At 44.6% G+C, this 133,566-nt stretch overlaps 6 protein-coding genes across 14 annotated transcripts; 4 read left to right on the forward strand and 2 right to left on the reverse strand.

The window, feature by feature from the left end:
* Positions 1-2,923: 2,923 nt before the first annotated feature.
* Positions 2,924-38,481, reverse strand: plppr2b (phospholipid phosphatase related 2b). 6 transcript variants are annotated; one of them, XM_010872821.4, is made up of 8 exons: positions 38,044-38,481; positions 32,827-32,944; positions 21,741-21,929; positions 8,658-8,778; positions 8,314-8,564; positions 7,650-7,826; positions 6,465-6,592; positions 2,924-5,321 (listed from the first exon to the last, which is right to left on the reverse strand). In XM_010872821.4, exons 2-8 carry the CDS (start codon positions 32,896-32,898, stop codon positions 5,213-5,215), a joined length of 1,047 nt encoding a protein of 348 aa, XP_010871123.1. In that variant the 5' UTR covers positions 32,899-32,944; positions 38,044-38,481; the 3' UTR covers positions 2,924-5,212. The 6 variants fall into 6 exon arrangements, with proteins under 6 accessions (XP_010871123.1, XP_010871125.1, XP_034150404.1 ...); XM_010872823.4 differs by having other exon boundaries at positions 6,449-6,592; XM_034294513.1 differs by lacking the exon at positions 38,044-38,481 and adding an exon at positions 32,692-32,725 and having other exon boundaries at positions 32,827-32,943.
* A 9,948-nt stretch (positions 38,482-48,429) lies between these two features.
* palm3 (paralemmin 3) lies at positions 48,430-71,380 on the forward strand. The gene is made up of 10 exons (XM_029122528.2): positions 48,430-48,603; positions 48,732-48,789; positions 48,886-48,913; positions 62,966-63,017; positions 63,622-63,702; positions 65,597-65,712; positions 66,473-66,545; positions 69,189-69,219; positions 69,365-69,421; positions 70,212-71,380. The coding sequence occupies exons 1-10, from the start codon at positions 48,445-48,447 to the stop codon at positions 71,378-71,380; spliced, it is 1,824 nt and encodes a 607-aa protein (XP_028978361.2). The 5' UTR covers positions 48,430-48,444.
* Positions 71,381-74,651: 3,271 nt separating this feature from the next.
* Positions 74,652-89,089, forward strand: si:ch211-207j7.2. The gene is made up of 5 exons (XM_034294490.1): positions 74,652-74,762; positions 77,307-79,728; positions 79,766-79,918; positions 83,276-83,349; positions 84,081-89,089. Exons 2-5 carry the CDS (start codon positions 77,397-77,399, stop codon positions 84,180-84,182), a joined length of 2,661 nt encoding a protein of 886 aa, XP_034150381.1. The 5' UTR covers positions 74,652-74,762; positions 77,307-77,396; the 3' UTR covers positions 84,183-89,089.
* Positions 89,090-91,273: 2,184 nt separating this feature from the next.
* Positions 91,274-101,804, reverse strand: LOC105012196. Of its 4 annotated transcripts, none has more exons than XM_029122004.2 (10): positions 101,633-101,804; positions 100,998-101,300; positions 97,505-97,855; positions 97,072-97,371; positions 96,939-96,971; positions 96,547-96,648; positions 96,222-96,252; positions 94,309-94,358; positions 92,368-92,402; positions 91,274-91,703 (listed from the first exon to the last, which is right to left on the reverse strand). In XM_029122004.2, exons 1-10 carry the CDS (start codon positions 101,787-101,789, stop codon positions 91,620-91,622), a joined length of 1,446 nt encoding a protein of 481 aa, XP_028977837.2. In that variant the 5' UTR covers positions 101,790-101,804; the 3' UTR covers positions 91,274-91,619. The 4 variants fall into 4 exon arrangements, 3 of the variants coding, with proteins under 3 accessions (XP_028977837.2, XP_028977836.2, XP_028977838.2); XM_029122003.2 differs by having other exon boundaries at positions 96,547-96,666; XR_003782158.2 differs by lacking the exons at positions 91,274-91,703; positions 92,368-92,402 and adding an exon at positions 95,767-95,927 and having other exon boundaries at positions 96,547-96,666.
* A 3,497-nt stretch (positions 101,805-105,301) lies between these two features.
* Positions 105,302-108,813, forward strand: klf1 (Kruppel-like factor 1 (erythroid)). The gene is made up of 3 exons (XM_010872826.4): positions 105,302-105,630; positions 105,934-106,882; positions 107,478-108,813. Exons 1-3 carry the CDS (start codon positions 105,553-105,555, stop codon positions 107,651-107,653), a joined length of 1,203 nt encoding a protein of 400 aa, XP_010871128.2. The 5' UTR covers positions 105,302-105,552; the 3' UTR covers positions 107,654-108,813.
* A 16,060-nt stretch (positions 108,814-124,873) lies between these two features.
* Positions 124,874-129,376, forward strand: LOC105012160. Its single transcript, XM_010872827.4, has 2 exons — positions 124,874-125,234; positions 127,131-129,376. Exon 2 carries the CDS (start codon positions 127,238-127,240, stop codon positions 128,528-128,530), a length of 1,293 nt encoding a protein of 430 aa, XP_010871129.2. The 5' UTR covers positions 124,874-125,234; positions 127,131-127,237; the 3' UTR covers positions 128,531-129,376.
* Positions 129,377-133,566: the final 4,190 nt, after the last annotated feature.

Genomic DNA, 133,566 nt, shown 5'->3' on the forward strand with positions numbered 1-133,566 from the left:
TGGGCGTAGAGGGGGAGCAAACGGAAAGTTGTGAAGATGGGATGAGCTAGGATCGATCCAGCACCACGGACAGCCCCGTGTTGAGCACTCATTAAAAACCATGGGTTTCCTCCCTCAACCTCCGTGTCTCTCGGCCCTTTGGAATTGAAGGAAACTGTTGTGTTTGCAGGTCAGCCTAGCCGTCAGTCACACGATACGGCATCGGAGGAGGAAGAACGGAGGAGCGCCAGGTCAAATGCCCTGTCCATCAAAACTCGGCATCCTCCTGCCATCGTCACTGACCTCAAGTATCCTGACACTATATCCCCATATGGACCCTTGCTCCATTAGCTCTCAATATTGATTATGATCTGAAATCATTTCTCTGATTTGTGTATTCATTTTGGTTTGCTATTGATTATTGATACAACTTAGTGCCATTGTGGCCTTTTGTGTATTCCTGTTTGTATATATCTATTCTTTATTTTGTTTCCTTATTCAATTTTGACACACTACTCCTTTACTGTCCAATTAGATATTCTCTCTCTGATTGACATATTACAAGCACCTGTGTGTGTCCCACAATACCCTATAAAAGCATGTGATTTGCAGTGTTTTTCATTGTACCCTGATGAAGACAGCATCTGTCGAAACACTGGTCTTATTAAAAAAAAATGTATATGCATTTGAGTTTAGAGCGTGCGGCTTTTTCATTCATTTTATTTCCATTCCGTACCCTTTAGCCAGCACCTCGTCAATTAAGGTGTGCGTTTCTTCTACCTTTATGCTATATCCCTAATTACCTGATGCTATATCCCCCATTACCTGATGCTATATCCCCCATTACCTGATGCTATATCCCTAATTACCTGATGCTATATCCCCCATTACCTGATGCTATATCCCCCATTACCTGACGCTATATCCCCCATTACCTGACGCTATATCCCCCATTACCTGACGCTATATCCCCCATTACCTGACGCTATATCCCCCATTACCTGACGCTATATCCCCCATTACCTGACGCTATATCCCCCATTACCTGACGCTATATCCCCCATTACCTGACGCTATATCCCCCATTACTGGATGCTATATACCTCATTACCTGATGCTATATACCTCATTACCTGGCTTTTAGCCGTGTCTCTGTCTTCCTCAGGCTGTCCGGCTATCTGCTTCTGTCTCTCAGTCTGTCTCACTGACTTTCTCTGTCTTTCTGCCGGTCTCTGTGCCTTTCTCTGTCTGCCTCGGTCTGTCTGGCTGTCTTTTTCTGTCTCTGTCTTACTGTCTTTCTCAATCTGTCTCACTGTCTTTCTCTGTCTCTCTTCAATCTCTTTCATAGCTGCTATAAATGAAAATGTGTTTACAGTCAACGTACCTGGTAAAACAGTAGTTAATCAAAAAAATTGTTACTTGTAACCTGATCAACTAGAGCAAAAATAAAAACTTCCTTCCAGGACTTGGCAAATGAAAACATTTAGTGAAATAATAAGTATAGGCGAATTACCCAGTAATCACTATTCTGCACAGACATCTTTTGGCCACAGTCTCACAGCAAACGTGACGGGACTGACTATGAGGGCCTCTTTGTAAATACATCCAGTTAGTCTGTTCTACTAAGTGGAAATTAACATGGAATGGTGGGACATAATTCATTCAGCCATATCCTATGCAGTTTCTCCACTTTAGCGGAAAAGACCTAAATTCACCCTAATAGAAAATAACATAATTCCAATAATAGAACGCCAAAATGTTTAAAAAAACAAATCAAAATCACACGAATTCAGTGTTCTGTGATTTTTGCTTTGAAGACCCAATAACAAGCGCCGATCAACTCACCTGACCATTAATCATACCCACGGTTGTCCCCAGTCGAATCTTACGACCAGGTCCATATTAGCTCACGTCACCACAGTTGTTAGTGAAATGCCCCCCAAACCGCCCTCTTTCCCGAATTCCTTTCTCTTTCCGGCTTTGGGTTTTAGGTCGCTGTTCACTTTCTCCTAAAGCTTTATAAGGGCGATGCTCGGAATCATCTTGCACTGTAACCTCTCACCTTGGCACCAACCATCTCCATCCCTAAAGCAGAGAAGGCCCAGTGGACTGTTTTGCTATGCTATTGTGAGGAAAATCTGCAAGACCATGATAAGTGCTTCTCACCGCCGGCAATTAGGATGTAGACTGAACAACTGTTGGTCTTAACAGCTGCATATAACAGGAACCATTGTACCATGTTGCTAGGAGAAATGTGATTGCAAATGAACCATGACCCTGAAGTGTATCCGACCTGTGCGCTATTTCTCTCCAATGTCTCCCTTTCTCTAGTCCTACTAAAGATAGTATGAGGTAGTATTAGGAGCAGTAATAATATGACTATTAATAGTAGTAGAACTAGTAGTAGTAGTAGGACTAGTAGTAGTAGTATCAGGACCAGTATTAGTAGGACCAGTAGTAGTAGGACTGGTAGTAGTAGGACCAGTAATAGTAGGACTAGTAGAAGTAGTATCAGGACCAGTAGTAGTAGGACTAGTAGTAGTAGTATCAGGACCATTTGTAGTAGGACTACTAGTAGTAGGACAAATAGTAGGAGTAGTGTCAGGACCAGGTGTAGTAGTATCAGGACCAGTTGTAGTAGGGTTAGTAGTAGTAGTAGTAGTATCAGGACCAGTTGTAGTGGGAGTAGTAGTAGTAGTATCAGGACCAGTTGTAGTAGTATTAGTAGTAGTAGTAACAGGACCAGTTGTAGTAGGACTAGTAGTAGGAGTAGTATCAGGGGGAGTTTCTTCTTTTGTCTAGGGCAGACCCACCTGTTTCTCTATGGCAGCAGTATATGTACACAGCACTAGGTGGAACCATTGCAGCGTAATGGAATGGGTGGCAGCAACAAGTTGTCTTCTAACCGGAACATTCACTATCAGTATTGAAAAACCCAGAGATCTTTTCAGCCTTGGTATGACAATAGGCTTTTATTCTTTCTGACAAATCTTTACAAAACAGAGGAATGAGAGGATTCATCCTGGCATGAAAAACGGTTATTTCTTAAACGATTAATTCACGAATGGCCTTTGTTTCTTTCTTTGAGATATTTTCTGTACATTATAAAATGTGGGCAGGAAAATGAGCTATTCATCTACTTCCTGTGTACCTTCTTTTATGAGCGGCATTGTCAAGATCTCATTGTAAGGTGTCCTCTGAAGGATTGAAGCAGGACAGATTTTAACTGCTCAGTTATGGTAGGAAGGAATATTGTAAATGACAACCAGTGACACCAAAAAGTGTTTTTCAACAAATAAATAGTTACAATGTTTTGCACTGACCCGTCCTTGAGGTCAAGTCACTGATTGTACAACGTGTGTGTGTGTGTGTGTGTGTGTGTGTAACGCAGCTCAAGCTTTATGCTACAATCAAGCTAAAGGGTGATGCTACTCTTGCTCTTATACCGGACAGTTTCAGGTAGTTTGAAGCTGTTGTTGGCATGATTGAAGTAACAAACTCCAATACAGAGCGAAAACTATAACGTTTACAAAGACATTCACACTTGTTTCAGTGTTTTAACTGGACTGGAGGAAGAAAGGGGAACGGATGTTGGGCGGATGGATGTATGGAAAGATGAATGGATGGATTCAGGATATACGGATGGATAATGGATGAACCAAAAAAGGACAGAGCAATGGACCCAGATGAGAAATGGAACAGCACGGTGGAACAGAAGAAGGGTTTGAAGAAGAAGAGGAGCCAGAGGTTAGGAAGTCGACCGTGACCAGGACGGGGACGACAGGAAAAGGTGATCACAGTGTCTGCACACGCACGTAATACCAACCAAACTGCCATGCTAAATCAACGAGTGGACCACAAATAAGTTGGGGGCACGAATGTAAAAATCCATACTAAGCAAAGAACACCTGAACGAGTCGAAGTCCATTTGAAGAGTGATGAACCGCCCTGTAGGAGAATGTCCAGACTGCTGGGCAGCGGATGATGTGGGTATTCAGAGCGTTTATGTCTTGTCTCATTACAACACCAGTACTAGTGTATTATAGTAATGTGTTGGTGGTCAGTTGAACGGCAGGCCTCATCACATGTAGGAAAACAACACCACAGAACTACAGTGTAAAGCTACACAATCCCTCTGAAACAGCACAGGAAAGACTAGTATTTATCTAACGTAAATATTCCCCCGAAATACACAACATATATAATCATATATAAGCATGTAATCTCTATTAGCTGATCTTCCCCATTACCATCATTTACAAAAGATCATCGTCTAATATCATTTAAAAATCCCCTTCAAATCTTTTTAAATGTTCTTATTCCTTTGTCTTAGGGATATTTTCCTGAGTTTCACAAACTGCTCCATTGATGCCGACAGCCACTAAAGGCTGCTGATCTGTCTCCTGTGTTTGTGTTTCATCCCCTTTATCTTGGTCTTTGAATCACATTAGAGTTCTCTGTTTTGTACATGAAACTAGAACAGAGAAAGGAGATGACCCGAAAGAGGAAATGAAGAAAAGAAACCGCTGAAATGTAGCGAGGATAAAGGTACAGCGTTGTTTCCACAGCTCTTAGTCGTGTTGGCTCTGGTGAGGTTGTATACGTACGCCCCTCGGCCTTCTGGGTAGAACTCAGAGAGAAGGCCGAGACAGACGGCGGGGTGGGATGCCATCTCCGATCAAATCTGTTTAGTACGAAGAGAGCGACTCAGCCAATCACCACGGGTGTCTTCGGGGTCGTCTCCATGGGGATGGAGACGTTAGAGGCTTGAGGTGGAATTTGCCATTTAACCACTGATGTCATTGTCCTAGGTCAGAGAGCTTGTGATTCTGCCTATACGCATCCCCAGGACGTAATGACGTCAGCTGACTTGAAATAATTGAACAGGTCTATGATCAGATTTCCATTACTACCATCCATTACACATAAACCCTCCCCCACGGGGAGAACAGATATTGTACATACAGACCCTGGATCAGTGTTTAGGGTCATGTTCATTACTGCAAACTGTGTCAAAATGTTTTGTAGCAAGCCAAGTTCAGGTAGCCCCTCCCTGTCTGAGTTGGGTTTCTCTCATTTGGTTCCTAATGAATACAGCTGGGTGATTCTGGGTTCTATAGGTTCTCACTTCCAGGTGGGTTCTAGACCTGGGTGGAGAATGAGCGTCGAAGAGGGGGCCGTCCCTTTGGATGGGCGGGACAGGGGGCGTGCTGTCCGGGGCTGTAGGGCAGGTCTAGACTTCTCTGGAGATGGATCGCCGCGAGGGGGGTAGCACATCGGGAGGGGCGGGGCATGGTTGTGGTTGATGGTCATGTGATCTCAGAGTACGGTAGTCCTGGAGTCTGAAGGGCAGCAGGAGAGAAGAATAGAGAGAGTCAGAGAGGAGAAGAGTACAGGGTGGAGTAACAATAACACCACAGAGTCAGTGAGGAGAGGAGCACAGGGTGGAGTTACAATAACACCACAGAGTCAGTGAGGAGAGGAGTACAGGGTGGAGTTACAATAACACCACAGAGTCAGTGAGGAGAGGAGCACAGGGTGGAGTAACAATAACACCACAGAGTCAGTGAGGAGAGGAGCACAGGGTGGAGTTACAATAACACCACAGAGTCAGTGAGGAGAGGAGTACAGGGTGGAGTAACAATAACACCACAGAGTCAGTGAGGAGAGGAGTACAGGGTGGAGTAACAATAACACCACAGAGTCAGTGAGGAGAGGAGTACAGGGTGGAGTTACAATAACACCACAGAGTCAGTGAGGAGAGGAGTACAGGGTGGAGTTACAATAACACCACAGAGTCAGTGAGGAGAAGAGTACAGGGTGGAGTAACAATAACACCACAGAGTCAGTGAGGAGAGGAGCACAGGGTGGAGTTACAATAACACCACAGAGTCAGTGAGGAGAGGAGCACAGGGTGGAGTTACAATAACACCACAGAGTCAGTGAGGAGAGGAGTACAGGGTGGAGTAACAATAACACCACAGAGTCAGTGAGGAGAGGAGTACAGGGTGGAGTTACAATAACACCACAGAGTCAGTGAGGAGAGGAGTACAGGGTGGAGTTACAATAACACCACAGAGTCAATGAGGAGAGGAGTACAGGGTGGAGTTATAATAACACCACAGAGTCAGTGAGGAGAGGAGTACAGGGTGGAGTTATAATAACACCACAGAGTCAATGAGGAGAGGAGTACAGGGTGGAGTTATAATAACACCACAGAGTCAGTGAGGAGAGGAGTACAGGGTGGAGTAACAATAACACCACAGAGTCAGTGAGGAGAGGAGTACAGGGTGGAGTAACAATAACACCACAGAGTCAGGGGGAAGAATCCTAAAGAACTCAGGGATATGAACCCAGTGGTTGAGGAACCCAAAGAGCTCATGCAACAGCGTGAACCGCTCGCTACTGTATCTAACTCTGGATTTGATGGTGGCTCACTAACCCGTCTTGCCCCCCCCTCAGCCCTTACCTGAGGGCCACTTAACTTTTCAAGTGGACTCTCCACACGCGGCAGGGTGGACAGGGGCATGCCCAGGGAGGGCTCAGGACGCTGGGGGGGCACAGGGAGGAGGGGTGACGCTGTCTGTCGGAAGTTGTTGATCACGCATGTTACCTGAGAGAAAAGACCAAGAGTCCAACGTTATCCCTCTCCAGAGAAGTATTGTAACTTTCCATGTATCCTAATGAAAATAAGTAGTTAAAAACGGATGTAAATTCACGCCCCTTCACCAACAACCACACTCATCTTCCCTATTCAGACCACAGAGCTCTCAGCCACCTGGGATAACTCAAACAATAAAACCTGATTCATAAAAAGAGATAAAGGGACATCATGCCGGGCATCAGGGACTGTGGAGGAACAGACCTCGTTATGAACTGTGTACTTTATTTTTATGTGTTTTATCATTGTATTTTTATACAGACCATCGGCCTATATAGTTGTATGAAGATTTCCATGGGCTGATGAGATACTATCCTAATGAAATACTACCCTGCCTGTTGGGCCCTGTCTCCCCCAAATAGGTCCACAGTGTCTGGACCACGTTGTCTCAGCCCCAAGGTCTTACGCTGCTATATTATTGTGCTGGGGGAGTAGGGTCAGTTCTCCTTCTCTCCATAAATCCTTGTAGATATAAGAAATGCATTTTCAAAATGTTCTCTGTCTCCTGCCATTTTAAACAAGGTCCTAGCCCACACCTGAGGAGTACCAGGCTTGAAAGACCCGTTGCTGTCCCTGTCCAAAGTCCTCCTGGTTGTGTTGCAGATCAAGATGATACCTGACAATTTCAGCTGCCACTGTGCTGACTCCCCCGTGTTGTCCTTTTCCTTGTCCATCTGGTCATGCTTCTGACCTGGATTAGGTTTTATAGACTCTGGACTCAGCCCACATGCATTTATTGATTATTACAATTTGTACTCTTAATATGTTCACCTGGCACAGCCAGAAGAGGACTGGTCACCCCTCTGAGCCTGGGTCCTCTCTAGGTTTCTTTCTAAATTTCAGCCTTCTTAGGGAGTTTTCCTAGCCACTGAAATTCAACGCAACTGTTGTTTGCTCCTTGGAGTTTTAGACTGGGTGTTTTGTAAAAGCACTTTGTGACAACAGCTGATGTAAAACGGGCTTTATAAATATATTTGATTGATTGATTTATACCCCCCCTCGCCCTCACCAAGAAGCCAGCTATGGCCCCTCCGGTCAGATATCCAGCCAGTACGTCGGCCCAGTGGTTCCGGTACTCCGTGACCCTCACCACCCCCACCAGGACCGCCAGGGACAACAGGGTGAGGGACAGGGTGGGTTTGGTCAGCCGCGTGCCCTTGGTCCGGAACACCAGCGTCACGTACATCTGAAACAAATAGCAAGGAATGACACTGCTATTGGCACTGTGGGGATGGCACTGTGGGGATGACACTGTGGGGATGGCACTGAGGGGATGACACTGTGGGGATGGCACGGTGGGGATGACACTGTGGGGATGGCACTGGGGGGATGACACTGGGGGATGACACTGTGGGGATGGCACTGTGGGGATGACACTGGGGGGGATGACACTGGGGGGGATGACACTGGGGGGGATGACACTGGGGGGGGCTGACACTGGGGGATGACACTGGGGGGGCTGACACTGGGGGGATGACACTGGGGGGATGACACTGGGGGGATGACACTGGGGGAATGAGGCTTTACAGGTAAACAGGCAAAGATACAGGATGACTAAGGGACACAGGGAAATACACACATGCACACACACACACACACACACACACACACACAGACACACATACTGTAACCACACTTTCAGAGATCTACTGATAACCCCCTGACGTCCTCACCACTGTGTAGACGGCCGAGTACACACTGAGCGCGGCGTCCTTGGATGGGAAGGATTTACGGGCAGACGCCACCAGATAGGGGTTCCCGGTGCAGGCTCGACGCTCGGTGATGTACTGCATGGAGGATCGGCAACCCAGGGCGGTGTAGTTGGGCCGGCACGCCGACAGGAAGTGGGGGGTCTGGTTTCCCGTCACCACCTGGCCGGCGTTGGCGAAGATGGTGGTGGCGAAGAGGCCGAAGGAGTAGACGCCTGGGAGCGGGGGGCGGTGGGGGGAGGTTGGAGTGAGGAAATGAGGGAGATACTTTGAAATATGGAGGGAGGGGGAGAGATGTGGCCACTCACCCAGGAACCGTACGATCCGACGGAGGAGGGGGTTGAAGTAACAGCAGTCAGCAGTCACGATGGTCTTCTCCTGAGCTCCGTCGGCTTTCACAAAGAACGTGGTCACCTCCCCTATCAGAATCTACAGAGAGACAGAGAGACAGACAGTCAGAGAGACAGACAGTTAGAGACAGTCAGAGAGACGGGCATCTCGCCGTCCCACACCACAGCTGCATACTTAGAAGGCCACATCCTTCCCACGACGCGGCACAGCGAACGACGCGCCTCGGTAATCCGCAACACGTGATTGCACGGGGTGGCAGAAAAAAAAAAAGAAGCTAAATGGACGTTTTCCACTCTGAGCGGTTACCTTCCCAGCATGCATTACATTTTCAAGGTCGTTAAATAATCCATGTGTAGTGATGGAACCAGCAGGGCATGGCTGTGGTGTTGCTGCTATGTTTATTCTAAAGGCAGCTCCACATCCTACACTTGGTTCTGCTGTTCAGTTCCCTTTGCTACGTCATCAATTTTGTAACAGTGGTTTCACCCCGCAATGAGACTTTCACACGTGACACAGTTGTAAAGATTAGAAACGCGTGATACTTCTGGTCAACCATCTTTCTATCCACGACCCAGTGAGATTGAGTGGTCAGTGCTGCCGTATCTGTGTCGCGTGTAACTGCTGCAGCGCAGGTTTGAATCCGGTTCGCCTCGTCCCTCAGAGAACGCACTCTCCTCTATCTTTCACTACGTGCCTGTACAATAAAGCATAAAACGGCCCGAAAGAATACACTTTAAAAGGTGATGAAATCAACCCAGTGGGGAAAATACGTTAGATGTGCTTGATGGATAGGCCTTTTCTTTAGTTACAGAGTTGGAGGGTCTTTATCTGGTGATGTGACGACTGACTCGTGGCAGCTGTTTGGCTGACATAAAACAAGCACGCGGTCATCATGTGGCGGGCACCGAGGTAGTTTGCCAGGACTGTGCATCCACTGTGCGTAGGCCCAGACCAGAGCCAGAGCATGTACTATCTAATGCTACAGTTCACCTCACAAGGGTTTGTGGAGAATAAATCACTGGCAAGGTGACCTTTACCCGCTATCTTAAGGAAAACCTAGCTGTCAGTGGTTTGTGGTAACATAAAAACCTATAAACAGCCAGAACAGAATATCACAAACACATCAGAGACATTCCAGGTAGATTTGGCAACAACCAGACCCCTGGAATTGAAACCAGCCATGCATGTACGGTAGCGTAGGCTGACCTTCCCTTTACCACCTAAGTATAGCAACGCTAATGGTAGTTGTTCGAGACCCAAATCACACCTTCTTCCCGACACCAATGTTGACCAAGGCCCATGGGGTTCATATCAAAGGTAGTATCAAATGTAGTGACGTGTGCGATTGGGGCTCTGGCAACGAATCAACCCTGTCAAAGGCTAAGGCAAACGCTGTCTCCTCTCATTTGCCATCACTCTCCTCCGACCCGCGGGCCCTAGCGAGGGCACAGATGTTAGCGCACGGTGCTAATAACATCAGATCGGGGTGGCAGACAGTGAGAGCACTGGGCCGATAACTGAAAGGACGACGGCTGGAAACTCTGCATCAACAACGTGAAATAAATATGTTTGTACCCTTGAGATGTTAGTTTGGGTAGAGGGCTTGGATATTGGTGTGGAATGAGTAAGGCTTCGTTTAGGATTATAACTGGGATGTAGGGGTTAAGATTAGGGTTATAACAGGGATGTAGGGGTTAAGGTTTGGTTTATACCAGGGATGTAGGGGTTAAGGTTAGGGTTATAACAGGGATGTAGGGGTTAAGGTTAGGGTTATAACAGGGATGTAGGGGTTAAGGTTAGGGTTATAACAGGGATGTAGGGGTTAAGGTTAGGGTTATAACAGGGATGTAGGGGTTAAGGTTTGGTTTATACCAGGGATGTAGGGGTTAAGGTTAGGGTTATAACAGGGATGTAGGGGTTAAGGTTAGGGTTATAACAGGGATGTAGGGGTTAAGGTTAGGGTTATAACAGGGATGTAGGGGTTAAGGTTAGGGTTATAACAGGGATATAGGCGTTAAGGTTAGGGTTATAACAGGGATGTAGGCGTTAAGGTTAGGGTTATAAAAGGGATGTAGGTGTTACGGTTTGGGTTATAACAGGGATATAGGCGTTAAGGTTAGGGTTATAACAGGGATGTAGGGGTTAAGGTTTGGTTTATACCAGGGATGTAGGCGTTAAGATTAGGGTTATAACAGGGAGGAGAACAATACTGTGCTGTCAAATGTCAATTCAACTGAACGGAGGCCTGTTAGATGAGTCGATGCGAGCAACTGACCCAAAAACACCTAATTAACAACCAACCTGGCAACCCGTCTTGTAATGGACTGTAATGGACTTCGCACAAGCCTCATTACCTCATCAATACGAAAGGAGTCAAAGCTGTTTTTAGTTGTAGTCTCAGAAACAGTCCATTATAAATCTGCATTAACGGTGGAACGATGTTCCATTTGGATTTTATATTGTGCACCGCGCAGAAGCACGTTCCAAAATGCCGGCTTCCTATAAGACAAAAAAAAAAAACGGAAAATAGAACAGCCAGCGCGAGTGGGAAGTGGTGGAGGCGGCGGAGTGGCTTTGATTAGAGACTACTGCTACTGCCATTCAACTGCAGTGGCTTCCACAAGGAAATACATTCTACATGTAGCCCCCTTAGTTACACGGCACAACGCGCGTAAAGTGCCGGAACATTCCTTACATTCTGTTTAGTTCTGAGCCTGTGCTCCTATGCTGACAGTGATGATGCAGCCCAGACGTGAGACATGTTAAGAGACTATCAGCAGACCACATTACAGTGTTAGACTGAGTCTATGGCTTTTCACCCATGACTGTTCTGCCACTAACGCATTCTAAATGTAGGGAACCGATTAATAATTTAATTAAAAGCCAAGAGGCTTTTTAAACAGTCAGCTATAGCGAATACTCTAACATGACCCTGCACATTATTAACACACACACCTAAACACACGCACTGGAGTGTGTGCTTTATTTCTGCAATAGGATGCTGTTTGATGCGTCCGTTGATTCGCGTGAACCGTGTTAGACAGCCCGGTGACAATTAGTTCACATATCTGCCACTCATAGAGGAGCGGAATAACCTTCAGACACCCGTGCTTACGAAGACACTGCCGGAATCCAAGCTCAGATCGGATAACAGGTGGAGAGAGGACTGATGTAGAGATATGAAACTAGTTAGAAGTGTTCAAATGATGAATAGATGGACCTGCGGAGAGAGCGAGGCAGAGAGAGAGAGAAGAGGGGGAAGCAGGAAATACAAAAATCTGGTGAAGAAGAAAGAAAAAGCCGGAGAAAGATAAACAGGATGACACCCTGACTGACACTGGCTGTCTTATGAGCCTTCAAAGAAGAGCAAGCGGAAGCTTTCCTTTGAAATGTTTATTTGTGTGTGTAAATGTGTGTGCGTGATGTTTTTTTGTGTGTGTTTGTGTGTGTGTGTGTGTGTGTGTGGGTGTGCATATACACAGACTGTCAGGAGGTTAAACTAAGTAAAAAATCCCTCAAAGTGGTTTTTTTGGGGGGATGTCGGTACTGTTCATCTGCTTGACAACTTGAACTTCACTACATTCCTGAAGTATATGATGTACCCTTCACTCTGTAAGTTTGGCCTGACACCCAAAAGTGATCTCTGAATGTTTCGCAGGTCAGGAAAGGTTCAAATCACCCCTATCAGCTCTGATTATGCTATCTGGTGTAAGTTATTAGAAATTATTGACAGCTTGGCTTCAGATAGCTAAGTAAAAAGTACATTTTAAAGCAAAAACCTTTACACTTATATTTACTATTTCACTTGTTTTCCTATTTCTGTGTGCCACTGTGTGATTGTAGGTGAGGATCTGTGTGTGTGTGTGTGTTCAACAAGGTATCACAAATGCACTATTTCACAGCGGTGGGGTGGGGGGTAACATCTGTGAACGTGTTCGAGTTTGTGTGTGTGTGTGTGTGTGCGTGCGTGTGTGTGCTCGGGCGTGTGACTACTAGCAGCTCTGTCAAATCAAACGGTTGAAAAGTGGAGCAGAAGGGCCCTCACATGTTAAACAGTGGAGAGCATTCAGTAATGCAACCCTCTCTCAGCCTCCACACTTGTTTACAACAGAAGAGGTGGATTCTGGGGCCGAGGGGAGAGGTGTTAAGAGATATTTTAGACGAAAATGACGGAAAATGGTGTGTGTGTGTGTGAAATTGAAAGAGATGCTTGCCTGAGCATCTAGAACACATCAAACACTGCATCCTTTAACAATCGTTCCCATAATACCATGCTAGAGTTCCCAACTAATGGACACACAGCTGACTTCTACTCTTGTTATCAGTATAGTGTCTGTGGGGTTGTTGGTATTGTCAGTATAGTGTCTGTGGGGATGTTAGTATTGTCAGTATAGTGTCTGTGGGGATATTAGTATTGTCAGTATAGTGTCTGTGGTGATGTTAGTATTGTGTCTGTGAGGTCATTGGTATTGTTAGTATAGTGTCTATGGGGTCATTAGTATTGTTAGTATAGTGTCTGTGGGATCATTAGTATTGTTAGTATAGTGTCTGTAGGGATGTTAGTATTGTTAGTATAGTGTCTGTGGGGGTGTTAGTATTGTTAGTACAGTGTCTGTGGGGTTGTTGGTATTGTCAGTATAGTGTCTGTGGGGATGTTAGTATTGTCAGTATAGTGTCTGTGGGGATATTAGTATTGTCAGTATAGTGTCTGTGGGGATGTTAGTATTGTGTCTGTGAGGTCATTGGTATTGTTAGTATAGTGTCTATGGGATCATTAGTATTGTTAGTATAGTGTCTGTAGGGATGTTAGTATTGTTAGTATAGTGTCTGTGGGGGTGTTAGTATTGTTAGTACAGTGTCTGTGGGGATGCTAGTATTGTTAGTATAGTGTCTGTGGGGTCATTAGTATTGTTAGTATAGTGTCTGTGGGGTCATTAGTATTGTTAGTATTGTGTCTGTGAGGCCGTCGGTATTGTTAGTATTGTGTCTGTGGGGTTATTAGTATTGTTAGTATATTATGTGTGGGGTTGATAGTATTGTTGTTTTATGTTAATTTCTTACTACTCTCTTCATCCTTCTGCAGTACATTGTTCATCATATGGATTGTCATTGCCCACACAGTACAGTTACTACTTTATTCATCCGGTATAAACATCACACCACGTCGTTGACACCAACAAGCTTCATAGCCCCACTGCCGTGTCACAGAGTCTGTCAGAGCAGTGCTGGTGTTACCATGACATTTAGATTTCTACCCACACTCCCTCCATCTCTGCCTCTCCTCTCCCCTCCTGCCTGTAGTCTCTCTTTCATTCCTGCATCTGCAGACTTCCCGGTCCCTTTGTGGAGAAACTAGGTTACAGTACAGATTCTATTCCTCCACATCTTTTTCACTTTTAGTGCCAGTTCATACCATCTCTCTCTGTCTCCCTCCATCTCACAGATCAACTAAAATGCAATCGATGTTTAGTACCCCCTAAAGTCTAGAACACTAGACTGTGAGGTGACAGGTGTGAGGTGACAGGTGTGAGGTGGCAGGTGATTTGTATGGTGTGAGATGACAGGAGTGTGGTGGCAGGTGTGAGGTGACAGGTGTGAGGTGACAGGTGTGAGATGACAAGTGATTTGTATGGTGTGAGGTGACAGGTGTGAGGTGACAGGTGTGGAGTGACAGGTGTGTGGTGACAGGTGTGAGGTGACAGGTGTGAGGTGACAGGTGATTTGTATGGTGTGAGATGACAGGTGTGAGGTGACAGGTTATTTGTATGGTGTGAGAAGACAGGTGTGTGGTGACAGGTGTGGAGTGACAGGTGATTTGTATGGTATGAGATGACAGGTGTATGGTGTGAGATGACAGATTTGTGGAGTGAGGTGACAGGTATGTGGGGTGTGGTGTGAGGTGACAGGTGTGTGGTGTGGTTTATCATGAGTTTGGTGTGAGGTGACAGGTGTGTGGGGTGGTGTATCATGAGTTTGGTGTGAGGTGACAGGTATGTGGGGTGTGGTGTGAGGTGACAGGTGTGGTTTATCATGGCTTTGGTGTGAGGCGACAGATGTGTGGTGTGGTGTATCATGAGTTTGGTGTGAGGTGACAGGTGTGTGGTGTATCATGACTTTGGTGTGAGGTGACAGGTGTGTGGGTTGGTGTATCATGAGTTTGGTGTGAGGTGACAGGTATGTTGGGTGTGGTGTGAGGTGACAGGTGTGGTTTATCATGGTTTTGGTGTGAGGCGACAGATGTGTGGTGTGGTGTGAAATGACAGGGGTGTGAGGTGGCTACCAATCCCTGCAGAGCACCTGGACAGCAACACATTTAGACGCAACCAAATCACAAGAAAACAAACAGCTGTTTGATACCGTAAAGAAGGAACTAAAAACAAAGCAACAATGGCAGAAGACTTGACCACTGTGACTTACCCATAATGAAGGTTAATCTTAACTACAAACAATGTGGATGTCCTTGCTATTGAAAAAGGCAGATCTGCACTTCCTGATCTCCAACCAATGGTGTGACAACATTAGAGACACGTATTTCCCACAGATTATACAGACACACAACATTTATTTATATATATGCGGGAAATCAATCCATATGTAGTTTTAGTTATTATAAAAATGAAACAAATGATACATTAAGTCAAGACTTATTTATTTGTTACGAGTGAGATGATATTGGCATTTTGAGAGATGGGCGGGGCCAGGTGTGGACGGTGGGTGAGTAAGTGAGGCAGGGCGGGGCCAGGTGTGGACGGTGGGTGAGTAAGTGAGGCAGGGCGGGGCCAGGTGTGGACGGTGGGTGAGTAAGTGAGGCAGGGCGGGGCCAGGTGTGGACGGTGGGTGAGTAAGTGAGGCAGGGCGGGGCCAGGTGTGGACGGTGGGTGAATAATCGCATCAGCTGACATTCATACAATCCGTAGAAATGTTCTGACTGCTGTTCTAATATGAAAAGATCAAAGCCGTCGGGGACACATTATAGAAAGAAGAGGAAAGATGAGGAAGAAAGCAGAAAAAAGTATAGTGGTATGTTTTTATGGACATTTTATGGACAGTTCAGATCCTAATTTGGGCTGGTTTTAGAATTTGGCAGAGAAATTGGCAGCAGTGAACTGGTTAGTTGCAGAGCGTTTGAACCCCTGGGGACCCACGTAATCACCAAGTCAAGTGCACAGGGATTCTTTTCGCAAGTTGCATCTAATCTCGTTGCAAATCATTGATCTGAACTGGCAGTGAGATGTATCTTTGTTGTTCTGAACATTTGAACTTTAGAATGTATGATTTTGCAATTAAATACGACGGATGCTCTCAAGAGATCCTATGACGATATCATTGATAGTTTTGCATCAAGGAAATCGAGGCGTGTCCAGTTTTAAGACAGAAACTGCCCTTCATCTTCACAGAATACCATTTTGGGTGTCTTTTTTGTTTACCCAGTTTAGGCACCTGTGGTTAAATATTTGATTGCACATTACAAAATATTGTTTTTATTTAGTCTTTATTTATATTTTTTTCCAACAGCACACTATGTGGATTCTCCTTTATTGTTTACATTTTTTGTACACCTGCTATCGCACTTGTATTTATTTTGTGTTTATAAAAGTCAAATTAAAAAGTGTTATTTCTCCTGAAGTTGGCTTATTTCTTTTGGGGGGCAACATTTAGAGAGCTCGCCTAGGGTGCCAGATTACCCAAAAATGCCTCTGTTTGTGTATGATGTTGACTTAAAATGTAGTTCCCCTCAGCTTTTGTTTGTTTTAATTTATATTTTACGAGTCATTTATTTACTTGCTTTGTTAAGGTAGGAAACGTTCCTTGAAACTGTCAGCACCCCATGGCTCAGTATCTACCCTGCTCAGTGCATCCATGAGAGAGCAAACAAACTCAATGATTATTTAAACAGAGACACTAACTGCAATTTAAAAACCCACAAGTGTGGGAAATTCACCTTTTATTGCCACTTTCACCCGTATGTCACCTTGTGTGTCTGTAACAAGGCCAAACATTCAAGGCTATCAGAGGTGTAAAAAGTACAAAGTAAATGTTCTCAACTGGGTTCAGCTGTGTTCACCACTTCAGGGAAGTATCTAATTATGATATAAGTAACCAGGTAAGGGGAGTTCAAAACTAACCTGTGATAAATTAAATAAAAAGGAAGAGTGTAAATTAGCAATTAAAGTCACTGATTAGTTATGAACTCTGTTTAGCTGGTCATTCAGCTCTTCCTTAGGAACTTCCCAAAACTGGTAAACACAGCCAAGTACTTATACTTTATATTTTCACACCTCTGAAGGCTATGTAAACTTTTGATCAGGGCTATTTGGGTGATAAAAAGTAGCCAAACAACTATGTGATAATAAATGGCTTCAAATGATCACTATCCTTAAATAAAAGACATTATTTTGCCAATTTTTTTCCCCACAATTTCTGCCAGAGTATGCAAAAACTGTACATTCTATACTTCTTTCTTTCTTTCTTTGCAAATAGCAAGTGTGAAAGTGCTTTTTACATTTTTGAGTGTGTTTTTATGAATGTGTGGCAGAGAGACAGAGAGTAATGAGACAGTGAGTAGTGAGACAGAGAGTAGTGAGACAGTAAGACAGAGAGACAGAGAGCAGTGAGATAGAGAGACAGTGAGACAGAGAGCAGTGAGACAGAGAGTAGTGAGACAGTGAGACAGTTAGACAAAGTAGTTAGACAGAGAGACAGAGAGTAGTGAGACAGTGAGACAGAGAGTAATGAGACAGAGAGTAGTGAGACAGTGAGACAGTTAGACAGAGAGTAGTGAGACAGTGAGACAGTTAGACAGAGAGTAGTGAGACAGTGAGACTGTGAGACAGAGGGCAGTGAGACAGAGAGACAGTGAGACAGAGAGTAGTGAGACAGAGAGACAGTCTGGGTGGGATGCCCAAACATCCTTTCTGGTTTTGGCCAAAATTGCACCCTATTCCCTCCATTTTCTCACCTGATCCATAAGCACACTGGTCAAAATTAGGGCACTTCCTAGATAATAGGCTCCCATTGGGGAAATTGTCTCGGAATGGTTATCAACCGTAGCTCAGAGCTTTGTCTGCCTGCCTGTCAAGATCCATCCTATAATTCACCAGGCAAAGGGGGGCTTTCTATGGCCCTGACTGACAACCGCACAAACAACCAGCCAATTCCTCGCTCTCTACCTCTTTATCTCCCTCACTCTGTCACTACCTCCCTTTTTCCTCTCCCCCTCTTTATGTCCCCTCGCCTCCTCTGTCTCTCCTCTCGCTGCCTCTCAATCATTTCTTTCTTCTACTTTCTACCTTTCTCTCGCAGCGGGGAGCAGTAGGTACAAAAAAGTGTGTCTATTTTTTTTTAATAACATATATTAACTAAGTACTCTGGCACAAACACGACCAGTCATGAGGATTTATCGGGTTCACTCGATCACTTCATAGGGTGCCTCTGATGGCTACCCCGTCACATTTGTCTGCTCTTAAAATAATTCCAGCATCTCAACAGCGCACGGTGCAGGGTTAATGTGATGAATACAAAGAGACAACCGCTAGAAAACAATGTCCAATGACATTGGGTTGTCCTGAAATTAAAAAATATATGCCAATCAATCAACCAATCAAATGTATTTATAAAGCCCTTTTTACAACAGCAGTGGTCACAAAGTGCTTTTACAGAAACATATATGTGCCTGTTACAATGTGTTTCATTCTGGCCAATCAGTCATTTTCAGGTATCTTTTTCTTGGATTGTTTTGTAGTAATTTCTGTGAGAAACCACCACTTTGTTTTCCAAGTTTACTTTCACCCCGGATCCAGCTGATCCTTTTCTCTTATATTATAATGGCCTCCATACTCTGTGTTTCAACCTCTTTCTGCTCTCTGGTCTTTCTTTCCCTCTCCGAGCCCTTTCTCTCTTTCTCCCCGTCCATCTCTCTCTCTATCACTATCCCTTCATCGATTCTGCTCTCTACTCCAACTGTTTTCCCTCTCCAAAATGTTCCAAAGGGCTCAGGGTTTAAAACCAAAGAACAGTTATTCAGGGCATATCTTTGGACCCCTCCCCTCCAAGGAATGCTCTCTTTAATTAATCTGGTGTCCTTGTGACTCTTGGAGGTTCTGAGCCCTTGGACGCTGACTCAGGACTACCTGTCAACTAGATGTCCCAGTTCAATTCCCAAAAACTACTAATCACTAGACCAGCCTGATTACTAACCACCAGACCAGCCCGACTACTAACCACCAGACCAGTCAGACTACTAACCACCAGGCCAGTCAGAATACTAACCACCAGACCAGTCTGACTACTAACCACCAGACCAGTCTGACTACTAACCACCAGACCAGTCAGAATACTAACCACCAGACCAGTCTGACTACTAACCACCAGACCAGTCTGACTTCTAACCACCAGACCAGTCTGACTACTAACCACCAGACCAGTCAGAATACTAACCACCAGACCAGTCTGACTACTAACCACCAGACCAGTCTGACTACTAACCACCAGACCAGTCAGAATACTAACCACCAGACCAGTCTGACTACTAACCACCAGACCAGTCTGACTACTAACCACCAGACCAGTCTGACTACTAACCACCAGACCAGTCAGAATACTAACCACCAGACCAGTCTGACTACTAACCACCAGACCAGTCAGACTACTAACCACCAGACCAGTCAGAATACTAACCACCAGACCAGTCTGACTACTAACCACCAGACCAGTCAGAATACTAACCACCAGACCAGTCTGACTACTAACCACCAGACCAGTCTGACTACTAACCACCAGACCAGCCAGACTACTAACCACCAGACCAGTCAGAATACTAACCACCAGACCAGTCTGACTACTAACCACCAGACCAGTCTGACTACTAACCACCAGACCAGTCTGACTACTAACCACCAGATCAGTCAGACTACTAACCACCTGACCAGTCTGACTACTAACCACCAGACCAGTCTGACTACTAACCACCAGACCAGTCTGACTACTAACCACCAGACCAGGCTGACTACTAACCACTAGACCAGACATGTATAATCATTGACAACAAGCTCCTTCAAAAGAAACACTGACCGCATTCACTCAAAATGTCAACAGCGAATTAAGGACACATACACATATCAATCCTCCAAGCATTTCACAAATGCATGATAAAATCCATGTGTCTTTCATAACATGAATCAGTGGGAAGGTCATTGGAGGAAGCCAGAAACCCTTCAGTGACATTTACAAAAATACTGAGGAAGAACAAAGAATCAACACAACACACATTGGTTACTGGATGAAATTGAAATCTAGAAGTGCAGCTACTAGTTCTCTTTATATATACTAATCTTCTTAACTGTTTGTTAAACTGTCTATGTTTATACTACTAAATGTGTATGTTAAATGTTCACCTGTGACTAGACAGAATCCCAACATGAAGTCCCCTCCCAGGACATAAAAAGTTATTTGAATTAATTGGAATGTAAATTCTACACGACTAATTGCAAATTCTGTCGAACTGGTAATCACTTGCAATGTAACCCTCTCATTGTCATTTTAAAGGTGCCTTGTCATTAGAATATGCACACACGCACACACACACCCGCACACAGACACACGCTCACACATATGCACACAGACACACACCCACACACACACGCACACAGAAACACAGACACGCACACACACACACACAGACACACACACACGCACACAGACACACACACGCTCACACACTCCATTGTAATTAGCCTTCGTGGCTAACAGTCCGGATATGTTATAAGTAGTACTCTCTCCGACTGCAGCGTTGCCATGTAAATGGTTACAGTAATTACTACTAGAGACTGGGTGGCGTGTGTGTGTGTGTGTGTGTGTGTGTGCGTGGGCTGTGTGATATGTGTGAGTGTGTGTGTAGGTTGGGTGGTTACGAGGTGAAGTGCCAAGCTTTTCATCAGTATTCCAAAACAGTGCACTACTCAGCCCTTCGTAGTACCAGCTCTCCACCTCCAGGCATTCCCAATGGCTCTCATCTGCACAGCCTACACACACACACACACACACACAGGTGGTGAGATGTATCCGCACAGTAAGTAACTTGCTCCCTCAGCCACACACACACACACACACACACACATGCTCATATTCACACACATAAGTACTGGCCCACTTACATGTATGCAATCACACACACACAGGTGGTGAGATGTATCCACACAGTCAGTAACACACTCTCTTATATTCACACACAAGTACTGTCACACAAAGCCCTGCACACTCACATGTACGCAATCACACAGCACGCGCACACACACACACACACACACACACACACCACGTTGTACGGACTTGGCTCTCTAGCACCCCCACTCACCCACCCACTCACCCCCCCCCCCCCCCCCCCACTCACCCACCCACTCACCCACCCACTCACCTACAGTAGCCACCCAATCACACACAATCTAACTTCCCAAGGCGACGATCAACATGATCTTTTTCTTTCTTCAAACACATCCCCTGGAATTATCCCAGGGCCTGAGTGCCGTGTGAAGACCGGACCCCGTAATCAACCACGCTTAATGTCACAGGAGCATCCCCAGAGGCAGCAGTCTGCGAGCCGAGAGCCACAGCCCTGGAGATCCAGACATACAACAACCTGACAGGACTGGAGGGGAAGATGCATGGGGTCGGCTGGGTCAGTGTGTCCCTGTCTGGGACGCGGACAGGAGCCCTCCTTCGCTCGCGTCACGGAATGTTCATGCACCGCTCTGACATCCCGGGGAAAGTGTGTCAGTCTCCGTGTGTGGGAAGCAAATCCTCCGCTATTAGTCACACGCATGCTACCGGCTCACGGAAAACACACAACGAGGCAGCGGAACACTGCACCCCCAGACACGACTACATTGTATTACACGGCAAACGGAGTTTCACGATCACGACAACACATATGGACAACACGCGTGGGTCAAACTTTGATTTAACCACCACGCTCGTATGTGTTTGTGTGCGTCGCTGATTTTGTGTGTGTGTGTGTGTGTGTGTGTGTTTGTGAGCGGTCTTACCGTGACGGTTGGGATAGCGGTGACCAGGGAGTACACTAGCACCGGAGGAGCCTTGCTGTCGTCCTCGGGTCCCGGGTACGGTTTGGAGAAGCTCTTGTCGAAACAGAAGAAGCCCTGGATGTGGACGGGGAACGTGTCTGTGTACTCAAAGTAGTACGCCAGGAGAACCGTCCCGGCCATGATCACCAGCTGAAAGTAGAACATGGTTCTGGCGTCAGACGGGTCGAAGGGAACCGAGTAAAAGTGCAGCGGACTGCGTCTCCGTGGATGGGAAAGCGAAGGACAGGAAGAAGGAGAAGATGATTCCTTTCGGAGCGTGGCGACAGAGGGTTCTGGAGTGTGGAATGAAGAGAGAGAGAGAGTCTGAATCCGAAGGAGGAGGGTTTAAGAAAAACAAACAGAAAAGGAAGAAGATGCTGCTGTATTGTACTGAGAAAAATAAAGAGATGAAATGACAATGGAAGAGTAAGAGAGACAAGACAGAGGCGGGAGGAAGGGGGGAGAGAGAGAGAGAGGCAGGGAGAAAGGGGGGAGAGAAGAGAGAGAGGGAGAGAGAGAGACAGGAGGGGAGAAAGCAGAGAGAGGGAGAGGGGAGAGATAGAGGAGGTAAAGAGAGAGGCGAGAGAGAGGCGGGGAGAAAGGAGAGAGAGAGAGGAGAGAGAGAGGAGAGAGAGAGGAGAGAGAGAGGCAGGCAGGCAGAAAAAGGAAAGGGAGATGAGAACGAGGAGAGAGGAGCGAGAGGCGGGAGAAAGAGTTTAGAGAGGGGCGAGGAGAGAGAGGTGAGAGAGGGGTTGGGGAGGGCTCAAGTCCAAGTATGGGAAAGAGAGGGAAGGAGGGAGGGAGGCTGCTGTCCGCATGAGTGGCTGTGCGTCTGTGTGTGTGTGTGTCTGTGTGTGTGCGTCTGTTTGTGTCTGCTGTTTAGTAGAGTGAGAAGTGATTCACTATAACACATGAAGATCACAGTATGTGAACATCCTGAAACCGAACATTTTTGATTGCAGCTTACAACAAACGTGTGTGTGTGTGTGTGTGTGTTTGAGAAAGACAGCACACACGCAAATATAAAGGAACCATACGCACGGAATGCCTGTGCTTCTGAACTGTGTGCAGCCAGCTTGAACTACGTGTGCTTTGACATCACGCCGATGGGACTGTCCAATTGGTGCCTTCTGTGCAGCTTAAACGGCCGGTTTACTTCTAAGCGGAGGAAGCCAAACTGTCAGCGGCGGTACGCTGGCTTCGTGACGGCAGAGTACAGTGTGTTGACGTGTGTCACTAGCTTCTCCTTCTCCCCACAGGAGGGTCCCTGGACAGAGGGTGCCCAGCTGCACATCCAGAGCTTTCCAGAGTTCCAACCATCGTGTCAAGGGCAACGTCACTGAGGGCCACACGCACCGCACGCACACACACACACACACACGGGCACACACACACATGGGCGCACACACACACACACACACGACACACACACACACACACGGACACACAAACGCACTGGCAAAGCGTCTAACAGCAGTCAACTCGGTGGTTTATTTTTAGATGCGCACACATCAAACAGCTATTTCCCTCTTTCTCATCTTCCAGCTCCTCCTGTACATGTCTTGCCGGTGTACATAGATATCTCTGAGGCACGCCGTGTCTCCTCCAACCTCCCCTCTGTCTCCACCTCCATCTGTGGAGAGCCTGAGGGACAGAGGGAGTGAAGTCTGGGAGAGGCGTCCATGTTTAAACGAATATATAAGGGCTGATGGTTCCCAGTCCCTCAGCAGGTTTACATTCTATTTTCGGGGGTCGGGGGGTTGGGGGGGGGGGGGGGGGGGGCTAATGTGTTAAGAAAATGCTAATTTAAATATCGGAGCCCAAAGCTCTGATTGCGTAGCCAAAGCGATCCTCGAGCAATGTGATTCCAAATATGCAGGAGACCGGAGTCTTTAAAGTGGAGCTGGAGCAGCGGCAGGCAGACAGGCACCGTCCCGGCTGACCTCTAATGCCAGATGGACTTTCCGAACCTAAGGCCGGGAGCAACTCAGGGTCAAAATATGCTAAAACGATTCTGTCAGGATTCCCACCCAACCACCCCCCCGAGATCGCTTCCACCATTCTCCCTCAGTGAAACAGCTCTCACCTCAATATGACCTTCCCCTTGTGGACTTAAACCAAGCGTCCTGTGTTATTACTATCACGGAAGTACAACTAAATCCTGTTAGTAAGGATTTAGTTGCGTCCCATTGAATAACATGGGGAGGGCGGGGTTTATGACCTATACTGGGACCACTCACCAGGGGGCGATCGAGACGTTTTGGCTTCACTTTTCAGGCCTTGTGCGGCACGCTTGGTAAGAACAGACGACAGCATTAAGATGATATTCAGCGGCGCCCCCTCTTTGATTTTGTGTAAAAACCTTTATCTGTATGTAATGCCGGGCACAACACCAGCGGACAGAGAGACAGACAGGGACACTTCACCTCTTGACCCTCTTATCCGTTATGATGTGCGTCACTTACCTGGAGAACACATGGCACCAGGATGCACTATGGGAAGAAGGCAAGCCGGCAGAGGCAGTGTGATGCTTTGGGCAATGTTCCGCTGGGAAACCTTGGGTCCTGCCAGTCATGTGGATGTTACTTTGACACGTACCACCTACCTAAGCATTGTTGCAGACCATGTGCATCCTTTCATGGCAAAGGTTCAGGAAAATGGTTCAGGAATGGTTTGAGGAACACAACAACGAGTTCAAGGTGTTGATTTGGCCTCCAAAATCCCCAGATCTCAATCCAATTGAGCATCTGTGGGATGTGCTGGACAAACAGGTCTGACCCATGCCGCACCTTCCAGGACTAAAGGGATCTGCTGCTAATGTCTTGGTGCCAGATACCACAGCACACCTTCAGAGGTCTAGTGGAGTCCATGCCTTGCTGGGTCAGGGCTGTTTTGGCAGCAAAAGAGCGACCTACACAATATTAGGCAGGTCGTCATAATGTTATGGCTGATCAGTGCATATAACTGGCATGAGATGTTGGTTTGCATATAGACAAGATGGTGGGGAGTCACTAGAGAAAACACTGACCCACTGACCACTTTAACATTACATCCCATTAAAGGGTCACATAAAATGTTTTATTTTATTTACAGTATTTAAATGTATGCAGTATCAGAAATGGTGTAGTGAAATGACGTTCTGTATCATGGTTTATTTAAAAAAACGAATCAATTATTGTAAGAATACATTGGTTTATGGTTGGGAAATTATAGTAAGAAAAAAAAACCTGACATACTGTTATTGTAAGACTTGTTGGTTTGAAGTGTTTTTGAGACATCCATATTTTTGACACACAAAGACACGTACAAATCTGTGAATGTCCCCTTTTTTCACTGATTTGTTCTGTATTTATGTTAACATACTCCAATTTGGCCTCAAATACGTTCTTTGATTTTCTCAAAATCAGACACGCATCACATTCCCAATAATAACAGACAGCTTCATTTTCTCAAAGCTTCAAACACACATCCCCTAATGCCAACAGTGCCGTTCACGCTGTACGTACTGGCACCGTTTCACGGGAACAATTACCTCGCCAGTCTTGAAAACCAGATCTATTCCAAGCAACGGTAATTGTGCTTATACAAGCTGACTCCGAGCTAGAGGAGACTCGGATGCTGTAAATAACAGCTGATCTTGTGGCCGTGATCACGGTATCCAAGAACGCCACAGAGTGGAACAAACAAAAAAACACATCTCCAACTCACCAATAACGCCCTGTGCTTTTGGCGGCTGATTATAAAGGCTACCATTTTGGACTTGCTCCGGGGTCTGAACACGTCTCCCTAAACATTGCGGTTGTACCCATATACCTGAACAAACGACGGGAAGCGTTTTGATGGCGATAACGGGGCCGCCAATTTGAGTCAGTCCCGCACGTAACCGTGTCATGAGCAAAATAGTGGACTATGCAGGGAAGAATGTGCCGATTGGGATGGAAAACGTAAAAAAGGTTTGAAAGGTTTAGATCCGTTTGCTTAACGTAGCTGTGAGGCCCGGCAGGGAGACATCAGGCTGTGTCATAACTGACACACACCTAGCTGTGTGCCGGCACCGCCAGAAGGCAGAAGAGTCGCCCATCAAGCAACAACTTGAGTGTGTGAACGACTGTTTGTGTGTGTGTGTGTTTGTGTGTGTGTGTCTGCGTGCGTGCGTGTATTAAGATGACATCGTTGGCCTGAGGTTCAGAGAGAAAAACCAGTTAGACAACGTTTGTGTGCAGCAATTATAAAATCAAAAAGCAGCACTGACAGAGAAGTAGAAAGAGAAGTAGAGAGATCAGAGGATAATAAATACAGAGAGAAGTAGAGAGAGATAAACAGAGTAGAGATAAATAAATAGAGAGAGTAGAGAGAGAGAGGGGGGGGGAGGGAGCGAACCAGAAGTAGAGGGGGGGTGAGATGATATGTTTAGATGTGTATAGATGATGTGTTTAGATGTGTATAGATGATGTGTTTAGATGTGTATAGATGGTGTGTTTAGATGTGTATAGATGATGTGTTTAGATGTGTATAGATGATGTGTTTAGATGTGTATAGATGATGTGTTTAGATGTGTATAGATGGTGTGTTTAGATGTGTATAGATGATGTGTTTAGATGTGTATAGATGATGTGTTTAGATGTGTATAGATGATGTGTTTAGATGTGTATAGATGATGTGTTTAGATGTGTATAGATGATGCGTTTAGATGTGTATAGATGATGCGTTTAGATGTGTATAGATGATGCGTTTAGATGTGTATAGATGATGTGTTTAGATGTGTATAGATGATGTGTTTAGATGTGTATAGATGATGTGTTTAGATGTGTATAGATGATGCGTTTAGATGTGTATAGATGATGCGTTTAGATGTGTATACATGATGTGTTTAGATGTGTATAGATGATGTGTTGAGATGTGTATATAATAAGATTACTTTTCAAACTATTACATTCATCCTGGCTTTAGAAAAATTGATCTGAAGGATTTGAGAATCCCTATAAAGAGTCTCCTCTGATGCTAGATATTATTGTTTTTTTTTTAAAGAAACCTTTCACACAGTTTTCAGATTACTCCAGGGGAAGGATCAAAGATCCCACAGAGCCCTGCTCTTTCCTTCTCTTCTCCTTTCCCCTCTTCTCTTCTCCCCCTTTCCTCCTCTCTCCTCTCTGTCGCTCTTCTCTTATTATATGACCTGGTTCAGGCTAGCTCTTGGTTCACACAGTCATTAAGCTAGGGAGAATATTTGACAAAATTGCCTATAAACTTTCCACAGTTGAGCTTTAAGTGTGTGGGTGCGTGTGTGTTTGTGTGTATGTATGCCTTAACCTCCCACCACAGATGAGCATTCAGAGTGACTCTTACACGTTGAAGATCCAGACCTAGATCTGCTAAACCTCCCTGATTTGGTGATCCAGTCCTAGATCCACTAAACCTCCCTGAATTGAGGATCCAGTCCTGGATCTGCTAAACCTCCCTGATCTGAAGATCCAGTCCTAGATCCACTAAACCTTCCTGAATTGAAGACCCAGTCCACATTTTAAGCACAAACTCAAAACAAAAAAAAAGCAAGTAAAGTAAGAATGCTTCAACTACGACAGAGATTCATGGCACCAAGCACACCAAAATTACAATGGTCTGAATGAGGAATAAAACGTTAAATATCCATTAGTGGCCCAGTCAGAGAGCCACATTTGTGAAAAAAGGTGATTTCAGCGGGTGAAGACATATCCAAATAAATACTATTTTTTGTTAATGCATAAAAACAGTGTAGATGGTGTGTAGATGGTAGATGCTGTGGAGTATGTGAGTGTGTGGTGGGTCTGTAGGTCTTAAAGCAGTTATGCATGATGTACTACAAATCTGAACGCAATGTTAGAGCTTCTTATTAGATCAGAGGGACCAGATTGCCACCTGGTGGTGCAAATGTGAATTACAACCAACTCCACAGGGGGACCTGCATCGAGAGAGATGAGCTTGACCGAAATAAATGAGTGGATAGCCAAGAAGGAAAAGCAAAAGGGAGTCTTGAGAGGCATGAGAGAGACAACCAGAGTGGTGAAGGAAATGAAACATTTAATGAGTGTTAGGGACATGTAGGCACACTGCAGAAGACCCCCTAGGGAAATGAATTGGTTCGAGAGATGTGAAGGGCGGAGACGGAGCGAGAGGGTGAGAGAGAGAGAGAGAGAGAGAGAGAGAGGTTGACAGAAAGTCTGAGAGAGGGGAGGAGAGGGTGGGCAGAAAGCGCAAAAGCAGTAGATAAGGAGAAGGAGAAAGAACGAGAGAAACATGGGGATTGTGAAGGATCAAAGCGTGCATACATCTTCTGGCGCCCACACACTCCTCTCCTTCCATCAGTCTGTTGGGTTCTTTGTTTTTCTTCACTAGCCACTGTGTCTCCCTCTCCTAATCCTTGTTTTCTTACATTAGGGTTGTCCACTTCAGATTCTCTTATCTTACAGATCTCTCTCACGCTTTTCTCTGTCTCTTTCTCTCCTCTCTTTACCCCCCCCCCCCTCCCCCGTTCCCGACAGAGTCTATATTTTCACATCACCTCGTTGATCGCCCGTAGGGGAAGCTCAACAACATTGTATAAAAACAATAAACACAGCAGAAATGCAGCAGAATGCAGCCAGTCTGTGAATGGATCCGCACACTGACAGGGAGATGGGGAATTGCACCCCTGGAAGACACTGGGCGCATAAAGTCTGCGCTGGCACAATGTGCATGTGAACTCCCACGTCCGATTCAACACAAAGCTTGCCTTGCACCCACTCCGCAGTACATCCAGAAGGTGAACCCAGGCGTTCTGTTGGGGTGAGAACACGTCTGAATGTGTTTGGTTGATAACGTATAGTAACTCCACTTCATTTTTTTTTTTTTACTCCCACTCTCAGTGTCTCTCCATCACTCTCTCTCTTTCTCTATAGCTATATCCTTGTTTCCTTTCGAGCTCTGTCTCCGACATCTACACTCTCTCCCCCTAATTTCTCTCCCCCCACCTCCTCCATTTCTCTCTCTGTCTCTCCCCCCACCTCCTCCATTTCTCTCTCGGTCTCTCCCCCCACCTCTTCCATTTCTCTCTCGGCCTCTCCCTCCCTCCTTCATATTAGGAAACAGGTGGGAGCTATCAAATGCTTAGGGCTTCATGATTTAGATCAACACTACAGGTGCTATTCTTAGACACACAGAGAGAGAGAGAGAGAAATAATGAGGAAGAGAGATGAAGAGTAAGAGGGCAGGAGCGAGGGAGAGAGATAAAGAGAATGAGAGCAAAAGAGCGGAGAGAGGAGAAGTAATATTCTATTGAGAATGTGTTACTGGTGGGCTAGCATATCTGTCTTAACAGAGAACAATGGAGCAGAATTAGGTCGGTGTTTGTGTGTGCCTCATTCTGAAATCAGAAATGATGTGTCCTCTCTCAACAGTACTGAAATCCTCCCGCCATTTATTTTGACTGCAGATGTTTCTGTAATTCAAAGCAGCAACTGAATAAGATGTATTCAGCCGTGTTCCAAAAGAGCACTAACTTGACCATAGTGTGAAGATGTTAGAGAAGCACCAGGAGTGGAGATGTTAGAGAAGCACCAGGAGTGGAGATGTTAGAGAAGCACCAGGAGTGGAGATGTTAGAGAAGCACCAGGAGTGGAGATGTTAGAGAATTACTGTAAAACATATACTACAAGATAAGTACTGTTGGAGAAGCATTGCTAAAAAAATGGTGTTACATTTTTTGTTATAGAAGCATATTGATCATAAATACATTATTAAATTGATGAATCGATAAATCATATAGAACTCAAATAGTTCTTCTCAAAAACCAAACTCTTGACAGTTTCCTCAGGAATGATTCATACATAACTAATCAGAGTTAAATTAAAATAAGCTAAATCATTTGACATTTACTGAAATTGCAATTGAACTAAGCTTACAAGGCGCATATTTATTGGTGATATTCTTCTAGAAGTGGGTAAACCTAATTCGTAGATTTTAGCAGGGCAAATATAGATGTACCAGGGCAAAGATTTTCTATTTAATTCTGCAGTGGGCTGATCACCAAAAACATGTAATTTCGATTTTTCAAATGGCACTTCCTTCCGTCCCCTTCTTCTTCTACAGAAGCCCGGTGCAAAATCAGTACAAAACGACTTGTTATCAGATCAAAACGACTTATTAAGCGTCTTGGTCTTTGAAGTGAAGGAGCCAGTTAGCCTTGAGAATGAGCAGACACTTTCTGCCCTTTCACAGCATGTCTTTCTGCCCTTTCACAGCATGTCTACCATGTTTCACACCAGTGAAGGATTAGACAGACAGAGAGAGAGTGATAAAGAAGGAAAGTGAGGGGAGAGACAAAGAGTGACACGGGGGGGGGGGGTGTATAATGCCTTGAGTGGGAGGAGAAGAGGCAGAAGAGATGGAGATGGAGCACCCAGTGAACAGGATGGGAATGGTAAAATCGTGTGTAATCCCTCGTTTATTAATGGGACCGATAAGAAAGGTTCTCACGTTCTAGGAGCGAGACGGAGCGATATGAAAAACAATGCCCAGAGTGACAGAGAGAGGGGGAAAGAGAGAGAAATAAAGCCTGCTGAACTGAGACTGGATTGACAGAGAGAGGGAGAGAAAGGAAGAAAAGAGAGAACAATGAGAGGCAGAGAAGAAAAAAACTGAGGAAAAGGGGAAAGACAAGTGAGAAAAACAGAAGGAAAGAGAGAGAGAGTAAAAGAGGGAGATCCCTGTTTATTTAAAGACGAAATACTAATGACTGCTAATGTATATATTGTACATAGGCTTGGATGAGCTCAGGGTTCTGTACTGGGGCAGGCCTCTAACACACACACACACACATTCTCTTGCATGTTCAGCCAAAGGAGCTGAACGGTAGAGAGAAGAGGATGCGGTGAGGACAGGGATTGAGAGCCATTAGAGAAAAAGGAAAGGTGGAAGGTGAATGGTGTGGAGAGTAGTGTGGAAGGGGTGGGGAATATTGGAGGAGGGTTTGGCGATGAGTGTTCTGGAGAAGTAATGATCTGGAGTACTGTTCTGGAGATGGAGTGTTCTTGAGAGTCGGGGGGCTCGGTTGGAGGAGTATGACTTCAAATCAGAGATGAAGAAATGACGAGCGCTTTGGAGGAGTGTTGAAAGAAAAGAGGAACGAGAGGAGGGTCTGTCAAGAGGAGCATCTGAGAAAGGGTGGAGGGCTTTGGAGATGAAAGAAAGAGACTGGGGAGAAAAAGACGGCGCTAGATAGGGTTATGAGGAAGTAAAGAAGTGCTTGAGGGGAGTGCTTGGTAGATGGAAAATCTCACTAAAAAGTGTGACACAGTGGTACACTAAGGACTGTTGAGTTTAAGTGATGAGAAGAGCACTACAGAGGACAGACTAGACTGGAGCGGCAGACATCTTCATCAAGATAAGTCCCAAATGGTACTGTTTTCTACACCAGGGGCTACATCAAGTCCCTTTTTCATGTTAGAAAAAAAATGTCAACTGATGTTGTATTACTGTTTATTGACTTAGCCTAAAAGTGATAGGCAACTAGTTCATTTTATTTCAGGCACATGTTTGAGAGAGTATTTTGTGACTGTGTTAATTTAGGGTTAACCTTAAGTCACAATACCACACTCACCATATATAGTATATCAAACTTAAATTCAAATATGGATGTCCTGTTTCGTGTGTTGTTAAGGATTGGTATGACATACTACAAAACATCTGCAAATATACAAATTCTATTCACTCAAAACAACTAAGTTCTCACACCCACCTTTTAAACATCGGTACCCCAAATTAGGGGCATGCCCCTAAGTTGGGAATCCCTGGATATATTAAACTGCTTTTTACCAGAAACCTACGGCCATACTAGGAAACAGCCCTTTAACTACATGTAACAGGCATGTCAGGAAAAAGAGAGTTTCAAATGGGTTCTTAGCTGTCCCTGTGAGGAAACCCTTTGACTGTTTTGGTTCCAGGTAAAACCTGTTTGGTTCCTGTATGAACCCTGGAAGAATTCCGTGGAAGAATTTCTACAGAGGGTTCTATGGAACCAAAAAAGTTTCATACGTTTTTCACTTAACAGCAATACAAATGGCAGAGGAGAAAGGAACAACTTAGCCTCAATCCAACACCACACCTCCCTAGACACCTCCCAAACCCCTCACAATGCCTCTCACCACACCTCCCCCCACCACTTCACCATAGAAAAGGTATGCAGACTGTATGTCCGGCAGCGCAGCTCGAACTCCGACTCATCCGCCTGAACCCCTGCCGTTGGTCACCGCTGTTTCTCTGAAGTTCAAAAACAAACTGCTTTAAAATCCTGACACGCTATGGGACAGCACTGCAGTCGCTGGCTACATCTAACACCATCCCGACCTGCGGCTGTAGCCCCTTAGTGGCAGGCGCTTGCTGTCTAACTCTCTAGCCCTACAATTTCTCAAACCACAGTTGAACAACAACACATTAGTCCTCTCTTGTTGCCATGAAGCCCCCTGGGATGTAGCTGCAGAGGGTCTTGTGGCTAAACACCAAACCAACCTATAAAAAGCTATGCTAATGCAAAAACTGCTAACTTACTAAACTCTGTACCCATCTCCATGGGCACAGCCAGGGATGACTCGTTAGCTTTAGTGCATAAGCATTTTAAAATACCACTCTTACCTTGTGATAACGCTTAAACTGCTAACTGTTCATTTGCTGAGCTAGCCCTGGCTGTCGGCTCTTTGGTCAAAGCATAAGCATTAGCGTAGCCTGTTACCGGCTGAGTGGGCTAATTGCATTTCCTGCATTTAATTAGGCTGTTCATTAGGAAATAATGTACATCTGAGGGTGATGAGACGCTAGTCTGAGTCCCTATGGGAATTAGAGAGAAGATGACGAGGGAAGGAGTACAGGAGTAGACTGAGTAAAGAACAAAAGGGTCTCTAACCGGAGGCCATGTTCCAATATGTAAGAATGGCTTTCTGTGATGAAAGGGAAGAGAAAGGGATGATTGAAATATTTGAATGTATCCATCTTCAAAAATATTGTACTAATGATTGGTTGATGTAGGCTGCCCACTCACCTCCACCAATAGGAAGCAGGGAACGATGTAGGTGCTGGTCTTCTGCAGGTCTTTGTCCCCTATATTCCTCATTGTATCTTCTCTGTTTGTCTCCTCTTAGCTGGACGCAGGCACCTTACTGTGGAATCATGAAAACACCTTTAGCAACAGCCCAAAGAAACAAAATGTTACACTGCATTATACCTGTCCCAATCATTAAAACAAATCAATGGAATTGTTGTCTATTTTCTGCTTCAATTTTAGGGTACAAAATGTATGCCTCGCAATTTTCCTGGTTAAGGGATGTCTAGAATTAAGTTGAATTGGGGGAAAAATGAGGAATTCTCCAGCAAGTTCCCAGAATCTTAACGTATTCTGTAATTGTTTTTCAATACAGAAACAACAAACTGTTGCAGTCTTTTTCACTTCTCTGTTAATAATTAGGTACAGTTGAACATACCCTTTCATCATCATCCATCATCATCCATTATTCCCTACGCCTTCTATCTCTCACAGACACACACACACACACACACACACACACACACACACACACTGACTTCCCCTTCACAGAAATAATTGGGAAATGAGGTTGAAAGAAGGAGAAGTGGAGAAAGAGACAGAAAATAAATGATCAAAAACAAAAGGATGACAAGGAGAGAGAAGAGAGAAAGTCATGACAAAGATGTTTCTGGGTGGTTCAGAAGGCAACATTACGACACTGAGAAACAGGCTGTCATTTCGGATGCAGCCAGTTAGCCAATCAACCAGCCAGTCAGTTATCCAGTCAGTCAGGCTCTCAGCCAATTAGCGAGACAGTCAGAAAGACTGTTATGACACTGAGAAACAGTCAGTAAATCTTTCAGCCAGCAAGCCAGTCTGGTGGCCAACCAGTTCTTTGGCAAGCCTGTCAGTCGGCCAGTTAGTCAATCAGCTTCCCAGTCAGCCAGAAAGCCAGGCAGCAACTCAGTCAGCCTGCCAGTCAGCCTAACAGCCAATTGGCCAGTCAGATAGTCATTCAGCCTGCCAGTAGGTCAGCCAGACAGCATAGAAATATGATGGTTGGAAAAGAGACTATGGGAATAAATAAAAAAGACTAATAAGGAATAAATAAGATATGATTTCAAAAAGAGAGAGAGAGACACTCAACTGGGGGATTCCCATCCCAGGACAATTATAGACATAGAACATAATCCAAAGAGAAGGGGCATGTGGAGGCTTCCTTCCTCCTGCATCCACAATTAGATCCCAATAGACCAGATCCCAATGAACCAGATCTCCTCAGACCAGATAACCATGGAGCAGATCCCAATGAACCAGATCCCCCTGGACCAGATTCCCCTGGATCAGATCCCAATGGACCAGATCTCCTCAGACCAGATACCCATAGACCAGAACCCCTGGACCAGATCTACTTGGACCAGATACCCATGGTCCAGATCCCAATGGACAAGATCCCAATGGACAAGATCCCAATGGACAAGATCCCCTGGACCAGATACCCAAATAAACAAGATCCCCCTGGATAAGATACCTATGGACCAGATCCCCCTGGACCAGATCCCCTCAGGCCAGATCTCCTCAGACCAGAACCCAATGGACCAGAACCCCCTGGACCAGAACCCCCTGGACCAGAACCCCTCTGACAAAATACCTATGGACCAGATCCCCCTGGGGAAAATATAGATCTGATTCCCCTGGGGAAAAGATTGTATGCTATGGGTAGTATTCAATCAGATTTGGATCCAGTTCCCAGTTTTAGTCAAAAGTAAATTTCTCCCATGCAGAATGGATGCCTGTCTGAGTTCATATGCTGTTTAAGATTTTGATTCACTCTATTGATTCATATCTATTTCCCAAATTGTGCCCATCCCTCCTTCTTCCACTACACCCAGCTGACTCCATCCCTCCTTCCTCCTCTACACCCAGCTGACTCCATCCCTCCTTCCTCCTCTACACCCAGCTGACTCCATCCCTCCTTCTTCCTCTACACCCAGCTGACTCCATCCATCCTTCTTCCTCTACACCCAGCTGACTCCATCCCTCCTTCTTCCACTACACCCAGCTGACTCCATCCCTCCTTCTTCCTCTACACCCAGCTGACTCCACCCCTCCTTCTTCCTCTACACCCAGCTGACTCATCCCTCCTTCCTCCTCTACACCCAGCTGACTCCATCCCTCCTTCCTCCTCTACACCCAGCTGACTCCACCCTTCCTTCCTCCACTCCACCCAGCTGACTCCATCCCTCCTTCTTCCTCTACACCCAGCTGACTCCATTCCTCCTTCCTCCTCTACACCCAGCTGACTCCATCCCTCCTTCTTCCTCTACACCCAGCTGACTCATCCCTCCTTCCTCCTCTACACCCAGCTGACTCGATCCCTCCTTCTTCCTCTACACCCAGCTGACTCCATCCCTCCTTCTTCCTCTACACCCAGCTGACTCCACCCCTCCAGCCTCTTCACCCTACTATGTCCATTAATGGACATTACATTTTGTAGTCGTTGAGCAGATATTCTTATCCAGACTGAATTACAGTGCATTCATCTTAAGATAGTTAAGTCTGTACCGTATCTCAGTAGATAGAGGATAGCGCTTGCAACACCAGAGGTTGTGGGTTTGATTCCTAAGGTGGACCAGGTCAGAAAACGTATCCACTCACTACTGCCAGTCGCTCTGGATAATGGCGACAGCTGAAGGACTAAAAGGTCAATGTAATATTTGTATTTATTTAAATCATTGTCGTCACCCTACTCCCACTCCATATGTCCGCTCTCTGGGGACAATCTTCACATACAACTTTTCTTTCAGGGCCGTTCTCTCCAGTGTGTCTATACAAGCACAAACCTGAACATTATGTTCCCTGACAGTGTAGCGGTCAGGGAGCTTCATAGGCATTCCACGTGTTGTCTCATTTTGACATTTTAAGTAACCATCTACATGCTAATCCACTCATAATAGACTCTGGGCTGTCCCTCTATCCCCTCTCGCTTTCTCTTTTTGTTTCTTTAAGTCTATTTCTCTTTAGAAATAATCTGCCTGTGTCTCTGTCGATACACGTTATTGTCGGCGAACAAGCTGGATCTTGTTGTCTTATACCAGTTAGTCATTGTCATGACACCCCTGAACGCTCACACACTCCCATGCACCTATGCTCTCCTCCACCCACTCACATCTACAAACACCCACCCGCATCTCTCCTGTCAACCACCCACACACAACCACATACACCCAACACACACACACACACACACTCCACCAGACATGACTGGTAGGTTACTTCCTCCCAATCCAGCAGGTTGAGGCTGCCTGTGTGAGTGTGTGTACAACAACGTCTCAGAGGCTCACGTCACTTTTAATGTTTGTCCAGGGCACAAAAACGTCTGTCACTTTGGCAAAAGCAAAGGTCTACGGGTGAAGCACAGCATAAGAAGATTAACACGGCACCAGGACAGCGATGAGACCGGGTTAGGAGTCAGAGTCAGGAAATAAGGGTTGGGTCAGGTATAAGGGTTGGGTCAGGTATAAGGGTCATGTATAAGGGTTGGGTCATGTATAAGGGTTGGGTCATGTATAAGGGTTGGGTCATGTATAAGGGTTGGGTCATGTATAAGGGTTGGGTCATGTATAAGGGTTGGGTCGTGTATAAGGGTTGGGTCGTGTATAAGGGTTGGGTCGTGTATAAGGGTTGGGTCGTGTATAAGGGTTGGGTCGTGTATAAGGGTTGGGTCAGGTATAAGGGTTGGGTCAGGTATAAGGGTTGGGTCATGTATAAGGGTTGGGTCCGGTATAAGGGTTGGGTCATGTATAAGGGTTGGGTCATGTATAAGGGTTGGGTCATGTATAAGGGTTGGGTCATGTATAAGGGTTGGGTCCGGTATAAGGGTTGGGTCTGGTATAAGAGTTGGGTCATGTATAAGGGTTGGGTCATGTATAAGGGTTGGGTCATGTATAAGGGTTGGGTCATGAATAAGGGTTGGGTCAGGTATAAGGGTTGGGTCAGGTATAAGGGTTGGGTTAGGTATAAGGGTTGGGTCATGTATAAGGGTTGGGTCAGGTATAAGAGTTGGGTCATGTATAAGGGTTGGGTCAGGTATAAGGGTTGGGTCATGTATAAGGGTTGGGTCATGTATAAGGGTTGGGTCATGTATAAGGGTTGGGTCATGAATAAGGGTTGGGTCAGGTATAAGGGTTGGGTCATGTATAAGGGTTGGGTCATGAATAAGGGTTGGGTCAGGTATAAGGGTTGGGTCAGGTATAAGGGTTGGGTTAGGTATAAGAGTTGGGTCATGTATAAGGGTTGGGTCAGGTATAAGGGTTGGGTCATGTATAAGGGTTGGGTCAGGTATAAGGGTTGGGTCATGTATAAGGGTTGGGTTAGGTATAAGAGTTGGGTCATGTATAAGGGTTGGGTCATGTATAAGGGTTGGGTCATGTATAAGGGTTGGGTCAGTTATAAGGGTTGGGTCGTGTATAAGGGTTGGGTCATGTATAAGGGTTGGGTCAGGTATAAGGGTTGGGTCAGGTATAAGGGTTGGGTCGTGTATAAGGGTTGGGTCATGTATAAGGGTTGGGTCAGGTATAAGGGTTGGGTCATGTATAAGGGTTGGGTCAGTTATAAGGGTTGGGGATAGGAATTCATTATGAAGGGTTAAGGTAGGTTTTAAAATTGGTAAAGTCCTACAAAGTAGATAAACATAAGTAGATTTGCACATTATTCCCTATTCAGTGGAATAAGTTGGATTGTTTAAATTAAAGTGCAATATACAGTGCCATCAAGGGTGGGTCAGTTAGGGCACAATAATTAGGATCATTTATTTCCCCCCCGAAACAAAACACAAAAAACATTTTCTAATGTTGACTCCCTTAGAATCCTGCAACAAATGAAAGTTTAATATAGGAAGTCTGTTCCCAAGCATTCCCAGAAATGAATTAACATTCAAAATATTTTTTAATTAAACAGTTACTGTGTACAAATAATCCTTCATAATTATTAAATCATTACGCTCCGACAAGAATTGGCCCATACTCTGCACTGCAGATTTATCAATGTGGGTCAGGGAGAAAGTAATTCTCCTGGCATTCTCTCTCTCACACACACACACACACACACACACTGTCACATGCTAAAACAGATTTAAAAAGCAAATGTGGGACTGAACCCCCCCACACCCCCGCCTCAACTATTCTTTTTCGAGCAAAAACAAATCATTCATGCAAAAAAAGAAGCAGGTCTTACCACAAAAATCTGTGCCGAGAAGTGTTAATGGTATGCCGCTAGACAGTGGCCATTGCCTCTGTCTTTGAAAAAGAAGTATTTTCACTGCCCACGGCGGACTCCCATTCTCCTCTCCGTCTCCTCTCCGTCTCCTCTCCGAGGCTCCCCGCTCCTCAGCCCAAGCAGACCGCCCGCACTTCCACTGCCGCTTCACCGGCGAGCCAGCGCTACAGTGACACAAGCCAGCAGTTTGTGTCCGTGTGTGAGAAAGAGAGAGACGCAAGTGTGTGTCCACAGAGTGTTGGTTTGTGTGGCGCCGTGTGCAGGGACTCGCAGCAAAGCCCAGGCAACACAGCAACATGCGGCCGCTATGCTAATCAGCTCGTCTTTTCTACGGACGGACAAAGCTATTTTAATGAATGTGTTCGGCTGGAGGGCTTTGATAGGGAGATAGAGAGAGAGAAAGTGGAATAGAGTCAGAGCGGGAGAGAGAGGGGGGGGGGGTGCACTGAGGAGAGAGGGAATGTGAGCGTGAGACAGCAGGAGAGAACAGAGGGAGAGAGGGAGAGAGGGAGAGGTCGCGAAAAAATTTAGAGAAAGAGAGAGGAGAGACGAGTGTACGTGTGTCTGAGAATAGGAATAAGTACGGCTCAACCGTAGGCGCTGGCAGCGTATAGAGCTCAACCCCAGGAAAGCACTTTTATACATGAGAAAGCTGAGCCTATGGCTGAGTATGTGTGTTTGAAAGTGTGGGCACAGGTTGTCGGGGGTTAATGATGCATCACCAAACGAAGAGCGGGTAAGCGTCAAACACACACACACACACACACACACACATACACTGGCACACTGAGCTATATGTGGGTCAGAGGCCCTCAGGTGCCAGGCCCCAGCAGCCTCAGGTGTGTGTGTGTGTGTGTGTGCTCGCACCTCTCATCCCTAGGCCGCGTCGGCTGTATAGCAGGAGGTGTGAATTCATGCAGGCTTCTCATCACCGGTGCTGGGACCAATATAGCCCCTGTGTGTAAATGACGTCAGGCAGCTTTCTCAGCAGGTACCACATCGGCCGGTTCAAGCCTACACCCGTGACCAACTCCCGCTTCGCTAGCCAACGTGACCGCCCCGGCCCCGAACGCCTCCTCCGGTCGCGCCGCACGAAAAACGACTCGGGGACACGAGCGCCGGCAAGCAGGGCTTGAAAGGTACGTCTCACCCGTCGCCGTGTGTCGCTGCTGGAGGCGCCGGACGCATGCCGCCTAACGGTTCCTCCCGTAGCGGACGATCGCGAACGAACGGCGTTCATCCGATTCATCCGTCCGGCCTCCGGGGTCCGTGGCGTTGCGGGTTACGTTTCATCACCGGTCGTTGATTTATTGACTCACACCACCGACTGGTAAATTAAACGGTTCACGTTTGACTGGCTGGTCAGAGAAGAGTCCCACCTGTGCTCACTGTATCTGGACAAGCCACCAGGCTCAGTGGAGGACGACGAGCCGTGCCAGCGCACCTGTTGGACAGATCAGACAGGACGTGCGCAGCACAGTGACCCAGCTGAGAGGCAGTTGCACACAGGATCTACTGTAAAGGCCGGCCGACCCACAGAGGAGTGACTGACTGATTGTTAAAAGCATCAACTAGACACGTGGACTCATATAGTTCTATAGTTCCCATGGAAACACGACATCCCATTCCCGTGGTAGGGCGTGACATTCATAGAGGCACGCACGCGCGCACGCACGCACGCACGCACACACGCACGCACACACACACACGCACCCACGCATACATAGACACTAACACAAATTATAGAGAAAGGGGACTTTGCAGGGACCAGAATGAGCTGTAAAGGAAGAGGTTTGGACAGAACGCCACCGGGCCAAAACAGGACCGGTGGACGCCATCACCGTGAACACGCATGGGGGTGACCCTCGGAGGACAGATAGCACGAATCAGATTTACTCTGCGTAAGTGCGTCCTTCAGACAGACGATGGGAGAAATTGCGGTGAACACTTACTACCTGTCTGAGTCATCACTATAATACGCGATCTCAGGCACAGATGCCGTGTCAAGCAGATTAACATGAAGTAATAGTCAAAGTCAAAAAATGAATAGTCAATGTGGAACACAAGGACAAAGCAAGTATCATCCACACCGCGGTGACTGGAGTAGCGCGTGAACACAGTGATAAACATCCTCGCTCTGTCTTGTGCATGAAAGCATAGAGACATGTACGCAAGCACACACACACACACACACACACACACACACACACACGATCATTACCAGGACAGAAAGACTGAGGAACAGCTTCTACCCCGAGGCCATCTGACACACTGTTAAACTGTCTATCTGTACTACAATGCTCGCACACTAATTCACACTCCAGCTCGTTTACACTCTTACCATCCCACATGAGAAAACACCAGGATTATTCAGGGCACTGCAAAAAATGTGGACACCCCTTGATTATGTGGTGATCGCTATAGAATCCGGCGGTGTACCGTAGAAAGCTGTCCTACACACTGTCATTTCCCACCGAAACCGTGTTGTGCCAACTATGGCGTTTCATAGTAGACTTTAGCAATAGGGCACGTGTGAGTGTGATGAACGGCAAAGACACCTTGGCTAAGAACTGTTCATTGGCACAATGCAACACTGTATATTGCCCTTAGCCGCGGTATATTGGCAATACACCACAAACCCCTGAGGTTCACCATTGCTATCTGTAACCGGTTGCCAATGCAATTACAACGGCAATAAAAGAAAAAAAAAACTTCCCCACGGGATATCTAACATACAGCAGCTTTTAACCAGTCGGCATTCAGGATATCTAACATACAACAGCTTTTAACCAGTCAGCATTCAGGATATCTAACATACAACAGCTTTTAACCAGTCAGCATTCAGGATATCTAACATACAGCAGCTTTTAACCAGTCAGCGTTCAGGATATCTAACATACAGCAGCTTTTAACCAGTCGGCATTCAGGATATCTAACATACAGCAGCTTTTAACCAGTCAGCATTCAGGATATCTAACATACAACAGCTTTTAACCAGTCAGCATTCAGGATATCTAACATACAACAGCTTTTAACCATTTAGCATATCTAACATACAGCAGCTTTTAACCAGTCAGCATTCAGGATATCTAACATACAGCAGCTTTTAACCAGTCAGCATTCAGGATATCTAACATACAACAGCTTTTAACCAGTCAGCATTCAGGATATCTAACATACAACAGCTTTTAACCAGTCAGCATTCAGGATATCTAACATACAGCAGCTTTTAACCAGTCAGCATTCAGGATATCTAACATACAACAGCTTTTAACCAGTCAGCATTCAGGATATCTAACATACAACAGCTTTTAACCAGTCGGCATTCAGGATATCTAACATACAACAGCTTTTAACCAGTCGGCATTCAGGATATCTAACATACAGCAGCTTTTAACCAGTCAGCATTCAGGATATCTAACATACAACAGCTTTTAACCAGTCAGCATTCAGGATATCTAACATACAACAGCTTTTAACCATTCAGCATTCAGGATATCTAACATACAGCAGCTTTTAACCAGTCAGCATTCAGGATATCTAACATACAGCAGCTTTTAACCAGTCAGCATTCAGGATATCTAACATACAACAGCTTTTAACCAGTCAGCATTCAGGATATCTAACATACAACAGCTTTTAACCATTTAGCATATCTAACATACAGCAGCTTTTAACCAGTCAGCATTCAGGATATCTAACATACAGCAGCTTTTAACCAGTCAGCATTCAGGATATCTAACATACAACAGCTTTTCACCAGTCAGCATTCAGGATATCTAACATACAACAGCTTTTAACCAGTCAGCATTCAGGATATCTAACATACAACAGCTTTTAACCAGTCGGCATTCAGGATATCTAACATACAACAGCTTTTAACCAGTCGGCATTCAGGATATCTAACATACAACAGCTTTTAACCAGTCGGCATTCAGGATATCTAACATACAGCAGCTTTTAACCAGTCAGCATTCAGGATATCTAACATACAACAGCTTTTAACCAGTCAGCATTCAGGATATCTAACATACAACAGCTTTTAACCAGTCAGCATTCAGGATATCTAACATACAGCAGCTTTTAACCAGTCAGCATTCAGGATATCTAACATACAACAGCTTTTAACCAGTCAGCATTCAGGATATCTAACATACAACAGCTTTTAACCAGTCGGCATTCAGGATATCTAACATACAGCAGCTTTTAACCAGTCAGCATTCAGGATATCTAACATACAACAGCTTTTAACCAGTCAGCATTCAGGATATCTAACATACAACAGCTTTTAACCAGTCAGCATTCAGGATATCTAACATACAGCAGCTTTTAACCAGTCAGCATTCAGGATATCTAACATACAACAGCTTTTAACCAGTCAGCATTCAGGATATCTAACATACAACAGCTTTTAACCATTTAGCATATCTAACATACAGCAGCTTTTAACCAGTCAGCATTCAGGATATCTAACATACAGCAGCTTTTAACCAGTCAGCATTCAGGATATCTAACATACAACAGCTTTTAACCAGTCAGCATTCAGGATATCTAACATACAACAGCTTTTAACCAGTCAGCATTCAGGATATCTAACATACAGCAGCTTTTAACCAGTCAGCATTCAGGATATCTAACATACAACAGCTTTTAACCAGTCGGCATTCAGGATATCTAACATACAACAGCTTTTAACCAGTCAGCATTCAGGATATCTAACATACAACAGCTTTTAACCAGTCGGCATTCAGGATATCTAACATACAGCAGCTTTTAACCAGTCAGCATTCAGGATATCTAACATACAGCAGCTTTTAACCAGTCAGCATTCAGGATATCTAACATACAACAGCTTTTAACCAGTCAGCATTCAGGATATCTAACATACAGCAGCTTTTAACCAGTCAGCATTCAGGATATCTAACATACAGCAGCTTTTAACCAGTCAGCATTCAGGATATCTAACATACAACAGCTTTTAACCAGTCAGCATTCAGGATATCTAACATACAACAGCTTTTAACCAGTCAGCATTCAGGATATCTAACATACAGCAGCTTTTAACCAGTCAGCATTCAGGATATCTAACATACAACAGCTTTTAACCAGTCGGCATTCAGGATATCTAACATACAACAGCTTTTAACCAGTCAGCATTCAGGATATCTAACATACAACAGCTTTTAACCAGTCGGCATTCAGGATATCTAACATACAGCAGCTTTTAACCAGTCAGCATTCAGGATATCTAACATACAACAGCTTTTAACCAGTCAGCATTCAGGATATCTAACATACAACAGCTTTTAACCAGTCAGCATTCAGGATATCTAACATACAGCAGCTTTTAACCAGTCAGCATTCAGGATATCTAACATACAGCAGCTTTTAACCAGTCAGCATTCAGGATATCTAACATACAACAGCTTTTAACCAGTCAGCATTCAGGATATCTAACATACAACAGCTTTTAACCATTTAGCATATCTAACATACAGCAGCTTTTAACCAGTCAGCATTCAGGATATCTAACATACAGCAGCTTTTAACCAGTCAGCATTCAGGATATCTAACATACAACAGCTTTTAACCAGTCAGCATTCAGGATATCTAACATACAACAGCTTTTAACCAGTCAGCATTCAGGATATCTAACATACAGCAGCTTTTAACCAGTCAGCATTCAGGATATCTAACATACAACAGCTTTTAACCAGTCGGCATTCAGGATATCTAACATACAACAGCTTTTAACCAGTCAGCATTCAGGATATCTAACATACAACAGCTTTTAACCAGTCGGCATTCAGGATATCTAACATACAGCAGCTTTTAACCAGTCAGCATTCAGGATATCTAACATACAACAGCTTTTAACCAGTCAGCATTCAGGATATCTAACATACAACAGCTTTTAACCAGTCAGCATTCAGGATATCTAACATACAGCAGCTTTTAACCAGTCAGCATTCAGGATATCTAACATACAGCAGCTTTTAACCAGTCAGCATTCAGGATATCTAACATACAACAGCTTTTAACCAGTCAGCATTCAGGATATCTAACATACAACAGCTTTTAACCATTTAGCATATCTAACATACAGCAGCTTTTAACCAGTCAGCATTCAGGATATCTAACATACAGCAGCTTTTAACCAGTCAGCATTCAGGATATCTAACATACAACAGCTTTTAACCAGTCAGCATTCAGGATATCTAACATACAACAGCTTTTAACCAGTCAGCATTCAGGATATCTAACATACAGCAGCTTTTAACCAGTCAGCATTCAGGATATCTAACATACAACAGCTTTTAACCAGTCGGCATTCAGGATATCTAACATACAACAGCTTTTAACCAGTCAGCATTCAGGATATCTAACATACAACAGCTTTTAACCAGTCGGCATTCAGGATATCTAACATACAGCAGCTTTTAACCAGTCAGCATTCAGGATATCTAACATACAACAGCTTTTAACCAGTCAGCATTCAGGATATCTAACATACAGCAGCTTTTAACCAGTCAGCATTCAGGATATCTAACATACAACAGCTTTTAACCAGTCAGCATTTAGGATATCTAACATACAGCAGCTTTTAACCAGTCAGCATTCAGGATATCTAACATACAACAGCTTTTAACCAGTCGGCATTCAGGATATCTAACATACAACAGCTTTTAACCAGTCAGCATTCAGGATATCTAACATACAACAGCTTTTAACCAGTCAGCATTCAGGATATCTAACATACAACAGCTTTTAACCAGTCAGCATTCAGGATATCTAACATACAGCAGCTTTTAACCAGTCAGCATTCAGGATATCTAACATACAACAGCTTTTAACCAGTCAGCATTCAGGATATCTAACATACAGCAGCTTTTAACCAGTCGGCATTCAGGATTGGAGCTGGAATCCGGGCATCCGTTGCCTTCCGCCACGTTCCACATTGAGCACCTCGTGACTGAAGAACCTACATAGCAACATCATATAGTGTCTTACCTCCATATCATGGATTCACATAAGCGGGATTTAATTTGGGTTATTGCCATGACAACTTTTACCTGTTTTTGAGACTGCAGTTGTTTTAATACTTACTATATGTCATAGAAAATATCAGACATGTTGAAGTGTTCAGATCAGAGTTCTACCGACAGATAGGTTGTGGACAATTTGCTCTTTTAGTCTTTCTCCAGTAGGATTCCACAAGGAGGAGTCCCAAATCTCTTTGTCATAATAATAAAAAACTTAACACAAATCCTACAGTAAAGTCCTACAGTAATGACACCACCCTGTTAAGCTGGCGACACTACCCTCTTAACCTGGTGACACCATCCTGTTAACCTGGTGACACCACCCTGTTAAGCTGGTGACACCACCCTCTTAACCTGGTGACACCACCCTCTTAACCTGGTGACACCACCCTGTTGACCTGGTGACACCACCCTCTTAACCTGGTGACACCACCCTCTTAACCTGGTGACACCACCCTCTTAACCTGGTGACACCACCCTTTTATCCAGGAATAATGGGCGGAACACGCTGGCCGTTGTTGGCCTTGACGACCACATGCATTAGAATGACAAATTGGTTTCAGGATGTTAATTTATATATGTTTCTTTCTACTTCCTCAGTGAGACCATCCAAAATAGATCCTGCAACTAAGAAAAGAGAACTATAAACACAATATAAATGGGAAAGATATTGTTGAGAGTGTATTCAACACTATATACTTGTTTTAAATGCTTCTACTCCAGCTTTGCTACAACGGTTCTGCTCTCAGGTCTCCCACTTAGTTTCTCTTTTCTCCATTTTAGGTGAATGAGACGTGGAAAAATCTACAAAATGTGTATCATAACAAATTAGCTCGATCATCTGGACCCATTCTTTATGAAGCTGTCAGTCTGCCTTCTTTTAGCTGAAACTGTCTGTCTGCCTTTTTTAGCTAAAGATGGCTGTCAACCTCTTTTAGCTGAAGCTGTCTGTCTGCATTTTTAAGTTGAAGCTGTCTACCTGCCTTTTTTAACTGAAGCTGTCTGTCTGCCTTTTTTATTGCAGACCCTATTGCCTGCCTGTTCAACCTCTCACTACATATTTCTGAAATCCCCCAAGATTGGAAAGCTACGGTTGTCATGTGTCCCTTCAAAGGGGGCGACAAGCTAAACCCAAACTGTTATAGGCTGATTTCCATTCTGCCCTGCCTATTTAAAGTTTTTTAATACCTGGTATACAAACAGTTAACCCAACGTTTTGAGTCCCACAGGGGTTGCTGTACAGTCAGGCTTCAGAGCTGGCCACGGGTGTAATTCAGCAGAACTAAAGATCCTAAAGACATATCTTTTTAAGATAAACAGCAAAGATGCCCAGCTGGGTTTGAACGCTATTTCTACGACTGCATGCAGTATGTAAAATCCCAGGGCCTGCTGTCCAAACCCAGTGACTGTTTCGTTGGGAATTCCTACAGAGGAAAGGGATATCCCTTTTCTCTGTATGCTTTAGTAATGATTCACCTACTGCAAAAAATATCCCTCATTCACTTTCATGTAGACACAACACTCTCTTGTATTCATCCTGACCATCGTTTGCTGTACGTCAATAACATACAGCATCTCTTTCTTGATTTCCAGTAAAACAAAACGCAAGCTCTTTCATTGGAAAGTACTTCTACCTGCCTGCCCCACAAAAAATGTCTCACCTTAAATGAATGTCATATCATGTACAAATACTTTATCTTGGTAGGTGGTTAGAGTCATTCTTGACCCACAAATCCAGAAATGGATTCCTGTTTCGTAAAAAAAGCATCCTACACCCAGGCTGCCTAAAAACGTTCCGTTACCTCATTCAAATTAATGAAGTGCTTCTTACATCAACAATTGTCCAAATGTGCATATATATACAGACACCCAGCCTAAAACCCCTGAAGAAGATCAAGCGACAACTAGAAATTGATAGACTGTATCTAGGAAAGATTCTCCAGTAGGGACGGAACATAACAGCAAAATCTCAAGAAATTAGACTTCGTTTACCCAAATGCCATTCGCCTTGTCACTTGTCACAAAAGGAAGATGCATTCTGATAGATCTCTCACACTGGTCACATCCTTGTTGCCATCCTTCATTTCCATTCTGTCTCCAGTTGCTGGAACAAACTGCAAAAGATTTTCAGACTTCACACGCCGTCACCCTTATTCCTCCAAAAAACCAAATGGTCTGATCTCCTAGGTCATCACCTCAATGCGTAGCAATGTAATTGTCTGTGTTTGTATACAAGTACAGTGCTCTTCAGAATTATTATAAGGATCAGCAAAAATTGCTATGAAAAATGTTCAGTGGTCTTTGACATCCCAATGTTACACTGAACATTTGAGATTAAATCTAACATTTAATGGATGTAACCTTGTAAAATGGAGGGGAAAAAAACATGTACATTTTATTTCTTCTAAATGTAGCATTATTATTAAATCTTACTAATTTCCGCATGCATTTTTGTCGACTTTCTGAATTGACTGGCGCTGAAATGCTATTGACCCTGTCACTGGCGCACTGTGGAAAGTGATGAGTTTGCCTACAGTGTTTAGTCGGTGTGGAAAAACTCCTACAGTTTCTTGTTCCAGGAATCAAAACCCTCCCTAAAGCTACAAAGGGATTGTGTGCGTGGGTCCATCTTATGGACTACATCCAAGAATATATCTGTTTAAAATGCTCCGGAGCTAGTTTGAACATAACGAATTAATAAGATCGGGAATGTGGAGCAGTTAAAGATCCATGCCAGCTAAAATTCACAGGGGTGCCCACATCTCCAGACATTAACATTGTAACTGTTGCTCTGGGGGCACAGCCTAGATTCCAATCCAGTTATACTGATATTGTAATTGTAACTGATACGTACAATGAATGCAATTACAGGTGCTATTGTATTATTATAAAATGTATATTAAGAGGCACTAACTTGAAAGCATCTTTAATAAAAAGCACGGCTAAAAAGGCAAGGTACATCGTGTTTAAATTGACACCTTTTGAGTATTGCGAAAATGGACCACTTACAAATATTTCCATTAAGAACGTTGAATGTATATTTTCCACCAAATGCTCCATGTTCACAATACTTACCTGGTCATACGATTTTTCATAGTGTTAACCGTTTCTGAGGACCGCATATAATGTGGCAGGCTTTTCATATTAATGTTTGCATCGCCTTGATTTCCAATATATATCGCATGATCACACTTAGTGGGCAACGTACAAGTTAGACTGTCATACAGTAGTTCGTGATATTATTTGTCAATGGGAAAAAGAGCTACTGTGGAAACACTGCAGTGCGAGTTTGATTGAATTGAGCCCTGATTGGGGGATGTGCTGCTCTTTGAAAAGAGGGCTGGCCACTCAGCAAAACGCGAACACCAACCAGTCAGGTAAAACGAAACAGCCTCCGCTGGCGAGCTGCTGTAACACGCACGGACTCAGTTTAAGAAGCAGGGAGACAACTGTATTTCTCTTAAAGGAATTTTGGGTAACTCCCTTTTCCCTTTGAAAAACTTTTTTTGTATTAAGTTGACCCTTTTTTGAATGTATGCTGCACTGATGTGACGAGTTTTGCTTTCCAACACTCAGGTGTTCTGTCCCTCCCTTTATTTTCAGAGGCTTTTTTACCTTTTTTATTATTCCGAAGTAGAGCGGCGGCAGCTTTTCTACTCCGGTATTGTTCTTTATTTAAATTCCTCAACACTTTGGTTTACCACGTATGTACTTTCCTTGGTTTCGTTTTTAATTATTTATTTGCAACCACAAACAGCATCGAGTGGCCACGTTGGATCCAACAGGTAGGTTAAGCGTCTACAGCAAGGCATTCTACATGTGCATTTTATTCGCTTTTGTTTAATAGTAAAAACAAAAACAAAAAAACATATGCCTGCAAAACATGTTAATGTCCTTGGGTTAACACCTATTTGAGGTAGTGCCATTGAGAAGGTTATATGCCTCTAGTGGCCGAAAGGCTGTTTTAGCTTGCAGATCTCTATTGAAACCAGCTGCTGGTTTTGTGTAGTCAAATGAGTGTGGCCTTCAGCGTTATTGTCGGATGTAGCGTCTTGTCTTGACTTGGTTACAGTCCGCTCTTAAGGAAGGATGATGTTGGTTGCCCCCCTTGGAAACTTCATTGGAGTTGTATAAACAGCCGCTGGTTATGTAATCCATTTGTCTCAGGGGTCAGTACAGTGCATTCTGGGTTGTTTAAGAGGGCAGTTCTGAGACGAGTGAACGGGAGATAATTGGGAATTTGCTTAGAAACCCAACACTACCTCCAACTGTCTGAACAAAAGCAACAATAACAGAAATTCCCAAATCTGAGACATTTGTTCACCGTAAAATCAAATACTTACGTAACGTCTCGTTCCAAATATATGAAGATAAACATTTGTTTCAGTGAGCCTAGCAACCGCCCGAACATAACATTAAGTATATCCGGTCCGCGCCGCTTGACTTCATTAAAATGGTAGCTAAAGGGAAATATATTCAGGGTAGCGTCCTCTATCCTTCTTTATGGCTGGTGCCAACTCATGCTAAAAATCTGGTCCTTGTGTGCTGGCAAGAGACGGCGCTGAATGTTGACTTGAGTTGTTTGACCTCTGTAAACCATTGGCCAGATGGTGCCAATGTGTTCTCTTAACCACTAACCGTCAGGCCACACATCTGCCGGGATAATGCTGTAGCGTGAGATTGACACATTCTGTACCCCTGTTAGATGAGGTTAACGTTTGCATCCATTTAAGGATGAGCTAAGCAGTGAACCTGACCCAGAGAGGGTACCGAGTCAAAACCGGGCCTTCCCTGAGAAGAGAAATGTTTTGAAAGAGAGGTTGGAAAAAATAATGAGCCAAACGAATGTTTAGCGTCTCCATACCAATGTCTTATTTCCAAAAAGTCGCACATTTCTATATAGGGTGTGTTCAGAAGGCATGATAACACTTTAGTGGACTGTTTAAATACAGAGGGTGTAATGTATAAATACCTCAAAGGGACACGTAAATCTAGCTTATCGTAACCTAGTTAATGCGTTTGGGGATGATGGAACAAATCGGTCCGGCTTTTCTTCTCTTTGAGGCTAATGGAGCATGGCTATTATGGCTCGCTGCTTTCCTAACACTCCCACCGAACACACACACACACACACACACACACACACACACACACGATGTAAATGACTGTACATTAGTGTGGATCTGTGTCTGCTATGTTGAAGTGGCAGGGCCACTGTCAGTCCCCTGAGCATGTTATCACAGACCGGGTGTCTTCATTAGCCATTCTGAGGGAACTTGTCTGTCTTTCTGTCTCGGTTGAAGGTGCCTCTTGCATCCTCCGTTCTGTTTCAAGAAAGCATAAGCACAGCATTTGTGACACACACACACACACACACACACACACACACACACACACACACACACAAAAAAAAAACTAAAACCTACACAAACACGCACACAGTTCCAACATGAAACCACACTGCTCTGGCATGTGTGTACACACACACACACACACACACACGTGCAAACACACACTCCAAACACAAAGCATCTGTAACTCACACCCACATAGCTAACACTCAGACGTATTGCAATTCTTGAAATTTGCATGCCTCTGGAGGAGCGGAGCAGAGAGTGAGAGAGAGAGCAGATGACAGAAGCCCAGGGCATTAGCACAACCCATAGAAAACCAACTGCATGCAGATCTGCTTAGCAAGCACACCCAGAGACACTCATGCATGTGGTGTGTGTGTGTGTGTGTGTGTGTGTGTGTGTGTGTGTGTGTGTGTGTGTGTGTGTGTGTGTGTGTGTGTGTGTGTGTGTGTGTGGTGTGTTTTGAGGGGGTGTCTCCACTATGGGTCTACGGGGAGGTGTTCTTTAAATCCTAGCCCTCCACCTCTGGTGTGACTAAGGTTTGTTGTGACTTACAGCTAGGAAGCATCCCCACATCCTGTCAACTTGAGCCTTGTGCTAACCCCAGGGTGTAACCGTGTTTCGTTTGGACCTTTTGATTAGTCGCTATTGCACATGGTGTGTTTCGCAAAGGAAATCAACAAGTGAACAAGTGTTTCTGGTTGGCCGGTTTTGGGTAGGTAGTTCCTTGATTTTTGTCTGTTTTCCGGATGAAAACTGAAACAGGTGTATGAAAGCAGGTATCAAAGACATCCAGCTGTGTGTTCTGCTGTGAAACCTTTGTTCGCCATAGACTGATGTGTGTGTGTGTGATATTTAAAAGAGCCTACTCTTCCTTTTACATTTAGTCAGTGATTTTATAGGAGTCTGCTGAAATACTTTTTTCTGTATCTCTTTGCATGTGTGAAAAAATGGACTGGTGAGAGATTGGCGTTGTGGAAGGATTGGGTTGAGTGGGGATAGACTATTAAAAGATGGATAACACCCTTGCTATAGCCACGCAAGTCAGATCAGTTGAAATTTTATCTCGGCGGTCCTGCTTGGAAGAGAGCTTGCCGGGTGCTGACAAGACGGAGGGGCAGATGAAAACGGAGAATGAAACTAAGAGAAACATCAGGGTGAAGGGAGCGATGGGGTGATTTATATATCCCTCCCTCCCCTGGCTGATGGACGAATAGTCAGCGGGAGGGACATTCCTCTCTGCCACAGCCTAACGCCACAGTACAGAGACCCACCACCGTTTGCTTAACACTCCCTGCACTTGACACTGACCGAGTCATTGTTCCCATGGGGGGTGTTGTAACAGAACATCAAACCTGTATGCTGCTTTGTATGTCGGGGTCTGTCTGGGTTCTCTCAGAGTGGTGTGCGTTAGTCCGTTCTGATCTTCAAGGCATACCCCTGGCACTTTGTCGTGTTAAATAGTTCAGGGAACTATGGGGCTGTTTAACTTGACATGTTAGCTGACGTGTTGACTCCGGCTGGAGAAACGCAACCCAACAATGTGCTGTGGGAAACCTACCCAACCTATTCCTCACTGATGCGCTTTCAATGAGGCTGAGGGTAGTAATATAAGAGAGAAGTATTGCCAAACCTGGACCGAGTTGGCTTGTTGGTATTTATCAGTTTTAAGGGCCAAGTTAGGAGAGCCAGGTCTTCTGGCCCTCTAGTCTAGTGGGCTGTTTCGGCTGCATGCAGGTTATCCTGGTGCCAAGGTGTGGGGAATGGTGTAAAGAGACTGACTGGTTGCTATACTTTAGTTAGAACGGTATCTGTTCTGACAGTTATTCCCCTGATGATACCACACCTCCTAATCTAATTGTATGCCCACATGGAGAAGGACATGTTACGGGGTGTTACCTAAGGAGTATTTGCATGATCACGTGCTGTTTGTCAGATAAGGAAGGCTCCTGTGTCCGTCACACTTCACCTGGTCAGCTGGTGTTTTAATACCAATGAAACTGGCCGGTTTGAATAGCTGGGTAGAGGACGACTGACAGGCCTTTGGTACTAAATCTGTACAGGCAATGCAAAAAAGGCTGTCCTATTTGGTCTTTGGCAAAGTCAAAAAGTGAAAAGCCAGAGACTGGTGACGACCATCCGTTTTAAGGGTCTGACCTCACGTAGGACGTTGGTCCGGTTAAACGTTACCGAGCCTGGGATTGTTTGCTGGGGTCAGTCGGCTAGCCTACATTACAGTTAAACACATTGTGTGGTCCACTTGGGCCGGATCAGACCCGTGATCTGATTCTATTGATATCTACGTAATCATTTGATGTTAATGTTAACAATTCTTTGTATTGCCATTTGAACAATTACCACTAGTCTGATTGTAGCCCTTAACTGTACCATTAGTTATATGTAATAACAGGCATTTTGATTTCAAGCCACAATTCTCTATTGTAGGCTACTTATTGTATTCTACCAGGTGCAACCTTGGAGAAACAAAATTTGTCAGTGTTTGCATATTGCGTGTTCCACTTTTATTTTTTGTGACTGAATTACTTTTTTTTGTAATAACTGAAGATTGAGACATGCTGTTTTGGGATTTCAAAAGCTGTGGGCAGTGTTGTCGCTTGGTTTGAGCTGTAGACTTTGCATTCAAGCCGAAGATTTAATCTCTAATCCCAGTGAATGTTAACGATGAGCCTACCAACCCGTGGCCTCATTAGTGTGGTAACGCACGTTGTCTCAGGTAACACTCCTCTGGAGAGTGACGAGTCAACGAATTTCCGGCCGACGCTGGCTAACGAGCACTGCCCCGCGGTACTCCCGGTCACGCATCAACAGATGGAACCCGGAGTGAGGCAAACCCCCTCAGTACTGCAACACGGTGCCTTACGCCCTGGTCCCCCCGTCCTTTTATCTCCGATGTAACGCCTGGGAAAAGTAGCGTTTTGAACTGCCTCTCCTCGACCTCCTCCGGTGGGCTGGAATGTGAGTGTTTGTCCTGGGCGATAATGCTGAAGGTAAACATGGCACTTGTTTTCTATAACTGCAGAGATCAATGTGCTCCTAGGAATGTGCTCCTAGGAGTGCCCTGTCTAAGGTCTCTGCCTTGGTTAGCTGAGACGGCTACATGGAGACGGAAAGGCCAGAGGTCGTTCCTCTGTGACCTTATTGAAACTGGCCCTTTCCGACTGTTTCTTTTTAACCTGCCTTAGCTTAGTTTAGATGGATGTCGGTCTTAGCCGCTGTACTCAGTTACCGCATTCTAACACTGAATACCTGAGACGTTTTAAACGTGTTGACTTTTTCGAGATCCCTTTTCTGTTTGTTCTGTCTGTGGTAGATGTTTTACATGTTAGCTTAGCGTCTCGGCCCCAGGGCAAGTGCTGGTGCCCGTCCAGTGATAACTGTGAAGATGACGTGCCACGAGATAGCAACAGTCCTACATGGCTGTCTGCAAACCGGTTTCAGTGTGACCCGCGTGCGCACACCTATCCTGACACACTGTAATCCCTAACACCTACACCCTAACTGGGGTGGGGGGGGGGGGCAAAACAAGTCATGACACGTTTCACATGGCTACTGGACCCAAGCATTGTTTGGGAGAGGGGACTTCAAATGCCTGTTAGAGAATAGCCCAAAATAGTCTCTTGAAAAGGAGGTCAGACAACAGAGCCATACTATATCATGATCCAGTGTGAGAAGCTTTAGAATAAGCCTGGGTTTGTGTTGTTGGGGTTATCCGTGTGAGAGGCTGTTGACTTAGCCTGGGTTTGTGTCAGGCTTGTCTGTCTGAGAAGCTATTGACTTAGCCTGGGTTTATGTCAGGTTTGTCCATGTGAGAAGCTATAGACCTATCCTGGGTTTTTGCTGTTTGAGTTGTTTGTGTGACGAACTGTAGACTTAGCCTGGGTTTTTAGGAGTGTGAATGCACATGCTCTGTTTTCATTCAACAAGCTGGTTTATCTAGTCAGTTTGTGCTTCAGGCTGAGCTGATGAAATCATCGATAAACAAATATTAAGAAATGTCAGTGCACAAAAAAAGTGTGTGTGCGTGTGTGCGTGTGTGCGCGTGACGTGTTAGCGCCGAGACAGCCTGTGGTGTCAGGACTTGTCAGAACTGGTGACTAAACCTGCACGCCTGTTCTCTGATCTTCTTACACACGCTGTCACACACCACCTCTCATGATTTATCTCTGATCTCATTCTGTGCCGTTTCTCTTGCTTCCTTTTTCTCTCTCTCTGTCCCCTGCCGTCTTTCACTTTCATCAAATGCCTTACTTCTCAGTTATTTCTCTCCGTGAGCCTGTCTCCTCCTATATCTGCAGATTTCTGTCTTTCTATCTCTCTGCTCAGTGCCTTGACATGGTCAGACGGGTGAGTTTTGGCGGAGTTCTGTCATTTTCAGGTGTGTGGTTAGCTGTCAAGATGTGTTTTAGAGACCGTTCTCCGTGGCAGACCTTCACGCTGACCTTTCAACCCATCTGACACCAACAAGCTGTCACTGTTTGCTGTCCAAATTCACAATTCGTTCAGGGTGGGATTCATATCTCTTGGTGAACGTTGGGGTTTCTGGTGGCTGTCAGTCAAACTCTGGAACCATCTGACTATTTCACAACCACTACACCCCCAGAGGTCACTTGCCTGACTTCCACCTGACTTCATGCTATAAATGTTTTTCTTCACTGTGAGGCTGTTCGGAATCTGCCAGTAGAAGCCGTCCTTTGAATTGCATAAGGCTTGGAAATGCCTGTTTAAAACAGATGGTCTTGTGTATGATTCCAACCATTTCGGCAATATTTACATATTCTGAAAATATAGAGTCGACATTGGTCATCACTGAACGACTTCCTGTCCTCTGAATCCATCTGAAGGTAAAATAATGTCTGTTGCTGTTAGGGCAGACGTGCCTATTGAGTAATTATTGCCTAGAACCGTACTACAGGTCAAGTGGTTAGAAATGGCTCTAAAAGATAGAAGAAACAAATAATGAATTATTTTTTTTAAAAACTCCCCTGATGTAACTACGTAAAACCAGGCACAGTGGATTTCTGCTATGTAGTGTCAGTAATGTGTTCCTGTTAAGCTTCATTTATACTTCCTCCTAAAAGCGGGTGCACGTAGTTTGGGCATGGATTCAGTTGTTTTTGGGAGGTTTGTTTTTCGACACAGGGATTTCCACTGTAAACTTTTGGATACTACGATTGGTCAGAAGATCTTTCCCCTTTTTTCCCGGGGTAATTACCGCTCTCCTACCTCACGTTTCTCCAAGCGGTGGATTAGAAGTATGCAGTGTTGGAATGCGTGAGAGACACGATCCGATGCGCCCTGCGACCACTGTGTTCTGTGGCCTTAACGCCCTTCAGTCATGCATTCAGAGACTCCACACAGGGACTGGGTCCCAAAGGTCATCCTATTGCCTACAGAGTTCATACGTATTTAGGTCAGTTAGCAGAAGGTGCTGTGTAGAGTGATTTACGTTTGGGAGTTGACACAGCCTCATTCTAGCCCCTTGTGGGAACCAAACTCACAGCGCTGGAGTTGCAGGCGCCACGTGCTACCAGCCTAACTACATGGTACTGCAGTCTATATTACACCACGCTCTACCAGAATAACTACATGGTACTATGGTCTATATTACACCACGTTCTACCAGCCTTACTAAATGGTACTACGGCCTATATTACACCACGCTCTACCAGCCTTACTAAATGGTACTACGGCCTATATTACACCACGCTCTACCAGCCTTACTACATGGTACTACGGTCTATATTACACCACGCTCTACCAGCGACCTACATTTCACCTCTGTCTGCGTAGACCACACCAGGGGAGGATATTGCGGGGAGAGCTGTGGAGGCTAAGAAGGGCCAAGCCCCTGGGTTAACAGACGCCCTTTGTGTGTGTGTGCACCACCTGACAGAGGGGGCATTGATGCTCCCTGAGACACCGCAACCCTAGAATGTAGAAAGCTGAGGAAGCAAAAACGGCGCCCTGAGACACGCTACCCGGATGCCACCCAAACAGCCCAGTATCGGTTTGCTACGATTAGCGAAGCTTCCGCGTGGGAATCGTGGCTGCCACTTTCCAGTTCTCGATTAGTTGAACAATTTGTTGTTTGCGAGTCGGTCAAAATGTCTAAATAAAAGATTTTGAGGTCCTTATGGGTTTCCTTCACTGTAAATCTGAGTGAAAAATGATTTAAGGATTCTGAAAGGGCCTCCGCTGCAAACTTTGGGGCGAAGAATATAAGGGGGAGAGCAAGTTGAACAATCTAGTAGTTCATATTTAATGTAAATCGAGTGGAATTCCAGTTTGCTCACAAAAGCTGCGCGGTTTGAGAAGTGTGCGTGGATATGTACATATCATTGGCTGTGCATGACAGCTTGATAAATCACTAAGTACATTCACTAAATACTACTTGACTAAGTACATTTTAAATGGGGATACAACAGTGATCTGTAGTTTACATTAGTAATCCCTGCCACACTCACAGTCACTCACTCACTCTCTCTCACACACCCCCACACCCCCCCCCCCCCACACACACACACACACACACACACACACACACACACACACACACACACACAGCATAACCGGAATGCTGTGTTTTAATTCCTGGGACCCAGCCTGTTGCTCAGAAAATCTGTCCGTGTGCCCAAGCAAACGCAACACATTCCTGTCATACCACACACGCACGCACCAATGCAGAAGTGTGGAAGGTGACCCTAAATACAATATTCAACATTCTTCTCCATTAATACCAGCCATGAGCTGTGACAGTGCTGTTGCCATCCATTGGGTTTGTGATTGTCTAGGGTGTTGTGGACGGAATGTAAGTAACCCGTGACCTCTGGCTGAATCCCAGTGCTAGGCGTTGGTTTTCTCCCAAATCTGGGCCTGTTCCTTAACCAGACAGGAGGAATGCCTAAACCTTACGGGTTGATTCAACTATCCCTGACCTGAAGTTGGAATGGATGTGTGGTCTTAAATCTTGTCTGTCTGAAATCTTTTGGCTGTGGAACAACAGCCTGTCTCCTTCTAGATCTTCATATCTTAATCAGCAGCTTCAAAGGATTTCATTTATTTCATATCCTCGCCCTGCGCAGTTCCTGTTAACGGATCCTGTGAGTTAAAGATCACGTCTCTGCGTTTTTCAACACTGCTCTTCCAACCAGGAAGTTGCATGTCATTGTCAGCGAGGGCACTCCCCGCTCACTTTGCAGAGGCTGGAGCCACCCGAGGGAGTCGCTAGAGAGAACTGAGACCAGGAAATCCCTGCCGGCTGTGCTTCCCTCTTTCGAGGTGACGCCGACCGATGTGGCACGTTGATTGATCGGACCTGGCTGGTGGTCCGCACCTCCCTGGTCCCTAAACTGATTTCCCCACTGGACTCTGACACTCGCTGTACAGAAATGCAACTCAATGGTTGGTGAACTCCAGTAAATGGCTGGAGAATAGATTGGCTCACCTATACAAAGATTGACTCTTTCCTGGAACTCAATATTCTGGTTACTGTGCCGTCTGTCGGTCTGTCTGCTCTTCCTGACTTGTTGCCAATGACGACAGCAGGGTATGTGAAGTTAGAACTCTGGGATTTTGTGATTAGACTGCTGCTATGCAATCATCAAGAGGACACTGACATATCTGTTTCTCTCTCGCTCTGTGCATGCATGCGTGTGTTTGCGTATCAGAATACTTTTTTTTTTTTCCCCCATAGAGAGTTATGAGGTGCTAGATTCCAGTAGCCTTGGACTGTATCAATAGAGGCTTGCTCAAAGTGTATGATATTCCCTGTGTATGATATTGTTGATCTCAAATACAGATGGAAAATCCTTTTTAAGTTTCCTTTTGATTTGTTAGGCCCATGGTGCAATTGAAAGGCTGTCTAGTTGCGTTAGGTGCTGAAAGCTGAACCCTGTCCAGCATGCGCACGCATGTGCGCGCGCACGCTATCCCTATAGCACATCTCTGTCACACACTAGACCGGACTTCCTTTTTGCAGTCAAGGCTAGTCAAGCACAGATGCACTTCCTCCCTGAGGTTTGGGCTAGATCCCAGATAAATGTGCGTCGATTGTTGAGGAAGCCATCTCAGAACAAGGATTCTGGCTGGATACATTGCTTTTTACAAAGAATAATAAAATGAAATTGATCTGATGCTGTGAAAAATAGTCCGCGCCCTTTCAAAATAAATGCTTTCTCACAAATGTTTTTTTCTTCAATTGACTGAATTAACTCCTGTCTCTATGGTAACAAGTTAGGCCTTTTCCATTGTCCCCTTCGCCCCAGGTGAATAATGCTTCAGTAGAATTTAACCCAGAATAACAAGACTGGCATGAGACCTTTAGTAGTAGCACACCGCCTGGATTGGAAGACCTGCACGCCGGCACAGACCGGAAGGCTATCGCAGTAATGGAATAGCCCCGATTGAGGACCAGGCGGTGTGCTTCAGTAAATGCGTTGGTGGCTGCTGTGTGCTATGGAGAGAGAGCACCCTTGTGACAATCACACACACACACACACAGCTGCCTTTTTTATTGGACGTTTCCAAGCCGAACTGATCAGGCAGTGATGTTATGAACAGATTTAATTGAGGCTGTGCTCCAATAATTAGTTGTTCTTGACCTGGGCTGATGATGGGTGTGCTCGCCTCTGTCAGTTGGTCCGAGCGGTCTCTCTGTCCCTCTCTAACCCTGAACGTCGAGGGAAATGGAGCAGAAACGGAGTGCGGTGATGTGTGTCGTGCAACGACGGTCACCGAGGGCAACACGTGGTCAGTATTTGCATGGCTGGGCTTTGATTGGCAGGGTTCTGTCACCGTATGGCCAGACTGGCCTTTTTCCGCCCCGGCCGTAAACTCAAACCATACTAACCCATATGTTAATATGGGACTTGGGAAAGCACATAGCCCTAACTACAGTAGCCTGCTTTCTTATAAAGCAACAATAAACTAGCAGGGAAAAAGAGAGAGGAATGAACAACAGTAATAAAGGAGATCTAAAATGGTAACACAAGGATTGCACACAATGACCGTAACCGATGACGATATCATGGCTTGTTTGTATCTTTTAGAGGTATGACATAGTTGAGGTTTATGTATCTGTAAGTCAGAGTAATGGGACTATGCGACAGGAAGTTTAATAAACAGAAAAAACACTTGGGTGTGAGGTCTCCGCTGACAAACTGAGGTGGCCACGTATTCTCATCACCACAACTCCCTTCACATCGGTTACCACAGCCAGAGCCACGCTAGCATCGTCCAAATGGGCTCCTCACGACTCCCCACGTGGGTAATATTGTTAAATACACACACGAACAAGCAGTGTGCTATCCGCCGAAGTTGGCTCCTGAGTTGAATGTGCATTCTGTCACACCAGGGCTTTGGGATTGTTTCCTGCTGAAGCCAAAGGCAATTAAATTAACATTCCTTACTGCTGGCTGGGATAGGTCCGTAACAGTGGTCTCAGATGGAAGGTGGCTTACCTAGCTGCTCGGCGGACACATGCACTGGCCCTTGTGATACCTACAAAAAATCACAAATGTACACTGCAGCTGATGGCGAATACTGTTAAAGTAGTGAAACAATGTGGCCTGTTCACATTTAATTAATTCTGTCATTCCATTTATCTACCCCTCCCAATCTGTCACTCTCTTAAATTTCAAATTTGAGAAGTTTTTCAATTGTCTCTGTTTGCATAGCTGAAAAGGGAACACAAGAAAAATGGCAAACAACAGTGAACATCTCACCAGACCAACACACAACCACTCACCCGAAGGAGTCAAATTTCTCCTCAGGCAAAACCTCCGGCAATGCTTTAAATTTGCTTAAATACACAAGGCTTTCAAGCCTGAGCTCGTTTGACAGCTTTCTTTGTCATGAAAATGTAAGGTTGTTTTATCTGGTTCAGATGATCCATTTGGTGTAGTTAGCACTATCCAATCTTTTACTCTCATGCTGTATTTCGTTTTAATCATAGGTGTATTGGAATATGCTGGAAGCTTCTGCTTGAGTGCTTTGCAAATGTATTTACAAATAACGCACAATCCAAGATTTTTTTATAAAATATACAATGGTGAGCGTTGAAACTTTCACTGGGATAATCATAAGTGCCCAGTAAATGAGTGTCAAATAGTTTTGGTGTTAAAGTTGATGTCCATGTTGATTATATGCCGATATTGTTTTTATGGAAAATGTTTATGGACAATTGTTCATATACAGAAAATCAACGATGTGCATCTTTACTTTAATGGGTGTCTGCTAAATTGTTTAACATTGCTTGAAAATACATTTTCTTTTAAATACTTCAATTTGAATATAGAAACAAATCCCAGATTTGTACATTTCTTTATAAAAAAATATAGATTGTGACATTAAAGAGAGGATTATTTTACAGAACGATATCTTGGATTTAAAAATGTCTGTGCTAATTCAGCAATGTGTTTTAAACGACAGCCATCAAGCCAAATGCCAAGATGATTTATGATCCACCCAGGGAAGTCATTTCAAGGTATTTTTTTTCTTCGGAATAATGGGTTGTAGAAAAGAGTATGTACTTGGTTTTGTTCAAATTTTGCGCAAATCTAAGATTGGCTTCTGCAAAGCATTGTACGCTAAGTACTACTGTATAATTAGCACAGGAGGAATGAATGCTAACATTGAGGTACAGTACTTCTGTATAATTAGCACAGGAGGAATTAATGCTGACATTGAGGTACAGAACTATTGTATTATTAGCATAAAAGTAGCAATGGTAAAAATGTTGTTCGCTACGCCAAAATCATGCTTTGAGAAATTCATATTGGCCTCCTATGGTTGAGGTAGTTTTGAAACCACAAGCATATGTTAGTGCTCAGGCTTAATAAGGTCAACATTCTCAGCAAAAGCAATGATTTCAATGGAAACTTAGAGGTTTATAAACAAGGCCACACCATTCAGTTGTCATCCGTCAGGTTTCTGTCACAGTGCAGTACCCCCGGTCTAAACCCTGACTGATGCAACATTTAAAATACAAATGTCATTATAAAAACAGGAGTGGAGCTATACATTCTCCATTGATTTTACGGTCTTAGCGGGAAGATAAATTAGAGATTGACCTGTAATTGTCAAGGTCACAAGCAACTCTGCTCTTCTCTCCCCTCGCTCTCCTTTCTTTCTCTCATCCTTTCTCTCCCCTCCCTTTTCACCCTCTCGCCGGTCTTTTCCTTTACCCCCCCCCCCCACCTCGTTCATACCTCTCCCAATCACTCCCTGACCCCCCCCCCCCCCTCCCCCTCTATCTGCTGCGTATCATGTCTAATTATCAGACTCAGTCTGTTGGGAGGCCAACAATGCTCCTCATCAAAGAGTGTTTATTTATTTCCTCACTGCTATTTTTGGCTCCCCACGAGTCTCCACAAGACCTGACGTAGTCCCTACGGAGACCCGCAACCTGTTTATAAGCTTTCATACAGTTCATAGCCCAAATGCTTCCAAAAGCCAGGGAAGTTACGGTTTGATGGAGTATCCCTTTTTTTTTGTTGATAATTTTCAAAGCAGAGGTTGTGACTGGTATTTCCCTGGGGATTTTGGCATGGTGGTCTTTTATATAAGATCTGAGCTGCAGATTCATTATTTTGATGTTTCTCTAATGGACTTGATCAATCTGTGTGTTCTGGGTAGAGTCTCAATGTTGCCTTTTGGTGGAGAATGTACCCGTTTCAACACCAGAAATGTTTCCGAATATAAAAGTGGTGGGGTGTGGACTGAAAGATTGAGGTTTATAGGAACAGTGCATAATTTCAGTCAGTTTTCGTAGTAAGTGAGTCAATACTGAGTGTCAGCAGTGCTGAGCGCAGTCATTTCAATTGCAGTGCCCTCAGGCATCGTCACAAGGGCTAGGTAATGTGAAACGACCGAAGCTAGATATTAACGACCAGATCAGTTCCCAGAAAACAGCCAGAGCTTTCATGAAGCAATTTGAGGAGCAGGAGTTCTGATCTAGGATCCGGTTTCCCTGTTCATATACAGAAAATCAACGCTGTGCTTCTTGACTTTAATGGGTGTCTGCTAAATTGTTCAACATTGTTTGTAAATAAATTTTCTTTTAAATACTTAAATTTGAATATAGAAACAAAACCCAGATTTGTACATTTCTTTATAAGAAAATATAGATGGTGACATTAATACTGGTTTCTTGGACATTCTAGTTACATTTCAGTTACTCTTTTATTTTTTGACTGTAGAACTGTGGTCCCAAATGACGGGATGTTTGATATGCTCTGTATAACCCTGATTATATTCTTAATCTGTAATGTATAATTGTCATGGTTTTTGTTAAATGTATATAATCTGTGAAGTTTTGTTTGACTGTAACATGTTTTTAGTCAAGTTTTGGACCTCAGGAAGAGTAGTCATTGCCATGGCCACAAATTATAAGGATCCAAATTAACATAAAAATTCTGTTACCTTTTTAAACTGTAACATTTGACCTTGTCTTGTGTCAGACAGATCCAGGATGGATGAGACGGAAAAGTACCAACAGAGACTGCAAGCTATCGCTGTGAGTCCCGCACTTGCCACACACACACAGACGGAGGCACAGCCCCATGGAAATTAAGCCCAGCTTTCTGAGCTGCCCACCTGTTCGTCCGTAACTACTGAATAATTTACCCAGAGTGCAATGTGGCAGTCCAGGCCATTTCCCTTAGCCCAGTAAAACAACACCACCCTATTTAAGAGTCACAAGGACTGTTATGGGGGGGGGGGGGGGCTACTTTGCAGTGTCCATGGTAATGGAGCCCTTGTGATAGGCATGTGACCAGGTGTTCTGTTATCTGCCATTCCGTCTCCCTCTCTGTCTGCCCCCCGTCTGTCTGTCTCTCTAACCCAGTGTCTCCCAATCCTGGTCCTCGGGACCCAAAGGGGTGCACGTCTTTTGTTTTTGCCGAAGCACTCACACACCTGATTCAAATTAAAGACCTGATGATAGGTTGATTACATCACTCAAGTGTGTAAGTGGCAGGGCAACATTTGAATCAGGTGTGAGTGCTTGGGCACTGAGGACCAGGATTGCAGAACACTGCATCTAACCGATCCCTATTTTATTTCATTTTCTCTGTTAATCTTGGCCTTCCCCTCTCTCTGTGCCGGACTCTCTGTCTCAGGAGAAGCGTCGTGTACAGGAGGAACAGGAGAGGGCTAAGCGGGAGATGGAGAACGAGAGGCTGAAGCTACAGCAGCTCAAGGTGACGCGCAAACACACACCCACTCACAAACACGGACACCCTTTCTACACCCAAACACTGACTGTATTATAGTATTTGTATTTGTGGAAGGTCTAGTGAGTAGATTTGTGGCCACATACCGTCACCTGTAGATGGTCTCTGAGTGTGGGGCTGGTGGTGGGGGGCCTGCCCTCAGGGGGGGAAAGGACTAAAGGTCTGGAACATTCTTCTTTCCCAACAGTTACAGAATGTGGCCATAATTTATTTCAGCCAAACTCTTGTACGGACTCAGTCCAGCTGGTTAGCAAGCGGCTAACCGGACTTCCAAATTCCATTCCAAGCAACGCAGCACCCTGTCCACTTCAGAGTGTGTGTGCGCGCATGTGTGCCTGTGTGCTGTACCTTCTACATTGGGTGGCTCTATTGTTTTCACACCATTTCCAGGCTCGCTGCCTTCCTACTACATAGTTTTCCACAGCCCCAGGACACATTCCACCAGTCTATATGGGCGTACACACCCAATAACCAAATGGTTTCAGGTGACTGGTGTGCTTTCGTGTAATGCCTAAAGTCTAGTCCCCAAATGATTTTCTAAGGCTAAATTGTAACAAACTTCCATTAACCGCGGTTTCAGTTAGCTAACTGGTAACCGACAAGATCACACTAAACGAACCCCTTCGTCTGTACTGTGAAAAGTCCTGCTCTTTCCTCCTAACAAGTGGTGTTCCCTAGTCTCCGTTACAGGTCAGACACACACAGCCACACCCCTGCCCCCCCTGTACCGCGTCTTTGGTGCTGAACGGGGTGCAGTTGTTATTCCACAATGCTGAACTACAACTGCACCAAATCAGGCATTGCTAATTGCCAAGGCCCATTACTGAAACCTATTTCACTGCAGTCCCATTAAATACACATGCATTTAGGAACAAATTGAATGTGTCTGGATTGTTCATTCACTTATTGCATGATTGGTTGGATTTTTTTTTTTTTTTACAGCAGTATGTAATGTCAACATCCGTATTAAATATGGGTGGGGGGGGGGGTGTGTAACTGCATTTGTTAGTCTAGTAAGTTAAAGGGGAAAAAATGACCTCACAATGCTGTTGAAATACAGATCGATGTGTGAGATTCAACCAGTCTTGGGTGACAATGAACATTTCTTCATTATATATTCAGAGGGAAAGAAACGCATCCTAAGTGCTATATATATATATTATAATGGGACTGTATCGTTTGGGAAAGATGATATTTGGAGGCAGGGTAGGGTGTTCTGTACATCTGAACACCCTGAGAGGCACTGCACTGCTGAAAGAACAGGAAGGAAGTGTTTGCTGCAGACTTCCTGTTTGGGCTCTGCTGTAGTGCACCTCCAGCTGAGGAGGAGGAGGGGGGGGGGGGGTTGGACAACGAGAGATTCTCATTGCGTCGTCTTTCATCGTCAAAACCCATTGGACGAGAGCCAAATACCCCGCCCCTCTGACCTTCTCCAGTGGGTTTTGAAGAGGAGCGACGACGTTGAGGTGTTCAATTGTCTTCCCAGTGTCTTATCTACCCTCATCCCAGACGCGCGCTCCTCCTAATGCTTCGAGCGTTTGACCGTTTGAAACATGAACCACCGTAGGTGCGTTTCCACCTGGTTTCAGAGATGGGCACGTCTACTTTTGGGACTGTCAAGAGGGGGGGCTACCTGCCGGACCGGCAGTATAAAGGGTTAGAAGGGGGCCTGTTGAGAGATTAAAGGTCAAGAGAGGTGGATGTGCTGGAGAGATGGACGGCCAGCTGCTGCCAACAGAGTGTGACTGTCATTAGAGGCGGGGCCTGTGTGGAGATCGCCGCTGTCTGTTTGACCCGGAGGACACAGCGACTGGGCCCGTTTGGATCATGACTGTGATGTTTTCTATCTCTCCCTGTCCAGAGGAAGTCTCTGAGGGACCAGTGGCTGATGGACGGGCCTGCATCCCCCTCATCCCCTGGGCCCCGTTCCCCACTGTGGGGCTCCCAGGCCCAGGACATAGAGCAGCATATTGACCAGTAGGACACCAATAGATACTACAAGATGCTCCCTAATGTGTTTCTATATTGACCAGTAGGACACTAATAGATACTACAAGATGCTCCCTAATGTGTTTCTATATTGACCAGTAGGACACTAATAGATACTACAAGATGCTCCCTAATGTGTTTCTATATTGACCAGTAGGACACTAATAGATACTACAAGATGCTCCCTAATGTGTTTCTATATTGACCAGTAGGACACTAATAGATACTACAAGATGCTCCCTAATGTGTTTCTATATTGACCAGTAGGACACTAATAGATACTACAAGATACTCCCTAATGTGTTTCTATATTGAGTGGTAGGAGACTAGACTCCCAGAATACAGTCTACTGAATGCCTTTCTGTATAGGGCTAGATACTCACTAGATAACTAAATGCTGTGGCATGTATAGGGCAGCTCCTTCATGGCATTCTCTCTGGTGTACCAGTATGGGGGGGTTATTTTAGTGTAATGGGGAATTGGGGGTCATTTGTGATGCTGCCGAAGTCTCCATCCGCATTGCCTTGAGCTATATATAAAAACACAGCTTTTATATACTGTGTTTTTCTATATTGCTATGTTTAAATGGCGGATGGCACTGCTTCTATCAGTGCGAGGTTAAACGTTAATGGCTTGTCCGAGCTAAGACTGAAAAGATCGAGCTTTCAAATCAAAATGCTGTTTTTAATGGGGCTTAATGGAAGTCGGTCTGTCTGACCGGGTGTCCGGCTGCCTGTTTGTGTGTCAGGTTGCAAACAAAGAGTCATCGGTTGGCCGAGAAGGAGGAGAAACTGGAGCAGCAGATGGAGAGTGGCCAAGCTGTGAGTGACACACACACACACACACACACACACACACACACACACACACACCCGCCACTTGAATAGGCTTGCTAATATGTTGAACAAATAGACTCATCACCAGCGGTTAAATCAATTCTCCATACCAGCCGTAAATGAACAAAGGTCATATTTAATGAATAATGTTTCCAGTTAATGCATTTTCCCAGTTTTAAGTAGCACCTTTCCTTCAAAAGCAGGACCTTTTTTGTAGGTGTAGGTGTAGCCCCTCTGACACCAACCACTTAGTCAAGTATTATGGCTCCACCTCAAGGCAACCATGCCTGTTCACCTGACAATTAAACCCTTTCTTTCTAGAACAAGCCGTTATCCCCTTCAAGTCTTTAGTTTTTTTTCTCCATCTCCCCTAGCCTTGATTTTAGAGGTTGTAGTGACTCCGATCCTAAACAGGGCATGTTATTTTCACCGGTAGCTATGGTTACAGTCTGGGTCAAGGTTGATAAATAAAGGAGGGCATTTTGTTGCTGATAAGAGTTCAGTATCTACAACATTTGTAAATGGGCGACCTTTTTCTTTTTTTATCATATTTTATTCAATTGTTTTTAACCTCACCACAGTACAAATCAGAATTTTGCCCAATAAAAAAAAATCATGATTAGTCCTGCGAAAAGATAATAGAGTGCAACATCTACCATTTGCTAAATGTATATTATTTTTAACTTTTTACATAAACATTTAAGATTTCAGAGCTATAAACAGTGAGAAATGCAAATGAGGGATAGTCCTCTTACAAGCTTTTGTTCTCTCTTGGCAACACTGATTTTTAGAAAACGTTCATATGGAATTGTCTGTAAACACAAATAAGCTGTAGCTTTTCTGGTCACCAGGTTGCAGCTGGATAAATGTAATCATAATAAACTCATCCATGGACAAATAAACCCATGGACACAGTGATTGACTCAAAATAATATAATGTTTCTAACAATCCCAGATTGCCAATTTGATTCCAGAGGGCAGGCTTTGAAAGTTATTGAGGTCACAAAGCTGATTTTAAATGGCATACACCCACATGCTAAATAGCTGTTTGGCAGTTGAATGTTGTGCTAGCATCCATTATTGGACTTCTGTCCAGCAGATTTTGTTCAACACTAACTACACGTGTGAAATGATTGAGACTTAATCTATAGATTATGAATAGTTAAAAAAAAAAAAAAGGTATATCTTGTTGTAAAAGTACTTGTCATCTAGCAGGTTGGACTGCTAGATGACAAACCACATCTGATCCTGCTTGAGTTGTCTAAATGCTGTTGTATTCATTTTCACATTTGGTTGTAACTTCAATCTCAGAACTGAGGCGTTTGGAGAACTGACTTTTGTTTGCCGAGCAGATAAGCATGTAAGCTAGTACTAATAAGCCAGCAATCCAGCTAAGCTAGCTATATTGAATGTTTTATCATAATATACAGGGCCTTAGGAAAATATTCAAAATGAATTACTTCTCAGTTATATGGAGGATTATAGACTTAATTTATAATTGATTGAATACATTTCTTTCCATCAATCTACAGTAAACAAAATACTACATAATGACAAAGCAAAACTTGTTTTTAGGAATGTGTGTGCTATTTTACTGAAAATTTGAAATTTCTCATGTACATACAGTGGGGAGAACAAGTATTTGATACACTGCTGAGGTACACTCAGGTTTTCCTACTTACAAAGCATGTAGAGGTCTGTAATTGTTATCATATGTACACTTCAACTGTGAGAGATGGAAATCCAGAAAATCACATTGTATGATTTTTTTTTAATAATTAATTTGCATTTTATTGCAATAAAATAAAATGCAAATTCAATACTTGTGTTTTCGCTTTGTCATTCTGGGGCATTTTTTCGAGTTTTTAAATTGATTAAATTTTTACTAAGTCTCTAACAACAAACTGTGGGGATAGGGGTCTCAGCATTTTTCAAAGGCTCTGTACTGTTTAAGATATCAGTTGTTGGCTTTGATTTCATATAATGACATATAATATGACAATGCAGTTAGTATTGATTTTACAGTTGGATGACATCGGTAAGGGGGTTTTATCGGTAAGGGGGCAGATAAAGTATTTCAAAGAAAATAATTCCTTCCTCTGTAATTTCTTGGACAGTATTTCCTAATATCACATACCTGTGTAACACTGGTAACAATTTACAGTTTCAAATATATAATGCTTGTTTTAAAATAGGCAGTTGCATTGGATGACATTTTCATCCTTTGACTTGACAAAACTAATAAAACATACTTCAACATTTTTAAGAATGATTTTATTTTCTATTCCTTTGACAATAGGATTTTTTGTGGGTTTTTATTGAGCATTATACTAGATTAGTGGAGCTAATAATTGCAGTGTTCCACTACACCAACATCTGCTAATTCGATGTGACCAGTACACAATGATTTAGATTTCTTAAATGTTATCTCCAGTCCTATGTATAGTATAGCGTACGTATATTATTAGTCACCAGTGAAAAGCATAATCTGAAAGCTAATTTGCTCCCCCTTGTGGGTTGAAAATGCATGAACGACTTCAATCATCTACTCAATGTATGGCTTTACTCATGGAGTGTTGTGGCTGCAAGAACAAGTATGTCTAAACCCGCCCCTGTCTTCTCCAATAGCACGCGGCGGTGGGGGTAGATGCTACAGCAGGTAGGTGTTACCTGTCTCGTCTGACTGAATGACCAGCTGGCACCACCACAAATACATTTCTGTTGATCTTTAGATGACTGGCAGTCTGAGAGCCGTTCCGACTGATTTGACGTGCCACTTTCATTTCCTATACCTGTCCCCACAGAAAAGGTCCAAGCAGGTGTCTTGGAGAACGGTCAGAGGCTGGAGGAGGTTGTGCCTGGTAAGCGTTCCGTTGAGTCGTCTTACGCACGTATGGGGCCGTTCGAGTTGAAGCCGGGGGGGGGGGGGGGGGGGCTAACCTCGCCTCTCCTTCCCTCTGAGTACACTCCGATGGGCACATCGTCCCTGCAGACACCATTGATCCATATGGCGTGCATTTCTCTCAGAAGATATTTCCATGCATACCCTGACCGTGATGTGATGGGACGCAAATGCATTGACGTTGATGAAGAAGCTCATGCGTGAAGCGGCGCTTTCAGAGGGCGTAGCAGAGAAATGTCATTTTTAGAACTTGAAGATTTGGCTCATTGGAGAAGTGTTTGACTGTGCCATGATGGGTCCAGTAATTCTATTTCTATGGGGCAGAGAGCGTGCAGTCTGAGCTAAGTTAGGGGAAATGTCATGGTTGGATTCACAGTCCTACAGAACGGCGACTTGCCGTTGGCTTGATACAAACCACTGCTGTGTTTCATAATGACCTTTTGTCGGGAGGCTAGATTGTGTAAGCTGCTCTAACATCTTGCCATGTTCCATCTTGGTCTTTTCTTTAGGACATCTAATGTCTCATGTTTTATTGGTTTCCTCTATTCTTGTCTTTTTTTCTGTGCTTTTTCATGTTTCCTCCAAGTTAAAGCAAATGTTTCCCTCTTCTGCTTCCTTTGTCGTCACTATTCTAGCTGGGCTTTCCCGAACTTGGTAAGATGAATGTACATCCTTGCCAATTCTCTTGCCTGTAGTATTCATTTTCTTTTCAGCTGGTTTCCTAACTATGCTCTGTTCTATTTTCGCAGGTCTAGAAAACTCTAAGACACCACTATTTGAAGAAGCTGAGATTCGTGCTGATAAGGGAGAACAGGGGGAGGGGAAAGTGACAACCCGCAATGCATCAGAGGAGGACAGACTGTCGAACGGTCCCTTAGCGGTCGCTCCTGGTGACAGTGCCGTTACTATGACGTTCATGGGGTTTGCGGATGCAGGGCCTTATAAGAATCCCATGACGGCGAAGGATGACGATGATGGAGGAGCGATTGTAATGCGTGCAGAGCGAGTGATCATCACAGACGAGGGGGAGGAGCCAGCCAAAGAAGGGCTTTCTGACGCAACCTTTCACAGGTCCGAATCTCCCATGGAAGGAAAAGGCGAGGGCGCGATACCAGAAGCATCCTCCGAAGTAGCAAGTGAGGCTGAGGGGAAAGTGGCTGTTCATACCGACACAGACGTGGTTGAAGAAGAAGGAGAAGGTGTTGAAGAAGGAGAAGGAGTTGGAGAAGGAGTTGGAGAAGGAGTTGAAGAAGGAGTTGAAGAAGGAGAAGGAGAAGTAGAAGGAGCAGAAGGAGAAGTAGAAGTAGAAGGAGCAGAAGGAGAAGTAGAAGGAGTAGAAGGAGCAGAAGTAGAAGTAGAAGGAGCAGAAGTAGAAGTAGAAGGAGCAGAAGTAGAAGTAGAAGGAGCAGAAGTAGAAGTAGAAGGAGCAGGAGAAGGACATGCAGGCAATGCAGAGGGAGGAGGAGATAAGGAGGGTGAGACCAACGGTGGTGAGGAGCTAGAGCCCCGACTGGCAGAGGGAGCTCCTGTGTCTGACCTGCCGTCCCCAGCTGGCGCCTTAGATGGCGCTGTGGCAGCCGTCCTTACCCACACCGAGCCCCCACTCCCCCGGCCAGACGCAGAGGGGGAGGCCAGTGATCAGCCTGCTGAGGGCACGGGGGAGGTGGAAGTCACGGGGGAGGTGGAAGTCACGGGGGAGGTGGGGCTCTCGGCGGCCCCAGAAACAGCCTCCATTCCTGGGGAGCAGTTCGAGGAGGTTTCTCTAGCGGAGCCCCTGCTCGTCCCCAACAAAGCCCAGGCCCTGGCGGAGCAGGGCCAAGCTGCCACAGAGCCTCTCACCCCCACCCGGGGAGAGACGGAGGGAGGGGTTGGGCTGCCTCCCAAACGCAAGACCTGCCAGTGCTGCTCCGTCATGTGACTGGGAGGAACCAAACACTGTGGCAGGGCTGGCCGTGTCCCAGTAAACATGTAAATGAACGTGTTCAATTGTTTCACAGTCATCAGAAAGTCCCTCTACACGGCTTCGCTGGTTGTGTTGAAATTGCCCTCCGTGCCGGACCACTTTGCTAAAGCAACACTTCTGTGAGAGTGAGAAGACGAGCGAGGGAATAGTGGTGATTTTCACTATTAGTTCACCTGACATCCGTCCGGTGTTCACTGGAATGACGAGTGCGTTTACATCCAAATCTGTAAATCATCTCTGCAAGTGAAAGAGACTTGCTCCTATTTGAACAATCAGAAATGGAGTCTCTCTCGCCCCCCCTCCCGATGTCTTTCACCAGCCCCCATCCCGTCGTTTCTCCCTTTGTATTTCTCTAGAACAAATTCAGACATACATGAGTCCAACTTTAAAACTGTGAATGAATTGGGGAGGGGGTGGGGGGAATCTAGCAGGTCTGATTGCAGTCCAGTTTGACCCTCCATGTTTTTAGTTTGTTGGGTATTTTTTCCCCTCCATTGATGCCTAGTTGAGACCGAGGCGGTTACTAAAGGTGGGAGACCATTATGCTGGAGGCTACGACTCACAGAACCTGCCTAAAATGGGACAAGACTAAATGTTCAGGTTGTCGAGAAACATTTCACTTCACTGGAGCCTGTGGTGTTTTTGTTTTGTCTTACAAAGCAAAGGTCCGCATCACAGGGCCTCGTCGGGTGGTTTTTCACAATACAAGACCTGGAGATTTTATCGTGAATTGCAGAGAGGATACTCTAATCTGAATGTAGTGCACAGCTTTTTGCCTGGGGAAAGTAGGGCACTACAGTGAATAGTGTGCCATTTGGGACAAACACGGTCACAGCTGTATAGTCTACATCATAGACTCTGGTCTCATACCGTGGGATCTGTACCATTTCCTTTAGGCACTGATCTAGGGTCAGCTTCTCATCCTGCAGTCCCTGTTCTAACCAGTAGTGGGGGAACTGCAAAACCGACCCCAGATTAGCGTCTAGGGGCAATTTTACCCCTCTACCATTTTGATATATTGGTCCAATATTAACTTTTAAAGGGATTTTTTAAAATATAAATATGAATTCAATGTATTGTATTTTATCAGTGTATTTTCCATAGATTGAAAAAATATATAGAATATACACAGCTCTTATGAGTGCTTTGTGCTTGTACAGTATATATTCAGCCAAGAGGAATTCAATTGGGAGTAGGGAGTGTGACTGTATATAATGCATGTTTTTTTTAACAAGATACTGTAGTTCTGAAACAAGGAATGGTGGTTTAATGATTAAAGAGATTTGTGAAATGTTATTGGAAGTCCTGTCTTACCATTCATTGCTTTGTCAACACTGGAAGGTGAAAACGTGTCATGTTGCTCCAGCTCAAGGAAGAGGAATGATCGTGAAAATTGATTATTTATAGTTTAATTTTTAATCCGTAGTGGTTCAACTCTTCCATTGAAATCCGTGTGAGAGAGAGAGACCTTGAAGAGGTGCTCCATCTTCATCTGAAGGGAGGAGTTGACAGTCTTGTCAAGCTTGGCCTTCATTAGCCAATAAGAAACAGCTTGATTGGCTTAGACTACCCACTTATTATCTCCTTCCACAGCCTCGCTCGCATGTGCGCCGTAGCACCATTCACTATGTGGTAATGTTGTGGGACAGCTGAGCTTTCAGCACAGCTTAATTAGCTAGCTTGTTGAGGGAGGGAATATTGCATTGAGTGTTGTAGGCTGTTGGCTGGTTAACTTTCCTGGCAATGTGTGACTAGCTTGGGCTGGACTTGACGCATTCGGCAAGTGTTTGTTAACACGATCAAACGTCATGATATACCAATCGGTCTGGAGCCACACCCCACACTGTTTTGTTTCGCTGAAATCAAAAGATAAGTACTTTTCTTAGTTGACTCGCAGAAATCATGCAGTCACTCCATAAACACCAACTTGGAATAGCGAACGCTATGATTCACATTTCAGCTGAAGCGCTTTAAAAAAAATAAAAGATCTTCACTGTGGAACTCACAGATGTACATTTGGCAGCAGTGAGGTCTCAAACCTAGGCTGTGGTGGACAGCTTGGCACTATGAATTGGGAGCCCCTATTGTTTGCTACCTTTGACCAGAGCTCCCAAACAAGATGCTTACATTTTCATCTTATTTTGCTCTGTTTGTTATTTTCTTTTGCACAAAGGCTTCTGCCACACCAGTGCTGTAAACAGACCAGTTGTAAAGGACTATCAGAGAGATTGATATGCTATTGTTCTGCAGAAAACGATTCCCATAGTAAGGCAGTTATTCAGATTCAGGAAGTAGCACCAATCCCTTTTACAGGAAGTACAAAACACAAATTCACATACCATTGCAATTTTACATGTTTTTCTGTTGCAAAGACAGAACGTTGTGCCATAGCAGGACAGCCTCGTTCCCAGACTGACATTCTTTCCGGTGCCAGACTTGAGGGGAGCAGCGTGATTGACTACAATACCCATCATGCCCTTGTGGTTTGAATCCAGTTTGGTCATATTAAAGAAGTCCTAGAAAACTAACATTGCCAGGATAGTGTCTTGAGATGTAGCATCTAATTTTCAAGGGGGTCTTATTCCATATCTCCTTTTAAATGCCAGGTGTGGCCTACAACAAAGGACCATGGACCTGTACCTGCTGAGGAGAGTGCAGGAAGATGAGGAAGGTAGAGGAAGAGGAGAAAGAGTTAACGTGAGAAATGGAGTGCCTGGGGCGTCCGTAACCATTGTTAATGGACCCTGGGAAAGCTGTCCGTTCAACGGGTAGTGGAGAAGTTTGAGACCGTTTTGTAATGCGGCTTCTACTCTTCCTCCTTGTTCTGTTAAATAAAACATTCAGGAGTTATGGCATTATTTCTGTCTTGGCTTCACTGGCAGATTGAATGACATTTATTGAGTTAATGGTTGTTTCAAGTGCTTCAGCTTATTCACAGTGACAATGGGATCCATCAGGCGTGCTAGGAGGACAACTCGGAACTACAGACTCTACCCGCCAAAAGTGTCTTTTTCTTTCTCATGATTTGATCCATTTTCGGTCACCTTGACTGACCTCATTCGCTGAAGCCTAAACACTCTCATGCCGTTAATTGTCTGTTCACTCTAGACGGAACAGTGAGCAAATTCATCATTTGTGAGTGAAAGACTGTCCGTCGATGGGGGCGTGTAGTGGGGGGGGGGAGTGGGAGGCGGGGTTCTTACAGTAACCTACTTTCACAACTATTGGGTGCTTGGGTTGTCGTACCATATTGCTCTGAAATAGAAAGTCTGCTTCATACCACGGTCCTTTACAGTCCGTCGGACCTGTTTGATTACACTGGACATCGGAGGGACAGGTAGGTGCCGTAGTCATGCGTGCAGTCTGGGTGGGGTTACCGTGTTTTCCGTGTGTGTGGCCGAGGCATGTTTACAGTCCGTCCTGGTGTGGAGGAGGTCATGTTTGTCAGATTAGAAGAAAACGTGGTTACGGAGAAACCCTGATTTATTCTGTTGGTTTATATTCATTTATTTAACACTTATTTTATAGTCAACGTGTTTAAGATGGCCTTAGATGTCCAAAGGAATGTAATTAAAGACAACTTGAAGTGAATTTGGGAGGAATTTGCTGTACCCTCTGGGAAATCTTAGCATTTTTAATGATGATTACAATTTCTTAAAGCTCCTTTGATAAAGTTTAACCTCATTGTTGCTAATGAGGAGAGATAATCCTATTACATCCCATTAATCCACATCTTTCCCAACTCCCTATTTTCCTCTAGGACACGCAGAAACATCCTGAGAAAGCCCCTTAGAGATCCTTACAAAATACACAGCGCTCTACAGTTCACCAGTCTAATGGTGGTTATAACCAAGTTGTTGTGTAAAGATTTATCCTAAACAGTTTGTGTGTTTACGTAACAAAAAAGGGATGTCTCAATCATATGACCCACCCCCCCCCCCCGGTCTTATGTATTCTCTATTAAAGCGTGACACTTTCTCAGACCATGCAAAAGCCTGCGAACTGAAGATAGCTTGCTGTGTATTTATGTATGAGCTTTCTTGCCACAGCTAAATGTTTACTCTCCCCCTGCTGTGGCAAAACGTGTGTGTGTGTGTGTGTGTGTGTGTGTGTGTGTGCCCGCCCAGTGTCATCGCCAAAGGATTTCTCAAGTAAAGGAACACCCACACAGTAACAAATGACATAAATTTGAAACGGACCGCACAACTACTGGGATCTAAGCTCCGCTAACGCCCTAATGACACCCTGTTCCCCACCTAGCCAACCACTTCAGAGCCGGACTCTGAGCCCTGTGTAGACCCTGGTCAGAATCGGTCCAGTCGGCAGGAAACGAGGTGCAACCTGGTACGTATTGACAGGTAATATTTGTCTGGGACTGAACCGTCGTTCAAGAGGTAGCGGGGTTTGAGCTGGGGATGGACGGTGAAGTGATAATTCACAGAGCGTTGCGGTTGGTCGTATGCCACATTAACCCGAGGGAATACACGGTGCCCGTGAATCTTTCCCCAGATGGAGTCCATAGTGTTCTTGCGTGCTTTCTCACACCGCCTCCACCGCGAAGGTCAGTAAGGTCATTGGGTCACGTTCACAATGTTCATATACTTTGGGGAATAGTGGGACGTATGCGATCTGCTACGCAGATAGAAATCGAATAGCTAGTGTGGGCGTCCTTATGTGACAGTACATCGGCTACGTGCGAAGCCCCCGTCCGATCCGAACAGCACGTCTCTGTCCGCCGAGCGTTGCCACCAATGAACAGGGCCCCGGGTTAGTCTGCATCCAATCCGGCCGCGTTCTAAGTGCTTTGTGTCAATCCCGTTCGTCCCCCGTTGTTAAGGGAGGACCCTGGCTGGTCCACTGTCCTGGGTTCGCTCTCGTATGAATGTAATCGCCGACTTGCCAGCGCACTGTGCTGTCTAATGGGTGTTGTGATATGAATTTAATGTGCCGGGCCGGACCGGGCCCGCCGTCCACCCGCCCGATCAAAACCCGCGTCTGCTCTCGCATTCCTCCGGTGATTGCTCGCCGCGGCGTGCGCCAGAACTCCGGGATTATTGTGTGCGTTTAAAACCCAGGCCCGCCGTGAATCACCTCGAATGGTTCAACAGGAAGGGGATGACTTGGGGGGAATGGATGAGGCTTCTGGCTGGTGCTGAAAAACGGCCTCTTAAACAACCAGGCAGAGAGAGGGAGGGTTGGGGGGAGGGGGGCTCTCACTGTGGGTTTAAACGGGGTGAATGAGATGGCTAGAGAGAAAGTGTGTGTCGAAGCGAATGAGCGATTGCAGTAGAGATGTGGAGAGAAAGCTGGACACGGTAGTGCTGTGGAAAGACCTGAGTGATAGAGTAAAAACTGAGTGTTTTGGAGTAGGGAGAGAGTGTGTGTGTGTATTTTCGTGAGTGCGTGTGAGTGAAACAGCGAGGGAGAGTGTGCCTTGATCTGTCTCACTCTCTCTGAGGCGATTGAAGGTGCTTATGCTCATTAAATATTGACCCACTCAACAGAACGTAGCATAACACAGCCCTGGGTCTGTGGGTCTTATGCTATTGCCAAATCCTAACACAATGAAGTGGCAAAACCATTCTGCAAGTCCAGGTTTTTAAAACCACAATTCATTTACATTTGTAAAAATGTTTTACAGTTTAGGTTTTCCTTTGATTTTAACGGACAGAAATGTCTGTGTCTCAAGGAGTAGGAGAATACTCTTTCGGGGTGTTGGGATATTATGAGGAGTAGTAGGAGTAACAAAACGGTCTATTTTTTTAACCTTATCCAGTGGATAAATGCATTTCATAACATGGATGTGAAAATGGGTTGCCAGGCATGTCATATTTGTTTTTGTTCAGCTCTGCAAATCGTTCCTTTGTCCTCTGTCTCCCAGACTGACAGGCTGACCGTACCAACTGTTCCAGGGCGAAGCACCACTCCCCGTTAACAAAGCCTGCCAATCCAGACTCGTCTCAGTCTCACCATGGCAACGGTGGAGCTGGTGGCCAAGCGGCGGTGTTCAGCCAACTCGCTAGATGAGTGGGCTGGTGAGTTTTGGACAGAGGGTGAGTTGAACACCACCCAGGGCCGAGAACCTCGCCCCCCTCCCCCGGCTCTGCTCAAACATGGCCCCATAGCTCCTGGAGACTCAAAACCTGGTCTTCAATTGACTTTCTCAAGTGTGGACATCACAGACACAACAAGCGAAATGGCAGAAGTGGTTCCTAAAATCGAACAAGTGGCTCGATCTGGAGTGAGTCGGGTGTTTATAAGGAAAATCCAGACGGGTGATGTTGTAATGGAACGGGAACTTGAAATGATAGAAGACGACGATCCACGTGAAAAAGTGAGATATCCTGCTATTCTTCCACTGCCCCATGCCTGCACTGACCTGCCAATGGCACCAGGGGGCGATCTGGAGATGGAGCTCAAGCCAGCATCTGCATATAAAGAAGAGGAAAGCGTTGGCCGTAGTGATGACGGTCAGACGGAGGTCTCTCACCGTGTAGGGTACGACCCGGCAACATCTGATAACCTGGGGAGTAAGCAGTTGAAGCCAAAGCCTCTCCTGGATGACAGCCACTGGGTGAAAACAATAGCCAAAAATCCCAACCATGGCACTGTAGCCAGGCCTACGAACCACTCTCCACTCAAAATAGACAGTTTAGATTACATAATCCCCACTACTTCCCAGGAGGACATTCAACCATCTTTTGCCAGTGGAGGCGAAAATAACCAGAGTGTGGACTCCAAGCCTTTGGATATCAACTCAGCACGGAGGCAGTGGGTTAGGCTGGACAGTACCAGCAGCAAGCCCCCTCTGCCTCAGTCGGAGCAACCCAAAAACACCTCCCGGAGCTCCTCGCCCGGCCACCTAGAAGACCTGGCCCAGGCTGTAGTTACATCAAATGAACTGCAGGGGGAGCTGTTACAGAGGGCCACTGCTACCGCACGGCAGCCAAGAAAACAGGAAGTTAGAGCACAACAGGTGTTCAAGGGAGCAACTCCCACTCGATCCCTGACGACAGTCACCAAGGAGCCAGCCAATCAGGTTGAGGGAGGACTCCCAGGCTCTGGCTGTGTTGTAGAGGAGCAGGCGGGGGGTGAAAACAGGCAAACAGGTGGAGAGAGAGAGCAGAGAGCGAGCCGACTCGGAGGTGCAGCTGGCGAGGCAGGGAGAAAGAAAGAACAGGGCGTGAAGGGTTTTAAAAGAGCACCAGAGGAACAGACCAAGGCAAAGAAGGCAACCCCTGGTGTGAAATCCCAAGGCGGTCACCACAAAACCTCTGGAATGGAGTTGGGAGGGGACATGTTTGATGACAACCAGAGTGACAGTGGCGTGTCTGCCGACTTCTCCCCCGGCAGCACCGGGGAATTCCGCGCCACCACGCCTGACAGCCTCACAACGCCAACCCCCCCCCCGGCCAACGAAACCCCGATTGAGAAGGAGATCCGTCGGGCCCTGGAGCGAGAACAGTCCCTGAGAAAGTCCCGGGGCCTCCACGTCAAACCGCCCACCCATGAGTACGTGGACGTCCCTCTGAAGACATCCGTCTTGACTCAGACTCTGCCCTCCAGGTCGGACAGGAGCCAGGTCAGAAAGGAGCGTCAGTTTGCAGGGAAGATAATGCAGAGGGAGATTAACGTGGAGACGCAGAGAGAGGAGGTCCTGGTCCAGCTCGGTAAAGTCAGAGGATCTTATTACAAGGGCACGGTGCGCCAGCTCAAGGAGAGGAAGAAGCTGTTCGAAGTTTTCCAGGATCCCGAGGATGTGTCCTTGACGTTGTCCCAGTATGGCAGTGCCCCCTCCTGGGCTTCGGCGAGCGACCTCTCCGTCCGGGACATCCAGAGGGATGACACTTCGTCCGTGTCCGATATCAGAGGCTCTTATGGGGAGAGAAGGCACAGCCTCGCTGTGATGAGCCAGAGCCCCTCTGGGACACCCAAAGGCTTCCCCTACACCACTCCGGGGACCCCAGTCCCCAGGGGCCCTACTCTCTCAGAGAGCACCGGGGGTCAGATCATCATCCTGGAGAGCCACAGTCACCTGGTTCTCCCTGCCCCGGCCCACCAGCACCCCCCCATCAAACTGCTCAGAGGCTCCCGCGGCGTAGAGGAGAGGAAGGGGTCTTGGAGGGATGACGACGGAGCGAAGACGGGGGAAGAGGACGAGGAGGATGCGCCGAAGGAGAATCCTTTCTTCAAGCTGCGCTCGTCGTCCGCATCTCAGGACAAGGTGGAGCAGGATATCCGAGAGGCGAGGGAGAGGGAAATGGAGCTTCGGAGGCAACGGAGTAGCTTGTATGGTGGTGGAGGTGGGGGGGTAGGAGGAGGTGGGGGGGTAGGGGGCAGTGGGGGGGGTAGGGGGCGGTGGGGGTCCGACCAGCGGAGAAGGGCAGGATGCCGCCCGTTATCCTTCTCCACCTCTGTCGCAGAACAATGGATTGGCCTCCGCGGACCTACCAGTGACCCCTCACTCACGAAGAGCCTCAGCAACACAGACAGGTCAGTGGTGTCTGCCATTGTGCCCTGGGCGCACGTGTGTCTGTGTACGCCTGTCTGGCTGTGCGTGTACGTGCGTGCGTGAGTGCGCGGTTTGTCAGGAAAGATGATGAAAAGACAATGTAATAGTTGAGCAAAGGATGTTATTTCATGTGTTTCATTTCCCGTTGGGTCAGTGAGCCTTACATCTATTACAACACCCTCACTGTCGGCGTCAATATTTTGGGCTCCAGAGATCCAAGACGTCGCCTGTGCCCCAAACGAGACCCTATTCCCTACTGAGCGCACTGCACAGTACCTGTCTAATGTAGTGCGTCATACCGGGAATGGGATGCCATTCGGGAGGCGGACATGTTTTGCCAAGAGGGTGAATAATGTAGCAGTCAATGTAACTGAAGTGTGACTGAACTGAAGCTGGATCTTTTGAAGAATTAACTGCTGTATCAGAAATGAGCAAAAACAGATAAAAATAAAATAAAATAAAAAAGCAAGAGTCAGTCAGAATCACTGACTTACATCTTGAGCATTCAGTTTTGGCAATAAAGTGTGTTATGGAAAACCTTTTTCCATTAGTTCTATAAACAGTTTAATTGTGTGCTAGACAACGTTTGTATGGTTTTGTAGACTGAAAGGGATGTGTAACATGAATTAATATGTACTTAAACAGAAATGCTTATAGGCATAGACATTTCAGAGAGTGAATTAGGCTAAGTCGTGGCCAATATAAAAAAGGCCTTTCAAACAAAGCTGTCATCATAATAATGAGTATAATTATCAGTCATCTGGGTTAATGAAGGCAGATCAGATCTAGTGTGGGTTGTCAGTAGATGTGATATACTAACAGGGTATAGTTTGTGTTGTCAATTGATGTGACATACAACCCTGTTTCCAAAAAAGTTGGGACACTGTAAAATGTAAAGAAAAACAGAATGCAATGATATAATTTACACCTTATATTCAATAAAAAAAATAGTATAAAGACAACATCAAATGGTGAAATGGAGAAATGTTGTTGTTTCTTGAAAAATATATGGCCAGTTTGAATTTGATGCCAGCAACACATTTCAGAAAAGCTGGTACAGGGGCCACAAAAGACTTGGAAAAAAATAAACCTGGTGGAACATCTCACAAGTAATTACGTTAATTGGCAACAGGTCAATAACATGATTGGGTATAAAAAGATCATCCCAGAGAGGATGAGTCTTTCAGAAGTTAAGATGGGGAGGGATACACCACTCGGTGAAAGACTGTGCAGGCAAATAGTGCCACAGCTCAAGAATAGCGTTTCTCAAAGTAAAATTACAAAGACTTTGAGGATCTCATCATTTACAGTACATAATATAATTAAAAGATTCAGAGAATCCAGAGGAATTTCTCTATGCAAAGGACAAGACCGAAAACCAATACTGGATGGCCGTGATCTTTAGGCCCCCAGACGGCAATGTTTTAAAAACAGACAGGAGTCTGTAGTGGAAATCACTGCATGGGGTCAGGAACACTTCAGAAAACCATTGTCTGTGAACACAGTATGTCACTGCATCCACAAATGCAAGTTAAAACTCTACCATGCAAAGAAGAAACCATACATAAACAAGATCCAGAACCGATGCCACCTTCTCTGGGCCCAAACTCATTTAAGGTGGACTGAGGCAAGGTGGAAAACTGTCCTGTGGTCTGACATCTTTTTGGGAATCATGGACACCACGTCCTCCAGACTGAAGAGGAGAGGGACCATCTGGCTCATCAGCACACAGTTCATAAGCCAGCATCTGTGATGGTATGAGGGTGCATTAGTGCACATGGCATGGGTGACTTGCACATCTGTGAAGGCACCATTAATGCTGAATAATATATAAAGGTTTTGGAGCAACATATGCTGCCATCCAGATTACATCTTTTTCAGGGAAGGCCTTATTTATTTCAGCAAGACAATGTCAAACCACATCCTGCATGTATTACGACAGCATGGCTCTGGTGTCCAGGTGCTAAACTGGCCTGCCTGCAGTCCAGTCATGTCACCCATTGAAAATATTTGGCGCATTATGAAACTAAATATATAACCAAGGAGACCCCGAATTGTTGAGCAGCTGAAATCCTATATCAAGAAAGAATGGGAAACATTTCACTTTCAAAACTACAGCAACTGGTCTTCTCAGTTCCTGACCGCTTACAGAGTGTTGTTAAATGAAGAGGTGATGCAACACAGTGGTAAACATGCCCCTGTCCCAACTTTAAACGCATTGCTAGCTTCAAATTCAAAATGTATTTTCCCCAAAACAATATGTAGCGATGAATGATTTGCACATCATTGCATTCTGCTTGCATTTGCATTTTACGTAGCGTCCCAACTTCTTTGGAAATGGGGTTGTACTAACAAGGATAGTGTGTGTGTTGTCAGTACTGTAGATGTGATATATTAACAGAGTCCAGTGTATGTGTTGTCAGTTCTGTAGATGTAAAATATATATACAGAGTCCAGTGTATGTGTTTTCAGTAGATATGACAAATGAGCACAGCATGACATTTTAAAACAGATTCAGGTGCTGGAAAAACATGTATGTGACAGTTTGACTCAACTTGCCTTTCAATCAGGAAAAGGGCTAAGCTTGAAATTTCAAGAACATTAGACCGTGAGAACATTAGAACTTATTTTAAATCCTCAACGTAACCCCTACTTTAGCCCTAACCTTAATACTTATCCAACATGTATTACATGCATTTCTTCCTTCAGGGTATATCTGAAAGAATTGTCCAGAGCACACATTTCCTAAACACCAATGTCTTCCATCAGAAATGTGTCCTCTACATGAAAGTAAAATGAGTTTTTCATGTGTGTGTCACAGAAAAAGCTATTTGTGTCAGTTTCACAACAACCTGACACACCGAGGTGTTATACATCCTGAGTACACTGGTAACGGTAAGATAAATATATCCTCACATTTACCTAACAGGTTAGTTAACAGGTTATATGGTGGTGTTTTGTATCTTATCAATGGAAGTGTATTAGAGCCCACAGTAGCTGCCAGACAGACAGTGAATCAGACTGACAAACGAGAGGGCTGGGTCATCTGGTTTCTATTCTGTGTGGTGACAAAGGACACCCAGGAAGGGTGTGCACTTAGAACAGAAGACATCGGAGTGACTCAGTACCTAAGAAATGCTGGGTCATAATACTGTTATACAGGGATAATAGATCATTATGCAAGTATAATTCCCTCCGGGTTTCAGTTTCTTCATGTTTCCCACTTCTGTTTTTCTCCATCTCTGTCTCCATTCCCCCTCTCTCTGTCCCTCTGCCTTTATGTCTCCCTCTCTCTCTTTCACTCTCATTTCCATCTCATTCTCCCTGTGTCTCTCCAGGTCGACAGTCTCTTGGGAAGCTGGGCTTGTGGCCTCCACCCCAGACGGATGATAGTTTGGACGGCCAGTCTGAGGTACATGAGTCACATACCCACTATGTATGTAGAAATGTGTCGTGACCTTTGGCCCGTAGGCCTCTAAATAAGAGAGTTTCCCTCTCTTCTTTGTCACATGGCCGGCCATCACCCACCAACATGTCTATCCCATCCTCATGTACATATAAAACAGTCCTATCTCCTCATCGGACTCAAACTCGTTCCATATCAGCATATCGAGCGTAGATTTTCCACCGGTTCCATGGCTGGGAAAAGGGTTTTGGATTTCTCAGCCGACGGAGTTAATAACCCCACATCCTCGTAAGGAGCTTATCCTTATCAGCTGAGATAACCACCAGGAACAGAGATAAAAAGGGGAGGAGAGATTGCGAGGGGAGCGAGCGGGAGATACGATGACAGAGACGTGTTCCCCCTCTCATGTTTCATGTCGTCTCCCCCCAAGCCGAAGTGGCTACCCGACCAGTATCAACTTGACTGCTGACTGCAGCTTCGTAAATCGCCGATTATTCCTGAACCAGTCTGACACACAGACAGCAGCCCCACTGTCTCCTAATCTCCATGGAGAAATGGATCACGGGCGTATTAGCAACAGTTTACCTCGGTGCTAACGACGAATTGATTCAAGAGCTACACTTCGCCGACCACCTGATTCTAACGACCCTTCTCACGTATTTCTCTGACACACACACACACACACACACACACACACGCGCGCACACAGTCCTTAATTTCCTCTCTCCTTTCTCCAGGGCCTCCAGAGTCCTCACACTCCCAGGCTGAAGACTCCCCTGCTGCAGCGCTGGGAGTCGGGCATGGTCATGAACGGCACTGGAGCGGAGGAGGAAGACTGACATGGCCCTCGATCAGTTCGTCCTTGTAGATCACAATCGATAATATTCCATGGACAGCGAAGACCTGATTCTAAATCGGCACTCCTGGTCGCGGACACTTCACGAGCACGGGCGCTGATCTACGGCTGAACGCCCAGGGAAAGGACACCGGGAAGAATCGCAGCGGTGAAATGGAGAATTAGAAGTCAAGGAAATCTGAAATTGCACTGTTTGAATATCAGGACTTTGGAACTGAACTGTATGTGTCGTGAGAGTAGCTGCCCAGTATGAGAGCTTTTGGTCCCTTACAGTAATTTGAATGTGTTTTTCCCCAGATGATAAGAACTAAATTATCTACGGAATGTTTATGAGGCAGGAGGTTGTTGTTTTCCATGTGCCAGTATAGATGTTATATGTGTGTGTGTTTATATATTATCCCAAGTTTCTGTTAACTCTAGCTAAGCCTTGTATATGTAAGGTGACGAGAATGCTCTCACATACAGGCAAAGAGTTTGCATCCTTTTGTAGTGAATAGCATTGTAGTGTAACTGAACTCATCTCAACCAAATCAGGGTGGTCAACTCCTTAGTAAAAAAAAGAACATCAGATATGACGCTAATAATATCTCTGCCACAAGTGCCACACAACTCCTTCTACTTTTTTGCTTGTGTCTGATCAGGGACTGTGTTAAGGGCTCAATCCGATCTGACCCTAATTACAGCACACTGCAGATCTTTATCCCAAGGTCGCTGGGTAATCATTGCTATGTTGGGTCCTAAGGAATTCCAGCCTTGGAGCAATTAGCTACACCATACAGTAGCAATGCCACGAGGAGCCGCTGTTATAACAGGGCTGATCACAACTTGTCACAGGGCAACTAGGGAGCCTTGCCCAGTTTCGGCTTTTGGTTTGGCGTGTGACCATTTTGCCCTAACACGGGCCGTAAGGTTCGGCGTCAGAATACAGTCAGTGATTCTGTCAATGAGTGACAATCCGGTCATATCAATTCAGAGCCGCCAAACTATTCCACGCACCTTGGCCTTTGTGGGTTGATGTGTCAAAACAATGAGTGAGCTGTAAACTAGGTCACCATGGCGACCGGGATTAGTGTCGGCGGTTTTTCCATGACTTTGTGCCAACCAGGGTTAGTGTTAATGTTTTCCAAAATACAGGGAAAACATTATTTGGCCCTTTGTTTGAATTGGGCCAAAAAAAACAACAACTCATGGATTTCTCAGTGTCTCTTGCTGCCTCAATCTTAGTCCTGTGGACGGTCTTCAGCGAGTCATCTTTAACTTCAGCTCCTCCCAGGAAACAGGATGTTGGAACTGTGCTCAGGCGTTGCGCGTTAAGTTAGCGACCTTCCCATTTCCTGCACAGTGCAAGTGGGCAGAGGGGTTGAAAAGGAGCCGAGGTGCTAGCAAGAATTTGACCAGCGGAAACTCTTGTTCCAGTTGGCACCGTGTACCGTTCGTACCGTTTGTATCAGAAGTGGCGGAATGAATGCACCCCGGATCCAGCTCCCGATCTCCTCTGAATAATTCAACGTTTATTCCGTCTGGACGCAGCCCAGTGATGCCGACAAACATTACGGGCTGTGTCGCTGGTGTTGCCAGAGCAACGCCGGCTGATGTTGCTCCAGTGTGACGGCGTGACACACTGTTCCCTGGTGCCATCATCTGGAAGATGAGGGATGTGTGGAGCGCACGTTTTATCTGTGGAAGATGCCCGAGTTATGTGGAACATCTACCAGCTGTCGAAGTGGTACCTGCCTTACAGAACTTCAGCACTGTGGAGAAATCAAACGTACCTCATCACACATTTTAATTATGAAACCAGGTCTGTGTGAGAGTGAAACATCTAGAACTTCAATGGCTAGCTGATTGACTGAGGCGTCGTCTGAAAGATATTTGGTCTTAAAACATATGGTGTAGCTTGGACTGTTGCACAAGTACAGCTGAGCAACGGGTTCGAATTCAGCCCGATGTTCTTTCAACTGACTCCTCTATCTTTCCCAAGGATGTCTGTTACAAATAAAGCAAAGACGATGACTTGAAACATACCTTACAATGACGAGTGAATAATGACATCTATAAAATTGTGGAAGATTGAATTAACAGTGGATTTTTTTAGGCAACAAAATAGTCAGAAATGTGTTCAGGTGAACTGTTCCTTTAATAATGTGCTAATCAAAGCAGCTTTGCAAAACCTGAATTTTACCTTGACAAATCCTTCATTGTCTTGTCTTAGAAGGGGGAAACATTCTTCCATGCCTGAATGCACCGCGTTGTGTGTCACAGTGTTTCGCGGATTAGCAGGCCTATTGTATTGGGTCTTTGTGGCATGGACAAAAACAATCAGAGGTGTGTCTTTGTGTGTGTGTGTTTGAAGTGTACTAACACAGCAGGAAACATTAGAACACTGCCAGCTGAAAACAGTGTTCACTGGAAGGCCAAGGAGGCTTTTGGGTTTTCCTCCCCTGGTCGTTTACAAGGAGTCATGCAAAACAGTGATACCCAAATGAGACTCACTGCCTTCTAAGGCTGGGTTCTGTTTTGTTATCACACGGAAGTCTACCGTGACCAGGTATGTTCATATAAACAATCTAGGTAGGTGTAAGTGTATGTACCACAGAGGCTAGCCACATAGCACTGAATAGCACCCAACATAGCAACCTACACATCACTGTATAGCACCCAGCATAGCAACCTACACATCACTGTATAGCACCCAACAGAGCAACCTACACATCACTGCATAGCACCCAACAGAGCAACCTACACATCACTGTATAGCACCCAGCATAGCAACCTACACATCACTGTATAGCACCCAACAGAGCAACCTACACATCACTGTATAGCACCCTACAGAGCAACCTACACATCACTGTATAGCACCCAACATAGCAACCTACACATCACTGTATAGCACCCAACATAGCAACCTACACATCACTGTATAGCACCCAACATAGCAACCTACACATCACTGTATAGCACCCAACATAGCAACCTACACATCACTGTATAGCACCCAACATAGCAACCTACACATCACTGTATAGCACCCAGCATAGCAACCTACACATCACTGTATAGCACCCAGCATAGCAACCTACACATCACTGTATAGCACCCAACAGAGCAACCTACACATCACTGTATAGCACCCAACAGAGCAACCTACACATCACTGTATAGCACCCAACATAGCAACCTACACATCACTGTATAGCACCCAACATAGCAACCTACACATCACTGTATAGCACCCAACATAGCAACCTACACATCACTGTATAGCACCCAGCATAGCAACCTACACATCACTGTATAGCACCCAACAGAGCAACCTACACATCACTGTATAGCACCCAACAGAGCATCCTACACATCACTGTATAGCACCCAACAGAGCAACCTACACATCACTGTATAGCACCCAGCATAGCAACCACTGTAGAGTGCCATGTTTCAGTGCTCATTCTCTGTGGTCACTAGAGATCCCGTGACACTGATCATAAGAGTTGAAATGTTATCCCTGATGTTCTGTTTAAATGTTCAATCTGGCCCTCTTTTTGTCATGGCAACCCCCAAATTCATTTGATCAGGTCTAACTGCACGATGCCATCAGAAGCCCCATTAAGGGCAGTATATGATGGCAAGGTCAGAGTTCAAGGGGACCCTGTTCATTTCCTTAATAGGTACAGAGCTTTGCAATGTTCAATATGTTTTCTAAGAAAAGCAACAGATTGCCAGGTTGTTATTATTGTATTACAGGAGATTGTGTGATTCACTGCCATTTAATATGTATTTTGTCCTTTGTTTGCGGAACATCCAACATGAGGATATAATAGGGCTGCTCAAGGCTAGAAAAACACTTCCCGCCTTCAGAGCAGCAACTATAATTAAACCTGTTCAAGGTTAAAACGAATGGCAAACAAATGTAATGGGCTGCTCTATTTGTATTCTGTGTGTTCGGGGTTGGCAAGAACAGACCCCACCGTCATTTTATTTTCAAATAAAACATTTTTTTTTGGGGGGGGGGTGCTCATCTTGCAGTGTAGAGATGACATTTGAAAGTTATTATAATGACACCCCCCCCCCCCGACCATCCGTCCTGACAACAACAGGCCCGGAGCTGAATCTAGTTACCTACCCAGCTTCACGTTCTATTCATTTTAAATATAGGTTTACCTCCTACCGTACATGTGTATTCAGGTTTTATTTTACGGGCCCCGGAGAAGCTGCTGGTTAAGGACATGTTTAATTGGTATCTTACAATCCTAAATCCTAATCTCGGTCCTCCCCCGCCAACTAAAACAAACCTTAGCGTGCTGTAGTTACTACATGTTGCTCCGAATAAGAGTGTCAGCTACATGTACGGTATCTGTGGCTGCGAGGCACGGGCTTACTGTAGCCATGTTGAATGGGAGACTGGCACTCCCGGAGTGGGTGAGTCGCCTCTGTTGTTTGGCGAACTTGGAAAACAGATGAATGAACACACAGCTGCCCGAACGCGAAACATAGCTGAAGAGGAACAGGCAAACTGTTTTAACACATCTGAGCCAAGCTATACCGAGTCGGCCTGGTTACAAAATTCCCCTAGTTTCTGAAACTGCACTATAAAGGGTTGTGTGAAGATGAAACCCAAGCCAGTGCAGTGCAGTGTGATGCAGAACTATCAGCATTGACCCTGAAAAGACTTCCAGCACAGCGTCTGACAGAAATCTGTTCATCCACACTCCGGAAGGTTAAGGCGAGCAGCTGCCGTGTTTATTTCAAACAACTCAAATAAAGCGTGATTTCATGGAACAACTTATCACCTATGGCATAATCAGGTCTAACTTCCTCACATACTCCTGGCCAGTAGGCCTCTGATTTATCATCTGTAATAAAACCCATAAACAAGTATCAGTTACACAACACCCTGATCATTCTCATTTTTGTTTTTGTCACTCGGTATCGTCTAGCGTGTCTTGTTGGCTTCTGCTGCCTTTTAGAAGATTTCTGACAACCACACGTGCCATGACTATATTTATTTTTGTATTTATAGTTAACCATTGCAACCAATCAACTCAGTTAGGAACATATTCTTATTTACAATGATGCCCAGGCATGAGGGAAAATGCATCTTGTGGCAGAGGTCTGGATGGAATGCAAAATGAAAATAAATGGATATACTGACAAAAGACAGAAACCACATTACACCATAGTACTACATGACAAGACACATGTCAAGTGACCTCACAACGCCATGGTACTACATGACAAGTGACCTCACAACACCATAATACTACATGACAAGAGACCTCACAACACCATAATACTACATGACAAGAGACCTCACAACGCCATAATACTACATGACAAGAGACCTCACAACGCCATAATACTACATGACAAGAGACCTCACAACACCATAATAATACATGACAAGAAACCTCACAACACCATAATACTACATGACAAGAGACTTCACAATACCATAAATTACATGACAAGAGACTTCACAACGCCATAGTATTACATGACAAGAGACCTCACAACGCCATAATACTACATGACAAGAGACCTCACAACGCCATAGTACTACATGACAAGAGACCTCACAACGCCATAATACTACATGACGAGACCTCACAACGCCATAGTATTACATGACAATAGACCTCACCACATGTCGCAACAAAACATGATAGTAACTTAACCGGGCAGAAACCCAGCATGACGACACAATCTGGCAGCAACACAATCACACATTGTCACCATAACTGTGGTGTCCACACAGAAGTGGGAAGTTTGCCCAAACCAGGCCACCTCGGCCTCCTCCCAATGACATTCACTGACACATTAATAGGTGAGATGGAGCTGAACTAATGGCTGTGTCCATTCATTTCCAATGGTATCTAAAAAAGTTAACAAATATTGCTATGTATTGAGAGGGCCCTCTAGGGTCAGCTTATAAGAACTACATTTATATTTTTAAATATTATATTTTCTTTGCAAACTTTATCGATAAACTCTCGTTCAGTGTGTCCGTGCGAACACAGATGAGGTGTGAAGAAACTATAATCGTTTTTTGTTAAAAAAATATTTTATTTAACACAGGACTTGGTTTGCATTTATTGGAAGTGACCCAATACAACTCAAAATGGACATTGCAATGTGACCCAAATAAAAAATAAAAAGTTACAAATGTATTGGCTCCCTTCCTGTGGGACATTGGTATTCAGATCCATCCCTAGAATCCAGTTCCACTCCACTTTTCCATTGCAAGCACCCAGGGGCGTTGGACTGGGGGGAAAAGGGGTACTAAGTATATAGGGCCCTAATGTGTAGAGGGGTCCTTGGAAATGTTTGAATCTTGAATAAAGTGGGGAGGGGCCCTCAGAGACCGCCTATGTACAGGGCCCAGAATTTTGTGCTACATCCATGCAAGCACCTAATCAGGGACTTTGCCTTCTGTTCTACCTCATCATTAATTGGACCCACCTGGTGTCCCAGGTCTAGATAAGTCCCTGATCAGGGGGCTGCTATTAAACAATGGAGTGTAACTGGCTTTGAGGGCCCAGTTTGAATACCACTGCTGTAGGCAGTGCCAGGTTTAGTATAAACTGAGAATGTAGAAACTTGATGTAGAAAATGAAAGAAGGTAGTGAGACTGTAGATCTCTGATCGGCCAAATAAGTCCCCTTCACTTGCTCTGCTCAAATAAAAGGGAAGGAGAGAGGGAGAGAAGGGTGTAGAGAGAGAGAGGTGTTGAGGGAGAGGGAGGAGAGAGGGGGAGGTGTTGAGGGAGAGGGAGGAGAGAGGGAGAGGTGTTGAGGGAGAGGGAGGAGAGAGGGAGAGGTGTTGAGGGAGAGGGAGGAGAGAGGGAGAGGTGTTGAGGGAGAGGGAGGAGAGAGGGGGAGGTGTTGAGGGAGAGGGAGGAGAGAGGGGGAGGTGTTGAGGGAGAGGGAGGTGTTGAGGGAGAGGGAGGAGAGAGGGGGAGGTGTTGAGGGAGAGGGAGGAGAGAGGGAGAGGTGTTGAGGGAGAGGGAGGAGAGAGGGGGAGGTGTTGAGGGAGAGGGAGGAGAGAGGGGGAGGTGTTGAGGATGAGGGAGGAGAGAGGGGGAGGTGTTGAGGGAGAGGGAGGAGAAAGGGGGAGGTGTTGAGGGAGAGGGAGGAGAGAGAGAGGGATGAAGTAAAGTAGGTCAAGTAGGTTGACTTTCTAGATAAATAAAAGGGTCCGTGAGAGAGAAACGGAGAGAGGTGAACAATGTAAAGGTAAAGGACAGGACCATGTAAATATATACAGAAGAGAAGGATAGAGAGGACAAGAGGGAAGGAGAAAAGGAGAGAAAGACGAGGGGTGTGTCAAGCAGAAAGGCGCTGAGAAAACATGACATCCCTATTTGTTTAAAGTGCGTTTCACTTGAAGGAAATGAATGTACGAAATGGTGTGATAAAGGAGGTCAGAAGGATGGTGTGTTGCCAAATGTAGAAAAATGGCTCCTGTCAGGGGACTCTTCTGCTGGTCTGTCGTAGATTCCCCATTCCTACACACACACACACACACACACACAATTTGTGATTTCATTATAATTGCATAATCACTGCAAATCTCAAAACTCCCCTTTCCTCATAAAAAAAAGAAATGGCCCTGAGAGAGCTTCTCAGTTTTGAAGAGGCCTCTAATCTCCTCGTGGCTTTACGGAAAGCTGCGACGGCGGCCCTCTGTCGACTTAGGGCACCGTTGCCCACGGCGAGCCTGGGAAGAGCCTTTAGCCTAATTAGGCCACCTTATCCGGCTAACGAATGTAATGATTACAGCTAACAGGATGGGGGCCAAGCAGGCAACCCCAGTGCCAGAGGAGCTACAGGAATGAGAAGCTGCCTCAACGCATGCATGTCTGCGCTAGAGTTTACTGCTTAGTCTGCAATGCAGCAGAGGGGGAAGAGAGGGGGGGAGAGGGGGAGAGAGAGATAAATAGAAATGAGTGAGAGAGATGAAAGAGATTATGTCTGCGTCTTGTTTTATTTATTTATTTATTTATTTAACTTTTGCTATTTATTGGGGTGTTCTTTTTTTAACTTGCTTTAGCAACGTGAAGACCTGTCTCCCAGTTGAGCTGAGAAAGGTGAGAAAGAGGTGAGAGGGGAGAGAGGTGAGAGGAGAGGGAGGTGAGAGGAGAGGGAGGTGAGAGGAGAGGGAGGTCCTACCTGAGAGGAAGTACTGATGCGCGTGAGGGTAAGGTCTAGGAAGCAATAAAAAAAAAGAGTCATATAGGTAGTCTTTACACAGGTGAAACCCAATAATATACAGTGGGGAGAACAAGTATTTGATACACTGCCGATTTTGCAGGTTTTCCCACTTACAAAGCATGTGGAAGTCTGTCATTTTTATCATAGGTACTCTTCAACTGTGAGTGACCAAAAAAAAATCCAGAAAATCACATTGTGTGATTAGCATTTAATTGCATGACATGCAAGTATTTGATACATCAGAAAAGCAGAACTTAATATTTGGTACAGAAACCTTTGTTTGCAATTACAGAGATCAAATGTTTCCTGTAGTTCTTGACCAGGTTTGCACACACTGTAGCAGGGATTTTGACCCACTCCTCCATACAGACCTTCTCCAGATCCTTCAGGTTTCGGGGCTGTCGCTGGGTAATACAGACTTTCAGATCCCTCCAAAGATTTTCTATTGGGTTCAGGTCTGGAGACTGGCTAGGCCACTCCAGGACCTTGAGATGCTTCTTATGGAGCCACTCCTTAGTTGCCCTGGCTGTGTGTTTCGTGTCGTTGGAAGACCCAGCCACAACCCATCTTCAATGCTCTTACTGAGGGAAGGAGGTTGTTGGCCAAGATCTTGCCATACATGGCCCCATCCATCCTCCCCTCAATACGGTGCAGTAGTCCTGTCCCCTTTGCAAAAAAGCATCCCCAAAGAATGATGTTTCCACCTCCATGCTTCACGGTTGGGATGGTGTTATTGGGGTTGTACTCATCCTTCTTCTTCCTCCAAACACGGCGAGTGGAGTTTAGACCAAAAATCTAAATTTTTGTCTCATCAGACCACATGACCTTCTCCCATTCCTCCTCTGGATCATCCAGATGGTCATTGGCAAACTTCAAATGGGCCTGGACATGCGCTGGCTTGAGCAGGGGGACCTTGCGTGTGCTGCAGGATTTTAATCCATGACGGCGTAGTGTGTTACTAATGGTTTTCTTTGAGACTGTGGTCCCAGCTCCCTACAGGTCATTGACTAGGTACTGCGGTGTAGTTCTGGGGTGATCCCTCACCTTCCTCATGATCATTGATGCTCCACGAGGTGAGATCTTGCATGGAGCCCCAGACCGAGGGAGATTGACCGTCATCTTCAACTTCTTCCATTTTCTAATAATTGCGCCAACAGTTGTTGCCTTCTCACCAAGCTGCTTGCTTACTGTCCTGTAGCCCATCCCAGCCTTGTGCAGGTCTACAGTTTTATCCCTGATGTCCTTACACAGCTCTCTGGTCTTGGCCATTGTGAAGAGGTTGGAGTCTGTTTGATTGAGTGTGTGGACAGGTGTCTTTTATACAGGTAACAAGTTCAAACAGGTACAGTTAATACAGGTAATGAGTGGAGAACAGAAGGGCTACTTAAAGAAAAACTAACAGGTCTGTGAGAGCTGGAATTCTTACCGGTTGGTAGGTGATCAAATACTTATGTCATGCAATAAAATGCAAATTAATTATTTAGAAATCATACAATGGGATTTTATGGATTTTTGTTTTAGATTCCGTCTCTCACAGTTGAAGTGTACCTATGATAAAAATTACAGACCTCTACATGCTTTGTAAGTAGGAAAACCTGCAAAATCGGCAATGTATCAAATACTTGTTCTCCCCACTGTAGATAGTTTTTACACAGATCAAACCCAGTCTTATAGATACACAGATCAAACCCAGTCTTATAGATACACAGATCAAACCCAGTCATATAGATACACAGATCAAACCCAGTCTTATAGATACACAGATCAAACCCAGTCTTATAGAAAGTCTTTATACAGATCAATCCCAGTCATATAGATATCCTTTTCACCAATCACTGGTGCATAAAAACTACAGGATTACCTCGATTAAACCGCTATTTGCAAAACAAAAACACTTGCCAACAATGTGGTCCCTGGACTGAAGCTTGGTCCAGAGAAGTGCAGCATCTCTAGGCACAGATAAAACATACCGTCAGATATACATATAAATATATATATATATATATATATATATATATATATATATATACACTCACCTAAAGGATTATTAGGAACACCTGTTCAATTTCTCATTAATGCAATTATCTAATCAACCAATCACATGGCAGTTGCTTCAATGCATTTAGGGGTGTGGTCCTGGTCAAGACAATCTCCTGAACTCCAAACTGAATGTCAGAATGGGAAAGAAAGGTGATTTAAGCAATTTTGAGCGTGGCATGGTTGTTGGTGCCAGACGGGCCGGTCTTAGTATTTCACAATCTGCTCAGTTACTGGGATTTTCACGCACAACCATTTCTAGGGTTTACAAAGAATGGTGTGAAAAGGGAAAAACATCCAGTATGCGGCAGTCCTGTGGGCAAAAATGCCTTGTTGATGCTAGAGGTCAGAGGAGAATGGGCCGACTGATTCAAGCTGATAGAAGAGCAACTTTGACTGAAATAACCACTCGTTACAACCGAGGTATGCAGCAAAGCATTTGTGAAGCCACAACACGCACAACATTGAGGCAGATGGGCTACAACAGCAGAAGACCACACCGGGTACCACTCATCTCCACTACAAATAGGAAAAAGAGGCTACAATTTGCACAAGCTCACCAAAATTGGACAGTTGAAGACTGGAAGAATGTTGCCTGCTCTGATGAGTCTCGATTTCAGTTGAGACATTCAGATAGAGTAGAGTCAGAATTTGGCGTAAACAGAATGAGAACATGGATCCATCATGCCTTGTTACCACTGTGCAGGCTGGTGGTGGTGGTGTAATGGTGTGGGGGATGTTTTCTTGGCAACTTTAGGCCCCTTAGTGCCAATTGGGCATCGTTTAAATGCCACGGCCTACCTGAGCATTGTTTCTGACCATGTCCATCCCTTTATGACCACCATGTACCCATCCTCTGATGACTCCTTCCAGCAGGATAATGCACCATGTCACAAAGCTTGAATAATTTCAAATTGGTTTCTTGAACATGACGATGAGTTCACTGTACTGAAATGGCCTCCACAGTCACCAGATCTCAACCCAATAGAGCATCTTTGGGATGTGGTGGAATGGGAGCTTCGTGCCCTGGATGTGCATCCCACAAATCTCCATCAACTGCAAGATGCTATCCTATCAATATGGGCCAACATTTATAAAGAATGCTTTCAGCACCTTGTTGAATCAATGCCACGTAGAATTAAGGCAGTTCTGAAGGCAAAAGGGGGTCAAACACACTATTAGTATGGTGTTCCTAATAATCCTTTAGGTGAGTGTATATATATATACTTTTAAAACATATCTACAGATGAAACTACATAAATCCAACGGCCCAGTTTTAACAAGACTGTGTAGTGAGGTGGATGGGAGTTGGAAGACTACCAAGAATATCACAAGAGTATTTGTGGCCTCTGTGGTCCAAAGGTGACCACCGCACAGGTGGTCCCATCAGCCCCGTCTTTGACCACTGTACCGGCTCCTCAATAAAAAACTAGAGGAAAGTAACAAGCGACACTGTCTGTTCCAGCCATAAAAAAAAATGCCTGAAAAGAGTGACAGGGATTAATGTATTTTTCTCAGCCTTGATCCATTGTTAGAACGTTTATACTGGTTGATGACGCTTCAACGTCAAGCTGAGGTGAGCCGTCTCTGAGGAGCCGGGAAAATTATATATCATCTCTTTCTTTTCTGTTCAATGCTCCCAGTCCTTTTAGCCTCCAGGACTCATTTTAAAAGGTTTCCTGGCAAACCCGTTTGTTGGATTTCTGTCACAATTGTCGCAAACCCCTCCTACCCTCTTTGTTTGTTGCATATCGTAGGACAGTCTGAACACCCACCTTCTTCTCTTTTTCTCAACTGTAGCCTTAACTGGATAATGAAAGGGAGAGGGAGAGAAAGAGAGAGAGAGGGGGAGAGAGAGAGAGAGCGGGAGAGAGAGAGAGAGGGAGAAAGAGAGAGAGAGAGAGAGAGGGAGAGGAGAGAGAGAGAGGGAGAGAGAGAGAGAGAGGGAGAGGAGAGTTGAATTGTTAGTGAAGTCACAGTACATCACATTTTGAACAGCACAGATCATTTCTCAAATGTTCTGGTTTTACTAGCCTGGTCCCAGATCACTATGTACTGTCTAGACATCTGAAGACAGGCTATGCAGGTAGGTGTCAGTACCTTTCCTCTTCACAGCCACACTCAGGACCACAAGTATGATGAGGAACAGAACCAGAGCAGACAGAGATCCCAGGACCAGAGGCCAGTCCATATAAATCGGCCCTACCAGAGAAACAGCATCTGTTAACACATGAGCCATCACACTTTACCACAGTCATACATTATCAAACTATACAGAACTAATACAATACACTGTAACACAGTTATACACTATACAACTATACTGTACTATTACAATACACTGTAACACAGTCATACACTATACAACTATACAGAACTATTACAATACACTTTAACACAGTCAACTATAACAATCCATTTTGACAGGGTATCAGAAACACACAGTGTGGTGACTCTTAGATGATTTGTTGATTATCTGTTAGGTGGTTTACCTGGCAACAACGGCGGGGACTCAGAGTTCTTTTCTGGAAGATAATGACAGACAAAATTACATGTGAAACACACACCACACACACACACACACACACACACACACCCAAAACCGACACACACACAGACACACACCTGTGACGGTGGACACGGCCAGCGGCTCTGTGCGTTCCGAATGGCTCCACTCGGTTCCCAGTAAGGCGCTGTACTGGCACTGAAACTGGTCCGACATGGGGTCCTCCCGGGGGGGCAGGGAGGAGAGGGCGAACAGGGCACGGTGTCGGATCGCGGGGGCGTCACGGGTGGCTTCGGGGTGGACGCTGCCCAGGCGGTACAGGGAAAAGCGGGCCCCGGGATAGGAGGGCGAGCCGGTGCATACCAGGACGCCCCCCCCCGTCTGGTTGTCCAGGGACAGGGTGGGGGGCGGTAACACCTCTGGAGGTGCACAAAACAAGGAAGAGGGAGTTTGGCCCCATGTATAATCCTCATTGTAACCATTCAGTGACCACAATGCAAAAACACGGATGGCGCCTGGCGGCTATTTGAACCCTCCCACTGGATCTCTCACCTGTGACAACCACTTGAACCGGTGGACTGGCGGTGGAATTGACCAAGCCCTGTTGAGGCATGGCGACCTGGTACAAACAGGTGTAGGACCCCCCATCTTGGCTCCTCACGGGCTCTAGGCTGAAGGCCCCGGCCCTGGCCCTGGCTGTGGAGCGGAACACCAACAGGGACTCAGGGTGGACCATGGAGCCCCTGGTCACTCTAGCTGTTCTCAGCAGGAGAAAGGCCTCTGGTTCCACGCTCTGCTGGGAGGGAGCCAGGGAGCAGTCGAAGGAGAGCGTCTGTCCATGTTTCACCTGACCACCTGGGGGCTGGACTGAAAGGAGAGGAGGGGGAAGGGAAGAGGAGACACCTGGAGAGAGAGAGAACAAGAGAGTGAGATAGAGACAGATAGAGGTCATTTTATGGGATGCATTCCAGTACACCAATGTGCACCAAATGTATACATTTTTAAATCCAGGTTAAAAACAGTTCCCTTTTCACATCCCTACGACTGAGCTCTTAAACTTAACCGCACTGTTTAGCCTTATAACTTCCTATGTATTTATCACTTAAACTTAACCGCACTGTTTAGCCTTATAACTTCCTATGTATTTATCACTTAAACTTAACCGCACTGTTTAGCCTTATAACTTCCTATGTATTTATCACTTAAACTTAACCGCACTGTTTAGCCTTATAACTTCATATGTATTTATCACTTAAACTTAACTAAACTGTTTAGTCTTACAGCTTTTATAGCTTCCTATGTTTTTATCACGTTTTATTTAGTTTTATTCTATTTCTATTTTATTATTCCATGTTTTATTATTATGCTGTATTTTCTATTTCTCTTTCTGATTTATTTTGTTATTTAAATGTACATTTGGCTATCTTTTGCCAATCATAATGCAAGTTCTGGTGCTATCAGAGGAATAACCTCTGTGTAAACGTAACAATATGCGGATGACGGATAATGCAAGTTATTGTGCTGCTGTTTGGACATCGATGTAGGGTATTTTCTCACAAAATAGTTTATCCAAGCGCTGGAGGGCGGGGATTGAGATACCGGGTACAGTAGACAGTTATGGTAACTGGAATTCATTGAGGATGAATAATAAATGCATGTACAGATATGGCATAAATGTCCCCCTGGAGAGAACCAAGTAAGACATTGATGCAATGATTATCTCACAAAGGGACTGACGGGTTCATCCTAGCACTGGAATGTGAGGATTGAGATACCAGGGTGTTGAAGTTCATGCAGTCCCCCTGGAGACAGCTGAGCTAGAGAACTGTAACAATCGGAATGTTTTAATTCCATTGCATTTTGTATTTTTATTTTCACTGTAAAGCACATTGAATTGCTTCTATGTATGAATTGTGCTATATAAATAAACTTGCTTGCTACAAAGTGAGAAGGGCCAGATGAATTAATTGTGCCTTTCATTTACATGGTGGCTGTACAACGATCAGCCAAAACATTGACCACTGATAGGTGAAGTGAATAACACTGATAATCTCATTATCATGATACCTGTCAGTGGGTAGGATGTATTAGGCAGCAAGTGAACAGTCTGTCCTCAAAGCTGATGTGTTAGAAGCAGGAGAAATGGGCATGGATCTGAGTGACTTTGACAAGGGCCAAATTGTGCGGGCTAGACAACTGGGTCAGAGCATCTCCAAAAGTGCAGCCCTTGTGGGGTGTTCCTGGTCTGTAGTGGTCGGTACCTATCAAAAGTGGTTAAAGGAAGGAAAAGTGATGAACCAGCGACTGGGTCATGGGCGGCCAAGACTCATTGACACACGTGGGGAGAGAAGGCTGGCCCATGTGATCAGATCCAACAGACAAGCTACAGTAGCTCATATTGCGGAAAAAGTTGATGCTGGTACTGATAGAAAGGTGTCAGAACATACAATGCATCACAGTTTGTTGCGTATGGGGCTGCGTAGCCGCAGACCAGTCGTGGTGCCCATGCTGACCCCTGTCCACTGCTGAAAGCCCCTACAATGGGCACGTGAGCATCAGAACTGGACCATGGAGCAATGGAAGAAGGTGGCCTGGTCTGATGAATCACGTTTTCTTTTACATCACATGGATGGCTGGGTGCGTGTGTGTCACTTACCTGGAGAACACATGGCACCAGGATGCACTATGGGAAGGAGGCCATCTGGCGGAGGCAGTGTGATGCTTTGGGCAATGTTCTGCTGGGAAACCTTGGGTTCTGCCATTCATGTGGATTTTACTTTGACACGTACCACCTACCTGAGCATTGTTGCAGACCATAAGCACCCTTTCATGGCAACGGTGTTCCCTGATGGCACTGGCCTCTTTCAGCAGGATAATGCACACTGACACAAAGCAGGAATAGTTCAGCAGTGGTTTGAGGAACACAACAACGAGTTCAAGGTGTTGACTTGGCCTCCAAATTCCCCAGATCTCAATCCAATCGAGCATCTGTGGGTTGTGCTGGACAAACAAGTCTGATCCATGGAGGCCCCACCTCGCAACTTACAGGACTTAAAGAATCTGTTGCTAACGTCTTGGTGCCAGATACCACAGCACACCTTCAGAGGTCTAGTGGAGTCTGTGACTTGATGGATCAGGGCTGTTTTGATGGCAAAAGGGGGACCTACACAATATTAGGCAGGTGGTCATAATGTCATGGCTGATCGATTTGTGTACTTTCTCTGTCATTTGGCTTCTGGTCAGATGTAGGAAAAATGACAGATTTTTGCCCAGATTTGCAGAAACTACAAACATTTCAGATGTATCTGTAGTGGCGCATTTACTGCCTTTCTGAAGCAGTACTTCCTGTCTCGGAAGTAGATGTCATTTAAGGTTGGCCCCTGCTGCCATTCATACATCCTGCCTGAACCGACAACACGCTTGAAAGGTGGACTGTGTGTTTGATGTGTGCATTTCAGGAAGTAACGGTACTATTCACACACACACACACACACACACACACAAATAAGCCTGCACACGCGTTAATTGTTTTTCTATATGAGGACTGGAAACAATTAAACAGAACAATTAAAATATATATTTTCACTTACTCTAACAAGCTTAAAATACTCCACCGTCCTGAACCCTGTGATTTGACTATACTAGGAGAACGAGGACACATATACACACATACACACTCACACGCACACATAACCACATGCACTCACTCCCAAACACACACACACACACACCAAGCCACGGGTGTTCTTAGTGGTTACATTGTGTTTCACGTTGGTGGGTGGGTCATCCATATCCTCTTCTGCTATGTGTGTGTGTGTGCGCGTGTGTGTGTGTGTGTGTGTGTCTAACGGCTGAGTGTTCATTGTTTCTCACCATAGGTGAGAATTGTCTTCAAGCCATTTTTCATTCAGATTAACATTCATCACTGCACTCCACTGACATTTCTATTCTCTTTGACTGTTGGTGTGGCTGGATATTGTATGGTAAAAAAAACAAGCACAGGACCCACACCAGACCAAGATGCCAGGCTCCGTACAAAACTCACCTCGCTGAATCAGGGACACATAGGGACTGAACAAACTATAAGTCCCTTGGCTTTGGTACAGACAGCAATACAGGTCGTCTTGGGCTGAATACGTCGTCATCTGCAGGGTAAAATGAGCCTCCCGTCTCTCGGTGGGGAACGTCCGCGTGTCCACCAGCTCCTCGAACCTGTTGAGTCTGAACAAGGTCCCTCCGTGGCCCTCAGGGGCCCGGCAGACCAGGGACACGGGCCCCTGGGTGTTCTTCCCTACCGAGGAGACGACTATGAGGGAGGGAGCCGGGATGGAGTCTGAGGAGACCGTACCTGGGGAGGAGACCAAGGAGGAGTAATCCACTAAGTAGACCCAGCATCAAATCACCTGCTGATATCCCATCATTTCGTATGCTCACCAGTCACTGTATGTACGGGTGTGCTGAATCCGATTTAATGTTGTCATGTCCATACAATGTCCTCTACCAATAGCAGCACGGTTACACAGATCAACATTCTGGGTGTGTATGTACGTATGCATGTAATATAGAGAAATCTTTTTCCTGATCCTAAATGCAAATCATGATAAACCAATACAATTGTGACTGAAATGTCTCTTACTGAAAAGTCGGTCCAATCCGGACACTAATATCTACAGTTCTTACCCCAAAGTCGGAGACAACCCGTAACCACCGTTAGAGTCCAAAGGGAGAGATGGTATCGACCGACAAGCATCTTTACCAGAGAAAGCAGCCAGTGGACTGTGTGGTCGTGTCTGTTATGCTGTGGTGGAGGGAAACAGGATCTTAAGGCAGTGCACATGTGGGTGTTTGTGTGCGTGCGTCCCAGTATGTGTGTGTTTTTCTGCTTACATGAGGACTTACGAAAACCTCTGTGAAACAGGAACGAGTGAGAGAACACACTTCCTTTAATTAAAGGGGTTTCATGTTTAGACGTGATCATTTGTAATAAATAGAACAACATACGAACAGACCACCTTTAAATGGGTTTCTTAGTTCTCTGTTAAGAGTTCATAAATAAATATGCGATTGAATAGAACCACAGATCTTGCTTGTTGGAGAGGCAGCAGCACCAGACATATGATTGATATGTAAACTCTGTGTCAGGTCTCTCCAACCTATTTAGACCTGACGGTAAAGGGTCATGGGCTCGTCTTTAAAAGTGCCCTGGATTTACTTTTAAATAGTTTTTTCCATAATCTTTTTTTTTTTTCAAATTACATTTTCATTGTTTGGGATTGATTCTTCTTCCTCAAACTATACTTATTAACGTAGCAAATCCTAAATAAGTAGTTTTGATGGGACAAATTATTAACTGTCATAAAAAAAGAAACAAACTTTACCAAATATTTTCCATATTAATCATTTGGTCACAAAAAATCACCCACACTGAGGTACCATGGTATTTTTCATGTGATCCCATATTAAGACATTTTACCATGATTCAAATCTACTTAAAATTCATAAATAATGCAGTACAATGGATGCAGTGATTTAGGGTAAGGTCCAATTACCCATCACACTTAATAAAGCTCCACACACTTTCACTTCCTTTCTTACAAAACCGCCATAAAGACATTTTGTATGCACTTGGGTCTTGACCCCACTGTACTACTGCATGGTAGTACCTCATATTTCAAAGATAAGATATTTTTTTTAAATGTTCACCATGGCGTGATAGTACCTGGGATTAAATTAAAGTTCCATAGCAGAACCTTGGTATAAATTAAAGTTACCATAGTAGTAACTTGGCATGATTTAAAATACTGTGGAAGTACCTTGGTATAAACTAGACTACTGTAGTAGTACTTTGATACAAATTAAAATACCATACAGTAGTAGTACCTTGAAATGTATTGAAGTACTGTACAGATCTATGGTATAAATGATGCAATGCCATTGTTATTCTTAGGTACATCAAGATTTGGAGTATGACTGTAGTACTATAGTAGTACTATGATTGTAGTACTACAATCATACTCCATATTTTACACCACTTCAGGTAAAAGCAGAATTGCAGTATTAGCAGCATGATACATTCATAAGACACTTCCAACCAGAAGACGCTTAATTTTGAGTCTGGAAGAAAACTCCCCTTTAACTGAACATCTGGCTCTTTAACTGTGCATCTGGCTCTTTAACTGTGCATCTGGCCCTATAACTGTGCATCTGGCCCTTTAACTGTGCATCTGGCCTTTTAACTGTGCATCTGGCCCTATAACTGTGCATCTGGCCCTTTAACTGTGCATCTGGCCCTTTAACTGCTCATCTGGCCCTTTAACTGCTCATCTGGCCCTTTAACTGTGTATCTGGCCCTTTAACTATGCATCTAGAAAAAAAGGAATGTGCCCTGTCTTGGATGATTCTGTTGGCTACTGCTGCCATTTCATACAAATACGAAACAATAGATACTAAGAATACTTACTTATATAATATATTATACCAGGTAAAACTATTTTGCTGTTTTGATCAGGTTTTTGGAAAGTTCAAAGAATTTTTGTGAAACCACCACACTGTTGTCTTTAACAAACCATCATTGGCAACTTGCTATATGTGGAGTTATTGAACATGCACACCACACAGACTGACAGGGCAATAACATAAATTGGCAGATATTATATTAGGTTTGGCTTGACAAGGATGATTGTCAATGTTGTGCTGATTACAGCAGGGAAAGTATGATTTCTGATTTCTTTGTTAATGACTGTTCGCAGTGGAACACAACACCCAAAAAGAAATGTACCTCCAGAATTATTTTGCTAACAATTCTTAAATGGGCTTTGAGTGACATAGCGGTCACTGAGACCAGTGAGGGTTTTGCTGTACAATGCTGACACCTACTGGTTAGAAGTCAAACCAATATATAAAAACCGTCATCAACTCTTGAATGCTGATTGGCTATTGGCTGTGGTGTATGAGAATCTATACCCGTATGACACATTTTACTACTCTAATGGCAATGTTAACCGGTTTATAAAAGCAATAAGGTATATCTGAGGTTTGTGGTATATTGTCAGTATACCATGGCTTAGCAGTTTTTCCATACACCACACCTCCCCAGGCTCGATTGCTTAAATATATTATTTGGATATTTTGGATACAGTCAGTTAAAAAAAGTGAGTACCTCCCCAGGAAGGTTTTTACAAAAGGTTTTAAAATATGTATTTTGTGTGATTTCTTGGATTGGGTTACCTTAATCAGAGAATGTGGTTTTGCTCAGATATCCATGCGCCCAAATATGTATGCCCCACTGCAAAATAGAACTCCAGAAAGGACATTTTTAAACTGACATTTTCATCCACAGCACCCAAAGCAAAATCACACCTCAAATGTTTAGTTTATGACCATCCTTCTCGGATGTTTTTTTCATTCTTGGATCTTTTCTACTCTCCTTATCCGTGTTTAGCATGTTATGTCTCACAAAGGCATTTTTTTTAAAATAAACGTAATAAAATAACTCGTCCAGGGCCCCCATGACAAACGGAAGAGGAGCTCGTTACATCCGCTGACACAATAAAATGTTTGTTTTTAAAAAAAGTGTGAAAGAATTGCTATCTGAGCACGGAGCGGTGGCCAGGACCAGACAGGAGTCGGCCACGGCCATTATCTGTTGTCGAACAGGGGCCTCTCTTGGCCCCACGTACACGCTGATAAACACAGCCGGGCATAATCACCGACCGCACAGGCAGGTCTTCTCAGAACCCTGCATTCCCGCTGTACAGTGCGTGTGGCAGTAGTTGTATTAGTGGTAGTGGGATGAAGGTTTTTTTTTTTGTTTATTAATGAAGCTGAAACCCGAACGCTGATGTTGACAAAGGTGACTACGGTCATCTTCCCACGCTGAACGAAGGCCAAACTGGTGTCTTGCAAAACGACCAAAGTTGGGGATTGGTCAATGTTGAGTTGATGTGATTGTCGGTTGGGAAGAATTTATCTCCATGCTATGGTGCGCCTAAGGTTCATCACATACCACCATTTCACGGTCGTCACAGGCGGGATGGTTTTAAGGAGAAACAACTGTGAACATATTTACACGTTTAATTTGTTTACATACAACTCGGCTGGCCATTGATCGCTGTTGTCACCACCGTATATCAGCTGGCTTGTTTTGCTCAGCGTCTCGGAACGTTTTATGGTTACAGTTGACTCCAGGTTTATCATTTTACTTAAGAAGACTGGGCTACAGTGAGAAAAGGAGCTCGCGTTAAATGCAGTATGCATGGACATACTTATGCACATACACAGTACACACACACGCACACGCACACACACACACACACACTCACGCCCCACCCACACCAACGGTCATCTGAAGGTGCACGAACAGAGAAGTCAAATTCACGACTGAGAAAGACCAGAGAGAGAAAGGGAGAGTGGGAGATCGTAGGAAAGGAATGGAGAGAAGACAAGCGTAAGAAGGAACGGCTACTTGGCATGTCAGGCGGGAACAGGGACTGGTGAACAGCCCTAACAGTTCCAAAGCCTCAACAGTTGGCCATGTAAAAGAAAAGACCTCACAATATTGTCACCACTGTAAGCCTGTGAGGGTATCTCATAGTAATCGGATGGCTCTGACACAAGCCGCGGCTCTACCATCCTTCAGCTCCTTCTCAAACTTTGCTTATGCCACTGACAATATGAAGGTATGTACCACACTTGTTATTTATTTTTATTTTTTTCTAAAATAAAAGTGTTGTCGGTTGCCTCGTTTCGTTTTAAGAGGGTGGGTGTCGGGGGCCTTGCGAACACAAGACGTATCTAACAAAGCCAACAAAAATGTATTGCCATCAATTAGATTTGAATTGAAAACACTGAGGAAAGACACGACTTGTATTCAGTTGTAGCTTTGTCGATTGTCTTTTGGTTGCCTTTTGGTTGCCTTTTGGTTGCCTTTTGGTTGCCTTTTGGTTGACGTTGCCTGCACTTACCCCTCTGACGTCCCCAAGGTGCGGAAGTTAGAGGATGGTGCACTCAGCCTGAACTCTGAAGCCAAAAAGACATTACCTGGCAACACCTCAGACCTGCAGCTTGATCATCCAATTAGAGGGGATCACCTAGACGATGGGGGTGAAGGCTTGTGGGACATGGAGTTCCTTCTGTCGGACTGGAACAGCCCATCACCAGAACTAAACTCCTCTCATGACTACAACACTCAGAATCTCCCCCATCCGGCCCAGAATCTTCCACCTCCTGGGCTGTATCGCGACGGAGGAGGGGTGTTGAAGGATCAAAGCTCAGACAGTCTTACTATGGGCGGCAGTAACCTAATGGCTGAGCTCCTCTCCCCCATGGACAGCATTGGTCCAGCCCCGTCAGAACCCTACAACCCATCCTATAGTGATGACCAACAGGTTCGGTCTTCAACATCACTGTCATCATTCCCCAGTCAGTCAAATGTGGACCAGTCTGGTTTCACCTCTGGAATCACCCAAGTACGACACAGACCCAGTGGCTTTCTGACCAAGGCCAAATCCTGGGACTTCGAGATGGGACACTACAACCCTCAACACCACACTTCGATGGTGTCCTTTCAGGACGGCAGATTCCACCAGGACCCTGTCTCCGTGACAACCTCCATGACCTCTGACCATCGAACCCACCAGTACGGCTTCCTCCAAAATTACTCCCACCACGCAGGTTTCTATCGCAACCACAACGAGTACAACGTCCACAACCACCACCACCAAGTTTTCTCTGGCTCCGTCAGCTTTCCGCAGCATCCGCAGGTAATGGCAGCCTCCTCCACAGAGGGTGCACCCAGTGGCTCGGAGGGGAAGCGCGGCCGCAGGACTGCCACAAAGAAAAGAGCAGCCATCCATAGCTGTGAGTACCTAGGGTGTAGTAAGACCTACACCAAGAGCTCCCACCTCAAGGCCCATCTCCGGACTCACACAGGTAACGAGGCATCCATCAATCTCCATACATACTACTAACTACTAACTTGAGATATTCTATTAACTACTTACAACACTACTAGTACTCACTACTACTACCAATACTACTATTCCTACCACCACCACTAAAATGGCTGTTACTAATATAACAACTACTTCTATTACTACTACTTCCACAAACACTACTCCTACTATTAATATATATTCTACTGCTGCACTAGTACTAACTACTGCTGCTATTCATATGACTAGTACAACTATTAACACTACTATTACTACTTTGAGCCAAATGCATGACAAATGCTTCATAAATACAGATACTGTTACTGATACATTAATAATGTGGAAGACTTATAGGAGGAACCCCTGATTTACAGTTGATTAACAGTTGCTTTAGAGTCATTTATCTTCAATAATATTATTGAATAGGATATGACACTGACTTAGCAATGAACAACTTCACCGAATATGTTGATATTGAAATGCTTGATTTACCATTTTCCAAGCGTACATTTACATCTTTGCACCAGAAACTAGTGCACCAAGTGATTCATTTTAAAGTGACTGACGGGTCTTGGATGCATCCTTCTCCTCAGGCGAGAAACCGTACCACTGTACCTGGGAGGGCTGCGGATGGAAGTTTGCCCGTTCGGACGAGTTGACCCGTCACTATCGGAAACACACGGGTCAGAAGCCCTATGAGTGTCTGCTGTGTCAGAGAGCCTTCTCCCGCTCTGACCACCTGGCCCTGCACATGAAACGACACAACTAAGGAGAGGAGAGCAGAGGGGCTGTGTGAGGCTGCACACCACACACACGTTCTCTAATGCTCCACACGCTCTCGTTCTCCGTCTCTCCCACTGTGCTTCTCCCGGTGACCCAGGCTCTTGTTTTCACGTTGTCTCTCAATTCTCCTGATCATTCCCTCTCTTTCTCACGACCTCTCTCTCTCTCTCTCTCTCTCTCTCTCTCTTGTTCCCTCTCAGACACACACACACACTAATCTAATCAAAACATGCGCGGCACACATAGCTATTACGCTGCCTAGTCATCACAGACAAAGATGAGACCAGTAGAGATACACACAGAACATGTAGACGCGAGCGCTCCCAACAGCCTTACAGCTGCGTACTTACCCAACACTAAGAGACCCACAGTAGGGCGCAGTCTGGAGAAGAGGTTGTGACATGAAAAGCCAAAGGTCAAAGGGCACAGAAGCTGGAATGTTGTTCAAGGTACTTGTTCCATACATGGGTCATTTCCAATGACCGAAACTCTATTTGCTGATCATAAAATTTGCTGTAAATAATCTAAAAAGATAAAGGTTTTTGTTTGTGGATTTTTGTTTATTGACGCTAATGTTTTTTTAAAGGTTCTTATTTTGTTAATGGTGAATCCGTAAAGAGATATTTTACCCCATAACTATATATTTGTGTTTTGCTCTTTAGTTCACTGATAATGGACTAAAGTGCAAGAATTTGCATTTCAGCAGGCAATTTTGAAGATAGACATTTTTAAGTAAATTTTAAAAAAACGTGTTTTGCACTAACGGTGTCTGTTTGAGTTATGGCCGTAAAAACAGTGTTTTCCTCCTTGGACATCAATGAATCCACAGCAGTATAACAGAATACAATCTGTACTGAAACATTTGAGCAGCCAATGTTGGCTTTCCTCTACTCCACATACCATCTTTAAGATATAAACTTATGATCTGGTGAAGTTGTCTTTATTTCCAAGAGATGGATTTTTTAAACTGAGCCACAGAGGAAATACACATACCAGATACATCTTGTATACTTTTTTAATGAATACATTTAATTTATTTTCAAGGCTTTTCATATTAATATATGACTTTGTATTTGCTTCAAATCTTTCCAAAATGCTAAATTTGTATAATTTGAATATTTCAATAAAGTAATTTTTGCCCAACAATCTCCCACACTGTTTTTTTTTGTGTATGTTAAAAGAATATTAGAACATTTTTTTGTGTAGGTTAAAATGTTCTAATATTCTTTTAACATACACTCACCTAAAGGATTATTAGGAACACCTGTTAAATTTCTCATTAATTCAATCATCTAATCAACCAATCACATGGCAGTTGCTTCAATGCATTTAGGGGTGTGGTCCTGGTCAAGACAATCTCCTGAACTCCAAACTGAATGTCAGAATGGGAAAGAAAGGTGATTTAAGCAATTTTGAGCGTGGCATGGTTGTTGGTGCCAGACGGGCCGGTCTTAGTATTTCACAATCTGCTCAGTTACTGGGATTTTCACGCACAACCATTTCTAGGGTTTACAAAGCATGGTGTGAAAAGGGAAAAACATCCAGTATGCGGCAGTCCTGTGGGCGAAAATGCCTTGTTGATGCTAGAGGTCAGAGGAGAATGGGCCGACTGATTCAAGCTGATAGAAGAGCAACTTTGACTGAAATAACCACTCGTTACAACCGAGGTATGCAGCAAAGCATTTGTGAAGCCACAACATGCCCAACCTTGAGGCGGATGGGCTACAACAGCAGAAGACCACACCGGGTACCACTCATCTCCACTACAAATAGGAAAAAGAGGCTACATTTGAGGCTACAAAGAGGCTATTTGCACGAGCTCACCAAAATTGGACAGTTGAAGACTGGAAGAATGTTGCCTGGTTTGATGAGTCTCGATTTCTGTTGAGACATTCAGATGGTAGAGTCAGAATTTGGCGTAAACAGAATGATCTCAACCCAATAGAGCATCTTTGGGATGTGGTGGAATGGGAGCTTTGTGCCCTGGATGTGCATCCCACAAATCTCCATCAACTGCAAGATGCTATCCTATCAATATGGGCCACGTAGAATTAAGGCAGTTCTGAAGGCGAAAGGGGGTCAAACACAGTATTAGTATTGTGTTCCTAATAATCCTTTAGGTGAGTGTATGTTGTAAATCTAGCAACGCTGAATATTTCACTTCCAGTGATTTGTACAATAATGACATCTGGCCACTAGATGTCGGTGTTGCATAGCAATCTTGTAGAGATCGGTGCCAGGCAACTGCTGTTGGTGACTGCTTCACTGTAGTAATATTCACAGAGCTGCTGTGTTTTGTTTTACTGGCAAAGATGGAGTGATGACAGAGGGGGTGGGGGGGGGGGTGAAAAGGAAAGTAGTGCAAGTGAAAGGACGAGAAAATCTATTAACATGAACTCGGTAGCACACTGTGGTGATTCACACACCCTTTTGTTTACTCACTCTTATACACACTTGCTACTTTCTCTCATGCCATCGTAAAGGTTCACATGTTATTACAAATCCACAAACGTCATCTGTTTGGCCTGTCTGTTTGTTCGGTATTCTGGTCTTCAACAACACATAACACAAACAAATCTCTTCACATCACAGATCAAATACAAACAGGTATTTGAAAATGGAGAATTCATATTAAAAACCAATATGCAAATATACAAAATGAGCCAGTGGGTAAACCCAGATTACCATGATTACGCATTAGCAAAAATAACTTGTGACTGGTTCAATTTCAATGGCTAGCTAGCTACTTTATCTATTGTCCACCGAATGTAGGATGACTGACAGACCTGTCACTGTGGCAGCTGCCATGATTAACAGGGACATGTTCGTGATAATTTTTCTAGCAAATAAATTACACCTTGTTGTAGTAGAGAACCTGATACAGAGACCTGAACGTTAATTTCAACGCCCCCCCCAAGTCAATCCATTAGCGGTGCTGTAAATGTCAAACTCCTAATGGGTGGTTAGGCTGCCACGGAGTGTTTTACAGGGCAAAATACCATTGGTCACACTTTGAGATCATTGCCTCTGATTTGCTCTGTCCTCACCTCCCTCCACCTTCACTGGCCTGTGGTGGCCATTACTGTGAGACGGCTCTTCCTGGGAAGTCTTGGCATTCTCCTCATGCAGCTCTGCCGTGATCTGGGTCAGGTCCCACTAGAACTACTAGCAAACAATTTCTCTTTCTCTTTCCCTCACAACCTTCTGCTAATCCTCGTAGACACAAACATTCTTGTAGGGACCCCAAACATTTTTGTATTTTTTCCCCCCCAAAAAAGAAAAAGCATTGATCCTCAACCCTAAAACCCACTTGACACTTCTTGTACCTGGGGAAATGTCCTTACAAGGTCAAACGATCATCATGTCCTAATCCCAGTCTAACGATCACCACAGCGATTAGCCTAACACTATTCTCAACCCTTACCCTAACCTTAGCCCAAAGCCAGACTCATTTAGTGCAAAATAATATCATGCAGGAGCTATTCTTACTTAATACCCTTTCATTAACTGTTGACTTTTGGATTGATGATGTAGGGTTATAATGTAGCCAATACCCAAGTGATGAATGAAACCACCACAGAAATGAATATAAACTGATAACTGCCAATGTAATATAAAATAATAACATCAAAACATCATATATTGCTTCTCACACTGTTCATCTATTACCCGACGCTAGCGGTAAACTGTACACCTTGCAAACATTCATTTCAGTGGTTGGACCAGTGTATTACAATTAAAGAGGCAGTAAAATCTTGTCACTTTACTTTTTTTATTGGTTACATTTAAACAACACTCAAAATGGTTAAAACTGAGTTGATTTAAAAATATATTGTAAAAGACCAATCTCTATGTATGTTTTCTATGCATTTGGGTTCATTTTCAATACACATTGGATGCAGGCTGTCATTGGGTCTGGAATAACAGTGTAAAGTTACCGTGTTCAAGTTATCTTTGCATACATTGTGTTATGTTGACAACATGATATTAAGACAAATGACCTCTGATGTCATGTAAAGTTGACATGATATTAAGACAAATGACCTCTGATGTCATGTAAAGTTGACATCATGATATTAAGACAACAGACCTCTGATGTTGTTATGTTGACATCATGATAATAAGACAACAGACCTCTGATGTCATGTTATGTTGACATCATGATATTAAGACAACAGACCTCTGATGTCATGTTATGTTGACATCATGATATTAAGACAACAGACCTCTGATGTCATGTTATGTTGACATCATGATATTAAGACAACATACCTCTAATGTCATGTTAAGTTGACATCATGATATTAAGACATATGACCTCTGATGTCATTTTAAGTTGACATCACTGACTCTAAAGCACCAGCAGCCCAGCTGGAGCTGGAATATTCTACACTTCTAATAATAACCCAGGAACACAAACAACCCATATAAACACACACAAACACCAGTCACTTGTTGGTCTTTCTATCCTTCTGGGGACCTGAGAATTAGCCCTGTCCCAGAAATCCATATTCCCTATTCCATAGCCCCAAACCTAACCCTAACAGTAGCCTAACCCCAGTCTTAACCACAATAATAATAATAATAAATAATAATATAATAACAACAATAAAAACCTTTATGCTTAAAATTAACTTAGCCTAAACCTAAACCTATCCGGTAAAGCCTAATAATAAAAGTCACCCCAGTCCTCCAGAATGTAATGTTTCCTTACACACCCACACTCAGAGAGAGACACTATATCCTGGGGAATGTCGTAAACTCCAGAGAATATCCGGAGAACACAGCGTGCCCTGAATCCATCTCTCAGGAAACTAGGCCGTGTACTGTAGTTCCACTGGACCGCTGACCTCTTTCTTCACAGACAGCTTACATAAGGAATCAAGATGGCCGCATTACGCAACCTACAACCTCCCACCCTCTTTTACACCATTCCTCAATCACACAAGCACAGGTGAGCACACAAACACACACACACACACACACACACACACACTGCATCGCCCTGGCCTTTCAAATGCCACCTGGCTATTGTGTATGCCAACCCCCTCTACATCCCCTCAGATTTCTTATATTTAAAATTCCTCTGTCACTGAATTCATATGAAAGTGGTGCATTTTCCAAAATCCTGGGATTTTACATTGAAATTGTCGTGGAAAATCAGGACCACTCTGACTAAAACAAATGCACATCAACTCAGGAACTTGTGAATCCAATAGACTTTAATGAAAATCACAAAACAATGACAGTCATCAAAGCCAGGTCCTTCCGCAGACACACCCCTAAACTTCTAAGACAGGACCATGGCTTTTTATACAAAACTTTTACACATCATGTCATCTGACCATCCTTTTTGGGAGTCCCCTGAGGCAGGGGTCACTTCTTATTCTCTGTCACTTCCTGAGTGTCCTTAATTAAAACCACTAACTCATGACAACCTCATGGTTCATATTTGGGTCACACTTCCAATGAACTCAAAAAAGCCATAAATCTCAGGGTCATAAATGTCTGGACACAGGATGATGCTCTGTTGAGGAGCCCACTCATGATGGCTCTCAGGACAGGATACACACATCATGATGATCATACACTCTCTGAGAGCTCATTGTCTGTGTTTGTGTGTGGGTGGATTACATCATTCAAGAACTCATGTCTGGATTGCACATTAATATTTTTCATAAAGGGAGTGATTATGCATGCATATTGATATATTCATAAAGCGTGTGATTATATATGCAGTTTACAGAAAATTCCCTCACAAAATGCATGATCACATGAGGTAATGGCCTTTCACAATGTGATATATTGTAACATTATATTACACACATAATATTGATAAAATCCACTTTTAGTAATAGTCACATAACTTTTTTACAGTTCTAATTGTTCCATTTCCCGGTTTATAAAAGCAAAACAACATCTCAGGGGATTGTGGTACTTCACCAACACCATGGCTATGTGTTATATCCACCCCTCGTTCAGTTGTGGCTAGGAACTGCTCCTAACCATGCTATACAGACAATGGTGAATGCCCAGTGTGAGGATTTGAATGGAAGACTGGCTGTGGTAAAAATCTGACCAGTGGGAATTTCTGAAACATATTTAGAAAATTCACCACCTCATCTCATCTCATCTTCATCCGCTTATCTGTATCGGGTCACGGGGGCAGCAGCTCCAGCAGGGGACCCCAAACTTCCCTTTCCCGAGACACATTTGCCAGCTCTGACTGGGGGATCCTGAGGCGTTCCCAGGCCAGTGTCGAAATATAATCTCTCCACCTGGTCCTGGGCCTACCCCGAGGTCTCCTCCCAGCTGGATGTGCCTGGAACACCTCCCTAGGGAGACATCCTGGGGGTATCCTTACCAGATGCCCGAACCACCTCAACTTGCTCCTTTCGACACAAAGGAGCAGCGGCTCTACTCCGAGTTCCTCACGGATGGCTGAGCTTCTCACCCTATCCCTAAGGGAGAAGCCAGCCACCCTTCTGAGAAAACCCATTTCAGTTGCTTGTACTTGCGATCTTGTTCTTTCGGTCATGACCCAGCCTTCATGACCATAGGTGAGGGTAGGAAGGAAAATTGACCGGTATATCGAGAGCTTTGCCACCACCTACTTGGAAAAAATAGTACAAAAACAAAATATGAAACAAAATACCAGTGCCCATGCCAATTCAGGACAGTCGCTCTGTAGTATGGATGGGTTATATGATAAGATTGTCGTTTTTCGCAGGAAGTGTGAAAAAGCATGTCACAGAGATTGGAGATACCGGGGAGGGTGGTAGGGAAAAGAACATGAGAGTGGGGGCAACTGTGACACACATCCCACTGTAAATTCTCACATAGGTTTTCTATTTTCCAAGTTGATGAATAAAAAATGGTCCGAATTTCAAAGTTGTATCAGAAATGTTTTCTGTAGCATTATGAAGTCATTTCAGTTTCAACTCCGTCACTAATATCTTCAAATTAGACCAATAAAATAAAATAAACTATTAATAAAATGTTCAGATTAATAAAATGCCTAACCTCCGCACAAATATTAAATTAATTAAGTAATATAATGAATTAGCATGCTCAATTGCTACGCCCTTAAGCTAGGCACTACATGACTTGCTAGTGTAAAGTTCCACAGACGAAAGAAAGACCTGGACAAAACTTCTCTGTAACCAAGGCTTCTATGGGAAATGAAAGTAGTCAAAACTGAGCTATTCTGTGCCACATCTGCTGTCACTGTCCTGCCTTCCTGCTAATTACCCAACAATCCATCCTCTTATTGTAGTCACTCCAATTTCAAAATAAAGGCCCCCACAATAATTTCCACACTATTATACACCTGTTGTAGCAAGTTAAGCCACTAGCAACCTAACACTATGTTAACGCTGTCCAAACTGGCATAGATGCAGCAATTTCAACCTGGACAGCTCACATGTGCGTTGCCCAAGGTCTGGCCATGCAAAGCCACTGTAAAACCCTTGTTTAGCATTTCAGTGATAAAAGAGGCATGTTGCAATGTAACATACCCACGGATGAGGCCGAGGCAAGGGAAGTGTGGCTAAGATAGTTGTTGAAAGGTTTTGTTCCATTGCCTACTGTACATTTTTCCTTACACAGACAGAACAGTACAACTACAGAGAATTCTCCAATAATTACGTTATTGGAGAATATGTTAGGTCCTGGAGTGGCCTGGAGTGGCCTAGCCAGTCTCCATACCTTAATCCCATAGAAAACCTTTGGAGGTAGCTGAAGGTTCGAGTTGCCAAACGTCAGCCTCAAAACCTTAATGACTTGGAGAAGATCTGCAAAGAGGAGTGGGACAAAATCCCTCCTGAGAGGTGTGCAAACCTGATGGCCAACTAAAAGAAATGTCTGACCTCTGTGATTGCCAACAAGGGTTTTGCCACCAAGTACTAAGTCATGTTTTGCAGAGGGGTCGAATACTTATTTCACGCATTAAAATGCAAATCAATTTATAACAGTTTTTCTGGATTTTTTTGTTGTTATTCTGTCTCTCACTGTTCAAATAAACCTACCATAAAAATTATAGACAGATCATTTCTTTGTCAGTGAGCAAACATACAAAATCCGCAGGGGATCAAATAATTATTTCCCTCATTGCATGCTATTTGGTGGTTATGATCTTTTATCAGGGTTGTGTTTTGCGTAATGTCTTAACAGGGTCGTGTTTTGAGTAGTGTAGTGTCTTAACAGAGTTGTGTTTTGAGTAATGTCTTAACAAGGTCGTGTTTTGAGTAGTGTAGTGTCTTAACAGAGTTGTGTTTTGCGTAATGTCTTAACAAGGTCGTGTTTTGAGTAGTGTAGTGTCTTAACAGGGTCGTGTTTTGAGTAGTGTAGTGTGTTATAACAGGGTCGTGTTTTGAGTAGTGTAGTGTGTTAACAGAGTTGTGTTTTGAGTAGTGTAGTGTGTTAACAGAGTTGTGTTTTGAGTAGTGTAGTGTGTAAACAGAGTTGTGTTTTGAATAGTGTAGTGTGTTAACAGAGTTGTGTTTTGAGTAGAGTAGTGTGTTAACAGAGTTGTGTTTTGAGTAGTGTAGTGTGTTAAGAGTTGTGTTTTGAGTAGTGTAGTGTGTTAAAAGAGTTGTGTTTTGAGTAGTGTAGTGTGTTAACTGGGTTTCTTAACTGCTGTTTCATAATGTCAAATGATGTTGTCTGTGTTTGGGACTGCTGACAGCCTGTTGGTGAGTTCTAAGACAATCAAATTCATCTCTCCTATCGCCGTCATTTGTCCCGCAACATCTTGCTTTACACAATTAAGTCAATGTATCACATCTGGTGGACAGATACATTTACGGACAGTTTAGTAACATACTGTGTGAGAGAGGAAAAACTTGCTTTTCCCCCTCGCCCCCTCTCCATATCTTAAACAAACGCTATTTCTCACACTCTCTCGCTCTGAAATGTAGCTCGTATTTTGAGTTTAAAGATCATTATTGGCATAGGAACATTAGTTTACATTGCTAAAGGAAGTGGAAAACAACAAAGACGAAATAAGAAAGTGGAAAAAAATAAAGTAGACATTCACGTCTATAGGTACTCCTCCCCACAGTAGTTAAGCCAGAGTAAATGTTTCTGTTGTTTTTTTCAGTTATTACACAAATTCTCATAATGTGAACTTTGGCTCCCTTTCCAAATCCAGGATAAGGATTAGGATAAAGCGCTCTACAGCAAGGGAGTGGAGGGTTACAGAGAAAGGAACGGTTTGGTCAGGGCTAGGAAAGACAGAAGGATACAGCGAAACAGAGGGCATGTTAGGTCAGGTTAGGAGAAACAGAAAGAGAGAAAGAGAGATGAAAGGAGAAAGAGGTGCGAAGAAACAGAGGGAAGGGTCAATGTCTTGGTGGTCCCTGAACTGCTGACTGTGCAGCAAGGCTACGCAGGGCTAAGCTATACACTAAAGATTGATTTCTCTTTCTCATGTGCACATATCATAACACATTTCCACCAGCTGAATATGGACACACACACACACGCCTTCCTTTTTGTATAAAAGCAATTTCAGAATGATGTATAAAACAAACATTAAAAAAATCATTCATGATTTTTAAAAGCTGTAAATAATTTCTGGACACTGGATGAAGGCAGCCTAAATATATTGGTTTAATTTTATTAGGACACTCCTGGATCAGACTTACTAAAACCAGATAATGAATTAAATCGTTTTTCATCTTTGTGCGAAATATTGTAAAACGCATTTTTGGCAGAATGTTTTGGTGCCTGTCCTTATATTACTCGGAGCGTGTGTGTGTCCAACACTGTTCACTTGGTTAGAGGTTAATCAAACAAAACCTGACCTTATTGTACAAACATGGTACAGTACACACACACACACACACAGTAGTTTTATTGACCCGTGACTGCATTCCTGTATCGCAACCTTACCTTGCTTAACCTCAGCACTTTGAACACTTTATAGCCAATGAACAGGGTACAAGGTTAACCACATAGTAGCTCTGTCCTTCGCCACCACACTATATAACATATACACACTGAACGTGTACATATCCCATGGGCCCCTTATTCCATGGAGTGTGTAGGACCCTGTTCAGATGGAGGAGATGCTGATAAGATGCAACCGTAGGCTTTCTACACAGCGTAAAGAGCTTTAGCAGTGCTATGATTCCCTGTCAGATCCTTAACACGGAGGACACAGGACATAGTGATTCCCTGTCAGATCCTTCACACGGAGGACACAGGACATAGTGATTCCCTGTCAGATCCTTCACACGGAGGACACAGGACATAGTGATTCCCTGTCAGATCCTTAACACGGAGGACACAGGACATAGTGATTCCCTGTCAGATCCTTCACATGGAGGACACAGGACATAGTGATTCCCTGTCAGATCCTTAACACGGAGGACACAGGACATAGTGATTCCCTGTCAGATCCTTCACATGGAGGACACAGGACATAGTGATTCCCTTTCAGATCCTTAACACGGAGGACACAGGACATAGTGATTCCCTGTCAGATCCTTAACACGGAGGACACAGGACATAGTGATTCCCTGTCAGATCCTTAACACGGAGGACACAGGACATAGTGATTCCCTGTCAGATCCTTAACACGGAGGACACAGGACATAGTGATTCCCTGTCAGATCCTTAACACGGAGGACACAGGACATAGTGATTCCCTGTCAGATCCTTAACACGGAGGACACAGGACATAGTGATTCCCTGTCAGATCCTTCACACGGAGTACACAGGACATAGTGATTCCCTGTCAGATCCTTCACACGGAGGACACAGGACATAGTGATTCCCTGTCAGATCCTTAACACGGAGGACACAGGACATAGTGATTCCCTGTCAGATCCTTAACACGGAGGACACAGGACATAGTGATTTCTTGTCTAGCTATTTTCCCACCGGTAATGCCAGGATGGACTTGATCTAAACAACAACACTTCATATCATAGATTGCGTAAACACAGACAGTTTCAATAGCAATAATTACTGAATTAATTTGCTGTGTGTGATTATGTCAGTCTGGTATGGTGTTTGATGTCGTGTGTTATATCAATGTGGTGTGGTGTTTGATTTTATGTCAATGTGGTATGATGGGTGATGTTATGTCAATGTGGTATGATGGGTGATGTAATGTCAATGTGGTATTGTGGTTGATGTTATGTCAATGTGGTAATATGGTTGATGTTATGTCAAGGTGGTATGAGGGGTGATGTTATGTCAATGTGGTATGGTGTTTGATGTTATGTCAATGCGGTATGGTGTTAGATGTTATATCAATGTTGAATGGTGTGTGATGCAGTTCTATATTATGTCAAGTTGAATGGTGTGTGATGCAGTTCTATATTATATCAATGTTGAATGGTGTGTGATGCAGTTCTATATTATATCAATGTTGAATGGTGTGTGATGCAGTTCTATATTATATTAATGTTGAATGGTGTGTGATGCAGTTCTATAGTATATTAATGTTGAATGGTGTGTGATGCAGTTCTATATTATATCAATGTTGAATGGTGAATGATGCTGCTCTGTTATATCAATGTTGAGTGGTGTATGATGTCGCTCTGTTATATCAATGATGAATGGTGTATCATGTTGCTCTGTTATATTAAAACAGAATAATCCAAATGAGTCTCCTTTTATCACTGAAAAACTGGGATTATGACATCATTATGTTGGTTTAACTCAACTACTTGAATTATTTGTCAAAAGTAAGTCCCACAAGTGCCCTTATCTTACATGAAACATTTTAGAAAAAACAACAATTGATTTAATTGAATACACCGTTGTGTGTTATTCAACAAATTATTACCAGGATATTTTTCAGTACCAGGAAAAACCTTGTTGCCACGGCCAAGAAGCTGAAAATTGTCTGCATGTGGATCTTACATCAAGATGACCCTGAGCACTAATGCAAAGATGCCAAGAAATGTATTGACCACAAAATGCGCTGGTTCAGTGTTGAGTTCTGTAGACAATCTGCGGTTTAAATTGAAGAGGGCAGTCCATAAGTGCAGAGCAAGACCTCAGGAATCTGAACGGATTCAGTGAGGTTGTCTTTACAAAGAGAGCAAAGAGGGGGCGCAAGATCATATACTGCCCGTAAATCTCATTCTAGTTCTGTGAGCAATCGAGGTCTCTTCTCTCCTTCACCAGAGCAATAGAGGGGTCCCTTTCTCTCCTACACCAGAGCAATAGAGGGGTCCCTTTCTCTCCTTCACCAGAGCAATAGAGGGGTCCCTTTCTCTCCTACACCAGAGCAATAGAGGGGTCCCTTTCTCTCCTTCACCAGAGCAATAGAGGGGTCCCTTTCTCTCCTACACCAGAGCAATAGAGGGGTCCCTTTCTCTCCTACACCAGAGCAATAGAGGGGTCCCTTTCTCTCTTTCACCAGAGCAACAGAGTGGTCCCTTTCTCTCCTACACCAGAGCAATAGAGGGGTCCCTTTCTCTCCTACACCAGAGCAATAGAGGGGTCCCTTTCTCTCTTTCACCAGAGCAACAGAGTGGTCCCTTTCTCTCCTACACCAGAGCAATAGAGGGGTCCCTTTCTCTCTTTCACCAGAGCAATAGAGGGGTCCCATTCTCTCTTTCACCAGAGCAATAGAGGGGTCCCATTCTCTCTTTCACCAGAGCAATAGAGGGGTCCCATTCTCTCTTTCACCAGAGCAATAGAGGGGTCCCGTTCTCTCTTTCACCAGAGCAATAGAGGAGTCCCGTTCTCTCTTTCACCAGAGCAATAGAGGGGTCCTTTTTTTCCCAAACAGTAAAAACGTGTTTTGCTTAGAGAGGTACCAGTTGCTGACAATTAGGTTCCAGAAAAAAAACTGTGAAAAACAGAGAGGTCCTGAATCCTGATCGGGCTCAAGTCAAACACGGGAGGCTCAAGTCAAACACGGGAGGCTCAAGTCAAACACGGGAGGCTCAAGTCAAACACGGGAGATCATCTGCACACCCAGGGCAGGCTCCATGTACCGAGCACATACTTGTTTTCTTCCTGTTTCTCTTGCAATGACGTTTTAATTTCAGACAGAGCCCTGGTTTGGGAAATGCCAAACAAGCCCCACCTCCTCCTTATTCTGAGAAGTTGACCTCAGCCGACCAGAACCTATTTCTCTCCCCCTCCTTATTCTGAGTGGTTGACCTCGGTCAACCCAGAACCTTTCAGCTTACACATTAGTCCTCACATGGTCTGTAGGGGTCTTGCGTAACAGCATCAGACCCAATCTCTTTGCACTCCCACTTTTCTGTTTCTGTTCTCTCTCTCTCTCTCTCTCTCTCTCTTGCCTCTCCTTCTCTCTCTGTATAATTTCCCTGTTTTTCTCGACTGGTTGCAGCATGTATGAATAATGCACATTGACATTAACTTGTATGAACCTTGTGGTGCATGAGTCATGTGTGTGTGTCTGTGTGTGTGTCTCTGTATTTATTTACCTCATATTCCCTCTTGTTGATGTCATCGCTTATAACTGAAACTGAGTGTTGTTGTATTTAAGTGTGTTGTTTCTCGGAAGTTCTCATACAGAGAAGTCGTTTGTTTGGCCTCACTCTGGCATAACCTCCAGTTGGAGGTTGACCTGGTGGTTGACCTGGTCATGGGTGTCATGGAAAAGAATAACTGAATGACACATAATGCCGTAAGAATGATAAGACGATCTGTTGCGCAGGGGTATTCTGTTTCTTCTTTCAAGCAAATTTCTGAGTAAAACCTGTGTGTGTGACTGTGTGTGTATGACTGTATCTATGTTTTCAAAAGCTCTTAAACCATGGACCATTTGGTGTGTCCTCACAACTAAAATGTGCTGTTTTAGGCTTAGGTTAGAATTAGTGTTAGAATTAGGATGAACTTATTGTAGTTGCACCGCTGTGGTCAATAGGAAAGAAGGATATGGTTTATGCAGTCAAGTTTGGGGATATATCGAACCACAATAATAAAAATTGAAATTACTGACTTTCAAAAGATAAGAAAAGTAACCTTTTCTTGAATGCTCATTCTATTCAATGGACAGAATAAGATTGAATGGGTAGAAACCTAAACCTGACTGTGATCTTTTCCTTACACCTGTAAAGAACAATTCCCATCCACATTACGGTCATCATATACATTCAGTAGATTCCTATACCGTGCACATCTCATAAGGCAAAATGCAGTAAGGAAAAATGAAAACAAATACACATGCACAGTATGGTAAGGTGGAATAGGATCAGATCAACTTGATACTGTCTCTAAGGTGGAATAGGATCAGATCAACTTGATACTGTCTCTAGTGTGGAATATGATCAGATCAACTTGATACTGTCTCTAAGGTGGAATAGGATCAGATCAACTTGATACTGTCTCTAGGGTGGAATATGATCAGATCAACTTGATACTGTCTCTAAGGTGGAATAGGATCAGATCAACTTGATACTGTCTCTAGGGTGGAATATGATCAGATCAACTTGATACTGTCTCTAAGGTGGAATAGGATCAGATCAACTTGATACTGTCCCTAGGGTGGAATATGATCAGATCAACTTGATACTGTCTCTAAGGTGGAATAGGATCAGATCAACTTGATACTGTGTCTAGGGTGGAATATGATCAGATCAACTTGATACTTTTCCTTCAGTGGACTTTCTGCTCATTTACTCATGAGGCTTTGAGAACACTTTATAGATTTTGTGCATTTCCCAATAGCAATTTTGTGCAGGTAATTTTGTGCATTTCCCAATATCGATGTCATCCGGGTCCTGATCATTGACAAGGGGGCCCAGGTCAGGTGTCCTGCTGATGGTTGGCAGGGGGGCCCAGGTCAGGTGTCCTGCTGATGGTTGGCAGGGGGGCCCAGGTCAGGTGTCCTGCTGATGGTTGGCAGGGGGGCCCAGGTCAGGTGTCCTGCTGATGGTTGGCAGGGGGGCCCAGGTCAGGTGTCATGTTGATGCTTGGCAGGGGGGGCCAGGTCAGGTGTCATGTTGATGCTTGGCAGGGGGGGCCTGCTTGGCAAACTAACCTCCAATGATAACGTGAAAGTATTAATAATCAACCTTCATTGAAACCGAACTAACACCTATATGGCAACTGACAGTGAGTCAGGATATAGCTATAAAGAGGTAACTCATAGATCTGCCATGATCATATACTTCATAACATGAATTGAAAAAGTAAAGCCATACCCTATACAACATTTCTACCTGAAGCAATGAAGACGTCCCAGGCTACTCAGTGGGATAGAACAGGAACCCAACCCTTCAGGTCACTAAGGGCACTCTATACTTCCTAGCAGTTAATTCGTCGATTTGTTAGTTTATTTGTTGACAGATGCAGATTGTGAGGAAAAACCAAACAAATCCATGTTACTTCAAACACGGAAAGGCATTGGTGTATTTCCTGGGGGCAGGCAGCCATGAGGGACAGAGAGTGGAGAGAGTGGGGAGGAGAGAGAGGGGATAGAGAGAGACAAGGCGGAGGGGGGGGGGGGGGGTTAGAGAGAGAGAGAGAGAGAGGAGGGAGGGAGTGGAGGGGAGAGAAAGAGTCTCTGGGCTCTATGCCACGCTACGCCAGCACAGAGAGGGCTGGGCTCGGTGCCACTTGTAAGAGAGAAAACTGCACATGCACTGTGAGCCAAAAACAACTCTCATTGCAGGGGCTAAATTAGAGGGGACGGCATGGAGGGACAGAGAGATAACACAGGCATTACAGCCCCCCCCCCCCACCCCCACCCCGCCCCACGGACATGCAACCACTGTCGCTTACACAGTCATTGGCCGTGTTTGTCGTGTTGTGACCACGTAAGGATGACCCGAAGCTTAAATCGTTCCCGTTCGCCCCGACCGTCACAAAAACGCACACATCGCGGGGTGTTCACACGCAACATAATGACGCCGCAATCGAGCACGGAGCCCCGTCGTTCGTTATTCACACTCACCAGTGAGGGCAGCAAGTCCCGCGAATGAAGGACGGAATAAACAGTGGATGAGTTAGGTTGCACTTCGGACACGTGGCCACCGCCACAACAATGCTTTAAGCATATCAACACTTTTGGCCTTAGAAACCTGGAGTCTGGAGCAATTGTTCTATAGTAAAGATTTGCGGAAAGACCACTGGCTGAATAATGACAGTGGGGACAGAGGGGACAGAGGGGACAGTGGGGACAGTGGGGACAGAGGGGACAGTGGGGACAGAGGGGACAGAGGGGACAGTGGGGACAGTGGGGACAGAGGGGACAGTGGGGACAGCGGGGACAGTGGGGACAGAGGGGACAGTGGGGACAGAGGGGACAGGTTTTATTTAATATCCCCTTTCTGACTAGCGTGCATGGCCAGCTAGAGCTTGTCTGTCTCCAGACTGTAGGTGAGGTGGAGGAAATACAGAACAAGCATTTGGTCATCAGACCATCAGCTCCGGGAAAAAAATTTAAATGAAGAATTAAGAGACCACGGCACCTTTTTTTTCCTTTCCAAAAAAGCCAAAAAGGAAAGTTTTGAGTGAGGAACAGAAGCGTTCAATTTGCAGTGTTCTCTTCATTTCTACCCTTCTGTTCCTGACTCAAAACCTTCCTTTTTGACTTTTTTAGAAAGGAAAGAAAAAGGTGCAGTGGTCTCTTAATTCTTTCCGGAGCTGTATAACATAACATTTAGTACATATGGTATATTCAACTAAGGTAGGTAAGACCATTGTGTAGAGTATTAGTCATTGCAAAGAGATATTTTTCAATAAAGCGCAAATTTGTAGAATGGGTACTAGTAAGATATGATCCATGTATTACACATGGAGTGGATTCAGTGGATAGATGGATATACTGAAAGTTACAACAGAGAACATGTGGAGTAATTTCTTATGCATCCGCCCTGCCAGTTTTCAGGTCACTCACAGCTGAAAGGAATTTGAAGCATATGAGCAGACCGCACGAGAGATTTGTAGCTTAGTTAGAGCAGAAACAAACCCAGTACATTAAAACAGTAAGTGTTTAATTATATTATTACAAATTGAAATAGGCGTGTTGTTTGTCTTGGAAATTTAAAGTAGGAGAGATAGTTTGACAGGATTTGTAGTTTCTTTATAGACAAACAATACAAAATATAAGTACAGTGAAAGAGAGAGTGAGAGAGTGAGAGAGAGAGAGAGAGAGAGAGAGAGAGAAAGAACGAGAGGACAGAGAGAGAGAGGGGACAGAGAGAGAATGAGGTGCATTGGGGTGAGAAAAAAATAGTGCTTGACGCTTAGAAGAAGCTGATAGGCTCGCGCAGCAGTGACTGGGTCGCGCATTGGCTGGTGGGGGAGTAGGCTTTGCTTTCCATTCGTGGTGGTTCTATTCTATATCCTAGTTGAGGCCGCGGGTTCAGGCGAGGTGAGGATACGACCCTGGCTGAACCTATACAGGCTGAAGAAACAAATACGGTATGAGTAGCGGCAGTGTTCGCTAAACAGAACACAAGGGCGAGGCGACCAGTGGCAGAGACACGCACCGTATTATCCAATCACTTGAGCATATAGGCAACAGTCTTTTTAATACGATTTGTACATTATACCGTCTATAATTTTACAGAACACTTTGAATTACTTTGGATGAGAGGTATATGAAGACGAGCAACTGACAGGTACGTACACTTCAAATGGGGATTTTTCTAAATGTATAATGTAATTGGACTCAAATGTACTATATTAGATTTAGTGTTAAACCCCTAAAGTTACATTATTGACGATTAAAACGTTCGCGATTTACAAAATGTCTGCGAAACTTGTTAGTCTGAATATCAGTTGAGAAGTTGAATGGATCTTCTGTTCCAAGCGGAATTCTGCTGCTTCCGTTTACAGCGGGTGCTGTATCTCTGGGACACCGGGAAAAATGCGTGCGTGTGCGCGCACGGAATGTTCTCTCTCTCGCTCTTCCTCGCTCACCTAGTCTCTTTCTCTGTAATGTTGCGTAACGCGAGAAATGATGACAAGCCTTGAGGGTGGCCTCGCACTCCGTGCCTAGTAAGGAATTCACAGAAAGTTCATTTTTAACACCTACCCTATATACTGTTTCATTCTGGTCAGCCTGTATTATCGTATATAATGGCATACTTAGCAAATTCCCACCTCCCCACCTCCCCATCTTTTAATCATTTTGTTATAATGTAATCCCTGTAATGTGTATATTATAGCTATGATACAATATTTTGGATGTAGAACAATCTATGCAAATAAGCAAATTTCTTTCATCCTCAAGACAGAAAAATAGCAAAATGCAATGATTGTTTTACGAAATTATGAACTTTGGTTGGTGTGTATTTCGATTATGTAAACCCATTGTTTTTTATTATACAAGAAGTGTTTTCAAAATCGAAATACTCTGAAACCCCAGAGCTGTTCTTCAATCTGAATTTGGTGGGTTTTACATTTTAGGAATTCATTGCATGTGAAAGGTAGCATTAAAACAAAGAAAAACGGTTTACACTGGGTGTAAAGTTAAATTCCAAGTGGTGTTATTGGAATTACACATACATTTCAGTTATCTGAAACAGAAAACAATAACCTACGTATGTGATGGAGAATTTTTTAAACAAAACTGAAGAGTAATTGCAACTGAAAATTTTATTATCTCTAATAAAGACAAATAATAATAACCAAAGACAGGATATTCAATAATTTAACTTATTGGGATGTTTTCATTTCCTTGCACTCTTTATTAGCCAGGCGGTCTATTTTTAGAGTGTGGGTAATTCAACACTCCCAGACCATAATTTTATTATACAGTGTTGTTTGTAAAAAAATATATAAAAAGCATACTTTATTAGTAATAAACTTCTGGTTGTGGCGTGAGACCTAATAATGAATATCCAAATGGTCAAACAAAATTACATATATTCCCACATATGTACCTTTCAATGGTGAAGACAAATACTATACAGTAACCTGGAATGATTGTTTTCACAAATTTGGCTAAGCAGGACGATGGCCAGATAAAACAGTTTAAAACATACAAAAATACTTCAGAGGAAGTTATCTAATCCCGCACTAGACAGGATTGTAAACACCATACTAGTGTTGAGAAGTTTCAGCAAGATAAAATCACACCAGAACAGAGAGAGAAACTAAACAGCAAAATAGTGCTTTCGGCTTTTTTGGTAGAGCTCCCAGTACCTATCAAGATGTTACACAATACTTGATTCAGTGGTGTTACATAACATCATGCAATGTATCATCATGCAAAACATTTCAGGATGACGTTTGTCCAATACATTTTTCTAAAGGATTTTGTTTTAGCTGTACATTTTCTGAGACCATATTCCCATATCCTTCTGCCATGTCGGAAAATTTAATAGGCACCGGGCAATTTTTCCATTATAAGAAACATATGAAAAATAACCGTATGTGCAGGTCTGTACTGTGTCCTACAGGAATGCTCCGGGCCTAACGATTACATAACGTTGCGTTAAACGTACTTCAGTTTTACTCAAACCTTTTTAACATCCCGTCTTTTTATTCTTCTTGCTTCTCTTGGCCACTAGGTGGGGCAATTGCAACACGGACCCCAGTCACTTGGAACCGTTAATCGTCCAATCCGTTGGAGCAAGTAGTGTGTGTACTTCCATAACACGGCCGTAATACACAACCCATGAGTTTTGCAGTCCCCTCATCCGACCACGGCTATCCAAGCATGAAGGACCAGGTCAGGCCCACTAGTAGTGTCCTTCATGACCTTTCTGCGCCCACCCTCCCGCCGCCACTGGAAGTCGTGGACTCAAGGCCTCTGAGCGGGGCTGTGTCTTTCACGGACGAGGCCATCTCCATCCTGACCTCCAGCAGCCAGATAGCCCGCTCCCTCCTGGGACGCACGTCTGCCCTGAAACGGAAAGAAAGCCTAGCGGCCGCTGCTAGCCACACTAACGACGACGACGACGGCGACTGTATCGATGGCAGCGGCGCCCTGCGGCGCAAGCGCGAGTTCACCCCGGCCGACAAGAAAGACGACGGCTACTGGGACAAGAGGAGGAAGAACAACGAGGCGGCGAAAAGGTCGCGGGAGAAACGCCGGGCCAACGACGTGGTCCTGGAGACAAGGGTCCTGGGCTTGTTGGAGGAGAACGCCCGGCTGAGGGCTGAACTTCTGGCCATCAAGTTCCGCTTCGGCCTGGTCAAGGACCCCTCTGACGTGGCTATCATGCCTGGGCCTCCACCCAACCACCTTGGACCAAGGTACTATCTACCCCACGGTGATGGTGCCTACACCCATCACGGCACCACCTCGCACCAACCCCACCCAACGCACCCCAACCCTCCCCACCACTCGTCCCCGTACGCCGGGAGGGGAGCTGCGGGGCCGGCGGGACGGGACATCAGTAGCATATCCGAGGACTCCGGTTTCTCTCCGGGAAGCTCCAACATGGGAAGTCCCGTGTTCTTTTTGGACGACGGACAGGTGGACAGCGGCCGGCCGTCCCCGAAGACCTCGGAGGAGCAGGGGGGTTGCGACCCTCACCCTTCCCCGGGGGCGGAAGGACAATACCATGGCAGGCAGGACTCCAGCCTCCCGCACAAACTTCGCTTCAAAACCCCAGGTGGAGGGAGCGAAGGTTGGGAGATGCCGGCGACGTGCGCCGATGTCAGGCGTCCTTGCCCCGTGGCCACAGTCGGACCACACATCCAGAGAAGCCAGGCTGGATGTGACGGTCACAGCGGCGAGGGCCCGGCATCGTGGCCTCGGGAGGAGGCTCACGCTGGGCATGATCAATACCAGCACTACCCCGCCTCTGGAAGGTCTTCACACAGCGCCACCACTACCACCACTGCTGACTCCCAGTATGTGTTGGAAAACGGGGCCCTTAAATCTCAGCTCAGTTCTCTATCTCAGGAGGTGGCCCAGCTCAAGAAGCTCTTCTCTCAGCAGCTGCTCTCCAAACTGGCCTGATATCAGATTGAACACAGTCACTACCTCACCTCTCACAGCAGATTTAGGGAGGATTTACGGGAACGGACAGAGAAGGGACGCGCGCGTGAGATAAAAATTCCTGAACGTTGACTCTTTTAGGAAACCTTCACTGTGATATACGGTCTCACTTCAACTGGAATGTCAACTTTTACAGGACACTTTCACTGTGTCTCAGGGTTCTGCTGGACTCTCGCAGTACAGCACTGCACAGTGATTTCAAGCGAACAGCTACTTCTGCAGTGTTAGTAAGCCGAACCATCCCTATAACTCCAATGGACATACGACCATAAAACTACTTCAACCATGATAAACGCACACCAGCACAGGAAAGACTCATGTACATTCCAATAGCAATTTACACAGAACCAACACTTCAGGCCCTGTCGTAAGATTTTACTGTGCTTTTATAGGTACTTTCTAATGAAATGCATCACCTAAAGTACAATTACTTTGACACTGTGATTTCACACTTTTTCTGTTGTGAACAGGTGAGTATTAAAACACTGGAAATGCTGATAGAAAAACGCCTGCAGAAGCAGTACACGGTTACACACAGAAAAAGAGGGAGAATTCCTATTGTAGATGAATATAATTGGTTGAACCCATTACATTTGTAATATTGCTTAAAATGTTGATTGTGATCTATTATTTACTTCAAATGTTGATCTGCTACTGCCTGGCCCCCCCTTATCATATATCACAGGTTTTTCATAAACTGGTCAAGAAATGTATTTAACAAAGACACACTGTAAATGTTATATTATTTGAACTGTACGTAATATGATGTACTGTACGTGGAAATAAAATATTTTTTTCCTAAATCTGTTTCATGGAGGCCCGTGTTGGTCAGTTGGTACAGCATGGTGCTTAAAATGCCAGGGTTATGGGTTCATTTCCCACCAAAGTGGGAAAAATTGTTAAATCATTGCTTCAACAGCAGAATAGTTTAATTCACTGCTTTAGCGGGAAAATAATTTCACTCACTGCTTTAAGTCATATACATATATATATATATATATATATATATAGTATCTCACAAAAGTGAGTACACCCCTCACATTTTTGTAAATATTTGAGTTTATCTTTTCATGTGACAACACAGAAGAAATGACTCTTTGCTACAATATAAAGTAGTGAGTGTACAGCTTGTATAACAATGTACATTTGCTGTCTCCTCAAAATAACTCAACACACAGCCATTAATGTCTAAACCGCTGTAAACAAAAGTGAGTACACCCCTAACTGAAAATACTGAAGCGGACAGCGTGTATGGCGTCTTGTGGGTGAGCAGTTTGCTGATGTCAACGTTGTGGATCAAGTGGGCCATGGTGACAGTGGGGTTATGGTATGAGCAGGCGTGTGTTATGGACAACGAACACAGGTGCATTTTATTGATGGCATGTTGAATGCGCAGAGATAGCGTGACGAGATCCTGAGGCCTATTATTGTGCCATTCATCCACGACCATCACCTCATGTTACAGCATGATAATGCACGGCCCCATGTTGCTAGGATCTGTACACAATTCCTGGAAGCTGAAAACATCTCAGTTCTTGCATGGCCAGCATACTCACTGGACATGTCACCCATTGAGCATGTTTGGGATGCTCTGGATCGGCGTATACAACAGCGTGTTCCAGGTCCTGCCAATATCCATAAACTTCACAGAGCCATTGAAGAGCCACAATCAACAACCTGATAAACTATATGCGAAGGAGATGTGTGGTTTTCGGACCCCCCCGGACCCCTCCGGACCCCTCCAATACAGTGAAACTGCACATTTTAGAGTGGCCTTTTATTGTGGCCAGCCTAAGGCACACCTGTGCAATAGTCATGATGTCTAATCCGAATCATGTCACACCTGTGAGGTGGATGGATTATCTCGGCAAAGGAGAAGAGCTCACTAACACAGATTTAGACAGATTTGTGAACAACATTTGAGAGAAACAGGCCTTTTGTGTACATAGAGAAAGTCATAGATCTTTGAGATCAGCTCATAATAAATGGGGGCAAAAACAAAAGTGTTTATAATTTTGTTCAGTGTATATATATATATATATATATATATACATCAGTGATAGAACTTCATGGTCCAGGGTCTTTATACCGACTGCTGTTTGAACTGACACACAGCGTCCCCAGTGGACTGGGGAGGTCTTGCTGGACGTCTCTCTCTTGGTCTCTCGTCCCCCTCCGTCTCATTCCTCAGTCTCTGTCCCTTTCACTCCCCCCGCAGCTCGGTGACGCAGAGCTCCGGGGGTACGATGCTGCGGATCACGCCGCTCAGCGGGCCAGCGTGTTCCACGTGAAATGCGTCTCTGCACCACGTTAATGCCACTCAATATGAAACAATACATGGCAATGTCATGTAAGGAAAATAAAGGTAGTCTATGGAAGACGTACTGGCTTTAGACCAGACTGAGGTCTCTTGACTGCCCCCCCCCACCCCCCCACCCCACCATTCACTAATCTGATACTGGCAGGGGGGGGGGGGGGTGGAGGTCTCTGAAAGTGACTCATTCCTACCACGTCAGCAGCACGCACGCACACACGCACGCACACACACACACACACACACACATACAGAGAGAAAACGTCAGCAGCACGCACACACACACACACACACACACACACACAGAGAGAAAACGTCAGCAGCACGCACACACACACACACACACACAAACACACACACACAGAGAGAAAACGTCAGCAGCACGCACACACACACACACACACACATACAGACAGAAAACGTCAGCAGCTGGGGAAGAAGCTATTTTAAGCTTCCAGTAGAGGACAGCATATTGATTGGACCGTAGACTTTGGCCGTGAATGCTAATGGAATCAAGACCAGGGAAGACATAGAGCAGCAGGTATTTAGAGTATGCCTGATCCTAGTACAGTAGGGATCATTAGGTGGGAGTTTAGTGTATCTTTTTTATTATTATTTGAGTCTAAAGATACAGTACCAGTTAATTGTTTGGACACACTCATTCAAGGGTATTTCTTGATTTTTACTATTTTCCACACCGTGGAATTATAGGGAAAACATCAAAGCTATGACATATGGTATCATGTAGTAACCAAAAAAAAGCATTTATATTTTAGATTCTTGAAAGTGCTCAGCATTTGTGGGTACTTCTTAAAGACTAATGCAAAAGCATTCCAGGTGACTACCACACAAAGTTGTTTGAGAGAATGCAAAGAGTGTGCAAAGCTGTCATCAAGGCCAAGGGTGGTCACTTTGAAGAATCTACAAAATGAAATTTATTTTTGATCTGTTTATCACTTTTTTGGTTGATACATGATTTTACAGGGTTTTCGTAGTTTTCATGTCTTCACTTCAATTGTACCATTGTCAAAAATAGTAAAACTAAAGAAATACCATAAGTGTGTCGAAACGTGCCTGGTAGTTTACATCTAGAGGAATTTTCTAAGGGCACTAAGCACTAAGCCATTACATTTGTCGACCTAATGGAAACAATACTCTTCAAGGCAAATTCTCACACATTTTATCTTTGCAGCCGAATAGATCTATGATGTTAAGGACAGAAGAACCCAGGCTGGTCAGTTTGTTTAATGATCCAGCGCCAACAGCAGGTGGCGCCAGGCACTACATTTGAACGCTCCGTTCACAGCAGTAACAATGTTTACTGTGGTCCTCAACCAGCAGCTGGCCTGGCAAGTGTTTTTGTCCCGGTTGTCCCACGTCATAGCACATGGCACAGTCCTTATCATTTCACCTTGGTTACTTATTTCCCAGGATGGCATGTGTATATCCGTAATGGCACCGTGTTTCTCTTTGAGACAGAATACAACATATACAACCGGTGGGGGCAGGCGCTGATAACGTGGACGGCGAGTGAGCCGCAACCTAAAAACGTTTGACGTGCCTGGCTAAAGGCTCCATGAAAGACGTACAGATTCACAGAGTCTAACCATGTCTGTCTACTCTCCACCCGCCTGCCTCACAATGACGATACTGAATAGACACATCGCCAGATAAACATCAGTTCTTTTGTCTAGCTACCTCAGGCCCCAACAGCCTCTTTCTAGTCTACCCTACAACCAACCCCCATTCCTATAATCCACAGACCATACAGAGAGCCCGGCTGCCGGTTGCCAGGCAGGCGGTGGCTTCGACGGTTGCCAAGGGAACACTACTTTGCAGCAGACGCAGCCGGAGGGAGTGCACTGAGGGTTGACTGGTTGTTGACAGAGACAAGGGAGGAATGGGACCGGACACTGGAAATTTGGTTTACCACACCTGCCTCCCCATTTTTTTCAAAAGCCCCTCAATACCTGAATGTTGTTGTTTTTTGCAGAGGCCTCCAAACCAGCACCGTTTTCGTCTTTGCGCCCACCCGCTACACACCTAAATGAAAACAGAAAACCATACAACAATTAGGTGCAAAACAAAATCACAAGTTACGCAAGTCCAATGAGCTACAATAGAGGCAGCCGACTGGCATTTGCCTGCAATTCCAGATGGCCACTCCATCCCCGGAGAAACAGCTTAGCAGGGCGGAGCTACCAAGTTCAAGGCCAACATCTCCCCAAGGTGGTCTGACTGATGGTGGTGTGGTAACAAAGATGGGGTGGAAGGGAGCGAGGGAAAGAGAGAAGTAGAGGGGGATGGAATGAGAGAGGGAGCGGGGGATGAAAGGATGGATAGATTAATATGAATCTTTGCTTTCTCTCCAAATGATTTCACTGTATTGTCCATGGAGTGCAAAAGGTTCTACGTCTCCAATATCCATGGAGGATCTTTAGAACACTCTTCAAATAAAACCTGTTGGGGAACCCCTCCCATAAGGTTATCTGAAGGACTATATCTAAACGTTCCCCAAAGAATCTTTTGAAGAACCTTATGATGTAAATTTTTTGAGAAATTCATTGGAATGTTAAAATGATTTACATTTTTCCTTGAAGAGAATAATCTACGAAGAACCTCGAAAGGATGCCCCAAGAACCTTTTGTTTTTAGATTGTCAAGTTAAGGGAAGGTGTTTGGGA

Source organism: Esox lucius, chromosome 9, assembly GCF_011004845.1.
Source record: "Esox lucius isolate fEsoLuc1 chromosome 9, fEsoLuc1.pri, whole genome shotgun sequence".
In the NCBI taxonomy this organism is placed as follows: domain Eukaryota; kingdom Metazoa; phylum Chordata; class Actinopteri; order Esociformes; family Esocidae; genus Esox; species Esox lucius.

Excerpts from the sequence above, each read along its gene's own strand:
- plppr2b (XM_010872821.4), bottom strand. The coding sequence starts at position 32,898 with ATGAGGAATATAGGGGACAAAGACCTGCAGAAGACCAGCACCTACATC. Across the intron at positions 8,565-8,657 it reads TCGGATCGTACGGTTCCTGG|GCGTCTACTCCTTCGGCCTC; the intron begins GTGAGTGGCCAC and ends CCCCGCTCCCAG. Across the intron at positions 7,827-8,313 it reads ACTCGGCCGTCTACACAGTG|ATGTACGTGACGCTGGTGTT; the intron begins GTGAGGACGTCA and ends TATTTGTTTCAG.
- palm3 (XM_029122528.2), top strand. The coding sequence starts at position 48,445 with ATGTGCTGCTCTTTGAAAAGAGGGCTGGCCACTCAGCAAAACGCGAAC. Across the intron at positions 48,604-48,731 it reads TTCTCTTAAAGGAATTTTGG|AGGCTTTTTTACCTTTTTTA; the intron begins GTAACTCCCTTT and ends CTTTATTTTCAG. Across the intron at positions 69,422-70,211 it reads GCTGGAGGAGGTTGTGCCTG|GTCTAGAAAACTCTAAGACA; the intron begins GTAAGCGTTCCG and ends CTATTTTCGCAG.
- si:ch211-207j7.2 (XM_034294490.1), top strand. The coding sequence starts at position 77,397 with ATGGCAACGGTGGAGCTGGTGGCCAAGCGGCGGTGTTCAGCCAACTCG. Across the intron at positions 79,729-79,765 it reads TAGCTTGTATGGTGGTGGAG|TGGGGGGGGTAGGGGGCGGT; the intron begins GTGGGGGGGTAG and ends GGTAGGGGGCAG. Across the intron at positions 79,919-83,275 it reads AGCCTCAGCAACACAGACAG|GTCGACAGTCTCTTGGGAAG; the intron begins GTCAGTGGTGTC and ends GTGTCTCTCCAG.
- LOC105012196 (XM_029122003.2), bottom strand. The coding sequence starts at position 101,789 with ATGTGCACTGCCTTAAGATCCTGTTTCCCTCCACCACAGCATAACAGA. Across the intron at positions 97,372-97,504 it reads GGTTCAAGTGGTTGTCACAG|AGGTGTTACCGCCCCCCACC; the intron begins GTGAGAGATCCA and ends GTGCACCTCCAG. Across the intron at positions 96,667-96,938 it reads GTCCCCGCCGTTGTTGCCAG|ATGCTGTTTCTCTGGTAGGG; the intron begins GTAAACCACCTA and ends ATGTGTTAACAG.
- klf1 (XM_010872826.4), top strand. The coding sequence starts at position 105,553 with ATGGCTCTGACACAAGCCGCGGCTCTACCATCCTTCAGCTCCTTCTCA. Across the intron at positions 105,631-105,933 it reads ATGCCACTGACAATATGAAG|GTGCGGAAGTTAGAGGATGG; the intron begins GTATGTACCACA and ends GACGTCCCCAAG. Across the intron at positions 106,883-107,477 it reads CCATCTCCGGACTCACACAG|GCGAGAAACCGTACCACTGT; the intron begins GTAACGAGGCAT and ends CCTTCTCCTCAG.
- LOC105012160 (XM_010872827.4), top strand. The coding sequence starts at position 127,238 with ATGAGTTTTGCAGTCCCCTCATCCGACCACGGCTATCCAAGCATGAAG.